Here is a 144,179-nt window from a genome sequence, read left to right as displayed (position 1 = left end):
TCTGACCTCTTCTCAGCATATTCTGATTCTTTGATATGAAGGGCTTATGGAGCTTCTATACTGTTCGCAAGTACGTCTCTTAGAGGCCCTCTTGGCTGATCCCTCTCCTAGGTCGATCGCTGTGTAAAGAGATCGCTTCTTAGAGTTCGAAAACGAAGAGTTGGAACTCTGCACTGCTGTCCCGTCGGTGTGCCCAGTCTCGACTGTAAAATGGGGAAGAAGGTATACCCCTTTACGGAGGATAGACAGCAGGACCTTTTTGCCCGGAGTATCAGCTTTACAGCCAATCAGCCCTTTTATCCTTGATCCATAGAAAAATAGACAGACAAATATTTAGATAGATCGAAACCAGGCATCCGCTTTTACCACAGAGAAAACTCAGACCAAATAATGTGCCAGAGAAGTATTCCACTCTGGCCAGAGCACAACACATGTAAAAAACACACAATACTGACAAGAACATTAGATGACACACGCTCAACATGTTTTTGGCTCACATATTTTTCATTTCTTATTCACAATCAAAGTAAAACACTTAAGACCGACAAACACTAACTGTATACTCTAAACAGTATATGTTACTCCTGGCCCCTTCTCTGCATTGTCTATGCTGTGCATTAAACTCCTCCCTTTTCTTTCTATAGTCTATGTTACACTGTACATTATACTTTTGACCCATTCCCAGTATAGTGTATGTTGTACGTTGTACTCCTGACCTTTTTTCTGTATGCTTTTGATTGTACATTAAAAAGCAATGATTCACATTACACTTCTGACCTCTTCTCAGCATATTCTGATTCTTTGATATGAAGGGCTTATGGAGCTTCTATACTGTTCGCAAGTACGTTTCTTAGAGGCCCTCTTGGCTCATCCCTCTCTACCTAGGAGAGGGATGGCTGTATAAAGAGATCGCTTCTTAGAGATCGAAAACAAAGAGTTGGAACTCTGCACTGCTGTCCCGTCGGTGTGCCCAGTCTCGACTGTAAAATGGGGAAGAAGGTATACCCCTTTACGGAGGACAGACAGCAGGATCTTTTTGCCCGGAGTATCAGCTTTACAGCCAATCAGCCCTTTTATCCTTGATCCATAGAAAAATACAGACAAATATTTAGATAGATAGATCCAAACCAGGCATCCACTTTTACCACAGAGAAAACTCAGACCAAATAATGTGCAAGAGAAGTAATCCACTCTGGCCAGAGCACAACACATGTAAAAAACACACAATACTGAAAAGAACATTAGATGACACACGCTCAACATGTTTTTGGCTCACATATTTTTCATTGCTTATTCACAATCAAAGTAAAAAACTTAAGACGGACAAAAACACTAACTGTGTACTCTAAACAGTATATGTTACTCCTGGCCCATTCTCTGCATTATCTATGCTGTGCCTTAAACTCCTCTCTTTTCTTTCTATAGTCTATGTTACACTGTACATTATACTTTTGACCCATTCCCAGTATAGTGTATGTTGTACGTTGTACTCCTGACCATTTTTCTGTATAGTCTTTATTGTACATTAAAAAGCTATGTTTCACATTACACTTCTGACCTCTTCTCAGCATATTCTGATTCTTTGATGTGAAGGGCTTATGGAGCTTCTATACTGTTCGCAAGTACATCTCTTAGAGGCCCTCTTGGCTGATCCCTCTCCTAGGTCGATCGCTGTGTAAAGAGATCGCTTCTTAGAGTTCGAAAACGAAGAGTTGGAACTCTGCACTGCTGTCCCGTCGGTGTGCCCAGTCTCGACTGTAAAATGGGGAAGAAGGTATACCCCTTTACGGAGGATAGACAGCAGGACCTTTTTGCCCGGAGTATCAGATTTACAGCCAATCAGCCCTTTTATCCTTGATCCATAGAAAAATAGACAGACAAATATTTAGATAGATCGAAACCAGGCATCCGCTTTTACCACAGAGAAAACTCAGACCAAATAATGTGCCAGAGAAGTATTCCACTGTGGCCAGAGCACAACACATGTAAAAAACACACAATACTGACAAGAACATTAGATGACACACGCTCAACATGTTTTTGGCTCACATATTTTTCATTTCTTATTCACAATCAAAGTAAAACACTTAAGACCGACAAACACTAACTGTATACTCTAAACAGTATATGTTACTCCTGGCCCCTTCTCTGCATTGTCTATGCTGTGCATTAAACTCCTCCCTTTTCTTTCTATAGTCTATGTTACACTGTACATTATACTTTTGACCCATTCCCAGTATAGTGTATGTTGTACGTTGTACTCCTGACCTTTTTTCTGTATGCTTTTGATTGTACATTAAAAAGCAATGATTCACATTACACTTCTGACCTCTTCTCAGCATATTCTGATTCTTTGATATGAAGGGCTTATGGAGCTTCTATACTGTTCGCAAGTACGTCTCTTAGAGGCCCTCTTGGCTCATCCCTCTCTACCTAGGAGAGGGATGGCTGTATAAAGAGATCGCTTCTTAGAGATCGAAAACGAAGAGTTGGAACTCTGCACTGCTGTCCCGTCGGTGTGCCCAGTCTCGACTGTAAAATGGGGAAGAAGGTATACCCCTTTACGGAGGACAGACAGCAGGATCTTTTTGCCCGGAGTATCAGCTTTACAGCCAATCAGCCCTTTTATCCTTGATCCATAGAAAAATAGACAAATATTTAGATAGATAGATCCAAACCAGGCATCCACTTTTACCACAGAGAAAACTCAGACCAAATAATGTGCAAGAGAAGTAATCCACTCTGGCCAGAGCACAACACATGTAAAAAACACACAATACTGACAAGAACATTAGATGACACACGCTCAACATGTTTTTGGCTCACATATTTTTCATTGCTTATTCACAATCAAAGTAAAAAACTTAAGACGGACAAAAACACTAACTGTGTACTCTAAACAGTATATGTTACTCCTGGACCCTTATCTGCATTGTCTATGCTGTGCATTAAACTCCTCTCTTTTCTTTCTATAGTCTATGTTACACTGTACATTATACTTTTGACCCATTCCCAGTATAGTGTATGTTGTACGTTGTACTCCTGACCATTTTTCTGTATAGTCTTTATTGTACATTAAAAAGCTATGTTTCACATTACACTTCTGACCTCTTCTCAGCATATTCTGATTCTTTGATGTGAAGGGCTTATGGAGCTTCTATACTGTTCGCAAGTACATCTCTTAGAGGCCCTCTTGGCTGATCCCTCTCCTAGGTCGATCGCTGTGTAAAGAGATCGCTTCTTAGAGTTCGAAAACGAAGAGTTGGAACTCTGCACTGCTGTCCCGTCGGTGTGCCCAGTCTCGACTGTAAAATGGGGAAGAAGGTATACCCCTTTACGGAGGATAGACAGCAGGACCTTTTTGCCCGGAGTATCAGATTTACAGCCAATCAGCCCTTTTATCCTTGATCCATAGAAAAATAGACAGACAAATATTTAGATAGATCGAAACCAGGCATCCGCTTTTACCACAGAGAAAACTCAGACCAAATAATGTGCCAGAGAAGTATTCCACTGTGGCCAGAGCACAACACATGTAAAAAACACACAATACTGACAAGAACATTAGATGACACACGCTCAACATGTTTTTGGCTCACATATTTTTCATTTCTTATTCACAATTAGAGATGAGCGAAGAAATGAAAAATTCGATTCGACTGATTCGGCGAATTCGTGGACAATATTCGATTCGAGTCGAATAAATTTGCTGTGAATTTAACTTAAAAAAGGGTGTTTCTAGGCTTCAGAGAGACTTAATATTAGTGCAGAACACTGTACCTTTAATTTAAATGCCCTTGGAGTCTGCTGGGGAAGAGAAATAATACTGTCAGTCAGTATGACATGCAGATGAGTGCCGTCGATCTTAGAATCACCGCACACTTCACTCATTTGGCCAGTCACGGGGCCAAAACCAGTGTTTGGAGCCACAGTGTGGCGGTGGAGCCAGCAGCAATGGGAGGCCATACAGCAACCTATGACAAAATGGAAACCAGCAGGAGTGTGAGGAGACCTGAAAGTGGCACATGGCAGAGTGGGAGCAATGGGAGGCGGTACAGGGACCCAGGTCACACTGTGGGCCCAGCAGCAGCAGCGTGACCAGGCGGTACGGGGGCCCATGGCCGATTTGGGGCCTGGTGGCACCTATGGAAGGCCTGTAATCTGCCAGCAACCTATGACAAAATGGAAAACCGCAGGAGTGTGAGGAGACCTCAAAGTGGCACATGGCAGAGTGGGAGCAATGGGAGGCGGTACAGGGACCCAGGTCACACTGTGGGACCAGCATCAGCGTGACCAGGCGGTACGGGGGCCCATGGCCGATTTGACCTCGTTCATCCCATAGTCCTGCCGACTCACGAATAGCGTGGCCTCCTCAAAGGGCCTGAGCAAGCGCAGGTGTCACGCATGAGCTGACAATGGCTGACATCTAAGTTACACAGGGAGTACCTTTATCCGCTTTTAACATCAGGAAATCTGTGATGGCCTTTCGCTGTTCGTAAAGGCGGTCTAACATATGTAGGGTTGAATTACACCTTGTTGCAACGTCACAGCATGAGGAGTCGGTACGGGGGCCCATGGCAGATTACGTGCCTGGCAGCAGCAATGGGAGGCCCGTAATCTGCCAGCACCCTATGTCAAAAAATTGAACACACCAGCAGTGTGAGGAGACCTCAAAGTGGCACATGGCATTGTGGAAGCAACGGGAGGCCGTACAGGGACCCAGGTCACACTGTGGGCCCAGCAGCAGCGTGACCAGGAGGTACGGGGGCCCATGGCCGATATGGGGCCTGGCGGAACCTATGGAAGGCCTGTAATCTGCCAGCAACCTATGTCAAAATGGAAAAGCACAGGAGTGTGAGGAGACCTCAAAGTGGCACATGGCAGAGTGGAAGCAATGGGAGGCCGTACAGGGACCCAGGTCACACTGTGGGACCAGCAGCAGCGTGACCAGGAGGTACGGGGGCCCATGGCCGATATGGGGCCTGGCGGAACCTATGGAAGGCCGCTAATCTGCCAGCAACCTATGACAAAATGGAAAACCGCAGGAGTGTAAGGAGACCTCAAAGTGGCACATGGCAGAGTGGAAGCAATGGGAGGCCGTACAGGGACCCAGGTCACACTGTGGGACCAGCAGCAGCGTGACCAGGAGGTACGGGGGCCCATGGCCGATATGGGGCCTGGCGGAACCTATGGAAGGCCGCTAATCTGCCAGCAACCTATGACAAAATGGAAAACCGCAGGAGTGTAAGGAGACCTCAAAGTGGCACATGGCAGAGTGGAAGCAATGGGAGGCCGTACAGGGACCCAGGTCACACTGTGGGCCCAGCAGCAGCATGACCAGGAGGTACGGGGGCCCCTGGCCGATATGGGGCCTGGCGGCACCTATGGAAGGCCGCTAATCTGCCAGCAACCTATGACAAAATGGAAAACCGCAGGAGTGTAAGGAGACCTCAAAGTGGCACATGGCAGAGTGGAAGCAATGGGAGGCCGTACAGGGACCCAGGTCACACTGTGGGACCAGCAGCAGCATGACCAGGAGGTACGGGGGCCCATGGCCGATATGGGGCCTGGCGGCACCTATGGGAGGCCGCTAATCTGCCAGCAACCTATGACAAAATGGACAACCGCAGGAGTGTGAGGACATTTCAAAGTGGCACATGGCAGAGTGGAAGCAATGGGAGGCCGTACAGGGACCCAGGTCACACTGTGGGACCAGCATCAGCGTGACCAGGCGGTACGGGGGCCCATGGCCGATTTGACCTCGTTCATCCCATAGTCCTGCCGACTCACGAATAGCGTGGCCTCCTCAAAGGGCCTGAGCAAGCGCAGGTGTCACGCATGAGCTGACAATGGCTGACATCTAAGTTACACAGGGAGTACCTTTATCCGCTTTTAACATCAGGAAATCTGTGATGGCCTTTCGCTGTTCGTAAAGGCGGTCTAACATATGTAGGGTTGAATTACACCTTGTTGCAACGTCACAGCATGAGGAGTCGGTACGGGGGCCCATGGCAGATTACGTGCCTGGCAGCAGCAATGGGAGGCCCGTAATCTGCCAGCACCCTATGTCAAAAAATTGAACACACCAGCAGTGTGAGGAGACCTCAAAGTGGCACATGGCAGAGTGGAAGCAATGGGAGGCCGTACAGGGACCCAGGTCACACTGTGGGCCCAGCAGCAGCGTGACCAGGAGGTACGGGGGCCCATGGCCGATATGGGGCCTGGCGGAACCTATGGAAGGCCTGTAATCTGCCAGCAACCTATGTCAAAATGGAAAAGCACAGGAGTGTGAGGAGACCTCAAAGTGGCACATGGCAGAGTGGAAGCAATGGGAGGCCGTACAGGGACCCAGGTCACACTGTGGGACCAGCAGCAGCGTGACCAGGAGGTACGGGGGCCCATGGCCGATATGGGGCCTGGCGGAACCTATGGAAGGCCGCTAATCTGCCAGCAACCTATGACAAAATGGAAAACCGCAGGAGTGTAAGGAGACCTCAAAGTGGCACATGGCAGAGTGGAAGCAATGGGAGGCCGTACAGGGACCCAGGTCACACTGTGGGACCATCAGCAGCGTGACCAGGAGGTACGGGGGCCCATGGCCGATATGGGGCCTGGCGGCACCTATGGAAGGCCTGTAATCTGCCAGCAACCTATGACAAAATGGAAAAGCACAGGAGTGTGAGGAGACCTCAAAGTGGCACATGGCAGAGTGGAAGCAATGGGAGGCCGTACAGGGACCCAGGTCACACTGTGGGCCCAGCAGCAGCGTGACCAGGCGGTACGGGGGCCCATGGCCGATATGGGGCCTGGCGGAACCTATGGAAGGCCTGTAATCTGCCAGCAACCTATGTCAAAATGGAAAAGCACAGGAGTGTGAGGAGACCTCAAAGTGGCACATGGCAGAGTGGAAGCAATGGGAGGCCGTATAGGGACCCAGGTCACACTGTGGGACCAGCAGCAGCGTGACCAGGAGGTACGGGGGCCCATGGCCGATATGGGGCCTGGCAGAACCTATGGAAGGCCGCTAATCTGCCAGCAACCTATGACAAAATGGAAAACCGCAGGAGTGTAAGGAGACCTCAAAGTGGCACATGGCAGAGTGGAAGCAATGGGAGGCCGTACAGGGACCCAGGTCACACTGTGGGCCCAGCAGCAGCGTGACCAGGAGGTACGGGGGCCCCTGGCCGATATGGGGCCTGGCGGCACCTATGGAAGGCCGCTAATCTGCCAGCAACCTATGACAAAATGGAAAACCGCAGGAGTGTAAGGAGACCTCAAAGTGGCACATGGCAGAGTGGAAGCAATGGGAGGCCGTACAGGGACCCAGGTCACACTGTGGGACCAGCAGCAGCATGACCAGGAGGTACGGGGGCCCATGGCCGATATGGGGCCTGGCGGCACCTATGGGAGGCCGCTAATCTGCCAGCAACCTATGACAAAATGGACAACCGCAGGAGTGTGAGGACATTTCAAAGTGGCACATGGCAGAGTGGAAGCAATGGGAGGCCGTACAGGGACCCAGGTCACACTGTGGGACCAGCAGCAGCGTGACCAGGCGGTACGGGGGCCCATGGCCGATATGGGGCCTGGCGGCACCTATGGAAGGCCGCTAATCTGCCAGCAACCTATGACAAAATGGAAAACCGCAGGAGTGTAAGGAGACCTCAAAGTGGCACATGGCAGAGTGGAAGCAATGGGAGGCCGTACAGGGACCCAGGTCACACTGTGGGACCAGCAGCAGCGTGACCAGGAGGTACGGGGGCCCATGGCCGATATGGGGCCTGGCGTAACCTATGGAAGGCCGCTAATCTGCCAGCACCCTATGACAAAATGGAACCCTGGGCTGGGGCAGGCAGAACCGCCGTATCTTTATCACGTTTTTCCCAGGCCACCGAATGGCGACGCTGCATATGCTGACGCAACGCTGTAGTCCCAACATGGGCCCCCTGGCCACGCTTGACTTTCTGGCCACATAGCCGACATTAGGCTACGTTTACTTCCTCGGGCGGCTTGACGAAAACTTGCCACACCGCCGAGTAGGAAACTTTGCACCCGCTACTCCTCACTGGCTGACTGCTACTTCCTCCGTGCACACCGGCACCACTACTGGCTGTGGTGGTAGGCTGCAGTGGAGCTGCTGCTCTACTCCGTGGCTGTTTGCCTCCACTGACACAGCTGCGACCCTGCTGGCTCCTGGCAGCAGCAATGGGAGGCCGTACAGGGACCCAGGTCACACTGTGGGCCCAGCAGCAGCGTGACCAGGCGGTACGGGGGCCCATGGCCGATATGGGGCCTGGCGGCACCTATGGGAGGCCGCTAATCTGCCAGCAACCTATGACAAAATGGACAACCGCAGGAGTGTGAGCAGATTTCAAAGTGGCACATGGCAGAGTGGAAGCAATGGGAGGCCGTACAGGGACCCAGGTCACACTGTGGGACCAGCAGCAGCGTGACCAGGCGGTACGGGGGCCCATGGCCGATATGGGGCCTGGCGGCACCTATGGAAGGCCGCTAATCTGCCAGCAACCTATGACAAAATGGAAAACCGCAGGAGTGTAAGGAGACCTCAAAGTGGCACATGGCAGAGTGGAAGCAATGGGAGGCCGTACAGGGACCCAGGTCACACTGTGGGACCAGCAGCAGCGTGACCAGGAGGTACGGGGGCCCATGGCCGATATGGGGCCTGGCGTAACCTATGGAAGGCCGCTAATCTGCCAGCACCCTATGACAAAATGGAACCCTGGGCTGGGGCAGGCAGAACCGCCGTATCTTTATCACGTTTTTCCCAGGCCACCGAATGGCGACGCTGCATATGCTGACGCAACGCTGTAGTCCCAACATGGGCCCCCTGGCCACGCTTGACTTTCTGGCCACATAGCCGACATTAGGCTACGTTTACTTCCTCGGGCGGCTTGACGAAAACTTGCCACACCGCCGAGTAGGAAACTTTGCACCCGCTACTCCTCACTGGCTGACTGCTACTTCCTCCGTGCACACCGGCACCACTACTGGCTGTGGTGGTAGGCTGCAGTGGAGCTGCTGCTCTACTCCGTGGCTGTTTGCCTCCACTGACACAGCTGCGACCCTGCTGGCTCCTGGCAGCAGCAATGGGAGGCCGTACAGGGACCCAGGTCACACTGTGGGCCCAGCAGCAGCGTGACCAGGCGGTACGGGGGCCCATGGCCGATATGGGGCCTGGCGGCACCTATGGGAGGCCGCTAATCTGCCAGCAACCTATGACAAAATGGACAACCGCAGGAGTGTGAGGAGATTTCAAAGTGGCACATGGCAGAGTGGAAGCAATGGGAGGCCGTACAGGGACCCAGGTCACACTGTGGGACCAGCAGCAGCGTGACCAGGCGGTACGGGGGCCCATGGCCGATTTGGGGCCTGGCGGCACCTATGGAAGGCCTGTAATCTGCCAGCAACCTATGACAAAATGGACAACCGCAGGAGTGTGAGGAGATTTCAAAGTGGCACATGGCAGAGTGGAAGCAATGGGAGGCCGTACAGGGACCCAGGTCACACTGTGGGACCAGCAGCAGCGTGACCATGAGGTACGGGGGCCCATGGCCGATATGGGGCCTGGCGGCACCTATGGAAGGCCGCTAATCTGCCAGCAACCTATGACAAAATGGAAAAGCACAGGAGTGTGAGGAGACCTCAAAGTGGCACATGGCAGAGTGGAAGCAATGGGAGGCCGTACAGGGACCCAGGTCACACTGTGGGACCAGCAGCAGCATGACCAGGAGGTACGGGGGCCCATGGCCGATATGGGGCCTGGCGGCACCAATGGAAGGCCTGTAATCTGCCAGCAACCTATGACAAAATGGAAAACCGCAGGAGTGTAAGGAGACCTCAAATTGGCACATGGCAGAGTGGAAGCAATGGGAGGCCGTACAGGGACCCAGGTCACACTGTGGGCTCAGCAGCAGCGTGACCAGGCGGTACGGGGGCCCCTGGCCGATATGGGGCCTGGCGGAACCTATGGAAGGCCTTTAATCTGCCAGCAACCTATGTCAAAATGGAAAAGCAAAGGAGTGTGAGGAGACCTCAAAGTGGCACATGGCAGAGTGGAAGCAATGGGAGGCCGTACAGGGACCCAGGTCACACTGTGGGCTCAGCAGCAGCGTGACCAGGAGGTACGGGGGCCCATGGCCGATATGGGGCCTGGCGGAACCTATGGAAGGCCTGTAATCTGCCAGCAACCTATGTCAAAATGGAAAAGCACAGGAGTGTGAGGAGACCTCAAAGTGGCACATGGCAGAGTGGAAGCAATGGGAGGCCGTACAGGGACCCAGGTCACACTGTGGGACCAGCAGCAGCGTGACCAGGAGGTACGGGGGCCCATGGCCGATATGGGGCCTGGCGGCACCTATGGAAGGCCGCTAATCTGCCAGCAACCTATGACAAAATGGAAAAGCACAGGAGTGTGAGGAGACCTCAAAGTGGCACATGGCAGAGTGGAAGCAATGGGAGGCCGTACAGGGACCCAGGTCACACTGTGGGCCCAGCAGCAGCATGACCAGGAGGTACGGGGGCCCCTGGCCGATATGGGGCCTGGCGGCACCTATGGAAGGCCGCTAATCTGCCAGCAACCTATGACAAAATGGAAAACCGCAGGAGTGTAAGGAGACCTCAAAGTGGCACATGGCAGAGTGGAAGCAATGGGAGGCCGTACAGGGACCCAGGTCACACTGTGGGACCAGCAGCAGCATGACCAGGAGGTACGGGGGCCCATGGCCGATATGGGGCCTGGCGGCACCTATGGGAGGCCGCTAATCTGCCAGCAACCTATGACAAAATGGACAACCGCAGGAGTGTGAGGACATTTCAAAGTGGCACATGGCAGAGTGGAAGCAATGGGAGGCCGTACAGGGACCCAGGTCACACTGTGGGACCAGCATCAGCGTGACCAGGCGGTACGGGGGCCCATGGCCGATTTGACCTCGTTCATCCCATAGTCCTGCCGACTCACGAATAGCGTGGCCTCCTCAAAGGGCCTGAGCAAGCGCAGGTGTCACGCATGAGCTGACAATGGCTGACATCTAAGTTACACAGGGAGTACCTTTATCCGCTTTTAACATCAGGAAATCTGTGATGGCCTTTCGCTGTTCGTAAAGGCGGTCTAACATATGTAGGGTTGAATTACACCTTGTTGCAACGTCACAGCATGAGGAGTCGGTACGGGGGCCCATGGCAGATTACGTGCCTGGCAGCAGCAATGGGAGGCCCGTAATCTGCCAGCACCCTATGTCAAAAAATTGAACACACCAGCAGTGTGAGGAGACCTCAAAGTGGCACATGGCAGAGTGGAAGCAATGGGAGGCCGTACAGGGACCCAGGTCACACTGTGGGCCCAGCAGCAGCGTGACCAGGAGGTACGGGGGCCCATGGCCGATATGGGGCCTGGCGGAACCTATGGAAGGCCTGTAATCTGCCAGCAACCTATGTCAAAATGGAAAAGCACAGGAGTGTGAGGAGACCTCAAAGTGGCACATGGCAGAGTGGAAGCAATGGGAGGCCGTACAGGGACCCAGGTCACACTGTGGGCCCAGCAGCAGCGTGACCAGGCGGTACGGGGGCCCATGGCCGATATGGGGCCTGGCGGAACCTATGGAAGGCCTGTAATCTGCCAGCAACCTATGTCAAAATGGAAAAGCACAGGAGTGTGAGGAGACCTCAAAGTGGCACATGGCAGAGTGGAAGCAATGGGAGGCCGTATAGGGACCCAGGTCACACTGTGGGACCAGCAGCAGCGTGACCAGGAGGTACAGGGGCCCATGGCCGATATGGGGCCTGGCAGAACCTATGGAAGGCCGCTAATCTGCCAGCAACCTATGACAAAATGGAAAACCGCAGGAGTGTAAGGAGACCTCAAAGTGGCACATGGCAGAGTGGAAGCAATGGGAGGCCGTACAGGGACCCAGGTCACACTGTGGGCCCAGCAGCAGCGTGACCAGGAGGTACGGGGGCCCCTGGCCGATATGGGGCCTGGCGGCACCTATGGAAGGCCGCTAATCTGCCAGCAACCTATGACAAAATGGAAAACCGCAGGAGTGTAAGGAGACCTCAAAGTGGCACATGGCAGAGTGGAAGCAATGGGAGGCCGTACAGGGACCCAGGTCACACTGTGGGACCAGCAGCAGCATGACCAGGAGGTACGGGGGCCCATGGCCGATATGGGGCCTGGCGGCACCTATGGGAGGCCGCTAATCTGCCAGCAACCTATGACAAAATGGACAACCGCAGGAGTGTGAGGACATTTCAAAGTGGCACATGGCAGAGTGGAAGCAATGGGAGGCCGTACAGGGACCCAGGTCACACTGTGGGACCAGCAGCAGCGTGACCAGGCGGTACGGGGGCCCATGGCCGATATGGGGCCTGGCGGCACCTATGGAAGGCCGCTAATCTGCCAGCAACCTATGACAAAATGGAAAACCGCAGGAGTGTAAGGAGACCTCAAAGTGGCACATGGCAGAGTGGAAGCAATGGGAGGCCGTACAGGGACCCAGGTCACACTGTGGGACCAGCAGCAGCGTGACCAGGAGGTACGGGGGCCCATGGCCGATATGGGGCCTGGCGTAACCTATGGAAGGCCGCTAATCTGCCAGCACCCTATGACAAAATGGAACCCTGGGCTGGGGCAGGCAGAACCGCCGTATCTTTATCACGTTTTTCCCAGGCCACCGAATGGCGACGCTGCATATGCTGACGCAACGCTGTAGTCCCAACATGGGCCCCCTGGCCACGCTTGACTTTCTGGCCACATAGCCGACATTAGGCTACGTTTACTTCCTCGGGCGGCTTGACGAAAACTTGCCACACCGCCGAGTAGGAAACTTTGCACCCGCTACTCCTCACTGGCTGACTGCTACTTCCTCCGTGCACACCGGCACCACTACTGGCTGTGGTGGTAGGCTGCAGTGGAGCTGCTGCTCTACTCCGTGGCTGTTTGCCTCCACTGACACAGCTGCGACCCTGCTGGCTCCTGGCAGCAGCAATGGGAGGCCGTACAGGGACCCAGGTCACACTGTGGGCCCAGCAGCAGCGTGACCAGGCGGTACGGGGGCCCATGGCCGATATGGGGCCTGGCGGCACCTATGGGAGGCCGCTAATCTGCCAGCAACCTATGACAAAATGGACAACCGCAGGAGTGTGAGCAGATTTCAAAGTGGCACATGGCAGAGTGGAAGCAATGGGAGGCCGTACAGGGACCCAGGTCACACTGTGGGACCAGCAGCAGCGTGACCAGGCGGTACGGGGGCCCATGGCCGATATGGGGCCTGGCGGCACCTATGGAAGGCCGCTAATCTGCCAGCAACCTATGACAAAATGGAAAACCGCAGGAGTGTAAGGAGACCTCAAAGTGGCACATGGCAGAGTGGAAGCAATGGGAGGCCGTACAGGGACCCAGGTCACACTGTGGGACCAGCAGCAGCGTGACCAGGAGGTACGGGGGCCCATGGCCGATATGGGGCCTGGCGTAACCTATGGAAGGCCGCTAATCTGCCAGCACCCTATGACAAAATGGAACCCTGGGCTGGGGCAGGCAGAACCGCCGTATCTTTATCACGTTTTTCCCAGGCCACCGAATGGCGACGCTGCATATGCTGACGCAACGCTGTAGTCCCAACATGGGCCCCCTGGCCACGCTTGACTTTCTGGCCACATAGCCGACATTAGGCTACGTTTACTTCCTCGGGCGGCTTGACGAAAACTTGCCACACCGCCGAGTAGGAAACTTTGCACCCGCTACTCCTCACTGGCTGACTGCTACTTCCTCCGTGCACACCGGCACCACTACTGGCTGTGGTGGTAGGCTGCAGTGGAGCTGCTGCTCTACTCCGTGGCTGTTTGCCTCCACTGACACAGCTGCGACCCTGCTGGCTCCTGGCAGCAGCAATGGGAGGCCGTACAGGGACCCAGGTCACACTGTGGGCCCAGCAGCAGCGTGACCAGGCGGTACGGGGGCCCATGGCCGATATGGGGCCTGGCGGCACCTATGGGAGGCCGCTAATCTGCCAGCAACCTATGACAAAATGGACAACCGCAGGAGTGTGAGGAGATTTCAAAGTGGCACATGGCAGAGTGGAAGCAATGGGAGGCCGTACAGGGACCCAGGTCACACTGTGGGACCAGCAGCAGCGTGACCAGGCGGTACGGGGGCCCATGGCCGATTTGGGGCCTGGCGGCACCTATGGAAGGCCTGTAATCTGCCAGCAACCTATGACAAAATGGACAACCGCAGGAGTGTGAGGAGATTTCAAAGTGGCACATGGCAGAGTGGAAGCAATGGGAGGCCGTACAGGGACCCAGGTCACACTGTGGGACCAGCAGCAGCGTGACCATGAGGTACGGGGGCCCATGGCCGATATGGGGCCTGGCGGCACCTATGGAAGGCCGCTAATCTGCCAGCAACCTATGACAAAATGGAAAAGCACAGGAGTGTGAGGAGACCTCAAAGTGGCACATGGCAGAGTGGAAGCAATGGGAGGCCGTACAGGGACCCAGGTCACACTGTGGGACCAGCAGCAGCATGACCAGGAGGTACGGGGGCCCATGGCCGATATGGGGCCTGGCGGCACCAATGGAAGGCCTGTAATCTGCCAGCAACCTATGACAAAATGGAAAACCGCAGGAGTGTAAGGAGACCTCAAATTGGCACATGGCAGAGTGGAAGCAATGGGAGGCCGTACAGGGACCCAGGTCACACTGTGGGCTCAGCAGCAGCGTGACCAGGCGGTACGGGGGCCCCTGGCCGATATGGGGCCTGGCGGAACCTATGGAAGGCCTTTAATCTGCCAGCAACCTATGTCAAAATGGAAAAGCAAAGGAGTGTGAGGAGACCTCAAAGTGGCACATGGCAGAGTGGAAGCAATGGGAGGCCGTACAGGGACCCAGGTCACACTGTGGGCTCAGCAGCAGCGTGACCAGGAGGTACGGGGGCCCATGGCCGATATGGGGCCTGGCGGAACCTATGGAAGGCCTGTAATCTGCCAGCAACCTATGTCAAAATGGAAAAGCACAGGAGTGTGAGGAGACCTCAAAGTGGCACATGGCAGAGTGGAAGCAATGGGAGGCCGTACAGGGACCCAGGTCACACTGTGGGACCAGCAGCAGCGTGACCAGGAGGTACGGGGGCCCATGGCCGATATGGGGCCTGGCGGCACCTATGAAAGGCCGCTAATCTGCCAGCAACCTATGACAAAATGGAAAAGCACAGGAGTGTGAGGAGACCTCAAAGTGGCACATGGCAGAGTGGAAGCAATGGGAGGCCGTACAGGGACCCAGGTCACACTGTGGGCCCAGCAGCAGCGTGACCAGGCGGTACGGGGGCCCATGGCCGATATGGGGCCTGGCGGAACCTATGGAAGGCCTGTAATCTGCCAGCAACCTATGTCAAAATGGAAAAGCACAGGAGTGTGAGGAGACCTCAAAGTTGCACATGGCAGAGTGGAAGCAATGGGAGGCCGTACAGGGACCCAGGTCACACTGTGGGCTCAGCAGCAGCGTGACCAGGAGGTACGGGGGCCTCTGGCCGATATGGGGCCTGGCGGCACCTATGGAAGGCCGCTAATCTGCCAGCAACCTATGACAAAATGGAAAACCGCAGGAGTGTAAGGAGACCTCAAAGTGGCACATGGCAGAGTGGAAGCAATGGGAGGCCGTACAGGGACCCAGGTCACACTGTGGGCTCAGCAGCAGTGTGACCAGGCGGTACGGGGGCCCATGGCCGATTTGGGGCCTGGCGGCACCTATGGGAGGCCCGTAATCTGCCAGCACCCTATGACAAAATGGAGCCCTGGGCTGGGGCAGGCAGAACCGCCGTATCTTTATCACGTTTTTCCCAGGCCACCGAATGGCGACGCTGCATATGCTGACGCAACGCTGTAGTCCCAACATGGGCCCCCTGGCCACGCTTGACTTTTTGGCCACATAGTCGACATTAGGCTATGTTTACTTCCTCGGGCGGCTTGACGAAAAATTGCCACACCTCCGAGTAGGAAACTTTGCCTCCGCTACTCCTCACTGGCTGACTGCTACTTCCTCCGTGCACACCGGCACCACTACTGGCCGTGGTGGTAGGCTGCAGTGGAGCTGGTGCTCTACTCCGTGGCCGTTTGCCTCCACTGACACTGCTGCGACCCTGCTGCCTCCTGGCAGCAGCAATGGGAGGCCGTACAGGGACCCATGAGACACTCTGGACCTGGCAGCAGCATGAAGAGGCGGTACAGGGGCCCATGGCAGATTACGGGCCTGGCAGCAGCAATGGGAGGCCCATAATCTGCCAGCACCCTATGTCAAAAAATTAAACACACCAGCAGTGTGAAGAGACCTGAATGTGGCACATGGCAGAGTGTGGCGATGGGAACAGCAGCAATGGGAGGCCGTACAGGGACCCATGAGAGACTCTGGACTTGGCAGCAGCATGAGGAGGCGGTATATAGGGGCCCATGGCACATTAGGGGCCTGGCAGCAGCTATGGGAGGCCCGTAATCTGCCAGCACCCTATGTCAAAAAATTCAACACACCAGCAGTGTGAAGAGACCTGAATGTGGCACATGGCAGAGTGTGGCGATGGAAACAGCAGCAATGGGAGGCCGTACAGGGACCCATGAGAGACTCTGGACTTGGCAGCAGCATGAGGAGGCGGTATATAGGGGCCCATGGCAGATTAGGGGCCTGGCAGCAGCTATGGGAGGCCCGTAATCTGCCAGCACCCTATGTCAAAAAATTAAACACACCAGCAGTGTGAAGAGACCTGAAAGTGGCACATGGCAGAGTGTGGCGATGGAGACAGCAGCAATGGGAGGCCGTACAGGGACCCATGAGAGACTCTGGACTTGGCAGCAGCATGAGGAGGCGGTATATAGGGGCCCATGGCAGATTAGGGGCCTGGCAGCAGCTATGGGAGGCCCGTAATCTGCCAGCACCCTATGTCAAAAAATTCAACACACCAGCAGTGTGAAGAGACCTGAATGTGGCACATGGCAGAGTGTGGCGATGGAAACAGCAGCAATGGGAGGCCGTACAGGGACCCATGAGAGACTCTGGACTTGGCAGCAGCATGAGGAGGCGGTATATAGGGGCCCATGGCAGATTAGGGGCCTGGCAGCAGCTATGGGAGGCCCGTAATCTGCCAGCACCCTATGTCAAAAAATTAAACACACCAGCAGTGTGAAGAGACCTGAAAGTGGCACATGGCAGAGTGTGGCGATGGAGACAGCAGCAATGGGAGGCCCGTAATCTGCCAGCACCCTATGACAAAAAATGGAACACACCAGCAGTGTGTGAGGAGACCTGAAAGTGGCACATGGCAGGGGCATGATTCATGGCGGATTTAGTCAGTTGTGTCAGGAACTGGTGGTTTGAAATCCAGACTAATCCATGCCTGATTCATTTTCACAAACGTGAGTCTCTCCACACTTTGGGTGGACAGTCGTGTCCTCCGCGGAGTTACAATACCTCCTGCCGCACTAAACACGCGCTCCGATGCCACGCTACTAGCCGGGCATGACAGCCTTTCAAGGGCAAATTCAGCTAGTTGGGGCCAAAGGTCAAGTTTCGTTGCCCAGTAGTCAAGGGGATTGTCTACCTCGGTTGGCAGGGTGCTGTCCAAGTAGGCCCAAGCCTGTTGTTTGAGCTCCTGCTCCAGGTCCACCTGATGCTGCTGCTGCGGCTGGTTAGTAGTTTCCTCACTGCGCTGGTGAAGAAAGCTACTCATCATCGACTGCAGACTGAGGCAGCCGCTGCTGGTGGAGCTGCCACTGCTCCTACCACCCCACCCCTCCCCTGCTGCCATGGCAGCGGAACGCGAGCGCACAGGGCCCACAGTGTCTGAGGATGGACGTTGGCGCACAAAAGCAGAGACCAACTGACTACATAGGTGGTTTTTATAGTACGTAATTTTGGCCTCCCTCTCAGCAGGTGTGAAAAAGGCCACCATTTTGGAACGATAGCGAGGGTCCAACAAGGTGGACAGCCAAAAGTCATCCCTCTGTCTGATGGTTATTATTCGGCTGTCGCTACGCAAGCAACCGAGCATGCTATGGGCCATTTGCGCCAAGGAATGCGAGGGACTCCCTGCCTCCATCTCCACAGCATACTGCCACGGTGCGTCTGGGTCCTCTGTCTCCTCCTCCTCCTCCTCTACCAGATGCTCCTGCTCCTCCACTCATGTCCGCTGAGTGGAAAAACCACCCATTTCACTCAATAATTCCTGAGCACAAATGTCCTCCTCTACCTCCTCTTCTTCTTCCTGTCCTGGCCCCACAGGGGTCATGTGGCGTTGAGATCTGTGCGCCACGTCTACCGCACCCTGACCAGCCATTGTTAACAGCATTTGTTCCAGGACGTGCAACAGAGGAATGACGTCGTTCATCCCATAGTCCTGCCGACTCACGAATAGCGTGGCCTCCTCAAAGGGCCTGAGCAAGCGGCAGGTGTCACGCATGAGCTGCCAATGGCTGACATCGAAGTTACACAGGGGAGTACCTTTATCCGCTTGTAACATCAGGAAATCGGTGATGGCCTTTCGCTGCTCGTAAAGGCGGTCTAACATGTGTAGGGTTGAATTCCACCTTGTTGCAACGTCGCAGATCAGGCGATGCTGTGGAATTCCGTTCTGCCGCTGCAGCTCAATGAGGGTGTTCTTTGCGGTGTAGGAATGGCTGAAATGCATGCACAGTTTACGTGACATTTTAAGGATGTCTTGCAGTGGGATGGTGGATTTTAGGAACCGCTTGACAACCAGATTGAACACGTGAGCCATGCATGGCGCATGGCACAACCTTCCTTGACGCAGAGCAGACACCATGTTCTTTCCGTTGTCGGTCAACATGGTTCCGATTTTCAGTTTGCGCGGAGACAGCCATCTGTCGATTTCTCTGTTCATTACACTCAGAAGTTCCTCCCCTGTGTGACTACGTTCGCCAAGGCATACCAGGTGCAGCACAGCGTGACACCGTTGCGCCCTGCACATGTGATATGCCGGTCGGGTAATGGGACTTGGCACGGGGGTGGCGGCTGAGGACACGGCGGAAAAAGAGGTGGTAGAGGCGGACATGTTTGCTGGACCAAGGACGTGCAAACATGGAGGCAAAAGCGTCGTGACCTGTCCAAGTTGCTGGTGCGGCTGTGCCGGCACCACGTTCACCCAGTGGGCCGTAAATGACATATACTGTCCCTGACCGTAGTTACAGCTCCACACGTCGGCGCTGCCGTGCACTTTGGCAGAGACCGACATGCTCAAAGACTGGCCCACCATCTCTTCTACATGTGAATGCAGGGCTGGCACTGCCTTTATGGCGAAGAAATGACGGCTTGGCACTCTCCACCACGGCGCGGCACAAGCCATCATTTCTCGGAAAGGTGCTGAGTCCACCAGTTGGAAAGGGAGGGACTGCAGCACCAGCAACTTGGACAGGAGGATGTTCAGCTTTTGCACCGTCGGGTGCGTGCTCGCAAACTGTTGTCTCTTGGAAACGGATTCCAAGAAAGACTGTTGACGGAATCCGAGAAGAGGAGTAGCAGGAGAAGGAGCATCTGAACGAGCGGAAGATGCCAACGAGCGACAACTCCCCTCAGCAGAGGTGTTGGAGCCTTGACTGGCTGATAGAGGGCGATTGACGACGTCGGGTGACGGAGCAAGTAACGGAGCGGGTGATGGAGCGGGGGCTGGGGCAGGCAGAACCGCCGTATCTTTATCACGGTTTTCCCAGGCCACCGAATGGTGACGCTGCATATGCTGACGCAACGCTGTAGTCCCAACATGGGCCCCCTGGCCATGCTTGCATTTCTGGCCACATAGTCGACAGATGGCTACGTTTACTTCCTCGGGCGGCTTGACGAAACATTGCCACACCACCGAGTAGGAAACTTTGCCCCCGCTACTCCTCACTGGCTGACTGCTACTTCCTCCGTGCGCACCGGCACCACTACTGGCCGTGGTGGTAGGCTGCAGTGGAGCTGGTGCTCTACTCCGTGGATGTTTGGCTCCACTGACACTGATGCGACCCTGCTGCCTCCTGGGCAACCCACCGACTGTTTCGCTCGCTGCCAAGCTGGCACCCTCTTCTCCTGATGATGCGGAAGAAATTGCCTGATGACGACGAGGCAGCCAAGTGCGATCAACCTCCTCATCATCAAGTACGGTCTCCGCCTCACTACTAGCCCCCTCGGCTGCGTGTGGGTCAGGAGACAGACCTGTCTCTAGACCGGCTACCGAGCCACTCTCCTCGCCAGTACTTGTTCGCCTGGCTGCTGAAAAGGCCGATGTCTCCCCCCGTTCCTGACCGCCCTCTGTTAGCTCTTCCTCACTGTACAGTGGGGCTGAGCCCACAGCATGCGATACTTCGCTTGGTGAGGGAACAGCAAAGGACAGGGGCAGGTAGAGGACATGTGATTTCAGTGGGCTTGCTCCCGGGCCATGCCAACTAACGGTTGTGTCTGACGTACCCACCGACCGTTGGCTGTAGGTGTCAGAGGTGACCTGGGAAGAGGAAGACGACCGAGCCAACCAATCAATGACGGCAGGGTTGTCGGTGGAGACACGACCGCTGGATGACACCGGGAGCACTGGCCTCTGGCTGCGAATAGTGCTGCCTCGACCCCTTCCTCTGCTGCCACGTCTGCTCGCTCCTAAAACATTGCCTCCTCTGCCACTCCTCTGCATGTTGTCTGACATACTCTTTAATTCAACGATTATGTGTCCCTGAGTAACAATTCTGTGTCCCTGAGTAACAATTCTGTGTCTGTCCGAGTAACAATTCTGTGGCTCTAAGTAACAGTTCTGTGGCCCTCAGTAACAATTCTGTGTCCCTGAGTAACAATTCTGTGGCCCTAAGTAACGGTTCTGTGGCCCTCAGTAACAATTCTGTGTCCCTGATTAACGTTTATGTGGCCCTAAGTAACGGTTCTGTGGCCCTCAGTAACAATTCTGTGTCCCTGATTAACGTTTCTGTGGCCCCAAGTAATGGTTCTGTGGCCCTCAGTAACAATTCTGTGTCCCTGATTAACGTTTATGTGGCCCTAAGTAACGGTTCTGTGGCCCTCAGTAACAATTCTGTGTCCCTGAGTAACAATTCTGTGTCTGTGCGAGTAACAATTCTGTGGCCCTAAGTAACAGTTCCGTGGCCCTCAGTAACAGTTCTGTGGCCCTGAGTAACAATTCTGTGTCTGTGCGAGTAACAATTCTGTGGCCCTAAGTAACAGTTCTGTGGCCCTCAGTAACAATTCTGTGTCTGTGCGAGTAACAATTCTGTGTCTGTGCGAGTAACAATTCTGTGGCCCTAAGTAACAGTTCTGTGGCCCTCAGTAACAGTTCTGTGTCCCTGAGTAACAATTCTGTGTCTGTGCGAGTAACAATTCTGTGGCCCTAAGTAACAGTTCTGTGGCCCTCAGTAACAGTTGTGTCCCTGAGTAACAATTCTGTGTCTGTGCGAGTAACAATTCTGTGGCCCTAAGTAACAGTTCTGTGGCCCTCAGTAACAATTCTGTGTCCCTGATTAACGTTTCTGTGGCCCCAAGTAACGGTTCTGTGGCCCTCAGTAACAATTCTGTGTCCCTGATTAACGTTTCTGTGGCCCCAAGTAACGGTTCTGTGGCCCTCAGTAACAATTCTGTGTCCCTGATTAACGTTTATGTGGCCCTAAGTAACGGTTCTGTGGCCCTCAGTAACAATTCTGTGTCCCTGAGTAACAATTCTGTGTCTGTGCGAGTAACAATTCTGTGGCCCTAAGTAACAGTTCTGTGTCCCTCAGTAACAGTTCTGTGTCCCTGAGTAACAATTCTGTGTCTGTGCGAGTAACAATTCTGTGGCCCTAAGTAACAGTTCTGTGGCCCTCAGTAACAGTTCTGTGTCTGTGCGAGTAACAATTCTGTGTCTGTGCGAGTAACAATTCTGTGGCCCTAAGTAACAGTTCTGTGGCCCTCAGTAACAGTTCTGTGGCCCTGAGTAACAATTCTGTGTCTGTGCGAGTAACAATTCTGTGGCCCTAAGTAACAGTTCTGTGGCCCTCAGTAACAATTCTGTGTCTGTGCGAGTAACAATTCTGTGTCTGTGCGAGTAACAATTCTGTGGCCCTAAGTAACAGTTCTGTGGCCCTCAGTAACAGTTCTGTGGCCCTGAGTAACAATTCTGTGTCTGTGCGAGTAACAATTCTGTGGCCCTAAGTAACAGTTCTGTGGCCCTCAGTAACAATTCTGTGTCTGTGCGAGTAACAATTCTGTGTCTGTGCGAGTAACAATTCTGTGGCCCTAAGTAACAGTTCTGTGGCCCTCAGTAACAGTTCTGTGGCCCTGAGTAACAATTCTGTGTCTGTGCGAGTAACAATTCTGTGGCCCTAAGTAACAGTTCTGTGGCCCTCAGTAACAGTTCTGTGGCCCTGAGTAACAATTCTGTGTCTGTGCAAGTAACAATTCTGTGGCCCTAAGTAACAGTTCTGTGGCCCTCAGTAACAATTCTGTGTCTGTGCGAGTAACAATTCTGTGTCTGTGCGAGTAACAATTCTGTGGCCCTAAGTAACAGTTCTGTGGCCCTCAGTAATAGTTCTGTGGCCCTGAGTAACAATTCTGTGTCTGTGCGAGTAACAATTCTGTGGCCCTAAGTAACAGTTCTGTGGCCCTCAGTAACAATTCTGTGTCTGTGCGAGTAACAATTCTGTGTCTGTGCGAGTAACAATTCTGTGGCCCTAAGTAACAGTTCTGTGGCCCTCAGTAACAGTTCTGTGGCCCTGAGTAACAATTCTGTGTCTGTGCGAGTAACAATTCTGTGGCCCTAAGTAACAGTTCTGTGGCCCTCAGTAACAATTCTGTGTCCCTGATTAACGTTTCTGTGGCCCCAAGTAACGGTTCTGTGGCCCTCAGTAACAATTCTGTGTCCCTGATTAACGTTTCTGTGGCCCCAAGTAACGGTTCTGTGGCCCTCAGTAACAATTCTGTGTCCCTGATTAACGTTTATTTGGCCCTAAGTAACGGTTCTGTGGCCCTCAGTAACAATTCTGTGTCCCTGAGTAACAATTCTGTGTCTGTGCGAGTAACAATTCTGTGGCCCTAAGTAACAGTTCTGTGGCCCTCAGTAACAGTTCTGTGTCCCTGAGTAACAATTCTGTGTCTGTGCGAGTAACAATTCTGTGGCCCTAAGTAACAGTTCTGTGGCCCTCAGTAACAATTCTGTGTCCCTGATTAACGTTTCTGTGGCCCCAAGTAACGGTTCTGTGGCCCTCAGTAACAATTCTGTGTCCCTGATTAACGTTTCTTTGGCCCCAAGTAACGGTTCTGTGGCCCTCAGTAACAATTCTGTGTCCCTGATTAACGTTTATGTGGCCCTAAGTAACAGTTCTGTGGCCCTCAGTAACAGTTCTGTGTCTGTGCGAGTAACAATTCTGTGTCTGTGCGAGTAACAATTCCGTGGCCCTAAGTAACAGTTCTGTGGCCCTCAGTAACAGTTCTGTGGCCCTGAGTAACAATTCTGTGTCTGTGCGAGTAACAATTCTGTGGCCCTAAGTAACAGTTCTGTGGCCCTCAGTAACAGTTCTGTGGCCCTGAGTAACAATTCTGTGTCTGTGCGAGTAACAATTCTGTGTCTGTGCGAGTAACAATTCTGTTGCCCTAAGTAACAGTTCTGTGGCCCTCAGTAACAGTTCTGTGGCCCTGAGTAACAATTCTGTGTCTGTGCGAGTAACAATTCTGTGGCCCTAAGTAACAGTTCTGTGGCCCTCAGTAACAATTCTGTGTCTGTGCGAGTAACAATTCTGTGTCTGTGCGAGTAACAATTCTGTGGCCCTAAGTAACAGTTCTGTGGCCCTCAGTAACAGTTCTGTGTCTGTGCGAGTAACAATTCTGTGTCTGTGCGAGTAACAATTCTGTGGCCCTCAGTAACAGTTCTGTGGCCCTGAGTAACAATTCTGTGTCTGTGCGAGTAACAATTCTGTGGCCCTAAGTAACAGTTCTGTGGCCCTCAGTAACAATTCTGTGTCTGTGCAAGTAACAATTCTGTGTCTGTGCGAGTAACAATTCTGTGGCCCTAAGTAACAGTTCTGTGGCCCTCAGTAACAGTTCTGTGTCTGTGCGAGTAACAATTCTGTGTCTGTGCGAGTAACAATTCTGTGGCCCTCAGTAACAGTTCTGTGGCCCTGAGTAACAATTTTGTGTCTGTGCGAGTAACAATTCTGTGGCCCTAAGTAACAGTTCTGTGGCCCTCTGTAACAATTCTGTGTCTGTGCAAGTAACAATTCTGTGTCTGTGCGAGTAACAATTCTGTGGCCCTAAGTAACAGTTCTGTGGCCCTCAGTAACAGTTCTGTGTCTGTGCGAGTAACAATTCTGTGTCTGTGCGAGTAACAATTCTGTGGCCCTAAGTAACAGTTCTGTGGCCCTCAGTAACAGTTCTGTGGCCCTGAGTAACAATTCTGTGTCTGTGCGAGTAACAATTCTGTGGCCCTAAGTAACAGTTCTGTGGCCCTCAGTAACAATTCTGTGTCTGTGCGAGTAACAATTCTGTGTCTGTGCGAGTAACAATTCTGTGGCCCTAAGTAACAGTTCTGTGGCCCTAAGTAACAATTCTGTGTCTGTGCGAGTAACAATTCTGTGGCCCTAACTAAAGTTTCTGTGGCCCTAAGTAACAATTCTCTGGCACTCAGTAACAATTCTGTCTGTCCCTGAGTAACAATTCTGTGGCCCTAATAACGTTTCTGTGGCCCTAAGTAACAATTCTCTGGCACTCAGTAACAATTCTGTCTGTCCCTGAGTAACAATTCTGTGGCCCTAATAACGTTTCTGTGGCCCTAAGTAACAATTCTCTGGCACTCAGTAACAATTCTGTCTGTCCCTGAGTATGAATTCTGTGGCTCTAACTAGCGTTTCTTTGTCCCTAAGTAACGATTCTGTGGCCCTCATTAACAATTCTGTGTCCCTGAGTAATGGTTCTCTGTCCCTAAGTAACTTTTCTCTGTCCCCAAGTATCGTTTCTGTGGCCCTAACTCTGTCCCTGTCCCTAATACAGAGCGGTCTGCCTCTGTTCAATGACTGCAGGCAAATGAAGAATTCCAAAATGGCCGCTATTTATAGCTCGACCATTACACAGTGCTGGCTGGCTGGCTGCTGATTGGCTGATGCGATCACATGTCGTTGAGGAATGCATTATGGGTCAGCGCGCCTTGTCTGCGCGCCTTCCCAGACATCCCCGCTCCGTCGCCGCACATGTCAGCCGCCATTTTCTGAAAAATTTCGATTCGCGCGTCCGAATTAGGCTATTTTTCGGATTCGGCGCGAAATCGAAATTTTTCCGATATTCAACTCGAATTCCACTTCGGCTACTTCGATTCGCTCATCTCTAATTATCACCCTATGTTGCACTCCTGATATAGACTGCAAACATGTCTATCTCTTAATTTCCTCTACATGGAGGCCATGGTAATTGGTAGTTTTAGCTAGATATAGTAAATTGCCAAAAGGATGTCTGCCTTTACACGCACATGAACTTTAATGGCATCCCAGTCTTAGTCCGTAGGGTTCAACATTGAGTTGGCCCACCCTTTGCAGCTATACCAAGTTTAACTCTTCTGGGAAAGATGTACACAAGGTTTAGAAGGGTGTCTATGAGAATGTTTGACCATTCTTCCAGAATCGCATTTGTGAGGTCAGGTACTGATGTCTGACGAGAAGGCCTGGCTCCTAGTCTCCGCTCTAATTCATCCCAAAGGTGTTCTATGGGGTTGAAGTCAGGACTCTGTGCAGGCCAGTCAAGTTCCTCCACCCCAAACTCACTCATCCATGTCTTTATGGACCTTGCTTTGTGCACTGGTGCGGAGTCATGTTGGAACAGGAAGGAGCCAACCCAAACTCTTCCCACAAAGTTGGGAGCATGAAATTGTTCAAAATGTCTTAGTATGCTGACGCCTTAAGAGTTTCTTTCACTGGAACTAAGGGGCCAAGCCCAACCCCTGAAAAAAAACCCCACACCATAATCCTTCTGCCACCAAACTTTACACTTGGCACAATGCAGTCAGACAAGTACCGTTCTCCTGCCAACCACCAAACTCAGACACATCCATTGGATTGCCAGAGAAGTGTGATTGGAACACGTCTCCACTGCTCTAGAGTCCAGTGGTGGCGTGCTTTACACCATGGCACCATCTGACGCTTTGCATTGAACTTGGTGATGTAAGGCTTGGATGCAGCTGCTCAGTCATGGAAACCCATTCCATGAAGCTCTCTACACACTGTTGTTGTCCAATCTGAAGACCACACAAAGTTTGGAGGTCTTTAGCTTTTGACTCTGCAGACAGTTGGCAACTTTTGCGCATTGTGCATTTCAGTATGTGCTGACCCCACTCTGTCATTTTACGTGGCCTACCACTTGTGGCTGAGTTGCTGTTGCTACCAGCTGCTTTCACTTTGTTATAATACCACTAACAGTTGAACGTGGAATATTTAGTTGCCAGGAAATGTCACAGATGGACTTATTGCACAGGAGGCAACCTATCGCGGTACCATCCTGGAATTCACTGAGCTCCTGAGAGCGACCCATTCTTTCACAAAAGGTTTGTAGAAGCAGTCTGCATGCCTAGGTGATGATTTTATACACCTGTGGCCATGGAGGGGATTGGAACACCTGAATCCAAGGATTTGGAGAGCTGGCCAAATACTTTTGGCAATATAGTGTAGCTAGAAAGAAGAATATTCTTTGATTAAGCTCACAGGAAGTGACAAGAACACTGCATTCCCTGAGAAGATCAACAGGTATTTTATGTATTTGCTGAAAATGTTCTTAGCTCGAAAAAAACGAATGCAGACACCACACCACCACACAGACCGTAAGTTGCAATATTTTAGTTTTTTCTTTTTGAGTTTAATTATCCTACAAGGATATGAGCAGGGGCGGACTGACAACTCATGGAGGCCCCCCAGGCAATAGGGGATCATGGAGCCCCTGTGTCCTTGCTCAAACTCAAAAAAGCCAATGAAAAAGGTACCAGGGGCATCTCATGGTGCCCCCTACTGACCCCGGGCCCTCGGGCAGTGCCCGAGTTTCCAAATGGTCAGTCCGCCCCTGACTCTGTGTGTATATATATAAATAAAATATATGTTTTACTGTCTAATAGGTAAGACACACAGGAAAGTGAAGTGTGTCACATTCTGTATATACAAATAAAAAACAGAACTAAAAGAAGAAATCTCCTCGAAATTAGTGGAAATTCCTCCTTTGGCACCAGAACAGATGAAACCGTAGACAGCTTGTGCTTGCCACAGATGTCTTGCAAGTTGCACCTCAAGTTGGAATGACATCCGACTTTGAAATTGTGTGACTTCACTGGAAGACAATTTCAATGTTGGATCAGTGTGACCGGGCTGTTAATTGGGCCTTGTGGTCTGTAGGATCCATATCTTCTAAAGAGGTGCTCCTGCAAAGCTTAGGAGATCATTCTTGCAAGATTTGGGATCCTCAATTTTCATAGGATTCCACAGGAACAGCTGAGTGGCTTCACCCTCTTGTAGGCAAATGGGCTGAAAGTCAGGATTAGAGATGAGCGAATCGAAGTAGGCGAAGTGGAATTCGAGTCGAATATTGGAAAATTAAATCCGAAAAATAGCCTACTTCGGACGCGCGAATCAAAATTTTTCCTAAAATGGCGGCGGACATGTGCGGCGACGGAGCGGGGATGTCTGGGAAGGCGCGCAGACAAGGCGCGCTGACCCATAATGCATTCCTTAATGACATGTGATCGCATTAGCCAATCAGCAGCCAGCCAGCACTGTGTAATGGTCGAGCTATAAATAGCGGCCATTTTAGAATTCTTCATTTGCCTCCAGTCATTCAACAGAGGCAGACCGCTCTGTATTAGGGACAGAGTTAGGGCCACAGAAACGTTACTTGGGGACAGAGAAACGTTACTTAGGGACAGAGAACCATTACTCAGGGACACAGAATTGTTAATGAGGGCCACAGAATCGTTACTTAGGGCCAAAGAAACGCTAGTTAGGGCCACAGAATTGTTACTCAGGGACAGACAGAATTGTTACTGAGTGCCAGAGAATTGTTACTTAGGGCCACAGAAACGTTAGTTAGGGCCACAGAATTGTTACTCAGGGACAGACACAGAATTGTTACAGAGGGCCACAGAACTGTTACTTAGGGCCACAGAAACGTTATTAGGGCCACAGAATTGTTACTCAGGGACAGACAGAATTGTTACTGAGTGCCAGAGAATTGTTACTTAGGGCCACAGAAACTTTACTAAGGGCCACAGAATTGTTACTCAGGGACAGACACAGAATTGTTACTGAGGGCCACAGAACTGTTACTTAGGGCCACAGAAACGTTAGTTAGGGCCACAGAATTGTTACTCAGGGACAGACACAGAATTGTTACTGAGGGACACAGAACTGTTACTTAGGGCCACAGAAATGTTATTAGGGCCACAGAATTGTTACTCAGGGACAGACAGAATTGTTACTGAGTGCCAGAGAATTGTTACTTAGGGCCACAGAAACTTTAGTTAGGGCCACAGAATTGTTACTCAGGGACAGACAGAATTGTTACTGAGTGCCAGAGAATTGTTACTTAGGGCCACAGAAACGTTAGTTAGGGCCACAGAATTGTTACTCAGGGACAGACACAGAATTGTTACAGAGGGCCACAGAACTGTTACTTAGGGCCACAGAAACGTTATTAGGGCCACAGAATTGTTACTCAGGGACAGACAGAATTGTTACTGAGTGCCAGAGAATTGTTACTTAGGGCCACAGAAACTTTACTTAGGGCCACAGAATTGTTACTCAGGGACAGACACAGAATTGTTACTGAGGGCCACAGAACTGTTACTTAGGGCCACAGAAACGTTAGTTAGGGCCACAGAATTGTTACTCAGGGACAGACACAGAATTGTTACTGAGGGACACAGAACTGTTACTTAGGGCCACAGAAACGTTAGTTAGGGTCACAGAATTGTTACTCAGGGACAGACACAGAATTGTTACTGAGGGCCACAGAATTGTTACTTAGGGCCACAGAAACGTTACTCAGGGACACAGAATTGTTACTGAGGGCCACAGAACCGTTACTTAGGGCCACAGAATTGTTACTCAGGGACAGACACAGAATTGTTACTGAGGGCCACAGAACCGTTACTTAGGGCCACAGAAACGTTACTCAGGGACACAGAATTGTTACTGAGGGCCACATAACCGTTACTTAGGCCCACAGAAACGTTACTCAGGGACACAGAATTGTTACTGAGGGCCACATAACCGTTACTTAGGGCCACAGAATTGTTACTCAGGGACAGACACAGAATTGTTACTGAGGGCCACAGAACCGTTACTTAGGGCCACAGAAACGTTACTCAGGGACACAGAATTGTTACTGAGGGCCACATAACCGTTACTTAGGGCCACAGAAACGTTACTCAGGGACACAGAATTGTTACTGAGGGCCACATAACCGTTACTTAGGGCCACAGAATTGTTACTCAGGGACAGACACAGAATTGTTACTGAGGGCCACAGAACCGTTACTTAGGGCCACAGAATTGTTACTCAGGGACAGACACAGAATTGTTTCTTGAGGGACACAGAATTGTTACTGAGGGCCACAGAACCGTTACTTAGGGCCACAGAAACGTTAATCAGGGACACAGAATTGTTACTGAGGGCCCCAGAACCGTTACTTAGGGCCACAGAAACGTTAATCAGGGACACAGAATTGTTACTGAGGGCCACAGAACCGTTACTTAGGGCCACAGAATTGTTACTCAGGGACACAGAATTGTTACTGAGGGCCACAGAACTGTTACTTAGGGCCACAGAATTGTTACTCGGACAGACACAGAATTGTTACTCAGGGACACAGAATTGTTACTGAGGGCCACATAACCGTTACTTAGGGCCACAGAATTGTTACTCAGGGACAGACACAGAATTGTTACTGAGGGCCACAGAACCGTTACTTAGGGCCACAGAATTGTTACTTAGGGACACAGAATTGTTACTGAGGGCCACAGAACTGTTACTTAGGGCCACAGAATTGTTACTCGGACAGACACAGAATTGTTACTCAGGGACACAGAATTGTTACTGAGGGCCACAGAACCGTTACTTAGGGCCACAGAATTGTTACTCAGGGACACAGAATTGTTACTGAGGGCCACAGAACCGTTACTTAGGGCCACAGAATTGTTACTCAGGGACAGACACAGAATTGTTACTCAGGGACACAGAATTGTTACTCAGGGACACAGAATCGTTGAATTAAAGAGTATGTCAGACAACATGCAGAGGAGTGGCAGAGGAGGCAATGTTTTAGGAGCGAGCAGACGTGGCAGCAGAGGAAGGGGTCGAGGCAGCACTATTCGCAGCCAGAGGCCAGTGCTCCCGGTGTCATCCAGCGGTCGTGTCTCCGACAACCCTGCCGTCATCGATTGGTTGGCTCGGTCGTCTTCCTCTTCCCAGGTCACCTCTGACACCTACAGCCAATGGTCGGTGGGTACGTCAGACACAACCGTTAGTTGGCATGGCCCGGGAGCAAGCCCACTGAAATCACATGTCCTCTACCTGCCCCTGTCCTTTGCTGTTCCCTCACCAAGGGAAGTATCGCATGCTGTGGGCTCAGCCCCACTGTACAGTGAGGAAGAGCTAACAGAGGGCGGTCAGGAATGGGGGGAGACATCTGCCTTTTCAGCAGCCAGGCGAAGAAGTACTGGCGAGGAGAGTGGCTCGGTAGCCGGTCTAGAGACAGGTCTGTCTCCTGACCCAGACGCAGCCGAGGGGGCTAGTAGTGAGGCGGAGACCCTACTTGATGATGAGGAGGTTGATCGCACTTGGCTGCCTCGTCGTCATCAGGCAATTTCTTCCGCATCATCAGGAGAAGAGGGTGCCAGCTTGGCAGCGAGCGAAACAGTCGGTGGGTTGCCCAGGAGGCAGCAGGGTCGCATCAGTGTCAGTGGAGCCAAACGGCCACGGAGTAGAGCACCAGCTCCACTGCAGCCTACCACCACGGCCAGTAGTGGTGCCGGTGCGCACGGAGGAAGTAGCAGTCAGCCAGTGAGGAGTAGCGGGGGCAAAGTTTCCTACTCGGTGGTGTGGCAATTTTTCGTCAAGCCGCCCGAGGAAGTAAACGTAGCCGTATGTCGACTATGTGGCCAGAAATGCAAGCGTGGCCAGGGGGCCCATGTTGGGACTACAGCGTTGCGTCAGCATATGCAGCGTCACCATTCGGTGGCCTGGGAAAACCGTGATAAAGATACGGCGGTTCTGCCTGCCCCAGCCCAGGGTTCCATTTTGTCATAGGGTGCTGGCAGATTACGGGCCTCCCATAGGTGCCGCCAGGCCCCAAATCGGCCATGGGCCTCATGCTGCTGCCAGGTCCACCTTGTTGGACCCTCGTTACCGTTCCAAAATGGTGGCCTTTTTCACACCTGCTGAGAGGGAGGCCAAAATTACGTACTATAAAAACCACCTATGTAGTCAGTTGGTCTCTGCCTTTCTGCGCCAACGTCCATCCTCAGACACTGTGGGCCCTGTGCGCTCGCGTTCCGCTGCCATGGCAGCAGGGGAGGGGTGGGGTGGTAGGAGAAGTGGCAGCTCCACCAGCAGCGGCTGCCTCAGTCTGCAGTCGATGATGAGTAGCTTTCTTCACCAGCGCAGTGAGGAAACTACTAACCAGCCGCAGCAGCAGCAGCAGCATCAGGTGGACCTGGAGCAGGAGCTCAAACAACAGGCTTGGGCCTACTTGGACAGCACCCTGCCAACCGAGGTAGACAATCCCCTTGACTACTGGGCAACGAAACTTGACCTTTGGCCCCAACTAGCTGAATTTGCCCTTGAAAGGCTGTCATGCCCGGCCAGTAGCGTGGCATCGGAGCGCGTGTTTAGTGCGGCAGGAGGTATTGTAACTCCGCGGAGGACACGACTGTCCACCCAAAGTGTGGAGAGACTCACGTTTGTGAAAATGAATCAGGCGTGGATTAGTCTGGATTTCAAACCACCAGTTCCTGACACAACTGACTAAATCCGCCATGAATCATGCCACAAACATGTGCCACTTTCAGGTCTCCTCACACACTGCTGGTGTGTTCCATTTTTTGTCATAGGGTGCTGGCAGATTACGGGCCTCCCATTGCTGCTGTCTCCATCGCCACACTCTGCCATGTGCCACATTCAGGTCTCTTCACACTGCTGGTGTGTTGAATTTTTTGACATAGGGTGCTGGCAGATTACGGGCCTCCCATAGCTGCTGCCAGGCCCCTAATCTGCCATGGGCCCCTGTACCACCTCCTCATGCTGCTGCCAGGTCCACAGTCTCTCATGCCATGTGCCACTTTCCGGTCTCCTCACACACTGCTGTTGTGTTCAATTTTTTGACATAGGGTGCTGGCAGATTAGGGGCCTCCCATAGCTGCTGCCAGGCCCCTAATCTGCCATGGGCCCCTATACCGCCTCCTCATGCTGCTGCCAAGTCCAGAGTCTCTCATGGGTCCCTGTACGGCCTCCCATTGCTGCTGTCTCCATCGCCACACTCTGCCATGTGCCACATTCAGGTCTCTTCACACTGCTGGTGTGTTGAATTTTTTGACATAGGGTGCTGGCAGATTACGGGCCTCCCATAGCTGCTGCCAGGCCCCTAATCTGCCATGGGCCCCTGTACCGCCTCCTCATGCTGCTGCCAGGTCCACAGTCTCTCATGCCATGTGCCACTTTCCGGTCTCCTCACACACTGCTGTTGTGTTCAATTTTTTGACATAGGGTGCTGGCAGATTAGGGGCCTCCCATAGCTGCTGCCAGGCCCCTAATCTGCCATGGGCCCCTATACCGCCTCCTCATGCTGCTGCCAAGTCCAGAGTCTCTCATGGGTCCCTGTACGGCCTCCCATTGCTGCTGTCTCCATCGCCACACTCTGCCATGTGCCACATTCAGGTCTCTTCACACTGCTGGTGTGTTGAATTTTTTGACATAGGGTGCTGGCAGATTACGGGCCTCCCATAGCTGCTGCCAGGCCCCTAATCTGCCATGGGCCCCTGTACCGCCTCCTCATGCTGCTGCCAGGTCCACAGTCTCTCATGCCATGTGCCACTTTCCGGTCTCCTCACACACTGCTGTTGTGTTCAATTTTTTGACATAGGGTGCTGGCAGATTAGGGGCCTCCCATAGCTGCTGCCAGGCCCCTAATCTGCCATGGGCCCCTATACCGCCTCCTCATGCTGCTGCCAAGTCCAGAGTCTCTCATGGGTCCCTGTACGGCCTCCCATTGCTGCTGTCTCCATCGCCACACTCTGCCATGTGCCACTTTGAGGTCTCCTCACACACTGCTGTTGTGTTGAATTTTTTGACATAGGGTGCTGGCAGATTACGGGCCTCCCATAGCTGCTGCCAGGCCCCTAATCTGCCATGGGCCCCTGTACCGCCTCCTCATGCTGCTGCCAAGTCCAGAGTCTCTCATGGGTCCCTGTACGGCCTCCCATTGCTGCTGTCTCCATCGCCACACTCTGCCATGTGCCACATTCAGGTCTCTTCACACTGCTGGTGTGTTGAATTTTTTGACATAGGGTGCTGGCAGATTACGGGCCTCCCATAGCTGCTGCCAGGCCCCTAATCTGCCATGGGCCCCTGTACCGCCTCCTCATGCTGCTGCCAGGTCCACAGTCTCTCATGCCATGTGCCGCTTTCCGGTCTCCTCACACACTGCTGTTGTGTTCAATTTTTTGACATAGGGTGCTGGCAGATTAGGGGCCTCCCATAGCTGCTGCCAGGCCCCTAATCTGCCATGGGCCCCTATACCGCCTCCTCATGCTGCTGCCAAGTCCAGAGTCTCTCATGGGTCCCTGTACGGCCTCCCATTGCTGCTGTCTCCATCGCCACACTCTGCCATGTGCCACTTTGAGGTCTCCTCACACACTGCTGTTGTGTTGAATTTTTTGACATAGGGTGCTGGCAGATTACGGGCCTCCCATAGCTGCTGCCAGGCCCCTAATCTGCCATGGGCCCCTGTACCGCCTCCTCATGCTGCTGTCAAGTCCAGAGTCTCTCATGGGTCCCTGTACGGCCTCCCATTGCTGCTGTCTCCATCGCCACACTCTGCCATGTGCCACATTCAGGTCTCTTCACACTGCTGGTGTGTTGAATTTTTTGACATAGGGTGCTGGCAGATTACGGGCCTCCCATAGCTGCTGCCAGGCCCCTAATCTACCATGGGCCCCTGTACCACCTCCTCATGCTGCTGCCAGGTCCACAGTCTCTCATGCCATGTGCCACTTTCCGGTCTCCTCACACACTGCTGTTGTGTTCAATTTTTTGACATAGGGTGCTGGCAGATTACGGGCCTCCCATAGCTGCTGCCAGGCCCCTAATCTGCCATGGGCCCCTATACCGCCTCTTCATGCTGCTGCCAAGTCCAGAGTCTCTCATGGGTCCCTGTACGGCCTCCCATTGCTGCTGTCTCCATCGCCACACTCTGCCATGTGCCACTTTGAGGTCTCCTCACACACTGCTGGTGTGTTGAATTTTTTGACATAGGGTGCTGGCAGATTACGGGCCTCCCATAGCTGCTGCCAAGCCCCTAATCTGCCATGGGCCCCTATATACCGCCTCCTCATGCTGCTGCCAAGTCCAGAGTCTCTCATGGGTCCCTGTACGGCCTCCCATTGCTGCTGCCAGGAGGCAGCAGGGTCGCAGCAGTGTCAGTGGAGGCAAACGGCCACGGAGTAGAGCACCAGCTCCACTGCAGCCTACCACCACGGCCAGTAGTGGTGCCGGTGTGCACGGAGGAAGTAGCAGTCAGCCAGTGAGGAGTAGGGGGGGCAAAGTTTCCTACTCGGCGGTGTGGCAATTTTTCGTCAAGCGCCCGAGGAAGTAAACGTAGCCGTATGTCGACTATGTGGCCAGAAAGTCAAGCGTGGCCAGGGGGCCCATGTTGGGACTACAGCGTTGCGTCAGCATATGCAGCGTCGCCATTCGGTGGCCTGGGAAAACCGTGATAAAGATACGGCGGTTCTGCCTGCCCCAGCCCAGGGTTCCATTTTGTCATAGGGTGCTGGCAGATTACGGGCCTCCCATAGGTGCCGCCAGGCCCCAAATCGGCCATGGGCCCCGTACCGCCTGGTCACGCTGCTTCTGGTCCCACAGTGTGACCTGGGTCCCTGTACGGCCTCCCATTGCTTCCACTCTGCCATGTGCCACTTTGAGGTCTCCTCACACTCCTGTGGTTTTCCATTTTGACACAGGTTGCTGGCAGATTACAGGCCTCCCATAGGTGCCGCCAGGCCCCAAATCGGCCATGGGCCCCCGTACCGCCTGGTCACGCTGCTGCTGGTCCCACAGTGTGACCTAGGTTCCTGTACGGCCTCCCATTGATTCCACTCTGCCATGTGCCACTTTGAGGTCTCCTCACACTCCTGCGGTTTTCCATTTTGACATAGGTTGCTGGCAGATTACAGGCCTTCCATAGGTGCCGCCAGGCCCCAAATCGGCCATGGGCCCCCGTACCGCCTGGTCACGCTGCTGCTGGTCCCACAGTGTGACCTGGGTCCCTGTACGGCCTCCCATTGCTTCCACTCTGCCATGTGCCACTTTGAGGTCTCCTCACACTCCTGTGGTTTTCCATTTTGACATAGGTTGCTGGCAGATTACAGGCCTTCCATAGGTGCCGCCAGGCCCCAAATCGGCCATGGGCCCCCGTACCACCTGGTCACGCTGCTGCTGAGCCCACAGTGTGACCTGGGTCCCTGTACGGCCTCCCATTGATTCCACTCTGCCATGTGCCACTTTCAGGTCTCCTCACACTCCTGCGGTTTTCCATTTTGTCATAGGTTGCTGGCAGATTACAGGCCTCCCATAGGTGCCGCCAGGCCCCAAATCGGCCATGGGCCCCCGTACCGCCTGGTCACGCTGCTGCTGGTCCCACAGTGTGACCTAGGTCCCTGTACGGCCTCCCATTGATTCCACTCTGCCATGTGCCACTTTGAGGTCTCCTCACACTCCTGCGGTTTTCCATTTTGACATAGGTTGCTGGCAGATTACAGGCCTCCCATAGGTGCCGCCAGGCCCCAAATCGGCCATGGGCCCCTGTACCGCCTGGTCACGCTGCTGCTGAGCCCACAGTGTGACCTGGGTCCCTGTACGGCCTCCCATTGCTTCCACTCTGCCATGTGCCACTTTGAGGTCTCCTCACACTCCTGCGGTTTTCCATTTTGACATAGGTTGCTGGCAGATTACAGGCCTTCCATAGGTGCCGCCAGGCCCCAAATCGGCCATGGGCCCCTGTACCGCCTGGTCACGCTGCTGCTGGTCCCACAGTGTGACCTAGGTCCCTGTACGGCCTCCCATTGCTTCCACTCTGCCATGTGCCACTTTGAGGTCTCCTCACACTCCTGCGGTTTTCCATTTTGACATAGGTTGCTGGCAGATTACAGGCCTCCCATAGGTGCCGCCAGGCCCCAAATCGGCCATGGGCCCCCGTACCGCCTGGTCACGCTGCTGCTGAGCCCACAGTGTGACCTGGGTCCCTGTACCGCCTCCCATTGCTCCCACTCTGCCATGTGCCACTTTCAGGTCTCCTCACACTCCTGCTGGTTTCCATTTTGTCATAGGGTGCTGTATGGCCTCCCATTGCTGCTGCCTCCACCGCCACACTGTGGCTCCAAACACTGGTTTTGGCCCCGTGACTGGCCAAATGAGTGAAATGTGCGGTGATTCTAAGATCGACGGCACTCATCTGCATGTCATACTGACTGACAGTATTATTTCTCTTCCCCAGCAGACTCCAAGGGCATTTAAATTAAAGGTACAGTGTTCCTGTAATATTAAGTCTCTCTGAAGCCTAGAAACACCCTTTTTTAAGTTAAATTCACAGCGAATATATTCGACTCGAATCGAATATTGTCCACGAATTCGCCGAATCAGTCGAATCAAATTTTTGAATTCTTCGCTCATCTCTAGTCAGGATCTAAGGTGGGTATTTTAGCCTTTTTTTTTTTTTGCCTGGCACAGGGATGTAGGATGAGGAGTGGGATGGCAGCTAACATATAGTGTGTGCAATTCATTTTGTTATGAAACAAAATTTGGACAAAATTTTCATGACTCAGAGATTCAGATGTATCTGAACTTCCAAATCACAATAGTAAGGAATCTAAAACAAATTATGTGAATATGAAAATTAATTCAAATTTGAATTGGAAACATATTACAATAAATACAGTATACAAGTAAAATAAAATGATGATTCCTACTTAGGCTGCTTCATAGAAAAGAATAGAAAAAACCAGAATGGAATAGAACAGGAAACCCACTCTCTAAGGACATGTTGGTAGATTAATTGGCTCCTTTCTAATTTGGCCCTAGTATGTGTATGAATAAATGAGTTAGGGACCTTAGATTGTATGCACCTTGAGAGTTAGGGACTGATGTGAATGTACTATATACTGTATATGTAAAGCGCTGCATAAATTGTCGGCTCTATATAAGTACCTGTAATAAATAAATAAATAGAATAGAAATGGATAGAATAGAATAAAATATGTAGTGCTACCCTCTTGAGGGCTGCTGTGCTTCTGGGTTCCCCTAAGCTTTGCACAGCCAGGCAACATGCATTTTCCACACTTGCATCCACAGTCAGTGAACAGTCCATGAACTTGTTTTTTTTTTTTGTTATTTTATTAGTTGATATAACTTGGATAGGGTAGTAGAGATTGTGGGATTCCCAACTTCAATATATCAACGAATCAATGCAACGTTATTTATTTGCAGGAATAGATCCTGGACTGTTCTCCTACCTGAATGTGTTCAGTCTTTACAGGTCAGTAGCAAAAGCCCCATATGTGCTAAGGACTCTCAGGCCCCCTCTGAAAGTTAGCACAGACTGTTGAAAACTACATGCATGGGTGTTTCCTCTCCCCTGTAGAACTGCTCCCAGCTCCACAGCCTGCCGCTGAAGATCTCCCAGGACAAGGATAAAGGATTAGGCACAGTGCTGTCCTTTGAAAACTTGCTACATGTAGCAGTCTTTCCCTTTGTGAATCCTTGGGTGTACTAATGTACTCACTCTGTTCTCCTTGCTCCCACCATTCCCCGGCAATGATCCTGTTTAAACAGCGATGTTGAATGGATCCTCCTGATCCAGCCAAAGCCTAGCCCACCCTAGATCTAGGTGACCCCTCTCTGGCCACTGACATCCTCCTTAGCACTTCATCTTCCACCCGATTCCCCTGCTAGCACTCATATTTTTTTTGTTTACAAACGATTTTATTGAATATAAGTAGACAATAAAATAACAGCACATTTTCAAATATTAACAGCAAAAACAAGGCACTTTGGAAAAGTACAATTCAGAAAAATATATCATAATAATGAAGAGAAGAAACAGAAGAAAAGTAGATTGCAAGTACATGAAATACGTTAATAAGAGAAATTGAATGATACGTCTGTCAACAGTATCTGTCAGTCATTGTTTACTGAAAACGTTATCAATCATGCAATAAATGTCTATAATCCCTCCATGACTCCCATTTTTTATCAAATAAGTGCATCTTATCCAGCAGAGTATAATGAATGCGTTCCATGAGCATTACAGCATCAATTCTGTGTAGGATGGAGGCCAAAGGTACAGCATTGGATCTCCAGTGTAAGGCAATAGACCATAAAGTGGCAATACAAATAGTATGTATCAATCTCATAATGGCATCAGGGACCCCTGGGATATGAGCCCCCAATAGGCAAATCTGAATAGATAAGCATACTGGGGTACCCGCCAGTGAGGTGGCCACCTCGGATATCCTGCGCCAAATCAAAGATATGGACGGGCAATCCCAAAATATATGCACCAAAGTGCCTGTAAAATCACAGCCTCGAAAACATAGAGGGGACGTTTGTGGGTACAATCTATGTAGTCTTGATGGGGTATAATACCATCTAGTTAAAACCTTAAGGGCCGTTTCACGAACCGAAAGAGATCGAGAGCTTTTACAGATATTATCCACCATGGAATCCCAATCCTCATCCGAAAAAGTGGTACCACTATCCTCCTCCCACCTTTGTCGGTACAACGGAGGCGTATGAAAAAGACAAAGTAAAGATTGGTGATAAAAATTGGAAATAAGACCCCTACCCCTGGGAGAGTCACGGCTGGTACATTCAAAAAAGGAAACCAGAGAAGACGGTGTAAGGCCAAAATGTGATTCAAAAAAGTGTCTAATCTGTCGGTAACGATGGTACTCGCGAAGGGGAATATCAAAAAGCGCGCGCAGCATATCAAAGGTAATGTAAGATCCTCCTCTTTGAAAATCAGATAATCTGATAAGAGATTGATCATACCACCAACGAAACAGTTGAGGAGAAGAAAAAGCTGGTGCAAAAGTTGGATCACCAAAAAATGAAATACCGGGGGGAATAGGAGAGACCAAATTTAATTTAAATTTGTATGTGGACCAAAGTGTCATTGAATGGGTCACTATGGAGTTATAAAAGGTAAGTGAACGTGGAGAGACCCTGGACCACAAAATGCTCGGTAAGTAGAATGGGCGTATGGACTGAGATTCAAATTTGACCCATGGGATCTGAGAGTTAATAGTTGCCCACTGTGATAGCTGCGCAAAACGAGCCGAAAGGTAATATAGCCAAAAATTGGGAAGACCGAGGCCTCCAGTCCGTTGTGAGCGGTATAAAATCGCTGAGGCAAAACGTGCACGCTTATTACCCCAGATAAAATTATTAATGGTCCGCTGAAATTGGTTCAGAAACGTTTTTGAGACTGGAACTGGAAGTGCTCTAAAAAGATAAAGAAGTTTAGGCAAAATATTCATTTTAACAGCCGTGACTCTACCCAAGAAGGAAATAGGATAACCATGCCAAATCCTCAGTAGAGTAGATAGACGTGATATACACGGTGGATAATTAGCAGCAAACATATCTGAATAACTGGGAGTGAGATTAATACCTAAATAGGATATCCGGTCTGTAGACCAGCAGAATGGAAAAGAACTGCGGAGAGATGCACTTGGGGAATCAGGAATATTAACCGGCATAACCACCGATTTGGTAAAATTAACAGTAAGACCTGACGTTATAGCAAAATCATTCAGTATGACACATAAATTAAGCAATGAAGTCAACGGGTTAGTAAGAAAAAGCATAACATCATCAGCATACATGCTCATTTTAAATTGTGAGACTAACAATGGGTAGCCTGAAATATCCGGGTGTGATCTGATCGCTACTGCCAAGGGTTCCAACACCAGTGCAAATAAAAGGGGTGAAAGGGGACAGCCCTGACGGGTACCTCTACCCAATGTGAAAAAGTCTGAATTGCAGCCAGGGAGCCGTATTCTTGTCTTCGGAGAGTCATATAAGGCGTGTATACCGGCTAAAAATTTGTCATTAAAGCCCATTTTTCGTAGCAAGGAAAACATATAGGGCCAAAGAACACTGTCAAAGGCCTTGTTTATATCCAGACTCATCAGCAGGACCTCTTTAGAATGTAAATTGGCATCTTGAATAACATTGAGCGTGAGGCGAATATTATCAGTGATAAATCTGTCTGGGATAAATCCAGATTGGTCCGGAGAGACCAAAGAGGAGATAATAGGAACCAACCTGTCCGCCAAAATGCGGCTAAATATTTTCAGATCATTATTCATTACTGAGATTGGTCTATAATTTTGTGGTAAGCTGTGATCTTTCTGTGGTTTGGGTATTAAAGACATGTTAGCCAACAGCATCTCCTCCGGGAACCTACCCCCCTGCAAAACATCATTAAATAAAGTTATCAGATAGGGAGCCAAAGTAGAGGCAAAATGTTTGTAATAACTAGCAGTGAACCCGTCTGGACCTGGCGCAGTAGAGCTTTTCAGGGCGCTAATTGCACGAGTTATCTCCTCCAGAGTGCAGGGGGCATTAAGAGAAGCAACTTGAGAAGGTGTGAGAGCAGGGAGGGGTATAGAATCCAGCCACGAGGCTGCTGGTGAAACAGAGTCCAACCGTGGAGGGGCTAATAGGTTAGAATAAAAGTTTTCAAAAATGCCCAAAACCTCCTGAGGCAGAGATGAGATAGCACCCGAGTTAGTACGCAATTTATAAATATGTGGGGGGCGCATGGAGTGATTCAGTTTCCTTGCAAACATAGTGGAAGCCGAGTTGCTATGTAACAAAAACGAGGCTTTTGACTAGCGGAGAGCTTTTTCAGTTTTTTGGGATAGCAGAGTATTCAATTCTAAGCGCTTTTGAGATAATAACTGTTTATTAAGAAGAGATGGGTTAGCAATATGACTTCGGTAATGTGCTTCCAATTCTCGGGTAAGAAGCAGAATTTGCTGCCATCGTTTTCTATTTCCGGATGAAGCCATAGAAATAAGGCGGCCTCGTAGGACCGCCTTATGGGCTACCCATAATGTGGCTGGAGAAATATCAGGAGTCGAATTAGATTGAAAATATTCCAAAATAGATGCAGCTACTTCAGGGCGGGAGTCAACATCCGTAAGCATAGAATCATTGAGTCTCCATGAGAAGGGAGTGGGTGCAAGTCCCATACATGTGATAGACAAGGCTATAATATTGTGATCCGACCAAGGACTCAAGTGGATGTTAGCTATCCTAGAGTTTGCTAATAAAATAGGGGTGCAATAAATATAGTCTAATCTAGCATAAGAGTCATGTGGGTGAGAATAAAATGAATATTCTCTAGCTCCTACATTATGCGCCCTCCAGGCATCTACTAACTGGAGGGCCTCTAGTCTTTTAGTAAGTGATTTTGGGAAGGCGTGGGAAGAGTGCAAGGGTGAGCTATGGTCCAAAAGAGGATTTGCTACCAGGTTGAAATCACCACCCACCAATAGATGGGGTGACAAAAATCTATCAAGAACATCAAAAAATTTTGAGAAAAAGGTAGCTTGTGCCGAATTCGGTGCGTAAACATTTGCTATTGTAAGTTCTCGGCCTGAAAGGGTGCCCTTAAGAATAATAAACCTACTGTCTGGATCACGGTACACATGTTGAACCTCAAAGGGGATTGAATTATGCAGAAAAATGGCCACCCCTCTACTCTTGGAGGAGTGTAAAGTATAATACCCTTGTCTATAAGATTTGTGAAAATATGTCGGGTGTTTTGCGGCTGCAAAATGTGTTTCCTGCAATAAAATAAGTTTAGCCCCTAATCGCCTATACTGGAGAAAGGCTGTTTTGCGCTTGTTTGGCGAATTGAAACCCTGGACATTATGCGAGATACATTGAATCACCATAATATGCAAAAATTATTACTATCAGCAAAAAATACACATTGACAAGACATATACTCGAATTATTTGGCTAGATGTAAGGACCTTCAAGTCCATAACAAATAGACTTACGGGTAGCATTACCAGTCTGGGGGACATCCAGACCCCAAAATGGGGGTCGTGACGTCCACACACCGGCATCAAGCCAACATCATGTACTAAAGTTTTGAGGAAAAAAAAGACAAAAAACAGTAAAAGTGAAGCAACGATAGCTTCGACAATGAAAAGAGTAACTGAGAGACATGGATCAGGTATGCAATTAGCTGTACCTGAAAAAACAAAAAATTTCAACATCAAAGGGCCAATCGGGCCCAAACCCTGTCTCCATAACACATGAAAAACGGAGCCGTCACCCCACAATCGGGCGGTGATTCCTCCGGTCATGTCAGGAGGCAGGGTGGGGTAACGTGTCCAAGAGTTGTGAGACCATGAATCAGTGGGCGATATTCAGAGGGCCCGAAGACCCTTGTTAGACTTAAACACATCCAGTTATCAACGAGAGAGCATACATAGTCTATATAAACACAGAAACAGCACAACAGCGTCCATAAAAACACATAACCCCAAGGTGTAGGGGATGCTGAAAAATAGAAACCCTGTGGGTTGCCTCCTATCCCAATCAAGGGAAACCACAGACCAGGAACATCGATGCAAGTAATAATAGGCAGGAAGGCATGGTCCCATCAGCCTAGTTCTTGTCGGGCCCTCCTCCTGTCCCTCCGTGGAGATGGAGTGTGCCAGATAGGAGAGACACGAGGTGTAGGGGGAGGACGCTGAGGCGATGGGGCATCCGCCAGGCCCAACTTGGTCAGGATCTCTCTGCCTTCAGGAAGGGATGTAGCAATATATGTGCTCCCATTATGTGGAACTATCAACTTAAAAGGGAAGCCCCATTTATAACGGATACGAGCTGAAAAGAGAGCCGTTGTAACCTCCTTCATTTTCCTGCGCTTCTCCAATGTAGCCGGAGAAACATCTGGAAAAATTTGTAAAACCGAGCCTTCAAAGGAGATCGTTGGAGTATTGCGAGCAGCTCTGAGTATGTATCTTTTGGTTTGCACCACTCATGTTCTTCCTGGCAAATTCAATCATGTCAACAGTAGTCTGCAGCTGAGCAATAGCCTCCTGACTTCTGCCTTTAGCATCCCTGAATTTTGTCAGAGCCTGTTGGTAGGCACGTTTGCGGGCCTTTGTAGAGAGTGATCCAAGCGAATGTAGTAGCTTGTATTTCCTGTCGATAACTCAAAGCCCTCTGTTTTTGCAGCTTCCTTTGCTAGCTCTTCATCAGTTGGTGGCAGATATTGTTCCAGAAGAGTCTCGGACTTTGTCTTCTTTGGTCAGGAAATCCTTTAGACACAGAACAATGTCCCTAGGCGGTTTATCACTAGGGGGTTTAGGGCGCAGGGCTCTATGGATGCGATCACAGGCAAAGGACCCGGGGATGCGATCCGGAAGGAGAGATTTGAATAGCTTGGTAACGGTTTGTGAGAGATCAGATACAGATTCCGGAATTCCCCTGACTCGCAGGTTATTTCTGCGGTTGCGATTATCAAGGTCCTCAACCTGTGCCTGCAATTGTAAAAAGGCCGTTTGTAGATGATCATGTTCTCTGGAAAGGTCCCCATAGGCCAGGCTAAGTTCATCATGTTTAGTTTCCAAGCGATCGGTTCTAGAGCCCAATGTGGCTATTTCCTGAGAGAGAACATTAGTGCTTTTGTGTAATTCTGATTGGAATTTGGCGGCCAGTTTGGTGTACATGGTTTCCAAGCAAGATTCCAGGTCACCCTTTGTAAGTTGCTGTGCATCTTCACTGACCAGAGTTAATGAAGGAGCTGTGATATCCCGCATGGGTTCGGATGGGGATGCTCGTTCTGCGTCACCTGGAGACATGTTGCAAATCTCGTGTGTCTTAAGTAGATATGTAGTGAGGGACTTTTGAGCTTGTCCCTTCTTTTTTTTGGTGGACGGCATACAGAGAGTCTCCCGGGGGTGATCAACTGGAAATAGGATAACAAAAGGAGATATTGACCCCAGGGGACCTATAACGCCCGAATCAGGTCTAGGGTTGTATTTACATAAACGCTGTCAAGCTTATCCGAAAAAACTTTATATTGTAAATACAGTTAGCAAGCTATGAGGATGTAGAGTGGACATAGGCCGTGGTGCACCCCATTAATAGCTCCAGGATCTGGGAGGAACAGGGGGGCAAGTATAGAACAGAGGATCCCTCATGATGGCCTAAGAGTCCTCCAGGGCAAATCTAGTCAGCCCATGCACCCCTCCAGGGCAGTATATAGGCCTCAGTGGGTTTCTGGGCCCAGCAAAGGCTTCAATCACAGAGGAACGGGGTCCCTGGAGTGGTGGGCGGGAGTCCCATCTCCCGAGTCACCAAAGGTGGACAGGATGGTCAGTATCCACCAGCCTCCTGCACTCACCGTGGCTCGGATGTGAGGGGCAGGAGGTCCGGACCGGATGCAGTAGGCCGCAGCCACAGGGAACGGCAATATGCTGCGCCGCCTCTTCCCCAGGTCCAGGGGATGCAGAGGGTGTCACCGATGTCCCAGGAGGATCTGCCGCCGCCCGGATGGCAGCGGATGCAGACACAAACCTCCGGAGTCCCGGACCATGCGGCCGCGCTAGGCCGCACGCATCCGCCGCCACAGATGGCGGAGATATCCCCCGGGGCCTCTCTCCCAGGCACAGGGGAAGCACCTAAGGATCCAGCCGCTCCGCCGTGGTCCGCAGCAGCACGGATGGCGGTGGATTGTATAGGTAGGCGACGGAGCTCCGGATTATGCGGCCGCTCCGGTCGCCATCTTGGACACGCCCCGCTAGCACTCATATTTATGGGTTAGCCTTACCATACTACCAGGGCCTCCAAACCTGGGATTGTCCAGACTTTCATAAACATGTCTCCACCCCTCCTGCCCACTGGCTTCTGGAAGCTTCCATGGTCCTCCAGAACCAGGCGGAGGCGATAAAGTGCCAACCTGCTGAGTCACTCAGGTTGACTATAGACTAATGTTGACCTGCAGTCACCCAACCTATTTACACAGCTACCATGAGTCATAATATATTAAATGTACCTACACTAACACTAGCAGCACACTAGAGGGTGCTACAAATAGAATATAATAAAACAGAATAGAATTAAATAGAATAGAAAATAAAGGAATAGAATAGAGAAGAATAGAATAAACTAGAATAGAATAGACATTTAAAGAACAGAATAGAAAAGAAAATAACTTTTTGATCCTCTTTAGAAGAAGGCAGTTGGTTTTACTCATCCAAATAATTCCAAACTCCTATCCCTATCATTTGGTTCCCAATCCATCCCCAATCCTAAATCACTAGGCATAACAAAATTATTTAAATAAAGAAAAAAGTACTTGCCTTAGACTCTAGCTTCCAGCCCATTTCAGCATGATCCTAGAAAAACTTGGGAGCCCACATCTTGTGGAAAGTTGCCCCTGCAATGTTTAGGAGAGCATACTTGCAAGATTTGGGATCCTCAGCTTTCCCAGGATTCCGTAGGTACAGCTAAGTGGCATCACCCTTTTGTAGTCAAATGGGCTGAAATCCATGATCTAAGGAGGCATTCTTGCATTTTTTTATTTTTTTTGTACAGGGATTTAGGATGAGTGGGGTGGGAGCTGCCATATAGGTATTATTCACAGCAAGGTCCGCTTTAAAGTCATTATTCGACTTCTTGGTCTGCTTTAGATGAAGGCAGTTTGTGGGATAGGTGCAGTGTGGTGCAGCAGTAGTAATGACACTGATGCTTGTGATACAGAAACCAATGTAATAAAGAACTTAAAGAGCAGTTCTCCCTACACTAGCCACTTCACAAATGTGTGCCAAAACCTGGGGGGCAGGGACTTAAAAAGACTCTGCGTGACCCAAGATGGCAACAAGGGTAACCTAGATGCAGTATAGCCAGCTGGAACACTGCTCCTGGGAACTGAGGGAACCATAAAGAGAAGTTTCCGTTGACCTCCCCTCCAGCTGCAGTACTGTTCCGGACGAGCACCAGTAGAGAAAATAGACTCCACCTGCCTACAAGTTGGTTGTACTCTTCCCAGTAATTCCAAACCCATAACCCCATTATTTGGTTGCCATACCAAGAAGGGAATATCTCTGGTTAAGAATTTTTTGTTTTTCAAATAAAATGTATTTCATAGCAGGATTTAGATGCGTTGTAACATTTACAATTTTTTTCATTTCAATGATGTTTATACATTTATAAAAGGAGTTACAAGCCAATCCAGAAAATTATACATCCATTTTCCATAAACTGCCGCCAGTCAGGGCTGATACAAGCAATACACAAATACAATTTTCCAGGACAATTGTCAGTCAATGATAGCCACAAGGGTCCCATAGGGACTTATAAATGTGACGCCCGTAACAATAAGGTAAAAGAGAGAATGAAAACTAAAATGAAACTTTTGTCAGGCCTGGCGTCAGAGACTACCATAACCTGTATGGAGGATCAATAATCAACAGGCCATAAGGGGAGACACCCCCCATGGCCTTTAATTAACCATATCCAATACCAGGGAAAGAAACATAAAAGGAAAGAAAGGAAGAAAAGAGAGAAGGGAAAAGTGAAAAGAGAACTAGAAAAAGAATAGAGAGGGAGAATGAAGAAGAAAGGACGCGTGAAGGAGGAGGAACCGGTGGCAACCAGGCACTGGGTACAAGACGTGAACTGTATATAGATTCTCTATATTGTCCATCATCCAGCCTAGGATTGTGGTGAGCGATATTTCATCCAAGGATCCCAGGTTTTTTCAAAGTAGGCCAACCTATCATGAAGAAAAGAGGTCAAATGTTCATTGACCATAATCCAGGTCAGCTTGGCCTTCAGGAGGTCAAGGGATACCAGGGGGGGACCTCCAAGAGCGTGCTACTATTTTTTCATTGATTTGTTTCATGTTATTCATTTTTTTATTGCTCGTCTTAAAACACATCAATGTTCCTTTTAGGGCTATTTTCACATCTTCATTCTTCAGGCTGTATATAATGGGGTTTAATACCGGAACTAGAGCTGTGTTGAAAAGCGAGAACACTTTATTGGAATTTATATTGTCACTTGAAGCTGGCCTCAGGTACTGACAGAGAAGGGTCCCGTAAAGAAGAATGACCACTGTCAGGTGTGATGAGCAAGTGTAGAAGGCTTTACGTCTACCTGAGTTGGTAGGGATCCTCATAATTGTAACAATAATAAAGACATAAGAGATAAAGGTGAGAACAAATGGGGTTAGGCTTAAAAAGAATATACCTTCCGTGAAAATCAAGACTTCCAGTGCAAAAGTGTCACTGCAAGACAGTTCCATAACTGGTTTGATATCACAGAAGAAGTGATTGATAATATTGCACTTATAGCAAGAAATCTGTAACAACAACACAATGTATGGTATAACTGCGATAAATCCCGTCAGCCAGCTCACCGAGAACAGCGCTGAACAACGTTCAGAGCTCATGACCGTCACATAATGTAAGGGTTGGCAGATGGCCATATATCGATCATAACTCATCGCTGTCAGAAGGAACAGCTCGATAGCGGTGAAAGATGAAAATAAATAAATCTGAGACATACAAGAATAGAAAGAAATCTGTTTATTTCCTGTTACAAACATGGCAAGAATTTTATGCTGCGTAACTGTAGAACATGACAGATCCAAGATAGCTAAGTTACAAAGGAAGATGTACATGGGAGTGTGAAGATGAGGGTTGGTGTACACCAAGAGAAGAATGACTAGGTTTCCAATGAGAGCAAGGAGGTAAGTGAGAAGAATAAACACAAAGGTGACAACCTGGTGTTCTGGCACATCAGAAAAACCTTGAATAATGAAAAAACTCCAACTTGTCTGATTCATCATAACCTTTGCTTTGTTTTTGAGCAGGAATATATAAGAAAAGAGAGAGTATTTTAACAAATCAGCAATATTAGACACACGATTGACAACTAAGTTATCTGGAAAGGTTCTTCCAGGTCATGGTATAGCTAGTAGTAGCTAGTTATGTAGCTTGACTTGTTTTATGATGTTGAAGATGGTTGCTGTTAATCTAGGTAGCTTCTTTTCTTTCAAAGAAACTGCTTGAATAAGCAACAAAACATAATAGACAATGTTTGACTTACTTGTTAGAATACCATTAATAATAATAATTCATACCTTATTCGTATGGTATGATCCTGCTCACTAATACAAGAATTCTCTTGGGAAGTAGTAGCTGACATCAATGCGGAGAGCGGTTTGGTGATCCCCATAGATCCTCTCATACTGCTCTCGGGAATATAGGATACTGTTGACAAAACACATTGTAAAAAATCTATTTCTCTTTTGTGAGGAGTGCAGGCTAGCCTCTTGCCTACTGCATATGGGCCCTAGCGTTTGAGGGGGCTCTATTCTATGGGAGGTGTGTGCCTGGGGGACCTTTTGGAGTAGTTTTACCTTAGATTCAAGTCCATGTCTCCCCGAAATACATAATTTCTGAGAACTGGTGGACCAGGATACAGATTTGGAATTCCTATTTGTACCTAAGCTAGAGTTGTCTTGTGTGCAATGCCCAGCTATAATCACTTGTTCTTGTGTTAGAGACAAGGAAGCAACTCTCTGGTGGATGCACCTATATCTTTCATACAGTTTTGTACGTTGGAAATACTATTCTCTCTAAGTGGACACTATCTGACCCACCTACTCTGCAGCACTGGAGATCTATGGTTAATGCAGTTTTACCATTTTACAGACTTACCTATTTGGGATGCAATTGCCCTAAAAAATGTATGAAGATATGGACGGCATAGGTAGAGGCAAGAGATGAGATGAAAGAAAGTATGATACATCCAATGGCGTTGTTAGTACCCAGTGCTTCTAGAAATGCCTACATGTAGGCAACTAGGGATCCCTCTTTCCTGCTCCCACCTTTTTATTCTACTCCTCCTTCCCCTCTTCTCCCTTCCCTACTGCCTCCCCCCCCCCCCCCATTTTTATCTCTCTCTAGGTCCATAAGGGCTATTGGTCATTACCTTTTTATATTTCTGTATTATGCCCCTTCCTTCTGGATGGCTCTACTGGCATTGACCTGTAATTGTGGTTGTGGACCAAAGTGCTTGTGTATACTCAACTGTTTTGACCTGTAAGGGAATCCCGTGGAGACGATTGGCGAATAGAAGCACGCATGTGCACAGAAATGCGCGATCGCACACACGTACAGTGAAGATTGGCGTCAGATGGACAATTTAAAAGGTGCCTCTGCCTGTGCTGAGTGCTGACTGGTTTTCAGCTGTTCCCCGTTTCCTGCTTGTTCCTGTGTGATTTCCTTGTTGCTGACCCGGCTTGTTCCTGACCTGACTCTGATTACTCTTCTGCGTGATACTTGTTCCTGACTTCGGCTCTGCTCCTGACATTGGCTTGTTTATGATTTGGTACCTCGCTGTCTGCCCGTTGATGACCCCGGCTATTCCTATGACATTGCTCCTGTCTCCCATCCCAGCTTCCTGTCTTACTCTGGTGCACACCTGGTGACCATACCAGCTCTGCATATCACTACTAATCCTGAATCGGAGGTTCATCAGTCTTCCAAAGTCTCCAGCTGCAAGAGCTGCAAACAAAATCTGCTGGTGCTCTTGTCCCTCTGGTCCCTGGTTTGTGTTTATGTATCATTATGTGCTGTGGTATTTCTGTACAATATTTAGTTTGTTCTCTATGAGAATATGTGCCACTGATGTTTATGTTGTTTCTAAAACTCAGTGAATGTTACCTGTTAAAAAAAATATTAATACAGTAGATGTAAACCCTAACTGGATGTTATTTAGATTGCTAAAACACTGGGCATTATGTACAAGGCGTACGTTGGTGGCAGAACCAACCTGTAAACAGAAGCCCAGCCGCTATAGCAGCAGTATTTTCTCATTGAACTGTAAGCTTTCTTGTGGAAGTAATCACTTCCAAATGTACTGTAACATAATGCCCCCTCCTCCCAGCTTGACCACCCTTCCCCACCAAACCATGTGTTCCAGGCCTACCTGTCCCTCCTCGGTGGTCAGGACCATCATAATGTCTCACTTGGGTGGCCAGGATAATGGCAGGTGCATAGAAGCAGAGTGGCATAAGACCATCCAATATCTCTTTGGTGATTTTTCCTTCAAAGAATGAACTTAAAAGCGATCAGCTCTGGGCTCTGGGTTCAGAGCTTTCATTTCCTGGCCTTGATTAACGTAAAAAAAAAGGGCAGAGGTTACATTGACCACTGATGTCTCCCCAAAGAGAACCTACCACCTGCAGAATGCTATCCCATAGTGGGTTTGTCAGTCCTCTTGTGAAAGCAATAAGTGTAACCCAGTGTTATTTTTAATGAAAAAATGGGTTTGATATACAGTACAGTAGTAGTGATGGGCCAAACACCCCCTGCTTGGTTCACGGTCGAACATTCGAACCTACTGAAAGTTTAATGGCAAACTTCAAATAGGGACGATTTACTGAGCGGTATGCGGTAAGATACCTCTCAGCTACTAAAATACTGAGTTATATTATGAAGTCATGCAGTATTTTAGCAGTGATTGTAAGCTCGAAAGAGCAGGGCCCTCGATCCCCTCATGTTTTGCATTGTATTGGTATTGTTCTGTCACATGTTCTGTCCCCCTTTGTAATGTACAGCGCTGAGCGAACTATTGGCGCTTTATAATTACTGTATAATAATAATAATAATAATGTTTCAGCTGTCAGTGGGGTTCCCCGTTGACAGCTCTATGTAAAAAGAACTGCCGGCATTGTCCGACAATTACATTTTTTTTTTTTTTAAATACCAAGCCCTTCAGGTTTGGCATGGATTTTGAGGGGAACCCCCACACCACAATTTTTTTTAAGTGGCGTGGGGGTCCCCCCAAAATCCATACCAGACTCTTATCTGAGCATGCAGCACAGCAGATCAGGAAAGGGGGATGAGCGAGCGCCCCCCCTCCTGAACCATACTAGGCCACATGCCCTCAACATGAGGGGGTGCTTTGGGGTGGGGGGCTCCCCCCAAAAGCACCTTGTCCCCATCTTGATGGGGATATGGGCCTCTTCCCCACAACCGTAGCCGGTGGTTGTGGGGTCTGTTGGCGGAGGGGATTATTGGAATCTGAAAGCTCCCTATAACAAGGAGGCCCCCAGACCCCAGCCCCCCCCATGTGAATTAGTATGTGGTACATGGTACCGGTACCCATTTACAAAAAATAAAGTGTAGTAAAAAATAACAGGAGACAGTCATTGACAAGTAATTTATTAAAAACAAAAATAAAAAGATACCTCCCAAAGTAGATCCAATGTCAATCACGATGTCCGCCGCCACCACCAACTCCCGCCATCTCACAACTGCGCCAGGATGACAGTTCTTAAATACTGTGATAACTGTGTTAACCCCACCCCCTTGTGACATCATCACGTGCTGTGATTGGCCAAAGCATTGCTTTGGCCTATTAAAATGCACTGTCAGGGCACAGAGCATTGTAAGGCATGGTGGCCGAACAGCCCGCCAAACGCCCTTACCGTCTGTGTGTTCAGCAAACACACGAACAGCCCAACATAAAGCCCATCACTACACAGTAGCACTGAGAAATCACAGATATACTCGATATATTATTTAATGTTATGTTATCCTGGGGTCAAATCACTAAGATATAAATACCACATCATTTTTGAGTAATTTATCTCAGAAGTAGTCAATTCACTAAAAAATGTGTTATTTACCAAATGCATTAAATATGTGTGACATAACAAATTGCAACTGCCACCATTTAATTCTACAGGGTTTCTGCTTTCCAAAAAATATATTTTGGGGGTTTTAGGTAATCTTCACGCCTAAAAATCTAAATTTTAACATGAATGTGAAAAAAAGGCTTTTGCAGCGAAAGGATTGATGAATGGATAAAGTGAATATAAGTAGCTCAATTTGAAATTATAAATACAGCAACAGTCATTCAGGTAAAAGCTCAGCTTTTAACAGGAGGGTCACCGAGCTAACAATCAATCAATAAACTCCTATACTTCCACCCTCAGCAAAAGTCACAACTTTCTCCCTAGAAAGTATACAATCCAACAAATCCTTTTCGTGATAAAACATATAAATCCCCCAAAACCAAAATTAAAATCTACTAATATAATCAATTTTATACAATCAAAATAAATATTTATCACTTTAACTAAAAATTGTATTTAAAAAAATTCTCTCCCAATTCCATCTCAAAATTGCAAAAAATCCATAACATAAAATTCCATAAAATAAAAATAAAAATAAAATAAATAATAAATGAAATATAGAAAATATATATAAAAATCCCAAAGTGTCCAAAATTCAAGTTCCAAATTTTTCACTTCAATCCAGTTAGGCAGAAATTGATTCTAAATATATATGTGTTTTGCAGTGAAGTACACACATATATATTAAAAGATAATGCACTATGGATTTTCTTTTTTTCTTTTTTTGAGGTTATCATGGAATATTTAGAATCAATTTCTGCCTAACTGGATTGAAGTGAAAAATTTGGAACTTGAATTTTGGACACTTTGGGATTTTTATATATATTTTCTATATTTCATTATTTATTTTAATTTTATTTTATGGAATTTTATGTTATGGATTTTTTGCGATTTTGAGATGGAATTGGGAGAGAATTTATTTAAATACAATTTTTAGTTAAAGTGATAAATATTTATTTTGATTGTATAAAATTGATTATATTAGTAGATTTTAATTTTGGTTTCGGGGGATTTATATGTTTTATCATGAAAAGGATTTGTTGGGTCACCAAGCTAATTTGAGAAAATGCTGTCACCACCTGCTACTCAGGAAAAGATATTAAAGGATAAGTTCACCTTTCCACAAAAATAATAAATGCATATTTTTTGCAGGTAAAAAAATGTGCATTTGTTATTTTTTTGTGTTAGGAGCCTTTAAAGCATTGCACCAGCAATCAGCAGACTAGCGATCAGCAGATCACTGATGCCATGCAGGTCTTCTGCACACTGTTAGTGTATCTGCTTGCTGATATATCCTGTTCGGGGAAACCGATACTCGCTGAGAGGACGAATCAATGAACTAGCACAGTGCTCCATAGCACCGTGGTAGTTCATTGAGGACTACAAGCCGGCACCCACTAAGGCTCTGGGAACTTGCAGTCCATTCCTTGACAGAACAGTGTAAATGAATGACGTGGCCATGTGGGTGGAGCCTCACACAGTCGCGCTTTTTTTGAAACACGACAGCTAGTATGGGGAACTTCTCTCTGTACTTCTGTCATAGCACCCTGTGGGGGGCAGCTGCAGAATTGGGAACATGTTACATGCAGCACCCTAAAAATGGTTGGAACATGTAACATGTTCCCAAAGGTGAACTTATCCTTTAAGGCACAGGTGTCAATCTAGCGGGTATCCAGCTGTTGCCAAACTACAAGTCCCATGAGGCATTGCAAGACTGACAGTTACAAGCACGACTCCCAAAGGCAGAGGCATGATAGGACTTGTAGTTTTGCAACACCTGGAGGGCCGCCAGTTTGACACCCCTACTTTAAGGGTACTCACAGATACCCTGCTTACAACTTTAATTAGCATAGATAGCATAGATATCCTGTTGGCAAACCTTCTCCAAAATGGACATTTCCAAGAATGTCAGATAGTCGAAGTGTCAAATCCTGGCCACCCAAGAGGGCCTTACTGCAAAATGGAAATTTCCAACAGCATCGAATAGTGGTTTGCTGCACAGATATCTCTGCTGATTGGGGTAGCATCACTGTGGCAGGCATAGTTCTTGTAATCACTTTTACCCCCGGTTCACATATCCACGTTCCTGCGGGCCTCGTTTTGCGTGGGCACGAGAGCCCTTTCATTTGAATGGACTCCCGTGCCCCGGAACACGCAGGGAATAAGTCCCTGCACTTCTTCTGAAAACGCAGCCCGCATGGGAACCTCGGTTCCCAGTACGGTTGCGATTTCCAGTGCGGGCAGCGTTCCATTAGAATTAATGGCACCCGCCCACGGGTCCGCAGTCCTTTGTTCCTTTTCTGCGGATCCGCAGCGGCACCACCCGCACATATGTGAACCAAGCCTTAATGCAGATTCCCTGCCTGCCTTAAATTTGCGGAGAAGCAGGAGGTGACAGTCTTCCCAAAATGATCAGAATGCCTCGTGAAGGTGGAACTATGGTTGCCTACAATTGCCTATAGACTTAATGATGATCATTTTGCATGCAGTAACAATTATTTTACTTCCCATAATATAATTGGTAATTCTGCATAGATACTGATTCTCTGTATAGGCTGTATTGAATCATTTAGCTGGACCATGCTGCTGTATTTGTTGGTCTATTTAAAATCCTAAGGCCCCCTCAAGACTACGTCATGTTTCCAGGAACGTTGCACCTCTGTTTTAGGGGTTGTGGCCTTGCTGGTAGCCTTGTGCATATGTTTTGGGCTTGTCCTGGTCTTTCTTTGATCTGGCGTAGGATTTCTGAAGTGGCCTCTGCCTTGGCGGGTTCTTCGGTGGATTTATCTCTGCAAATTTGTTTGTTGGGCGCTTCCATTTCGGGGATCCCAGCCAACCTAACGAGGCTAATTCACACTATCTGTGTCTCTACCCTATGGGCCATTGCCCTTCATTGGATGTTACCAATGGTCCCTTTGGCCTCTGTTTTGCGGAGAGTCGATATGGTAATGCTCATGGAACGTATTCAATATACATTGTTGGATAGGATGCATTTATTCAACGGAAAATGGGATGGTTGGAAAACACGTCGACACTTACTGTTCGATTGATGGTCTATCATAGACTGATTTGTATTGACTCCTTGTTGGTTATGTGGTTGTTCTGCCTATCTTGCTGCCTACCTCTTTTATGTACTTGATCTTTATTTTTCAATGATGGTGTTTTATATTACTGTTCATTACCTATGTGCCTTTTTTTTATGTTATACCTCATGAAGTTGTGAGATTTTTGTAGTCTCTCTCTCTCAATAAAAACGTTTGTAAACAAAAAATCATAAGGCTCCATTCACATATAGGCGTTTTGAATCGCGGGTGGAATTGCCACAATTCTATCCACGATTTCAAAACGTGCTGTTAAAACGTCAAATCGTCCATCAGCGTGTTCAGGTGCTATTCATTTAAACGTGGGACGATTCTTCCTTGATTCTCATGTGACAAATCGCACAAATCAAATCACACGACGCATGTCACCCAAAAGAAGCTCTGGAACTTTTTTGGGGCGATACACGATTTGGTTTGTGCAATTGCAACGTGATTTGTTGTGCAAAAAATTATGGCAGAATTGCCCCGCGTCTTTAGGTGCCATTGAAATGAATGGCACCTGAACACACTGATGTGTGATTTGACATTTTAACAGTGCGTTTTGAAATCGGCGGCAGAGCCATTCAGAACGCCTATATGTAAACACTTTATGTGTGTGCTATACTTGTATTAAATGCCAGTGATTCTTGCTAGTGTATTTTTTATTTTATATTTGCCTTATGAAAAAATCACAGATATACTCAATATATTATTTAATGTTATGTTCTCATGGGGTCAACTCACGAAGATATAAATACCGCATCATTTTTGAGTAATTTATCTCAGCAGTAGTCAATTCACTAAAAAACGTGTTATTTACCAAATGCGTTAAGTATTTATGTTTTGCAATATTTAGCGCTTACATTTTTTTTTTTGCGTTCGTTTTTTACTATTTTTTTTTGCAGGCTAACAGTACACTACAAGACACACAGTAATGTGAAATTATGAAATCATTGTAGTATGCCTTCAGTCACAAAATGATCTCCCTCTGATGAAACTTTTTACTTCGCAGACAGTGCAGAGTTCCTCTATTTGTTTTGAACATTGTGTCTGGGTTTGGTAGTTGGCAGGAGAACGGTACTTGCCTGACTGCATTGTGCCAAGTGTAAACTTTGGTGGAGGGGGGATTATGGTGTGGGGTTGTTTTTCAGGGGTTGGGCTTGGCCCCCTAGTTCCAGTGAAGGTAACTCTTTAAGGTGTCATCATACCAAGACATTTTGGACAATTTCATGCTCCCAACTTTGTGGGAAGAGTTTGGGGATGGCCCCTTCCTGTTCCAACATGACTGCGCACCAGTGCACAAAGCAAGGTCTATAAAGACATGGAGGAGCCAGTTTGGGGTGGAGGAACTTGACTGGCCCGCACAGAGTCCTGACCTCAACTCCATAGAACACCTTTGGGATGAATTAGAGCTGAGACTGTGAACCAGGCCTCCTCCCCCGACATCAGTGCCTGACCTCACAAATGTGCTTCTGGAAGAATGGTCAAACCTTCCCATAGACACCCTCCTAAACCTTGTGGATGGCCTTCCCAGAAGAGTTGAAGCTGTTATAGCTGCAAAGGGCGGGGCCAACTCAATATTGAACCCTATGGACTAAGACGGGGATGCCAAGTTCATGTGCGTGGAAAGGCAGGCGGCCCAATACAATATAGTGTATGTGAACAGGCACCAGGAGGCAATGTTTTTTCACATGTCATGCGGATTGGATGCAGTTCAAACAACATCCAATCTGCATATATGTGAATGGGCACTTAGTGAATTGACTCCCTTGTACCATACATACTGTACCATATTTATGTATTGCATATTACAGTGGATCCCATGTATACACAACACTCATTTATAAAGCACAATATTGAAACGAAACAAATATCCAAAGAAAGACCAAACTATTTATGTATCCTTTGATCTTAAAGCCATATTAAACCCAAAACCAAATATTTATTCTATTGCAGATTACCAATTCTTATATGTGATGGCTGCACTTGCTTTCTTTTTTAGGGCTTCTTTCTTTTATTTTCAGCTGGTGATCCAGCAAGTCTGTTGTTTTTCAAAAGAACAAGCTCTCTTCCAGGAGTACAAGTTTCCATGGATGAGACAAACCATTTACCAATGACAGGGGTGATTACAATGATCAGCTTTTTAATTTATGTGAAACCTTTATCCCAAAAGGAACAAAACTGTTTGTTGTAACTGATTAGTGTGAGCTTGGGTTTGGTTATTATATTCTTTATTGACTGTTGAATACAGACTGATCTGCAGTAAGTACTCATTAAAGTGGTAACAAACCTAAAACAAAAAATGTAACATATTGCAGATTATCAATCATTAGATGCGGTGGTTGCATTAGTTTTCTTTTTTAGGCCTTTTCCCCTCTGTTTTCACCTGGTGATCTAGCCAGTAACACACCTCCTGTAATAGAGCACCCCCACTTTGGAAGAAGGAGCACAGGGGCACCTTTGGACAGCATCATTGTCAGTCTGGGAGGGGAGTGTTAGATGGACTTGCAGATTTAGATACACTAACAAACTGAACTCTAGTCAATTAGCATTTTTAGAAGGAGCTCAGCAGAGGCACTCCCTGTATATTTTTCATCAGTGGTTTAGGCTAGGTTCACATCTGTGTGGGTGGTGGTGCTGCGGCTCCGCACAAAATCTATGCAGAAGAATGTGGACCCGCGGGCGGGTGCCATTAGTTTTAACTGGACATCGCAACGGCACTGGGAACCGAGGTTCTGGCGTGGGCTGCGGTTTCCAAAGAAGTGCAAGGACTTCTTCCCTGCATGTCCCGGGGCATGGGAGTCCATTCAAATGAATGGGCTCTCGTGCCCCTGCAAAATGCAGCCCGCAGGAACGCACATATGTGAACCACGGCTTACTGTAAGAATTTTTTGATAGATGATATACCAGGAGTGGATAGCTTCAAGGGAAAAAAAAAGAAATTTACCAAGCCTAGCTCTATGTCTCCATGACAGTCTGATGGGTGAAAGTCTTCCTCTTGTGTTTTAGAGGTGGATAAGGCAAAGCTAAGTAAATTATCTGCGCTGCCACCGATGTGTACAATTAATATTTCCCAGTGCTTCAAGAAATACAGACAGGAGGGCACAGAGCCAGTTCTTTTAATGTATACTTATATTTGTTTCTGACTGTAGATTAAATAATATGTTGGTGGTTGGAGAATTAATCCCCAGCAGGACATAAGGAGTCAGGGGATTTCTTGACAACTGAATAATTTCTAGGGGAAAAATAGATCTATTGTCTAAAAACAGCCTAATTAAAATAAAATAGTATTTAAAAGAACTCTTTAAAGCAGGGGTGCGGGCCGTATCTGCATTATGGTTGCCCTCAAAAGCCCAGTTGTCACTGTAAGACTAGATGTCCAGAACACCCCACCCCCCCCTTACATCAGATGTCAAAAGCCTCCCCACTATCAGAAGTAACAGCGCATACTCCCTGACCTTGTTCTGCTGCCAGGAAGAAGCTGGGGGCAGAGCTGAGAAAAAGAAAGTGCAGGGTCCCCAGGAGGGCTGGAGTCAGCTGCTGGAGTTTGCTGAATGTTGAGACCAGGGGATGTGGAGAAGAGGAGCTTCTGTGGCTGAAAAGAGAGGTGCAGGATCTGTAGGAGGAGTTCTGTCCTCCTCTCTTTGGCCAACTGTTGATATGAGGAACACAGGGACAAGTCTCTCCATGGGTGCATGGAGAAGCGCATGATCTGGTGGCAGACTTCAGTCCTCCTCTTTGCTGCCGCCTGCTGAGACAAGGTAGGGGTGAAAATGACGGTGATGCCGCAGCTGCATAAGAGGTGCAAGGGCCACAAGAAATGGCCTGGTGGGCCGGATTTGGCCAGCAAACCTTGTGTTTTTTCACATGTGCTTTAAAGGTGTCAGGGCAGGAGCCGAGGAACGGACAGGCAGGCCTAACAATGTAACGCACTGGCTGACGACAACCACCACCCACAGACCGAAGTCCCTCAGGGCGCGGAGTCTAAGTCCCAGGCTGCCCTTCACCAGGGCCCCTGATGGTGGGGATGGACTTGACGCAGCCAGGAACCAGGTCGCAGCCCCCGAGACACCTCAGCTGCGGTAATGGCCGCCGCCAATGGCGTGTAGCTGGTGGAAGAAACAAAAGAGTAGTCAGACAAGCCGGGGTCAACAACAACAGGACAAAACAGTACAGGACAGCAGACAAGAATCACAGGTCACAAGCCGGGTTCAGCAACAGAGGGTCAGATCAAAGGAGAACACAAAGAATAGTCAAGTCACAAGCCGAATCAGAATACCAGGAGAGTCACAAGAGTCAGAACAGAGTAATAGTAACACAAAGACACAAGTGCAAAGAGCATGTGCGGGCCACAGGCTTATATGTCATATTTTCAAAACTATAGTTTCAAAAAAAAGAAAAAACAATGAACAAATGCGGACACAGTACAGGAGATGACCAGAAACTACAGACATAGTACAGGAGATGACCAGAGAGTGCAGACACAGTACAGGAGATGACCAGAGACTGCGGACACAGTACAGGAGATGACCAGAGACTGCGGACACAGTACAGGGGATGACCAGAGACTGCGGACACAGTACAGGGGATGACCAGAGACTGCGGACACAGTACAGGGGATGACAAGAGACTGCGGACACAGTACAGGAGATGACCAGAGACTGCGGACACAGTACAGGGGATGACCAGAGACTGCGGACACAGTACAGGAGATGACCAGAGACTGCGGGCACAGTACAGGAGATGACCAGAGACTGCGGACACAGTACAGGAGATGACCAGAGACAGCGGACACAGTACAGGAGATGACCAGAGACTGCGGACACAGTACAGGGGATGACCAGAGACTGCGGACACAGTACAGGGGATGACCAGAGACTGCGGACACAGTACAGGGGATGACAAGAGACTGCGGACACAGTACAGGAGATGACCAGAGACTGCGGACACAGTACAGGGGATGACCAGAGACTGCGGACACAGTACAGGAGATGACCAGAGACTGCGGACACAGTACAGGAGATGACCAGAGACTGCGGACACAGTACAGGAGATGACCAGAGACAGCGGACACAGTACAGGAGATGACCAGAGACAGCGGACACAGTACAGGAGATGACCAGAGACTGCGGACACAGTACAGGAGATGACCAGAGACTGCAGACACAATACAGGAGATGACCAGAGACTGCAGACAGTACAGGAGATGACCAGAGACTGCAGACACAATACAGGAGATGACCAGAGACTACAGACATAGTACAAGAGATGACCAGAGACTGCAGACACAGTACAGGAAATGACCAGAGACTGCAGACATACAACGGCGGCATAAAATCCTGGTCAGGCCACTCCATAAGACGCACAGACATTTCCCCCCAAGTGTGTCTTATGGAGCGGAATAGTGCCCCATCATTGGTGTCAGTGGGGGGAATAGTGCCCCATCATTGGTATCAGTGGGAGGAATAGTGCCCCGTCATTGGTGTCAGTGGGAGGAATAGTGCCCCGTCATTGGTGACAGTGGGAGGAATAGTGCCCCGTCATTGGTGTCAGTGGGAGGAATCGTGCCCCATCATTGGTGTCAGGGGGAGGAATAGTACCCCATCGTTGGTGTCAGTGGGGGGAGGAAGTGCCCACCGTTGGTGTCAGTGGGGGGAGGAATAGTGCCCCATCGTTGGTGTCAGTGGGAGGAATAGTGTCCCATCATTGGTGTCAGTGGGAATAGTGCCCCATCTTTGGTGTCAGTAGGAGGAATAGTACGTCATTGGTGTCAGTGGAGGGGATAGTGTTCCAACATTGGTGTCAGTGGGGGAAGGAATAGTGTTCTATCGTTGGTGTCAGTGGGGGGAGGAATAGTGCCCCATCGTTGGTGTCAGTGGAGGGAGGAATAGTCCCCCATCATTGGTGTCACTGGGAGGAATAATGCCCCATCATTAGTATCAGTGACACCAATGATGGGGCACTATTCCTCCCACTGACACCAATGACACTTAACTTGCTGACCCCTGTTGCAGCATCGTGCTGCTGCAGCCAGCATACCTGATTGCACATAGCGTTTTGCTTTTATGCCAAAAAGTTCAATTTTGGTCTCATCTGACCTGAGCACCTTCTGCCATGATTTCTGTGTCCCCCACATGGCTTCTCACAAACTGCAAACAGGACTTCTTATGGCTTTCTTTCAACAATGGCTTTCTTATTGCCACTCATAAAGGCCAGATTTGTGGAGTGCACGACCAGTTGTGCTCTGACATGCACCGTTCACTGTGGGACCTTATATAGACAGCTTTCCTTATCTTGTCCAATTAACTGAATTCCCCACAAGTAGACTCCAATCAAGTTGTGGAAACATCTCAAGGATGATCCGTGGGAACAGGATGCACCAGATCTCAATTTTGAGTGTTATGGCAAAGGCTGTGAATACTTATGTACATGTGGTTTTTACATTTTTTATTTTTAATAAATTGCAGAAATTTCAAAACGAACTTCTTTCATGTTGTCATTATGGGGTATTGTTTGTAGAATGTTGAGGAAAAAAATTAATTTAATCCATTTTGGAATAAGGCTGTAACATAACAAAATGTGGCAATATGTAAGCACTGTGAATACTTTCTGGATGCACTGTATATACAGTGCTCAGCATAAATGAGTACACCTCTTTTGAAAAGTAAGATTTTCATCAATATCTCAATGAACACAAGAACGTTTTCCATAATGCTGACAAAACTGAGTTTTATAGAACATTTATTAAAGTATTGCACTTACATAAATAAGGTGCATAAAAGCAGAGAAAACATTTACAATTCCCACGGTGTCGGACCACCGGCCGGGACATGGGGACATCGCAGAAAGCTCCGCCCAATGCGTTTCTCCAAAAATGGGATCCTCTAGGATTGGAGAACAGTTGTGTGATGTCAGCCGTCACCATATTTATAGGAAAGAGGAGCTCCGGAACAATTTAGCATGCTAGCGAAAACACCTGATGTGAATCAGAATTACTGATATCGCCATCTTGTGGATACACCAGGACACTACAAATGTATAAAATGAACTAATTCACTGAGCATAAAAAAGATGAACAGTGTTACCACAAAAACAGGAATAAATATATATAATGTACATCAGAAATGTACTAAAAATATTAAAAATTATAATGAAATAATTATTTAAAAAAATTAATTGAATGATGCAAAGTATATATCAAAAAACAATAAATATAAATTTATAAAATGAACTCATGAAACATATTAGGTGGTATAGCTATACACAATAAAGGGAAATAAGTTAGCATTCAAATCAATATACACAGTAAATAAAAATAATATTCACAACTCAATTATTGTTAATGAAAGTATTAATATTATTATTATTATACAGTATTTAAAAAGCGCAGATAGTTCGCTCACCGCTGTACATTACAAAGGGGGACAGAACATGTGACAGAACAATAACAATACAATGCAAAACATGAGGGGATTGAGGGCCCTGCTCTTTCGAGCTTACAATCTAGGAGGGAGGGGATGTTGGCACAGGAGGAGAAAGCTGTGGGGGATGGAGTGGTAGGAAGAGTGGAGGAGGTCGGCAAGTTAGCAGGGAGTGGGGTAGGCTTCCCTGAAGAGATGGGTTTTCAGGGTGCGCCTAAAGGAGAGGAGAGTAGGTGATAATCTGATGGGTTGGGGCAGGGAGTTCCAGAGGATGGGTGACACACTGGAGAAGTCCTGGAGGCAGGCATGGGAGGAGGAGACCAGGGAAATAGAGAGAAGGAGGTCTTGTGAGGAGCGGAGTGTGCGTGCTGGGTGGTACTTGGATATTAGGTCAGTGATGTAGTTCGGGACAGTGTGGTGGACGGCTTTGTTAGGATTTTGAATTTGATCCGTTGCGCAATCGGAAGCCAGTGGAGGGATTGGCAGAGGGGGGTGGCGGAGATGGAGCGGTTGGAAAGGTGAATGAGTCTGGCTGCAGTATTCAGGATGGACTGAAGCGGGGATAGCCAGCAGCGAGGAAGGCCAGTAAGGAGGGAGTTGCAGTAATCGAGTCGTGATATGATGAGGGAGTGGATGAGCTGTTTAGTGGTTTCTGGGGTTAGGAACGTGCGGATTTTGGCAATGTTGCTGAGGTGGAGTCTGCACGAGCTTGTTAAAGATTGGACTTGGGGCTGGAAGGATAGGTTGGAGTCCAGAATGACACCCAGTACTCTGGCCTGCGGGGCGGGTTTGATGGTGGCGTTGTTGGACGTGATGGAGAAGTCAATGGGGGGTGGTGTCCGGGCTGGGGGGAAGACAAGAAACTCGGTCTTGGAGAGGTTCAGTTTAAGGAAGTGGAGCGACATCCAGTCTGATATGTCGCTCAGTAGGTGTGTGAATTGGGCAGAGACTGAAGGGGTGAGGTGGGGGGTTGAGAGATAGATTTGTGTGTCGTCGGCATATAGATGGTAGTTGAAGCCGTGAGAGTGTATGAGTTGGCCAAGGGAGGAGGTGTAGATGGAGAAGAGAAGGGGCCCGAGGACGGAGCCTTGAGGGACCTCAACAGAGAGGGGGAGTGAGGGGGAGGTGGTAGCATTATAGGTAACGCTGAAAGAGTGTTGTGACAGGTAGGATGAGAGCCAGGAGAGAGCAGAATCTCTGAGGCTGAGGGAGTGTAGTTTTTTGAGGAGAAGGGGGTGGTCGACTGTGTCGAAGGCCGCAGAGAGGTTAAGGAGTAGGAGCACTGAATAGTGGCCATTAGCTTTGGCGGTTAGCAGGTCGTTGGAGAGTTTGAGTAAGGCAGTTTCGGTGGAGTGTAGGGGACGGAAGCCGGACTGTAGGGGATCGAGGAGGTTGTTGTCATTGAGGTGAGAGCATAGGCGGGTGTAGACTAGGCGCTCAAAGAGTTTGGATGTAAATGGGAGCAGGGAGATGGGTCTGAGGTTGTTCGGGTCATTGGGGTCCAGGGAGGGCTTTTTAAGTATGGGGGTGATGTGTGCATGTTTCAGAGGGGAGGGGAAAGTGCCGGAGGAGAGGGAGAGATTAAAGATGTGGGTGAGAGAGCATAGGATGGAGGGGGAGGGAGGTCGTAGGAGTTGTGAGGAGATAGGGTCGAGGGGGCAGGTGGTGAGGCGGGCATCAGAGAGGATCTTGGAGACTTCCTCAATGGTAGTAAGATCAAAGGTGTGAAGTGCTGGGGGGGCTTCAGTATGAGGAATGAAGGGTGGGGTGGAAGTGGAGGTCAGAGCAGTGGTGGGGCCGTGGGAGAGGGGTGATGAATGGGTAGCTGAGTGAGAGGGAACGGGGTTGGAGGGAGTTTGAGCAGCGACGAAGTCCCTGCGGGTTATGTCGAGGGAGAGGGGGGATGAGGGGGTAGCTGTGTGAGAGGGGACAGGTTGAGAGGGCGTGTGAGTTGCAGCGATGTCCTTGCGAATTGTGTCAATCTTGTTTTTGAAGTGATTGGCAATCTCAAGGGCAGTGAGTGAGGTGCTGGGTGGGGGGTGGTGAGAGTAGAGAGTTGAAGGTGGAGAAGAGTCGGCGAGGATTGGAGGAGAGGGCCTTGATGAGGTTCAGGAAGTAGGCTTGTTTGGCTGTGTGGAGGGAGGCAGATTTGTAGTGGGTGAAAGCTTGTTGGGATTTGCTTTTGTGCCATAGTCGCTCCAGAGCATGACTGTGTCGTTTTGGTGTGATCAGTCTGCCAGGGCTGGAGCGGTCGGGGTCTCATGTTGCGTGTGGTTAAAGGCGCTAGTGAGTCAAGGGCTGTTGACAGCGCGTTGTTGTAGGCAGTCATAGCCAAGTCGGGGCAGGACAGGGGGAGGATGCTGTCGTGGAGTTGATCAGCTGCAGAGTGGAGGGGGCCAGGGTTAAGGTTGCGGAGGATACGGCTGGTAGTAGTGTGACATTTGGAGGGGTAGGCGTTGGAGGACAAGGAGATGGAGAAGGTAATCAGGTTATGGTCAGAGAGAGGGAAGGGGGTGTTAGTGAGGTTGTGGGGAGCGCAGCGGTTGGAGGAGACATGATCAAGGATATTACCGTCAGAGTGGGTGGTGGATTGTATGCACTGTGCAAGTGCAAAGGAGGAGGTTAAGTGGAGGAGATGGGATGTGGCCGGGTTGTCGAGGTTGACAGGGATGTTGAAATCCCCAAGGATGATGGTGGGTAGCTCAGAGGAGAGGAAGAAGGGTAGCCAGGAGGAAAAGTCATCCAGGAAGCGGGATATGGATCCAGGAGGCCGGTATATCACAGCAATCTTCAGGGGGGTTGGGGAGAATAGTCGGATGCAGTGGGCCTCGAAGGAGGAGAAGGATAGAGAGGGGGAGTTTGGGAGGACTCGGAAGGTGCTCTGCGGTGACAGGAGCAGACCAACCCCACCACCTTTACGACCGTTGGGCCTGGGTGAGTGGGTCCAGGTGAGACCTCCGTAGGAGAGTGCAGCAGGGGAGGTAGAGTCAGTGGCCTGGATCCAGGGAAACAAAGAGGTCGTGGATGGCGGTAAGCTTGTTGCACACCGATCGGGCGTTCAGGAGTGCACATGAAAACGGGGGGGGGGGGAGATTTTAGGGAGCAGGGGGACAGATACTAAGTTGCGGGGGTTGCGGCAGGACGTGGAGGCGGGAGGGTGTTGTGTGGGTGAGGGAGGTGGTGGAGGGCCAGGATTCGGGGAGATGTCCCCTGCAGTTAGGAGAAGGAGAAGGGTGAGAAAGGTGGCATGGGAGCTGGATGTGCAGGAGTGTGAGAAACTACTAGTGGAGGTGTTCGGGTCAGTGGGAGAGTGGAGTAATAGGAGGAGGTGGTGGGTGTTGTAGAGGGGTGAAAGAAGCAGTGGGGACACAATATACAATTGTTTGGGAGGAGCAGAGGGATATAGTGAATGGATTTTGGGAACGGAGGAGAGGAAAATGAGAAGGAGGAGTGGAAGAGGCATTTTGGGAGGTGCCCGGGAGGGCAGATAGGAGTGGTGGGAGGCTTGGTTGTCGATAGTCCAGCGGGCAGAGGCTTATCTCGTCGATATGTCTTCTGGTGGCTGGAGTTTAGGAGGGGAGGGGATCAGGTGTGGATGGACGGTTTCCAGGGGAGCTTGAGTGGTGAAAGTCTGGGGTGCAGAGCAGTCTCTTGTTGTGGTGGCTTTCAACAAGGGTTCAAGTCTTTAGGTCAAGTTGAGCTGGGGGTTGGTATGAGTGGAGGTGCTGAAGGCCCAGCGTCTGGAGGTGGAGTGGGCTAGGTGTTGGTAGGCGCAGTAGGGCCTGGCGTCAGTGGGTGTTGTGGGCCAGTGCATGTGGATGCTGCGGGCCAGCAACTGAGGGTGCTAAGGGGCCTGGCGTCAGTGGGTGCAGGAGGCAGCGCGGCAGGCTCGCTTCCGCCGGATTGGACGGGGCTCGGGGCTTTGCGGTGGCAGGGGCACAGCTATGTGATACACAGTGGGGAGCAGGGAAGCAGATCTGGTAGTGGTGGTTTGCCCTCTTGGTGCCGGTGGAGGTGGTTGCTGCTTCTCCTCTCACTGTGGCAGCTGTAGGTAGGGGAGGCGGTGGTGGTAGCTCCCCTTCTCACTGGTGCGGATGGCGGCGTCCTAGTTCGGGCGTTGGACAGTAGCGAGGCTTAGAGGCAGCGGTAGGCCGCAGGGGACAGGGTGCCCAGTACTCCTCCTTGGCAATGGCAGGACCTCGGGAGAGGCTGACGAGGGTACCGACGGGGGCGGTGGCCCCTCAGGAGCGGAGATATCCCCAGAGGTTAAGAGAAGAAGGGTGAAGAAAGTAACATGGGAGACACAAGTGCACATGCCTTCCAGTCCTGGTGTTTTGGTCAGCAGGAGGAGATGAGAGCAGTAGTAGGGAGATGATAGCAATGAGGGGGAGATGTACAACGTTAAGGCCTAGGGGTTGGTAGGACTTGAGGTCAAAAATCCAGTGTGCTTCTCCACGGGAAATATGTATGTTACTCCCCTCCAATGGGGATTGTATTTTTCTATACCAATGATCCCAAGGGTAGATGGGTCCCTACCATGATTTAGATCAAAATGTTTGGACAAGCTGTGATCAGGAAATCCCTTCCTAATGTTGTCTAAATGTTCCCCAATACGAACACTAAGAGGACGAATAGTCCTCCCAACCTACTGAAGACCCCCTTAGTACTGCATGTGATGAAATCCTGGATTTTATCATTAACACTCGTGGTGTTAGATGTAAAAGTGGATGTACACCATTTACAGGGGTAAAACCCATTAAGATTTTCAAACATCTGTTGTCTATGGGGTTTATTAATCATATTGGGTGCCACAATGTCCCTCAGAGCCCTCAATTTTTTATATATAACCGACGGGTGTACTGGAAGGGATAGTTCCAATACTGGGTCCTCCCTCAAGATGTTCCAATATTTTCTCAAGTTGTTTTTAATCCAATAGTGTTGGGAAGAAAAGTTGGTAAGGAAGGCCCACTCATATGTATCCTGATGTTCCTGTTTTCTCTGAGATGACAGAAGGGATTCCCTGTCAAAAAGGCAAACTGCCTGTATCTCCTGAGTTAACAGTTCAGAAGGGTATCCCTTCTCCAAGAAACGATTCTGAAGGATTCCTGCCGGGGTAAAGAAATCCTCCGGCTTGGAACAGTTTTGACGAATCCGTTGAGACTGTCCTTTCGGGATACCCTTAAGCCACGTGGGGTGATGACAACTTTCCATCAGGATAAAACCATTATAGGTGGATTTAAAATACGTTTTGGTAAAAAAAAAAAAAAAAAAAAATGATTCTCACAATAGATGGTCAAATCTAGAAAATGAATACTTGTGTCACTCCATTCATAGGTGAAACACATACCCCATGTATTAGAGTTGAGTGGAGACATAAGGGAATGCAAAGAGGTGACACAGGAAAAAGGCATTGTTGATGTAACGAAATTAGATGGTCATGTCTCTCAGTGTGAACGCCCTGAACCTCCCAAAAAGCCATACAGAGGTTTGCGAGGCTGGGAGCGAATTTGGCTCCCATTGCCACACACAGTCGTTGTAAAAAGAACTGTTCCTCATAATAAAAATAATTTTGCTCCATCCCAAATTTTAACAGATCCAATACAAAAAGGATCTGTTTCTCAGACAGCTAATCATCCAATCTCAAAAAGTACTCCGCTACCTCATATCCTTTACCAATGGGATTAATCATATACAGACAGGATACATCAGCTGTCACCATCAGAATGGGCCCTTCTGTACTCAATTCCAAAAGTTCATTAATGATCTGAGTGGTGTCTTTTAAAAAATCAGGGGTCTTATTAACCACCTCCAGTCCGGACACTTTTACCCCCTTCCTGTCCAGGCCAATTTTCAGCGCTATCACACTTTGAATGGCAATTGCATGGTCATGCAACACTGTACCCATATGAATTTTTAAGCATTGTTTTTAGACAGATAAATCTTTATTTTGGTGGTATGTATTCACCACTGGAATTTTTATTTTTTTTGCTATGTAAATGAAAAAGTCAAAAAATTTTGAAAAAAAGTGTTTTTCTTATAAAAGTTTGCAAATAAATAGTATTTCATCATAAATCTTTGCCAACATTTATTCCGTTATCTTTTCAGTAAAAAAGAAAAAAAATAACCCAAATTAGTTTATAACCAAAAATTATAATTTTTAAACTTTTTTTTTATATTATTTATGTTTTTTTTTACATACTGTCACCCTAGCAGTACAGTGTCACATGGTGACACTGTACTACTTGTCAGGGGTGAAGATTTTTTTTTTTTTTTTTTACACTGATTGCTTTTATACCTATAGAGGCTATAAAAGCAATAATTTCTCCTTCTCTCTGGCTGCATTCTTGCAGCCATTGAGAAATACTGTGTGAGCTGTGATTGGTCACAGCTTGTCACATGGTACAAGGCTGTTGTGAATAGCCTTGTACCATGTGACCTCTGAAAGATCACACACGTAGTAAGCAATGATGTCAGAAGTGACATCATTGCTTACTACTCTGCACGTGATCACCGATTGGCCAATCAGTGATCACATGATCGGGACCTCGCACAGAGGTCCTGTCCGACGATCGGTGTTCCACTGTGTCCGGAGGACACAGCGGGCACCGGATCGCGGTGCTGCGCACTCCCAGGGAGCACGCACAAGCAGCGTGTGGGGAGGCCATTTATAAATGGCCACCCGAGCCTGCATTGCCACCGTCCGGCTGTTTATATTCAACAGCCGGAAGGGAAGTGGTTAACTAAAGGTTGTAAGAAAAAAATCTATGTATTTTTCTAAACGTGATGTAATAGAATTGATACCACTCACGATAGGTCTCCCGGGAGGCTTTTCTGCATTTTTGTGAGTTTTGGGAAGGTAATCAATAATAGGAATTCGGGGGCTTAGTGGCTACAACAATTATTTTCCTTCTCGTCTCTAATACCATCTTTAAAACCTCTCTGCTAAATTTTCTGTAATATTCTTTTAAACCCATTAGTGGGATCCTTCCCCAAGACCTCATATGTGTTCCTATCAGATAGTAAATGGTTAATTTCATCAAGGGGTCTTCCTTCTCACAGCTTGTCCAAACATTTTGATCTATATCATGGTAGGGACCCATCTACCCTTAAGATCATAAGTATAGAAAATTACACTCCCAATTGGAGGGGCAGTAACTTGAAAAGACATATTTCCCGTAGAGAAACCAACTGGATTTTTGACCTCAAGTCCTACCAACCCCTAGGCCTTAACGTTGACCCCAACACCTCCACTAGGAGTTTCTCACGCTCCTGCACATACCGCTCCCATGCCACCTTTCTCACCCTTCTCCTCCTCCTAGCCGCGGGGGACATCTCCCCGAATCCTGGCCCTCCACCTCCCTCACCCGCTCAACACCCTCCCGCCTCCACGTCCTACTGCAACCCCCACAACTTAGTATCTGTCCCCCTGCTCCCTAAAATCTCCCCCCCGTTTTCATGTGCACTCCTGAACGCCTGTTCGGTGTGCAACAAGCTTACCGCCATCCACAACCTCTTTGTTTCCCGCTCCCTCAACCTCCTAACGATCACGGAAACCTGGATCCAGCCCACTGATTCTACCTCCCCTGCTGCACTCTCCTATGGAGGTCTCACCTGGACCCACTCACCCAGGCCTAACGGTCGTAAAGGTGGTGGGGTTGGTCTGCTCCTGTCACCGCAGAGCACCTTCCGAGTCCTCCCAAACCCCCCCTCCCTATCCTTCTCCTCCTTCGAGGCCCACTGCCTCCGACTATTCTCCCCAACCCCCCTGAAGATTGCTGTGATATACCGGCCTCCTGGATCCATACCACGCTTCCTGGATGACTTCTCCTCCTGGCTACCCTTCTTCCTCTCCTCTGAGCTACCCACCATCATTCTTGGGGATTTCAACATCCCTGTCAACCTCGACAACCCGGACACAGCCCGTCTCCTCCACCTAACCTCCTCCTTTGCACTTGCACAGTGCATACAATCCACCACCCACTCCGACGGAAATATCCTGGACCTTGTCTTCTCCAACCGCTGCGCTCCCCACAACCTCACTAACACCCCCTTCCCTCTCTCTGACCACAACCTGATCACCTTCTCTATCTCCTCGTCCTCCAACGCCTACCCCTCCAAATGTCACACTACTACCAGCCGTAACCTCCGCAACCTTAACCCTGCCTCCCTCCACTCTGCAGCTGATCAACTCCACGACCGCATCCTCCCCCTGTCCTGCCCCGATTTGGCTTTGACCGCCTACAACAATGCGCTCTCAACAGCCCTTGACTCACTAGCGCCTTTAACCACACGCAACATCAGACCCCGACCGTTCCAGCCCTGGCAGACTGATCACACCAAAACCCTCAAACGACACAGTCGTGCCCTGGAGCGACTATGGCGCAAAACCAAATCCCAACAAGCCTTCACCCGCTACAAATCTGCCTTCCGCACCTACACCTCCTCCCTCCATGCTGCCAAACAGGCCTACTTCTTGACCCTCATCAAGGCCCTCTCCTCCAATCCTCGCCGACTCTTCTCTGCCTTCAACTCTCTACTCTCTCCACCCCCACCTCCACCCAGCACCTCACTCACTGCCCTTGAGATTGCCAATCACTTCAAAAACAAAATTGACACAATTCGCAAGGACATTGCCGCAACTCACACGCCCTCTCAACCCGTCCCCTCTCACACAGTTACCCCCTTATCCCCCCTCCCCCTCGACATAACCCGCAGGGACTTCGTCGCTGCTCAAACTCTCTCCAACCCCCTTCACCCTCACTCAGCTACCCCCTCATCACCCCTCTCCCACAGCCCCACCACTGCTCTGACCTCCTCTTCCACCCCACCCTACATTCCTCATACTGAAGCTCCCCCAACACTCCACACCTTTGACCTTACTACCATCGAGGAAGTCTCCAAGATCCTCTCTGATGCCCGCCTCACCACCTGCCCCCTCGACCCTATCCCCTCACAACTCCTACGACCTTCCTCCTCCTCCATCCTATGCTCCCTCACCCACATCTTCAATCTCTCCCTCTCCTCAGGCACTTTCCCCTCCCCTCTGAAACATGCACACATCACCCCCATACTTAAAAAGCCCTCCCTGGACCCCAATGACCCGAACAACCTCAGACCCATCTCCCTGCTCCCATTTACATCTAAACTCCTCGAGCGCCTATTCTACACCCGCCTATGCTCTCACCTCAACGACAACAACCTCCTCGATCCCCTACAGTCCGGCTTCCGTCCCCTACACTCCACCGAAACTGCCTTACTCAAACTCTCCAACGACCTGCTAACCGCCAAAGCTAATGGCCACTATTCAGTGCTCCTACTCCTTGACCTCTCTGCGGCCTTCGACAGTCGACCACCCCCTTCTCCTCAAAAAACTACACTCCCTCGGCCTCAGAGATTCTGCTCTCTCCTGGCTCTCATCCTACCTGTCACAACGCTCCTTCAGCGTTACCTATAATGCTACCACCTCCCCCTCACTCCCCCTCTCTGTTGGGGTCCCTCAAGGCTCTGTCCTCGGGCCCCTTCTCTTCTCCATCTATACCTCCTCCCTTGGCCAACTCATACACTCTCACGGCTTCAACTACCACCTCGATGCCGACGACACACAAATCTATCTCTCAACCCCCCACCTCACCCCCTTGGTCTCAGCCCGAATCACACACCTACTGAGCGACATATCAGACTGGATGTCGCTCCACTTCCTTAAATTGAACCTCTCCAAAACCGAGTTTCTTGTCTTCCCCCCAGCCCGGACACCACCCCCCATTGATTTCTCCATCACATCCAACAACGCTACCATCAAACCCGCCCTGCAGGCCAGAGTACTGGGTGTCATTCTGGACTCCAACCTATCCTTCCAGCCCCAAGTCCAATCTTTAACAAACTCGTGCAGACTCCACCTCCGCAACATCGCCAAAATCCGCACGTTCCTAACCCCAGAAACCACTAAACAGCTCATCCACTCCCTCATCATATCACGACTCGACTACTGCAACTCCCTCCTCACTGGCCTGCCTCGCCGCTGGCTATCCCCTCTTCAGTCCATCCTGAACACGGCTGCCAGACTCATTCACCTTTCCAACCGCACTGTCTCCGCCACCCCCCTCTGCCAATCCCTCCACTGGCTTCTGATTGCGCAACGGATCAAATTCAAAATCCTAACGCTGACGTACAAAGCTGTCCACCATACTGCCCCGAACTACATCACTGACCTAATATCCAAGTACCGCCCAACACGCACACTCCGCTCCTCACAAGACCTCCTTCTCTCTAGTTCCCTGGTCTCCTCCTCCCATGCCCGCCTCCAGGACTTCTCCAGGGTGTCACCCATCCTCTGGAACTCCCTGCCCCAACCCATCAGATTATCACCTACTCTCCTCTCCTTTAGGCGCACCCTGAAAACCCATCTCTTCAGGGAAGCCTACCCCACCCCCTGCTAACTTGCCGACCTCCTCCACTCTTTCTACCACTCCATCCCCCACAGCTATCTCCTCCTGTGCCACCACCCCCTCCCTCCTAGATTGTAAGCTCGAAAGAGCAGGGCCCTTGATCCCCTCATGTTTTGCATTGTATTGGTATTGTTCTGTCACATGTTCTGTCTCCCTTTTGTAATGTACAGCGCTGAGCGAACTATTGGCGCTTTATAAATACTGTATAATAATAATAATAATATTAATTCTTTAATTAATAATAATTGAGTTATAAATATTATTTTTATTTACTGTGTATATTGATTTGAATGCTGAGATATTTCCCTTTATTGTGTATAGTTATACCACCTAATAAGTTTCATGAGTTCATTTATATTGTTTATTTTTTTATGATATATACTTTGCATCATTCATTTTTTAATAATTATTTCATTATCATTTTTAGTACATTTCTGATGAACATTATATATATTTATTTCTGTTTTTGTGGTAACACTGTTCATCTTTTTTATGCTCAGTGAATTCGTTCATTTTATACATTTGTAGCGTCCTGGTGTATCCACAAGATGGCGTTATCAGTAATTCTGATTCACATCAGGTCAGGGTGGATTTGATTTAAATCACGATTTAAATCACTAGTCAGTAAGGCTTGATTTAAATCCTAGTTTTCTACATGAAGACTAATTCTTGCTGGTATAACTTTAATATACAAGTAGATGAAGATTTTTAGAATAACAACTTTTCATATTAGTTTTTTTATCCCCAGTTTAATAGGTTAATCATTCATATTTGGACCACTTTTCTGTTGTACTTAGGAAGGAGAAAAATAATCATTCCCTTAATAATAACAATTTAAATAGATTTATTCAACTGAAACAATAACATTCCAGCAGATGTGATTTGCTTAAACATCCATGTTTGTTAACTAATTTGGCTAAACAAAATATATATATTTTAAGAAACAGACTGTCAGCCCCTTCCTCCTCACACTTAGTTTCACTTTCTTCTTGTGCAGATCTATTCCACTCCAAACAATCAGAAAAATATTGTTTCTATTCTATTTACTGAACTTCTTGAAACTTAGCAGTGAAGGGGTTGATTCTGTATTCAGAGGTTTGTAGAAGTTAGGATGAAGGTCTTTTTCTTAACTCTGTTCATGTTATAACATTTTTGCTGTGAAGAAGAGGCATGTGATCTCCGCTGAGTCAAATTCAGTTTTGAGAACTGCAAAAGTAAACCAAGAATCTGTGATAATATCTTGTAGGCAGAGAAACTGCCCAATAATCTTACAAACACCTCTGGAAGAGCCTGACATTGTGAATGGATTCATGGAATTTATTTACCAAAAAAATGAAACATATACAGCCTTATTCTACATAATTAAAAAACGAATCTTTATTTCATGATGGAATAACCTTTGGATGGTAATATATTTTCCTCAAAAAGCATTTTATTCAAAAAAATCTGATTTAAATCAAACAAATCCGATTTAAATCAAAAAAATCCGATATTTTTGATTTTTTTTAAAAAATCATTGATTTTTATCCACCCTGCATCAGGTGTTTTCGCTAGCATGCTATATTGTTCCGAAGCTCCTTTTTCCTATATATCTGGTGACGGCTGACGTTGCACGACTGTTCTCCAATCCCAGAGGATGCCATTGTTGGAGAAATGCGCATGTGACGTCACCACGTCCCGGTCGGTGGTCTGACACCGCAGGAATTTTAAATGTTTACACTGCCTTTATGCACCTTATTTATGTAAGTGCAATACTTTAATAAATGTTCTATAAAACTCAGTTTTGTCAACATTATGAAAAATGTTCTTGTGTTCATTGAGATATTGATGAAAATCTTACTTTTCAAAAGAGGTGTACTCATTTATGCTGAGCACTGTATATACAGTGCATCCTGAAAGAATTTACAGTGCTTACATTTTGCCATATTTTGTTATGTTACAGCCTTATTCCAAAATGGATTAAATTCATTTTTTTCCTCAACATTCTACAAACAATACCCCATAATGACAACATGAAAGAAGTTAATTTTGAAATCTTTGCAATTTATTAAAAATAAATTCTTTGCTGGTATATCGGGTCGCACTATCAAGTTTTCTTCTTCTGTTTTAAACCTTTCCTTGCATGATGTGGAGAGCTGCCTGATGTGCTGATTCCTTACAGTTGTCCATCTCCTATTCATCGCCTTGATACAGCTAACTAGGGTGTCATTGTGGAATCTGAACACCATATGCTCGTTTGATCCCTTGATTGGAGATCGAAGTGTCTGGTAAGAGGCTGACTTTTTTTCTTTTGTGTCAAGCATTTGTGGACACCTATGCACTTTCCGTTGGAGGATTTCTTTTAGCACACAGCACTGTGTTATTGGATTTTGGGACTCATTATTTAATATATGAATGTGGACTTATATCACTTTAATTTATTTCTGCACATTTTTTATGTAGCAGCATTTATTTGATTATTGTTGATGATTATTTAGTGTAGAGCGCACTAATTTTTTTATATGTTTTGTATTTTCTAGTGTTCAGGGAAAGAGTAGCAGCAGCAATCCTCACAATTTGTAGAGTTAAGACCACAGAATACCAGGGTGCAGTGATATGGCTTACTGAAGAGCTTCTTCAACTTTCACAGCCCCGAGTGATCCCTGTGTCAGCTCCTGGGAGGGGGAATTTTATCTTGATTGATTCTTCTTTGACCTGCTGGACCACTCCTTCACTACATGAGGGCGCTTGATTTTCATCTTTCCCAGCTATTTCCATGACCAGACCAGAAAGGAGAGGGGAATCCTCAGGATATATATTCACATGCGTATTACTTATACGCTTTCTGGTTAGTGCGCATTCCTATCACTTGCACTGGGAATCAACGAGCACCTTTTATTGGACTGTGTTTTATTATTATCATTTATGATTTACCAGTAGCGCTGCATTTTGTATATATATAGTCCACTAATTGTTTCACTATTATTTTATAAAATTTTTTTCAGACATTTACTAACGTATTGCATTGTTTGGGGTGTAGCGCAGGTTTTTCTCCTTTTTTTTTCTATCTTTCACTACCTTCCAACCCCGATGTCCTATGCCATGGAACTGCGCTGTAACAAGAGGAGCACTGTGACATGGGAGTTCTATTATACCTCCCTCTGACATTAGATCATTTGCGTCTAATGTAACCCTTTTTGTTGCCAGTATGTTACATCCTCTTTAGTTGCTGTATATTGCAGCCCCTTAAGAGAAGAATGTTCCGGTAGCATAAGTGGATCCAAAATGGCCATAGTGAGTTTTGCAAAAATTGTTGCTGTAGGGCGGCACTGCAGTCAGCATTGCATTACCTTTGGCTACAAAATCAGAGGACGTTGTGTGTGCCTTACATTTCATTACCGCAATGGACGTAAGTTTATGAATGGTTTCTAAAAGATTGTTTATTAGGTCCGCATGTGATATTCCTTTTCCATCTGCAGTAGTGAATCCCCGTCTCTGCCACATTGAACAACTCCGAAAGCATACCTAGAATCGGTGAAAACATTTACATCTTGATTCTCAAAATGTTCACAAGCTCTTGTTAAAGCAATCCATTCTGCTGCTTGTGCTGATTTGTAAGTGAGGGGTAGTGCCTCATGAACGAGGTCAGGTAACTGAACCACTGCATACCCTGTTATAAAGTGTCTTGGAAATTCGCTTTAACGAATTTCTCCTTACCGTGAGTACTCGCAGTTGGATGCGCAGAAATCCCCCATAAAGCTGTGTGAATCTCGCTTACCACGACTGCAGCCAAACTACACGATTCCTGCCCATCCAAATACTTTGGTCCTGTTGATTTGTAGGTGATGGAGCTCCGTTACCCTAGAATGATCACACGACACTCTAAGGCTGGTTGCAATCCACATAAGGGCCGGCTTTAGGCTCAGCTCTCTGTTTTTATTAAGAATACACACATGCCCCCCCACATGAATAAAGTCAATCCCTCCCACCGAACAATACAATGGGGATTGCCTATACACAGGATGTACATTCCAATTGGAGCATAGCCTTTGCTATTATCTATCACTGGTCCTCCCCCATGAACCTTCTGAGGTCAGCAGACTTCCTCCCCTTCCCCCCTATGAGCCATCTGAGGTCATATTTCCTGTCCTACTAGCTTCTATTGGTATGTAAAATTCTCTGCACAAGCACTCCCTAAAAATATCAGTCTGTACCTGGATGGGCCCGATACGATCTTTATTAAAACACATCCATCCAAGATACAGTTTCAAGTTGGTAATGGGTTGTAAGATATGCATAAGCCTACACGTGGAGTTCACACCGCTTGCGCATTGCGTTATGAAGCCCACGTGGTACCATGCTGCTGATATGTGGATACAGGCCCACGGTCTACTGACAGCAGCATTCGCATGGAATGCCGTGGTGGTATACACGCCGGTCTATAAGCGCAGATCTGCCATCTCATCCATTACCAAGCTGAGTACTGTAATACATACATTGTACATGCGCATGGCCCAATTGCAGCCTTCAGAGCTTTAATTAAGCCACACGAGAGACATATGAATAACACGAATATATGACACATTTAAAGTTCGACCAACAATACAAAATTTCCATGACAAAAGGTATCATCTGAAGGACCATCTACAAATATGTCCATATACGCCCCTCCAGTCCATCATGAATACTGCTGCCAGGATCATCCACCTTACCAACAGTTCAGTGTCTGCTACCCGTCTCTGCCAATCCATCCACTGGCCTCCGCCGTTCTATGCCAATCCATCCACTGGCCTCCGCCGTTCTATGCCAATCCATCCACTGGCCTCCGCCGTTCTATGCCAATCCATCCACTGGCCTCCGCCGTTCTATGCCAATCCATCCACTGGCCTCCGCCGTTCTATGGCAATCCCTCCACTGGCCTCCGCCGTTCTATGGCAATCCCTCCACTGGCCTCCGCCGTTCTATGGCAATCCCTCCACTGGCCTCCGCCGTTCTATGGCAATCCCTCCACTGGCCTCCGCCGTTCTATGGCAATCCCTCCACTGGCCTCCGCCGTTCTATGGCAATCCCTCCACTGGCCTCCGCCGTTCTATGGCAATCCCTCCACTGGCCTCCGCCGTTCTATGGCAATCCCTCCACTGGCCTCTGCCGTTCTATGCCAATCCCTCCACTGGCCTCCACCGTTCTATGCCAATCCCTCCACTGGCCTCCACCGTTCTATGCCAATCCCTCCACTGGCCTCCACCGTTCTATGCCAATCCCTCCACTGGCCTCCACCGTACTATGCCAATCCCTCCACCGTACTATGCCAATCCCTCCACTGGCCTCCACCGTACTATGCCAATCCCTACACTGGCCTCCACCGTTCTATGCCAATCCCTACACTGGCCTCCACCGTTCTATGCCAATCCCTACACTGGCCTCCACCGTTCTATGCCAATCCCTCCACTGGCCTCCACCTTTCTATGCCATTCCCTCCACTGGCCTCCACCGTTCTATGCCATTCCCTCCACTGGCCTCCACCGTTCTATGCCAATCCCTCCACTGGCCTCCACCGTTCTATGCCAATCCCTCCACTGGCCTCCACCGTTCTATGCCAATCCCTCCACTGGCCTCCACCGTTCTATGCCAATCCCTCCACTGGCCTCCACCGTTCTATGCCAATCCCTCCACTGGCCTCCACCGTTCTATGCCAATCCCTCCACTGGCCTCCACCTTTCTATGCCAATCCCTACACTGGCCTCCACCCCCTATGCCAATCCCTCCACTGGCCTCCATCGTTCTATGCCAATCCCTCCATTGGCCTCCACCGTTCTATGCCAATCCCTCCGCTGGCCTCCACCCCTCTCTGCCAATCCCTCTACTGGCCCTCTGTGGGGCTAACAACCCCAAACACACCTCCAATACGACCACCACTGCCTTGATAAAGAAGCTGAGTGTAAGGCTACGTTCACACTAGCCTTGTGTGCAGGCGGCAGAGAGGCGTTTGGGAAGCGTTTTTACCGCTTCCCAAACGCCTCTGCCAATTCTGCACATTACAGCACATGGTGCTGTTCTAACAGGAGCGGACGCCTCTGGTCGAGTCAGGAGGCTTTGAAGCCTCCTATTCTCGTCTATGGTGCCGCTCCGCAAACGCCCGGCCGGCGTTTGCGGTGCGGTTGCGACGCGTTTGCGGAGCGGTAACACCATCAAATGCATTATAGGCGTTTGTGGGGCGTTATTAACGCTCGTCAAACGCCTAGCAACCGCCGCTAAACCGCGCATGCGGCGCGTTTGCCGAGCGTTAAAAACGCTCCGCAAACACTGGACCAACGCTTGCCAAACGCTATAGGGGCGTTTGGCAAGCGTTGGCAAAACAGCCTAGTGTGAACGAGCCCTAAAGGTGATGGACTGGCCAAGCATGTCTCCAGACCTAAACCCTATTGAGCATCTGTGGGGCATCCTCAAACAAAAGGTGGAGGAGCGCAAGGTCTCTAACATCCACCAGCTTCGTGATGTCGTCATGGAGGAGTGGAAGAGGACTCCAGTGACAACCTGTGAAGCTCTGGTGAACTCCATGGCCAAGAGGGTTAAGGCAGTGCTGGAAAATAATGGCGGCCACACAAAATATTGACACTTTGGGCCCAATTTGGACCTTGTCACTTAGGGGTGGACTCACTTTTGTTGCCAGCGGTTTAGACATTAACCACCTCCCGTCTGGCCCTTGTATATAAATGGCCAGACGTTGGCAGTGCAGGGTCGGGTGGCCATTTATAAACGGTCTCCACCCCGATCCGGTGCCCGCTGTGTCCTCCGGACACAGTGGAACACCGATCGTCGGACGGGAGCTCTGTATGAGGTCCCAATCATGTGATCACTGATTGGCCAATCAGTGATCACATGCAGAGTAGTAAGCAAGATGTCACTTGTGACATCATTGCTTACTACGTGTGAAATCTGTGAATGATAACAGAGCTCACATGGTTCTAGGCTATTCACAACAGCCTTGTACCATGTGACAAGCTGTGACCAATCACAGCTCACTCAGTAGTTCTCAATGGCTGCAAGAATGCAGCCAGAGAGAAGGAGAAATGATTGCTTTCACAGCCTTTATGGGTGTAAAAGCAATCAGTGTAAAAAAAAAATATCTTCATCACCCCCCACAAGTAGTACAGCATCACCATGGTGACACTGTACTGCTAGAGTGACAGTATGTAAAAAAAAAAAAAAAAAAAAAAAAGAATAAAAAATATAAACAAAAAAAAATATTTAAAAATTATAATTTGTGTTTATAAACTAATTTGGGTTATTTGTTTTTTTACTAAAAATAACGGAATAAATTTTGGCCAAGATTTATGATGAAATACTATTTATTTGCAAAATTTTATAAGAAAAACACTTTTTTTTCAAAATTTTTGGACTTATTAATTTACATAGCAAAAAAAAATTTAAATCCCAGAGGTGAATAAATACCACCAAAATAAAGCTTTATCTGTCTCAAAAAAATTATAAAAAAATTCATATGGGTACAGTGTTGCATGACCGCGCAATTGTCAAAGTGTGAGCGCCGAAAGCTGAAAATTGGCCTGGACAGGAAGGGGGTAAAAAGTGTCTGGACTTGAAGTGGTTAATGGCGGTGTGTTGAGTTCTTTTGAGGGGACAGCAAATTTACATGTTATACAAGCTGTACACTGACTACCTCACATTGTAGCAAAGTGTCATTTCTTCAGTGTTGTCATATGAAAGGATAGAATCAAATATTTACAAAAATGTGAGAGGTGGACTCACTTCTGGGAGATACTGTATATAATTTTTTTTCTACATATATTTTTTATATATATATATATATATATATATATATATATATATATATATATATATATATATCTCACACACAATATGCACATTTTTCTGCATAAAAAATCTGTCTGTGTCTGTCTACTCTTCCCCCCCAAAAAATAAATTTTTCTGCAAAAAAAAGAAAGTATATATTTTCTACATTATAAATACGTATATATTGTGTCTGTATGTACAACAAATGTACAGGGTATATTTTTTACGTAGATAAACATGCATTGTTGTGTTTATTTATAAAATAATTTATTTATATGTAGAAATATACACACAATCTACTATATATTATATAAATAAACACACACAATATGCACATTTTTCTACATAAAAAGAAAATCTGTTTTCTCTCTCTTTCCCCCCCCCCCCCCCTAAAAAAAAATATAAATTTTTCTGCAAAAAAAAGAAAGTATATATTTTCTACATTATAAATACGTATAAATTGTGTCTGCATGTACAAAAAATGTACAGGGTATATTTTATATGTAGAAAAACATGCATATTGTGTTTATTTATAAAATAATTTATTTATATGTAGTAAAATATTCCCAACACATCTACATACAGTATATATACATGCGTGTTTTTTCTACATATATATTCTTCTACTATACTATATAAATAGTTTTTCTGAAAAAATGTATTCTCTCTATATATTTTTTTATAATTTTTTTTTAATTGGAAAAAATGTTATATATATATATATATATATACATACAGTAGGGATCGAAAGTTTGGGCACCCCAGCTAAAAATTTGTATTAATGTGCATAAAGAAGCCAAGGAAAGAAGGAAAAATCTCCAAAAGGCATCAAATTACAGATTAGACATTCTTATAATATGTCAACAAAAGTTAGATTTTATTTCCATCATTTACACTTTCAAAATAACAGAAAACAAAAAAATGGCGTCTGCAAAAGTTTGGGCACCCTGCAGAGTTAATATCTTGTACTGCCCCCTTTGGCAAGTATCACAGCTTGTAAACGCTTTTTGTAGCCAGCCAAGAGTCTTTCAATTCTTGTTTGAGGTATCTTTGCCCATTCTTCCTTACAAAAGTCTTCCAGTTCTTTGAGATTTCTGGGCTGTCTGTCACGCACTGCTCTTTTAAGGTCTTTCCATAGATTTTCAATTATGTTGAGGTCAGGAGATTGTGAAGGCCATGGCAAAACCTTCAGTTTACGCCTCTTGATGTAATCCCCCGTGGATTTCGAGGTGTGTTTAGGATCATTATCCATTTGTAGAAGCCATCCTCTCTTTAACTTCAGCTTTTTCACAGATGTCATCAAGTTACCATCCAAAATTTGCTGAAATTTTATTGAATCTATTTTTCCTTCTACTCGTGAGATGTTCCCTGTGCCACTGGCTGCAACACAACCCCAAAGCATGATTGATCCAACCCCATGTTAACAGTTGGACAGAGGTTCTTTTCATTAAATTCTGTGCCCCTTCTTCTCCAAACGTACCTTTTCTCATTCCCGCCAAAAAGTTCAATTTTAACCTCATCGGTCCACAGAACTTGTTTCCAAAATGCATCAGGATTGTCTATATGTTCATTTGCAAAGTTCAAACGATGATTTTTGTGGTGAGGACGTAGAAGAGGTTTTCTTCTGATGACTCTTCCATGAAGACCATATTTGTACAAGTATCTCTTTATAGTGGAATAGTGTACCACAACTCCAGTGTCTGCCAGATCTTTCTGGAGGGATCGTGCAGTCAAACGTGGGTTTTGAATTGTTTTTCTCACAATCCTGCGAGCTGTTCTGTCTGATATTTTTCTTGGTCTTCCAGATGTTGCTTTAACTTCCACTGTTCCTGATGACTGCCATTTCTTAATTACATTCCGAACAGAGGATATGGACATCTGAAAACGCTTTGCTATCTTCTTATAGCCTTCTCCAGCTTTGTGAGCGTCAACTATTTTCAGTTTCAGTTTTCTAGACAAATGCTTAGAAGAACCCATGGTGCTGATTGTTGGGGCAAGGTCAGATGAGTCTGGGCATTTAAAACCTTTGAGATTGACATAACCTGGTCTTCCCAGACGATGATTGAGAACAATCCATGACACTGGCATGTCTCAGCTTGGCAAAGGGGGCAGTGCATGCTATAAATTCTGCAGGGTGCCCAAACTTTTGCAGACGCCATTTTTTTGTTTTCTGTTATTTTGAAAGTGTAAATGATGGAAATAAAATCTAACTTTTGTTGACATATTATAAGAATGTCTAATCTGTAATTTGATGCCTTTTGGAGATTTTTCCATCTTTTCTTGGCTTCTTTATGCACATTAATACAAATTTTTAGCTGGGGTGCCCAAACTTTCGATCCCCACTGTATATATATATTCTATCGTGTGTGTATATATATTTACTCCCAATAGGCACCTTTTTATATATAAAAAATATACATATTTTATGTATAAAAACCAAAGGCCAGCACCCTGTTCTGTGAGCAGTCAGCCCCCTCCATCCCTCTCTGTATACACAGGTCTATGGGCATCCTTTTCTGTCAGCCCCCCCATCCCTCTGTGTATACACAGGTCTATGGGCACCCTGTTCTGTCAGCAGTCAGCCCCTCCATCCCTCTCTGTATACACAGGTCTATGGGCACCCTGTTCTGTCGGCCCCCCAATCTCTCTCTGTATACACAGGTCTATGGGCACCGTTCTCTCAGCAGTCAGCCCCTCCATCCCTCTCTGTATACACAGGTCTATGGGCACCCTGTTCTGTCAGCCCCTCCATCCCTCTCTGTATACACAGGTCTATGGGCACCCTGTTCTGTCGGCCCCCCAATCTCTCTCTGTATACACAGGTCTATGGGCACTGTTCTCTCAGCAGTCAGCCACTCCATCCCTCTCTGTATACACAGGTCTATGGGCACCCTATTTTGTCAGCCCCCCCATCCCTCTCTGTATACACAGGTCTATGGGCACCCTGTTCTGTCAGCCCCTCCATCCCTCTCTGTATACACAGGTCTATGGGCATCCTTTTCTGTCAGCCCCCCCATCCCTCTGTGTATACACAGGTCTATGGGCACCCTGTTCTGTCAGCAGTCAGCCCCTCCATCCCTCTCTGTATACACAGGTCTATGGGCACCCTGTTCTGTCGGCCCCCCAATCTCTCTCTGTATACACAGGTCTATGGGCACCGTTCTCTCAGCAGTCAGCCCCTCCATCCCTCTCTGTATACACAGGTCTATGGGCACCCTGTTCTGTCAGCCCCTCCATCCCTCTCTGTATACACAGGTCTATGGGCACCCTGTTCCGTCAGCCCCCCCATCTCTCTCTGTATACACAGGTCTATGGGCATCCTGTTCTCTCAGCCCCTCCATCCCTCTCTGTATACACAGGTCTATGGGCACCCTGTTCTGTCAGCCCCTCCATCCCTCTCTGTATACACAGGTCTATGGGTATCCTGTACGTCAGTCGCTCCCTCGTCTGCACAGCGCCTCCTCTCACCATTCACCACAGGAGACTCCGCCACTTCTCCCCCCTCGCCGCCCCGTGATTGGTTGCCGATGATCACCTGACTCGGCCGCCTCTAGCGGGAAGTCGCGCGCGCACGCTCGACCATCTGCTCTGACGCCGGGAACGCGCCTTTCCCAGCGGCCTCGCGTACCAGCGCCAGTGCGCCGCAGCCAATCGCCTGCAGGCGCGTCCGGCCACGCCCCCTGCGTGGATGACTGCTGAGCGATGGCCGCTGCAGGTGATCGGCCGTCCCGCGGTGAGCTGTGAGAGGAGCCGGAGAGAGGCCGGGGGAGGGAGGCCGGGAGGACGGTGCATGGCGGCAGGTGAGGAGCCCTGTGTGACGTCGGGGGAGATTTCACCTCCCAGGGGGGTGTCTGCGGGATTGTTTACATCTCAGAGAGGACGGGGGAGACACCTTCCTGGTGGGGGAGGGGCTGGTGTCACAGCTGCATGGAGTGTGACAGATCTGTACAGGGGATGTAGAGATGGGGGGAGGGGAATGTATACATAGATATCCCTCCATAATGTATGTGACTGTCGGGGTCCTCCCACATATCGGGGTCTCCGCTACCCACTTCTCACATTGGGGCTGAGGCGTGGAAGAAGAGATGAGTTTCAGGGGGCGGAAGAGATGAGCACTGGGTGGAGTCATTGAGGGAAGGAGGGAGGGGCTCAGCATCAGGGGGAGGAGTCAAATGCTAGAGGAAAAGGTGAATGTCAAGGGAGGAGATGAGTATCGGGAGATAGTGGTGAGAATCGGGAGGGGGTAGATGTCAGAGGAGAGATGATTGGTGGAGGAAGAGGTGAGCGTTGGGAAGGAGCTGAGTGGCGGAGGAAGAGATGAGCGCCAAGGAAAGGGATGGGAATCGGGGAGGGTGGAAGAGATGAGAGGTGAAGGAGGAGATGAGTGGCCAAAGAAGAGATGATTATCAGGGAAAGAGGTGAGTCAGGAGGAAGAGATGAGCACCAGGGGGAGGAGCTGAGGAGGAAGAGATGAGCACCAGGGGGAGGAGCTAAGGAGGAAGAGATGAGCACCAGGGGGAGGAGCTGAGGAGGAAGAGATGAGTCAGGAGGAAGAGAGGGGGAAGGAGGTAAATGTCAGAGAAAGAGATTAGTGCTGGAAGAGGAAATGAGCATCAGGAGGAAGAGATAAGCATCAGGGTAGAAGGTGAGAGGCGGAAGAAGAGATGAGCATCGGGGAAGGAGATGAGTGGCGGAAGAAGAGATGAGCATCAGGGAGGGAGATGAGTAGCGGAAGAAGAGATGAACGTCAGGGGAGGAGATGAGTGGCGGAAGAAGAGATGAGCATCAGGGTAGAAGGTGAGAGGCGAAAGAAGAGATGAGCATCAGTGAAGTAGATGAGTGGTGGAAGAAGAGATGAGCATCAGGGGAGGAGGTGAGTGGCGGAAGAAGAGATGAGCATCAGGGGAGGAGGTGAGTGGCGGAAGAAGAGATGAGCATCAGGGGAGGAGGTGAGTGGTGGAAGAAGAGATGAGCATCAGGGGAGGAGGTGAGTGGCGGAAGAAGAGATGAGCATCAGGGGAGGAGGTGAATGGCGGAAGAAGAGATGAGTATCGGGAGGAGATGAGTGGCAGAAGAAGAGATTTGCATTGGGAGGAGATGAGAGGCAGAAGAAGAGACGAACATCAGGGAAGGAGATGAGTGGCGGAAGAAGAGATGAGTGGCGGAAGAAGAGATGAGTGGCGGAAGAAGAGATGAGTGGCGGAAGAAGAGATGAGTGGCGGAAGAAGAGATGAGTGGCGGAAGAAGAGATGAGTGGCGGAAGAAGAGATGAGCGGCGGAAGAAGAGATGAGCATCAGGGGAGGAGATTTGTGGCGGAAGAAGAGATGAGCACCAGGGGAGGAGGTGAGTGGCGGAAGAAGAGATGAGCGTCAGGGGAGGAGATGAGTGGCGGAAGAAGGGATGAGCATCAGGGGAGGAGGTGAGTGGTGGAAGGAGAGATGAGCATCAGGGGAGGAGGTGAGTGGCGGAAGGAGAGATGAGCGTCGGGAGAGGAGGTGAGTGGCGGAAGAAGAGATGAGCATCCGGGGAGATGAGCAGCGGAAGAAGAGATGTGCATCAGGGAAGGAGATGAGCGGCAGAAGAAGAAATGAGCATCAGGGGAGGAGATTTGTGGTGGAAGAAGAGATGAGTATCGGGAGGAGATGAGTGACGGAAGAAGAGATTTGCATCGGAAGGAGATGAGTGGTGGAAGAAGAGATGAGCATCAGGGTAGAAGGTGAGAGGCAGAAGAAGAGATGAGCATCGGGGAAGGAGATGAGTGGCGAAAGAAGAGATGAGCATCAGGGAGGGAGATGAGTAGCGGAAGAAGAAATGAACGTCGGGAGGAGATGTGTGGCGGAAGAAGAGATGAGCATCAGGGGAGATGAGCGGCGGAAGAAGAGATTTGCATCGGGAGGAGATGAGTGGTGGAAGAAGAGATGAGGATCAGGGAAGGAGATGAGTGGTGGAAGAAGAGATGAGGATCAGGGGAGGAGATTTGTGGCGGAAGAAGAGATGAGCATCAGGGGAGGAGATGAGTGGAAGAAGAGATGAGCATCAGGGGAGGAGATTTGTGGGGGAAGAAGAGATGAGCATCAGGGGAGGAGATGAGTGGTGGAAGAAGAGATGAGCATCAGGGTAGAAGGTGAGAGGCAGAAGAAGAGATGAGCATCGGGGAAGGAGATGAGTGGTGGAAGAAGAGATGAGGATCAGGGGAGGAGATTTGTGGCGGAAGAAGAGATGAGCATCAGGGGAGGAGATGAGTGGTGGAAGAAGAGATGAGCATCAGGTGAGGAGATGAGTGGTGGAAGAAGAGATGAGCATCAGGGGAGGAGATGAGTGGTGGAAGAAGAGATGAGCATCAGGGGAGGAGATGAGTGGTGGAAGAAGAGATGAGCATCAGGTGAGGAGATGAGTGGTGGAAGAAGAGATGAGCATCAGGGAAGGAGATGAGTGGTGGAAGAAGAGATGAGCATCAGGGAAGGAGATGAGTGATGGAAGAAGAGATGAGCATCAGAGGAGGAGATTTGTGGCGGAAGAAGAGATGAGCGTCAGGGGAGGAGATGAGTGGCGGAAGAAGAGATGAGCATCAGGGGAGGAGATGAGTGGTGGAAGAAGAGATGAGCGTCAGGGGAGGAGATGAGTGGCGGAAGAAGGGATGAGCATCAGGGGAGGAGGTGAGTGGTGGAAGGTGAGATGAGCATCAGGGGAGGAGGTGAGTGGCGGAAGGAGAGATGAGCGTCGGGAGAGGAGGTGAGTGGCGGAAGAAGAGATGAGCATCCGGGGAGATGAGCAGCGGAAGAAGAGATGTGCATCAGGGAAGGAGATGAGCGGCAGAAGAAGAAATGAGCATCAGGGGAGGAGATTTGTGGTGGAAGAAGAGATGAGTATCGGGAGGAGATGAGTGACGGAAGAAGAGATTTGCATCGGAAGGAGATGAGTGGTGGAAGAAGAGATGAGCATCAGGGTAGAAGGTGAGAGGCAGAAGAAGAGATGAGCATCGGGGAAGGAGATGAGTGGCGAAAGAAGAGATGAGCATCAGGGAGGGAGATGAGTAGCGGAAGAAGAAATGAACGTCGGGAGGAGATGTGTGGCGGAAGAAGAGATTTGCATCGGGAGGAGATGAGTGGTGGAAGAAGAGATGAGGATCAGGGGAGGAGATGAGTGGTGGAAGAAGAGATGAGGATCAGGGAAGGAGATGAGTGGTGGAAGAAGAGATGAGGATCAGGGGAGGAGATTTGTGGCGGAAGAAGAGATGAGCATCAGGGGAGGAGATGAGTGGAAGAAGAGATGAGCATCAGGGGAGGAGATTTGTGGCGGAAGAAGAGATGAGCATCAGGGGAGGAGATGAGTGGTGGAAGAAGAGATGAGCATCAGGGTAGAAGGTGAGAGGCAGAAGAAGAGATGAGCATCGGGGAAGGAGATGAGTGGTGGAAGAAGAGATGAGGATCAGGGGAGGAGATTTGTGGCGGAAGAAGAGATGAGCATCAGGGGAGGAGATGAGTGGTGGAAGAAGAGATGAGCATCAGGGGAGGAGATGAGTGGTGGAAGAAGAGATGAGCATCAGGGGAGGAGATGAGTGGTGGAAGAAGAGATGAGCATCAGGGGAGGAGATGAGTGGTGGAAGAAGAGATGAGCATCAGGTGAGGAGATGAGTGGTGGAAGAAGAGATGAGCATCAGGGAAGGAGATGAGTGGTGGAAGAAGAGATGAGCATCAGGGAAGGAGATGAGTGATGGAAGAAGAGATGAGCATCAGAGGAGGAGATTTGTGGCGGAAGAAGAGATGAGCATCAGGGGAGGAGGTGAGTGGTGGAAGAAGAGATGAGCATCAGAGGAGGAGATTTGTGGCGGAAGAAGAGGTAACATATGTAAACGTTGTTGGGGCACACAAGTGGGGTATCATCACAAATGTCAGAGCAATATTCCTGGTGGTAGATTTCCTCTGTAAGGCTGGCCAGGTAACCTTCATGTGTCGGAATGTTAAGGCGTGACGTCAGGTATTTGTTTTCTCTCCATAACATCATCTTTCATATTTTACAGAAAAATTGGGATATATATATAATTATTTATTTATTTTAATTCATTAAAAGTTTTTGTTTTTTTTTAATTACGTGTGAAAAACCACTGCGCAAATAGAATGTGATACAAAACATTGCAGCGATTGCCATTTCATTCTCTGGGATCTTTGTTAAAAAAATATATATCATGTTTGGGGGTTCTAAGTAATTTTCTAGCAAAAAATACTGAATTTAACAAAGTGCCAGAAAATTCTTGGTCTTCCAGGTGGATGGGAACTGAGTTTGTTTACATTTTCACACTGGGCTGTGGGCTGAAGTCTGCTGTCAGCTGACATCAGAGCTGGTTCATACTGTGCAGGGATCCTGACAATAATGTCAGGATCCATCCAGACGCCTGATTGCCAGCTGGCTCAGTCTCTTAGCACCCCATTCACAGCCCCGCGCTCCAGTGAGGGCTGGAGGGGCAGAGCACAGAGTGGTGACTGAGAGTCGCCTCTGTGCTCAGAGCGGACCTGAACCTGAGAGTGATCAGTGGTCGTTGATCACTCGGTTCTTGGTGTAGAGCCAGCTGGGAAAAGCGGCAGCATTGGATCGAGCAGCAAGGCGAGTGTGAATATTTGGGGGTTTTTTTTCTTTCTTTTTGTTTTATTATTCCCGCACTCCTAAGTACATATTTTTTTTATTTTAAGGATAGTTTCACTTTTGGGGACGTTACATGTTCCATCCCTTTTTAGGGTGGAATACGTTCCATGTTCCCACCGCTGCAGCCTCTCCCTGATCTGCTGCCTCTAGTGACAGTGAGCCAGGGATCTTCTGCATGCACCCGCTGTCACAATTTAAAGTGGAACTCCACTCTCTCAGCCAACAATGGATATTTTTAATCCTTTTGCTGCTAGCATTAGTAAATAGATAGGAAAGTACATTATATTTACTTCCTGGTTTCCATGCCTAGGAATATGATGTCACAAGTCCCAGGAGTCTTCAGGAGGGGTTTTCTCAGCTCAGCACACCATCCTGCCTGCAGACCTGAGCTAAGGGTGGATGGATTCCAGGAAGTAAATGCTACATGAATCATCTGCCCTTAACAACGTCCCGTTCAGCCAATGTATATAAACAGCTGGACGGGAGCAGTGCAGGGGCTGGTGGCCGTTTATAAACGTCCTCCCCACTCCCCAGCTGTGCACGCTCCCTGGGAGCACGCGGCACCGCGATCCAGTGCCGGAGGACACAGCAGGACACCATTCGCTGTACGGGACCCCCTGTGTGAGGTCCCGATCATGTGATCACTGATTGGCCGATCAGTGATCACATGAATAGTAGTAGGCAAGATGTTACTTCTGACATCATTGCTTACTACGTGTGAAATCTGTGAATGATCACAGAGGTCACATGGTACAGGGCTATTCACAACAGCCTTGTACCATGTGACAAGCTGTGACCAATCACAGCTCACACAGTATTTCTCAATGGCTGCAAGAATGCAGCCAGAGAGAAGGAGAAATTATTGCTTTTACAGCCTTTATGGGTGTAAAAGCAATCGGTGTAAAAAAATAAATCTTCAACACCCCCCACAAGTAGTACAGTGTCACCATGGTAACACTGTACTGCTAGGGTGACCGTATGTTAAAGGGAAAAAAAAAACACAAATAATATAAGAAAATAAAAATGTCAAACAATTTTTTGAAAAATTATAATTTTTGGTTATAAACTAATTTAGGTTATTTTTTTTTACTAAAAAGATAACTGAATACATTTTGGCCAAGATTTATGAAGAAAGATTATTTATTTGCAACATTTTATAAGAAAAACACTTTTTTTTATCAAAATGTTTGGACTTTTTCATTTATATAGCAAAAAAAATAAAAATCCCAGCGGTGAGTAAATACCACCAAAATGAAATTTTATCTGTCTCAAAAAAATGCAAAAAAATTCATAAGTGTCGCATGACCGCGCAATTGTCATAAGTGTCAAAAATTGTCATAATTGTCATAAAATTCATAAGTGTCGCATGACCGCGCAATTGTCATTCGAAGTGTGACAGCGCTGAAAGCTGAAAATTGTCTTGGGCAGGAAGGGGGTGGAAATGTCCGGACTGGAAGTGGTTAACATGGCCACGGCCTGAAATGCTAGGGGATGTTCTTCAAAGTGATTTCTCAGCAAAAAAAAGCATGGAGGCATGGATGGATGGATTGATTGGGGGGGGGGGGTTGCTTTGAATATTAAAAATTAATTAAATAGCGTTTTTGATTTGTGACGCTCAGATGTGGTGTAGTTCCGCTTTTAAAAAAAGTTCTGCGAATGGGAAAGATACAACTACCGTCAGCTGACGACTTGTAGTTTTCCGTAAACTATCAGAGTGCTGGTGAGCTCTCTAGGTAGTTCATTGATGGCTCCGGTCATTGTGTATGAGGTATGAGCAGACAGATTACACTGACAGTCTGCAGGAGTCCTGCATTGCACCACCCACGATCTGCTGATCCGGGTACAATGCTTTACAGACGCCTAATACCAGGTTCCCTACCGCCCTAGAGCAGAACTACCGCTACAGGGCTGCGCAAAATGACACATATATACCTGATTTTTCATGTCTGGGTAGGGGCCGTTGGCGGCTACAGCTGACGATCACCGAATCCCGGCCGGGGATTCCCCGCAGGCACCCGGCGATCGCACTGACGGGAGAGGTCTGTATGTAAACAATACAGATTTCTCCCGTCAGCACCAGCATGCTGCTTTGTATTGTTCTGCATAGCAGAGCAATACAAAGCAGCATGCTTTCATAGTAAAACAGCACATCACGTGAAGCACACAGTTAACCCTTTGATCACTCCAGATGTTGACCGCTTCCTGCCCAGTGCCATTAGTACAGTGTCAATGCATTTTATTGGCACTGATCACTGTATTGGTGTCACTGGGGATGTCAGTAGCAATTAGTTCTCCCCCCAGTGTCAGAATGCCCGCCATAGTCTCGCTGTAAGTCGCTGATCACCACCATTACTAGTATATAAAAAAAAAAAAAAAATTCCAGCGTATACCACCATTTGTAGACGCTATAACTTTCCCATAAACCAATTAATTTTTCTGTATTGGGATTTTTTTTTTAACAAGGAGACATGGAGTAGTTTGTTTTATAGCAAATGTAAAAAAATACTGGGTTTTCTTTTCAAAATTGGTGGTCTTTTTTTTTTTTTTTTTTTTAATAGCGCAAAAAATAAAAACCGCACAGGTGATGAAATACCACTGAAATAAAGCTCTATTTGTGGGGGAAAAGGGCATAAATTTAATTTGGGTGCAATAAGTAAGGCAGCAAAAAAATGGCCTGGTCAGGAAGGGGGGTAAATCCTCTGGAGGGCAAGTGGATAAATAAGTTAAATACACATCTTGTCTGAAAAAAAGATGTGTGTGCATTTATTTTTTTTTAAAAGGGTGAACTTTAACCTCTTCACATCGGCCGAATGCAAATGTGCGGCCTCCCGGCGTCTGGGCCTAGACGCCGGGCCGCCGCACATTTGCGTCCTATTAAAGACGTGCTGAGAGCGCGCACTGTGTGCTCCCTGCACACATGTCCGGTACTCACGGAAAGGTCCCGATATCTCTTTTGATCGGGACCTTTCCCGATCATGTGACGGTGTCACGGCGGTCACATGACCCTAAACCCCGCCCCGCTTCCCGACTTCTGAAACCCTTAACCACTTCCCGACCGGCCGTTGCATATAAACGGCCGGACGGTGGCAGTGCAGGGTCGGGTGGCCGTTTATAAACGGCCTCCCCGCACCCTGCTTGTGCGCGCTCCCTGGGAGTGCGCAGCACTGCGATCCGGTGCTCGCTGTGTCCTCCGGACACAGTGAAACACCGATCGTCGGATGGGACCTCTGTACGAGGTCCCGATCATGTGATCACTGATTGGCCAATCAGTGATCACATGCAAAGTAGTAAGCAAGATGTCACTTGTGACATCATTGCTTACTACGTGTGAAATCTGTGAATGATCACAGAGGTCACATGGTACAAGGCTATTCACAACAGGCTTGTACCATGTGACAAGCTGTGACCAATCACAGCTTACTCAGTACTTCTCAATGAGTGCAAGAATGCAGACAGAGAGAAAGAGAAATGATTGCTTTCACAGCCTATATGGGTGTAAAAGCAATGTGTAAAAAAAAAAATAAAATCTTCATCACCCCACACAAGTAGTACAGTGTCACCATGGTGACACTGTACTGCTAGGGTGACAGTATGTAAAAAAAAAATAATAATATAAAAAAATAAAATAAAAATGTAAAAAAAAATGTTTAAAAATTATAATTTTTGGTTATAAACTAATTTGGATATTTTTTTTTTACTAAAAAGATAACGGAATAAATTTTGGCAAAGATTGATGATGAAATATTATTTATTTGCAAAATTTTATAAAAAAAACTTTTTTTCAAAATTTTTGGACTTTTTCATTTACATAGCAAAAAAAATAAAAATCCCAGCGGTGAATAAATACCACCAAAATAAAGCTTTATCTGTCTCGAAAAAAAATGGTAAAAAATTCATTTGGGTACAGTGTTGCATGACCGCGCAATTGTCATTCAAAGTGTGATAGCGCTGAAAGCTGAAAATTGCCCTGGTCAGGAAGGGGGGGAAAGTGTCCGGTCTGGAAGTGGTTAAAGGGCCGGGAGGCGCCAGCGCCAAGGGGTTAATCACTTCCACTTACCATTGTGATCAGATGCAGTTGCTGCGAATTGCGCCCTTCTTTGCCTTTGTGGCAGCACCTTCATCAGCTGATGTATGTAATATATCCAGATATTTTTTTTCAGAATGCATACTTCAGTCAGTAAATCTTATATTTAACTTGGTTATATTTCTATAGAAGAATTACTAGTGTTCAGGGATGTTGAATTCCTATCGCCCGACGCCCGGGACATGTAGTTCTGGGCGCCGGGCAGGTAGTTTCTTTTTTTTTTTCTACTTCTAGCCCTACTGCGGGTAAGCAGCAGGGCTCATCTGTCATGTGGAAGCAATCTGCAGCAGTGCTGCCGCCGATTGCTTCCACTCAGCACCAGCCTCTCCGCCCCCCAATGTGAATCTCCCCCCGCCCACTATCTCCCGGGCTCTGCTTGCCCATCTGCAGGCCGATTCACCGCCCTCAGCTACAGTGGAGGGAGGAGAACGGACACGTTCATTCCCCTTCTTGTCTTGACGTCACTTCCGGGTCCCTGTTGAGAGATTCACTAAATGTAATGCAGTGCGATGTGCACTGCTTTACATTCAGTGTAGTGCAGGGGAGACATGCAGAGTCTTTTAGACCTTGAATGTCTCAATAAAGAGAACCTGTCACCTAATATGAGAGCAATAATTCTAGCACGAGTCTTCCACTATACTGATGACCTATAAGGGGCTTTAAATGCATCACCTATAGAAAATTTACACAATTTCACAAGCGCACGCAAATTTAAGGTTTGGCATGTTGGATATCTATTTACTCGATGAAACTTCATCTTTTATATATTTTTTTTAAAATTAGGGTAATTTATTGCTTTTTTTTTTTTTGCCCTAAAATTAACTTGCTCGTATTTTTTTTACTGAAAGTTTTCAGTAATATCATGCGACATATGGATAAAGGAAAGCCCGACACTCTTCTTTCCTGAGGAGTAGCCAATATCGGTGCTCATTACCCTGCAAGGTCTCTTACCCCCCCTCCCAGTTCCTGGGTACGGTGCTGGAGATAGGCGGGGAGGAGGAGATAAACAGCACAATGTTAAAAATGTTACACATTTAAAGTGGAGCTCCACCACAAAAGGAGAAGTTCCACTTTAAGGACTGCTCCCACGCTCCACATTAAGAATTGTCACCTTTGGGGGGGCGGAGCGGGTACCTGAATTTGACAGGCGTCCTCCCTCCCTGTAGTCTTTTGGGACACGTGACAGGTCCCAGAAGACTACAGGACCATTCATGAAGCGCAGCACTACTCGCGCATGCGCAGTGGGTACCCGGCTGTGAAGCCGCAAGCTGTCACAGCCGGGTGCCTACACTGAAGATGCCGGCCTCCTGGAATACAGGACGGCCGGTGAAACGGGCTGCGGGGGACACACCACGGGACAGAGGGACAGGTAAGTGGCTGTTTTTTAAGTCAGCAGCTACAGTTTTTGTGTGTGCTGACTTTTATTTTTTGACAGGGTGAGTGGAACTCCACTTTAAGTCACCATAAAACCCCTTTTGTTTTTAAAACAGTCCTAAAATCACCTCTGATTTAAATACGGTTTTGGTTAAAATTATTATTTTTTTCATCTGGACAAGTAGACTGCCATGAGGGGCAAGTAGACTGCCATGAGGGGCAAGTAGACTGCCATGAGGGGCAAGTAGACTGCCATGAGGGGCAAGTAGACTGTCGCACCGATTTAGTCCCTGGACAAGTAGTTTTTTAAAAAAATTTCCACACCCCTGGTGTTGCTGTCTGCTGTAATCGGTATATTGGAACAGCCATGTTTTTTTCTGACGGATCCTCATCTCTGCCTGCGAAGTCTTGTGAGGCTTCAGATGTACAAACTGAGATCACAACAAAAGTAGCGCATGTACAACTTTAAGCGCATGCCGCCCAGCCACTGTACATATACGGCGACAGGGCGGCACTCACAGGCAAAACCACGTTTTAAGACGTGTGTTTTGTAAACAAATAGGGGGCGCGCCGCCGCCCTATTTGTCCCGCGGTTCTCTGACGCAGATGTCAGTCGCCGGGTCACAGCCGCTCCTTAGCGGCTATCTCCCGGCGATCGGCGGCAAACAGTGACAGAGAGCACAGCTGTAGTAGCTGTGCTGTCTGTCACTTCCCTGACAGCTCGAGGATGAGCTGATCGAGAAAGAACAGTTTTTCTTTCTCGATCAGCCTTGTCCCGCCCAGCACACACCCCCACCCCCTAGTAAAACACTCCCCTCACTCCTATAACCCTTCCCTGCAAAATAAAGTTAACCCCTTCCTCCCCAGTGCCATTAGTACAGTGTCAGGTTTTTTTTTTTGCACTGATCACTGTATTAGTGTTTTTGGGGATGTCAGTGACCCCAAGTCAGTACCCCCCAATGTCAAAATGTCCGCCGCAGTCCCGCCATAACTCGTTGATCGCCGCCATTATCAGTATAAAAAAACCCCTAAAAATCCCAGTATCTTTCCCGCCATTTATAAATGCTATAACTTTCACGTAAACCAATTAATTTACACGTATTGTTTTTTTTTTTTAGCAAAGACATGTCGCAGAATGCATTTTGGCAGAAATTTATGACTAAATTTGATTTTTGCATTTTTTTTACTGGACATGTTTTACAGCAAAAAGTCCAAAATACTGTTTTTTTTTTTTCCTCAAAATTGTCAGACTTTTTTTTTTATAGCGCAAAAAATAAAAACTGCACAGGCAATCAAATACCACCGAAAGAAAGCTCAATTTGTGGGGAAAAAAGGATGTAAATTTCATTTATGTACCATATTGCATGACCGCGCAATTGTCCGTTAAACTAGCGCAGCGCTGTATAGCAGAAAAATGGCGTAAATTGCAGTATTTATACCATAGTTTGTAGACGCTATAACTTCCACACAAAGCAATCAATATACACTTATTGGGATTTTTTTTACCAAAAACATGGAGCAGAATACATTTTGGCCTAAATTTATAACCAACTTTGAGTTTACTATATATTTTTTGTAGCTGTAAGTAAAAAATATCGTTTTTCTTCAAAATTTTTGGCCTTTTTTTGTTTATAGCGTGAAAAATAAAAAGCGCACAGGTGATCAAATACCACCGAAAGAAAGCTCTATTTGTGTGAAAAAAAGGGCGTAAATTTCGTTTGGGTGTAGCATTGCATGACTGCGCAATTATCAGTTGAATTAGTGCAACACCGAGTAGCAAAAAGAGGCCTGTTCATTAAGGGGGGTAAATCCTCAGGAGCTCAAGTGGTTAAAAATAAAAAAAGCACCTGTACCATGTGATCCAGTGCAGGTAAACGCACTGCATTTGCGACCTGTGATTTGCGTGTCATCAAGACACCCACTGCAGATCACAAATGCAGTTTGTGTTGAACGCGACGCAAGAAACGCAAGTTTCCCGCAGCATGTTCTGGTGTGAACTGGCCCTTACCTGGTTGTACGATGCACTGTATTCAGGTAAAGATTGTAATAGGCAAGATGAATCCTTCTGTGGAAGGAGATAGAAGTTCTTGGGGGGGGGAAAAAAACAAGACATTTATTCCGGTTCTGCAGAACAGATGGCTGCTGAGAAAAAGCTCGTGTTAGAAATTCAGGTCAGCAATGTGAATGGAAGGGAAGAAAAATCAATGCTGCCTATTATGTTTGCAAGACGTATGAGGTCCATTTTTAGGACATCTCTCCACAATGTGCTATTCTGTATCAGTCTCCCTGCAAACCTCTAGCCCAGCCTTTCTCAAGAGGAAACCTTGGAATGGTTGTCAGATGTCAGTGTCTGTTCACATACAGTACATGCGGATTGAACCCCATCCGATCCGCATGACATGGCTTCCTATGGTGCCTGCTCACATACAGTACATGCGGATTGAACCCCATCCGATCCGCATGACATGGCTTCCTATGGTGCCTGCTCACATACAGTACATGCGGATTGAACCCCATCCGATCCGCATGACATGGCTTCCTATGGTGCCTGCTCACATACAGTACATGCGGATTGAACCCCATCCGATCCGCATGACATGGCTTCCTATGGTGCCTGCTCACATACAGTACATGCGGATTGAACCCCATTCCGATCCGCATGACGTGGCTTCCTATGGTGCCTGCTCACATACAGTACATGCGGATTGAACCCCATCCGATCCACATGACATGGCTTCCTATTGGGCCTGTTCACATATATATGGTGCACTGGCAGCACGGATTGAAAAAGAGTCCTGTCCGATTTCTGAGCATTGCGGTCCAGTTCAGGTGTGGATTACAGGCTATTGGGAACCGTTTCTAAACCGCACATGTGTGAACAGGATAAAATCCTGACCTGAAATTTATCTAAGCCCTGCTTCACACTGATCTGGCGGAATTTGAAGCCTTGCAGCCTTCATGGGTGTAAAAGCAATCAGTGTAAAAAAGAAAAAAAAAATCTTCATCACCCCCCACAAGTAGTACAGTGTCATCATGGTGACAGTATGTAAAAAAAAAAAAAAAAAAAAGGTATAAAAAAGTTTTAAAATTAAAATTTTTGGTTAATTTGGGTTTTTATTTAAGATAACGGAATAAGATTTTGCCAAGATTTATGATGAAATACTATTTTATTTGCAAAATTTTATAAGAAAACACTTTTTTTTTCAAAATTTTGAGACTTTTTCATTTACATAGCAAAAAAAATAAAAATCCCAGTGGTGAATAAATACCATCAAAATAAAGCTTTATCTGCCTCAAAACAATGCTAAAGAAATCATATGGGTACAGTGTTGCATGACCGCGCAATTGTCATTCAAAGTGTGATAGCGCTGAAAGCTGAAAATTGGCCTGGGCAGGAAGGGGGGGGAAAGTGTCCGGACAGGAAGGGGTGGAAGTGTCCGGACTGGAAGGGGTGGAAGTGTCCGGACAGGAAGGGGGGGAAAGTGTCCGGACAGGAAGGGGGGGAAAGTGTCCGGACTGGAAGGGGGTGAAAGTGTCCGGACTGGAAGGGGGTGAAAGTGTCCGGACTGGAAGGGGGTGAAAGTGTCCGGACTGGAAGGGGGTGAAAGTGTCCGGACAGGAAGGGGGGTGAAAGTGTCCGGACAGGAAGGGGGGTGAAAGTGTCCGGACAGGAAGGGGGGTGAAAGTGTCCGGACAGGAAGGGGGGTGAAAGTGTCCGGACTGGAAGGGGGTGGAAGTGTCCGGACTGGAAGGGGGTGGAAGTGTCCGGACTGGAAGGGGGTGAAAGTGTCCGGACTGGAAGGGGGTGAAAGTGTCCGGACTGGAAGGGGGTGAAAGTGTCCGGACTGGAAGGGGGGGGGGGAGTGTCCGGACTGGAAGGGGGTGAAAGTGTCCGGACTGGAAGGGGGTGAAAGTGTCCGGACTGGAAGGGGGGGGGGGGAGTGTCCGGACTGGAAGGGGGTGAAAGTGTCCGGACTGGAAGGGGGGGGGGGAGTGTCCGGACTGGAAGGGGGTGAAAGTGTCCGGACTGGAAGGGGGGGGGGGAGTGTCCGGACTGGAAGGGGTTAAAACTGTTACTTTACAATAATGGCAAAGATGTAACACCGTCTCCCAACTCTGCCGTGTTCGCAACAATTCAACAGCTCCAGTGTCTCCCGTTCTCATTCTGAACACATGGGAAGTGGATCCGGGCCCCTTTTTATTTTACAGGGCTGATTTTTCATTCCCATTTCGAAAGCAAGAAAAGGCCACAGAAGCGGGCTGCGTGCTGCAAGTGGAGCTTTCAGTCGGCTGTATGCTGGAAAAATCCTGAGGCTGTCTTTTTTTTTTTTTTTTTTTTTTTCTTGCATGGCTGCTCTGTGGCTTCAGCCTTTTGCAGACGATTAACAACAAGCTATTATCCTGAGGCGAGAGGGAAAAAAAAAAGAAAGCGTGTCATGTGAAGTAGGCTGGAAAATGGATCAGTTCAATCTCGCACAGTGTGATCTGGCATTGGAAGCCGGAGGAATGCAGATTTCTGACAAAGCCTGCATAAAGGAGGTTGGATGAAATGGTTAGCACTTCCGCCTGGCAGTATTAGGGTTGTCGGTTCGAATCCCAGCCACGGCACCACCTGCTTGGAGTTTGCCTGTTCTCCCTGTGGCTGAGTGGGTTTCCTCCGGGTACTCCGGTTTCCTCCCACACTCCAAAGACATGCTGGTAGGTGAATTGGCTCCTGTCTAAATTGTCCCTAGTATGTGTATGTATGAATGTGAGTTAGGGATTTTAGATTGTACGCCCCTTGAGGGTTAGGGACTGATGTGAATGTACAATATATATGTAAAGTGCTGCGTAAATTGATGGCGCTATATAAGTACCTGAAATAGATAACTGCCAGCTGACGGGATCCCAAAAGTCCCCAGCTTACCTTGCCTGGTGGCATGCTGTGGGGCTTGCTACCCCTACTGCAGCCCTCTGCTGTAGAGGTTTGCTGCATTTTGGGTTGCCATGGTAGCAGCTAGCAATGAGTGCGATATTCTGATTATCTGTGGGGGGGGGGTGCGGTTGTGGTATGGGATTTGTTTGCAGTTACACATTATTTAGCCGCTTTCCCGCCGCCCTATAGCAGAACTACTGTTGATGCTGGACTATTATTTATTTAATATCTATTTATTCACAATTTTATTATTGCAATCGGTAGTGGAGAACGTGTGTATAGGGTGTAAGCAAACCACATTTTTTCACAGTTTTTACACACAATTTTATTTTCATTTTCACTATTGTATTGGTTTTACAACAATTTTATTATAATTTATAATATTTGATTATCTAATTATTTATTAGCACTCTGTATACACCATAGTAGCTCACAAGACCCCACACTTTAGTGTTGTTACAGGGCGGCGCTTTTGCATTCCTGGGTAGGGGGCGCACCCATAGATACCCAACATGTCATGTTTTAAAATTGCGCACTCTCGTGGAATGGCGTGAAACTGAGGTACTTAAAAATCTCTGAGGAAGAGGTTGTGTCCTCGAAACGCGTTAGCCAGTTGGTCATCCAGGGTTCCATCGTATGGACTCAGATGTTGTTTGGATCATACACCTTGTTCAGTTTGACCTGCCTGTGTTATTATGTCCATTGTGAGTATGATACCTATTTTTGTTTCTTTAATAAATTTTTTTAAACGATAATGCACTAGGTCGGTGCGCCCTTTTTCTGTTTCTCCATTTGCATCCACTTTAGTGTTGTTACAGGGCGGCGCTTTTGCATTCCCGGGTAGGGGGCGCACCCATAGATACCCAACATGTCACGTTTTAAAATTGCGCACTCTCGTGGAATGGCATGAAACTGAGGTACTTAAAAATCTCCATGGGTGATGCTTTAAAACTTTCTACAGGTTAGTAGTGTAAAGTTACAGAGGAGCTGTAGTGCGGGAATTATTACTCTTGCTCCAACGTTCGTGGCGATACCTCACGTGTGTGGTTTGAGCACCATTTACATATGTGGGCATGGCCTATGTATGCGTTCACCACTACGTGCGAGCACGGGGGACGGGGACACTTTAAACTTTAAAAAAAAAAATTTATGTTTTTTTGCACTGTTCCTTTTAAAAAAATTTTAATCACTTTTATTCTTATCACAAGAAATGCATGCACCCCTTGTGATAGAAATAGTGACAGGTCCTCTTTATGGAGAGATATGGGGTTAATAAAACCCCACATCTCTCCTCTACAATATAAAGCATTGGTTCAAAAAAAAAAAAAAAAAGCATTGATCTAGTGCTTTACAAAAAAAAAAAAAAATGGCCGGAACTGGAAGTGACATCGCTCCGGTCCTCCAAGGGCATAGAGATGTGTGGCGGCCATCTTTCCTTCACTCATCTCTATGCCCAATGCCGGGATTGATGGTTTCTCAGGTAAGACTGAACTACCGAGCAGTGGCCGGCGGTGGCGAGGGGCGGGTGGCTTTGAGGGGCGGGGTTTTTTCGGCACCGATATCGGTGCTTTTTTTTTTTTTTTCCATTTCGGCCGGCAATCGAAAGGGGTGTTTTCGGCCGAACCGTTTCGGCCACCGGAATTTCGGTGCATCCCTACTTGCGCACCATTGTGTTGATCTCTGTGATTGGTCACAGTGATCACATGGTATACACAAGGCCAATCACATCTCATCTGTACCTTGTCATTAGCTGTGGCCAATGACAGCTAATCGCAATAGTAATCACTGAGTGAATAGATTTTGTTCAAAAAAAAGGGTTGCTTATAACCTTGAAATGAACTCTTATAAGCAATCGTAGTGTGCAAAAGAAAAAATAAAATCCTAAACACCTCCCCAGAGTAAATCAATGTTACTATATTTATAAGCCCAGTGTGCATGGACCCTTATTGTGAAAAAAAAAAAAGTGTATTATGTTATATATTAACCACTTCCCGTCCGGCCCAAGTATGTAAACAGCCGGACAGGAGCAGTGCAGGGGCGGGTGGCTGTTTATAAACGTCCTCCCCATTCCCTGCTTGTTCTCGCTCCCTGGGAGCCTGCAGCACCACAATCTGGTGCCCGCTGTGTCCGGAGGACACAGCAGAACACTGATCTTTGTACGGGACCTCTGTGTGAGATCCCGATCATGTCATCACTGATTGGCCAATCAGTGATCACATGAAGAGTAGTAAGCAATGATGTCACTTCTGACATCATTGCTTACTATGTGTAAAATCTGTGAATGATCACAGAGATCACATGGTACAAGGCTAGCTCCTAGATTGTAAGCTCCCAGGATCAGGCCCTCCTATCCCTCTTGTATTGAACTGTATTGTTGCTGTATTGTCTCCCGGTATATTGTAAAGCGCTGAGCAAACCGGTGGCGCTATATAAATCCTGTACAATAATAATACAAGGCTATTCACAACAGCCTTGTACCATGTGACAAGCTGTGACCCATCACAGCTCACACAGTATTTCTCAATGGAGCCAGAGACAAGGAGAAATGGTTGCTTTTACAGCCTTTATGGGTGTAAAAGCAATCGGTGTAAAAAGAAAAAAAAAAATGTTCGTCACCCTCCACAAGTAGTACAGTGTCACTATGGTGACACTGTACTGCTAGGGTGACAGTATGTAAAAAAAAAAAAAACATAAATAGAAAATTTATAATTTTTTGGTTATAAACTAATTTGGGTCTTTTTAGTAAAAAAAAAAAAAGATAACTGAATACATTTTGGTCAAGATTTATGAAGAAAGATTATTTATTTGCAAAATTTTATAAGAAAAACACTTTTTTCATCATTTTTGGACTTTCATTTATATAGCAAAAAAAAATAATAAATCCCAGTGGTGAATAAATACCACCAAAATAAAGTTTTATCTGTCTCAGAAAAATGCTAAAAAATTCATATGGGTAGAGTGTTGCATGACCGCGCAATTGTCATTCAAAGTGGGATAGCGCTGAAAGCTGAAAATTTGGCCTGGACTGGAAGGGGGTGAAAGTGACCGTACTTGAAGTGGTTAATAGCCAGGTATATAGCATAGACCTAAACACCGTGGGAGCCTTTTTACTAGGCCACTATGTTTTAAAGTTCCTATTTATTTCAGGTACTTGTATATCGCCGTCCCTTTACGCAGTGCTTTTACATATATATTGTACATTCACATCAGTCCCTAACCCTCAAGGGGTGTACAATCTAAGGTCCCTAACTCACATTCATACATACACATACTAGGGCCAATTTAGACAGGAGCCAATTAACCTACCAGCATGTCTTTGGAGTGTGGGAGGAAACCGGAGTACCTGGAGGAAACCCACGCAGGCAAAGGGAGAACATGCAAACTCCAGGCAGGTGGTGCCATGGCTGGGATTCGAACCGACGACCCTAGTACTGCCAGGCGGAAGTACTGGCAGTACTAGCCACTGTGCTATATTATATTAAATTTAAATTAAAATTAAATTAAAAAAATTTAAATTAAAAAAATTAAAATTAAATTTAAAAAATTAAATTAATTAAAAAAATTAAAATTAAATTTAAAATAAAAAAAACTAAGTTTCAAGTTAAAGTTCTAGTAAAACTTTCTAGTAAGCAGTAGGGCTAACTAGAAACAAAAACTACCTGCCCTGCGCCCAGAACCGCATGGCCCAGTCGTCGGGCGATATAAATCGCACATCCCTGTTATATGTACTGTGAATACTTGGGTCACATCTATGTAATAGATTTACTGCAAAGGGGGTTACAATCAGACCAATCACTGAATCCCTAACACATCTTATCTGTAGATCATCCCGTTTATTTTTCTGCGATTTCAGGAGCGCTTGGAGTTTAATGAACAACCTTCAGAATAGACCACCTGCACAGAAGTCCCTTTTTCCTATCAGGAGTAGCTGACTTTAAGGAGTGATGATGGAGCATTACCATTCCATCAAGCCCCTTGGTAAGCACCACAAGTTTTTCATAACCAGTATTTGATGATTAAAGATTGTTAGGCTAAACTATCACGTTTCCGCTTGCAGAATGTACTGTGGTGGGGCCAGGGGTGGTGGTGAAGGTAGAGGAGGAAGAAATCTACAATCCTCAGAATAACCAGATTCCAATGAGCAATACAGGTAAGTAATCTGTGTCATCAGGAGTCGTGTATATATCTAAGCAATATGTGATCATGTAGAAAAACAAGGGTAAGCACCATTTCAAAGGGATACTGTCGCCCGCTCATTCTGTGAAAGTGCCTTCCTATAGCCCCCCCCAATCCATGCTCTCCTATCCCACTGCTGGAATCTGCCCTAAGTATGCTGTAGTGTTTGAACCTACATGATTAGATGATATCATTACCCCTCCATGCACACGCAGTGTTGTTCAGGCCTAGCAATTGGCTACCTAGTAGCCCTGCCTGCTCAATTAGAGCCTTGAAGTGTTACTAAACCCAGGACCCTGCATTCACTATATCTGGTCTCCCCGGACCCTGCATTCACTATATCTGGTCTCCCCGGACCCTGCATTCACTATATCTGGTCTCCATGGACCCTGCATTCACTATATCCGGTCTCCCCGGACCCTGCATTCACTATATCTGGTCTCCCCGGACCCTGCATTCACTATATCTGGTCTCCCCGGACCCTGCATTCACTATATCTGGTCTCCCCGGACCCTGCATTCACTATATCCGGTCTCCCCGGACCCTGCATTCACTATATCCGCTCCCCCCGGACCCTGCATTCACTATATCCGCTCCCCCCGGACCCTGCATTCACTATATCCTGTCTCCCCGGACCCTGTATTCACTATATCTGGTCTCCCCGGACCCTGCATTCACTATATCTGGTCTCCATGGACCCTGCATTCACTATATCTGGTCTCCCCGGACCCTGCATTCACTATATCCGGTCTCCCCGGACCCTGCATTCACTATATCCGCTCCCCCCGGACCCTGCATTCACTATATCCGCTCCCCCCGGACCCTGCATTCACTATATCCTGTCTCCCCGGACCCTGCATTCACTATATCCTGTCTCCCCGGACCCTGCATTCACTATATCTGCTCTCCCCGGACCCTGCATTCACTATATCTGCTCTCCCCGGACCCTGCATTCACTATATCCGCTCTCCCCGGACCCTGCATTCACTATATCCGCTCTCCCCGGACCCTGCATTCACTATATCCGCTCTCCCCGGACCCTGCATTCACTATATCCGCTCTCCCCGGACCCTGCATTCACTATATCCGCTCTCCCCGGACCCTGCATTCACTATATCCGCTCTCCCCGGACCCTGCATTCACTATATCCGCTCTCCCCGGACCCCGCATTCACTATATCTGGTCTCCCAGGACCCTGCATTCACTATATCCGCTCTCCCCGGACCCTGCATTCACTATATCCGCTCTCCTCGGACCCTGCATTCACTATATCCGCTCTCCCCGGACCCTGCATTCACTATATCTGCTCTCCCCGGACCCCGCATTCACTATATCTGGTCTCCCAGGACCCTGCATTCACTATATCCGCTCTCCCCGGACCCTGCATTCACTATATCCGCTCTCCCCGGACCCTGCATTCACTATATCCGCTCTCCCCGGACCCTGCATTCACTATATCTGCTCTCCCCGGACCCCGCATTCACTATATCTGGTCTCCCACAGAACATGGAAGTGCAATTATTTTAGCAAATATAAACTGCTAAATACCTGTTCTCATCAGAAGTTAAAGCAGTCTTGTGACTTCTTTCCGTGTCCTGCCCAGCACCAGCTAAAGCTTGTAGGAGGAGTTTTTGTTCTGCTCTTGGTGGATACAAATCCCCTGACCTCTGTCTGGACAGTGCTGATTGGCCCTGTGCTAATCACATGCACTCCCCCAAGATAAAAAGAAAACCTCTCTAGCAATACACCGCAAACTGAGCATGTGCATGCCTACAGTTCAGTCTGGAGATAAGTGGTGGTCGCTTGAAAAATGGGACGAACAGAGAAGACAGGATCAAATGTCCTTTTTACACAATGCAGAGGATTAACCCCTTAGGTTCCACAGTGAGTATAACAAGTATGCTTTACTGCATCTACAGACTGATTGTACTGTTGTGGGTTCAGTAACACTTTAAAGCAAGGAGGCAGTGAAGGAACATGGATGGGCCAGTGTACTTAAATGGGGGAGGGGTGGGCTATCGGGAAGCAAAGTCGCTTTGCCCTGAACAGGCAAAGTAACAGTTTCTCTTTAAAACTACTAAATATTTCCCCATTAAAATGTTAGACATTATCTTTGTTTAACCACTTCCCGTCCGACCCATGTATATAAACGGCCGGACGAGAGCAGTGCAGGGGCGGGTGGCCGTTTATAAACGGCCTTCCTGCTTGTGCGCGCTCCCTGGGAGCTCGCTGTACCGCAATCCGGTGCCCGCTGTGTCCTCCGGACACAGATGAACACCGATCGTTGAACGGGACCTCTGTGTGAGGTCCCGATCATGTGATCACTGATTGGCCAATCAGTGATCACATGAAGAGTAGTAAGCAAAATGTCACTTCTGACATCATTACTTACTACGTGTGAAATCTGTGAATGATCACAGAGGTCACATGGTACAAGGCTATTACAACAGGCCTGTACCATGTGACAAGCTGTGACCAATCACAGCTCACACAGTATTTCTCAATGGCTGCAAGAATGCAGCCAGAGAGAAGGAGAAATGATTGCTTTTACAGCCTTCATCACCCCCCACAAGTAGTAGTGTCACCATGGTGACGTTGTACTGCTAGGGTGACAGTATGTAAAAAAAAACAAAACATTAATAATATAAAAAAATTTTTATAATTTTTGGTTTATAAACTAATTTGGGTTATTTATTTTTTTTTACTAAAAAGATAACTGAATACATTTTGGCCAAGATTTATGAAAAAAGATTTATTTGCAAAATCTTATAGAAAAAACTTTTTAAAAAATTTTTTGGACTTTTTTACGTATATAGCAAAAAAATAAAAATCCCAGTGGTGAATAAATACCACCAAAATAAAGTTTTATCTGTCTCAAAAAAATGCTAAAAAATTAATATGGGTACAGTGTTGCATGACCGCGCAATTGTCATTCAAAGTGTGATAGTGCTGAAAGCTGAAAATTGGCCTGGACAGGAAGGGGGTGAAAGTGTCCGGACTGGAAGGGGTTAAATGGAGCCGTGCCTGGCTCTGCATAGCCTTTGCAAGACACTCCTCCTATGCCTGGTGCACATGCACACTCTCTGGACTAATTCATTTTTGGGTCAGGCTTTAAAAGGAACAAGTAATAAAACCTGCACTTAATTGTGGTGCTGAGAATGTGTTTTGCCCAGGGGCAGACTGACAACTCATGGGGCCCCCCGGGCAATAGGGGATCATGGGGCCCCTGTGTCCTTGCCCAAGCTCAAAAAAGCCTATGAAAAAGGTACCAGGGGCATCTCATGGGGCCCCCTACTGACCCTAGGCCCTCGGGCAATGCCCGAGTTTCCAAATGGTTAGTCCGCTCCTGGTTTTGCCTGACTGGCTAGTAGATATGGCGCCAAAGGTCTTGACTCCCTCAAGAGTTGGTTCTGGCCAGCTCCACTTAGCTGGCCAGAACCAACTTTTGAGGGAGTCAAGACCTTTGGCGCCATATCTACTAGCCAGTCAGGCAAAACACATTCTCAGCATCCACTGATTGCTGTAGGAAAGGCCTGGATTCTTTCTTGGATACACAGAATATAACTGGATATAACATTTTTATAGGTAAAGTTGATCCAGGGAATATCCGATTGCCTCTCGGGGGATCAGGAAGGATTTTTTTTCCCTTGCAGGAGCAAATTGGATCATGCTTTGGTTTTATTTTCCTCTGGATTAACTGGGGGTGTAGGATTATAGCACTTTTTTATTTTTTTATTTAATGGTTGAACTGGATTTTTGTCTTTTTTTTTTTTTTCAGCCAGACTAACTATGTAAATATGTGGGTGTCCACCAAACCACAGGACTGTGGGTGTCCTTGCATACACTGAAATCAACAACAAAAGAAGAGGGCGCACTAACCTAGTTACCAAAATAACAATTTATTTAGAATGTGTAAAAGAGGTAATTTATTCACAAACACATGACATGCATTGGCATATAATAGGATGCAGACAAGACCTCCAGGTTCACTTTACTCGGCCAGCGATATGGGAAGTCTCTGTAGCGTCCTAAGGTTTACGCTTTTCGATTGTCAGACGCTCTTCGTCAGATCCTGAAGAAGGGGGTCCGACCCTCAAAACGAGTAAGCTATAGAACACTACAGAGACTTCCCGTTCCACCAGCTGAGTACCGTGGACATGGAGAGGTGACCTTGTCTGCATCCTATTATATGTTACATGTTTGTGAATAGATGACTTCTTTTACACGTTTTAAATAAATTGTTATTTTGGTAATGCACTAAGGTTGCTGCGCCTTCTTCTTATGTTGTTTGATTTAAAAGGAACATGCTCAGTCTGTGAAACTTACTGCTTTTCTCTTCTGTAGCTGGAAACACTTCCCGTCTCTTTCTATTCAAGGTGGTGACAGAATAAAGCGTGAAGTGGACATCAAGACTGAACAAAGCGAAGAGACCTGTATCCGAAGGAAACGGAAGTCTGACCGTAGGAAACGCATCCCCGAAAATAACGTTGGTAATATCTGTGTATTTTATTTGGAGATCCCTTTGTTATGCTGTCGTGTGGTCAGGAACCATTTCATATAGTGGTGCACCGAAATGAAAATTCTGGTGCCGAAACCGATGCTGAAAATTCAAAATGCATGCCGAAAACTGAACCGAAACCTAAATGTCTGCGTATGTGGGGGTGTGGAGGCTCGAATTTTTTTATTTGTTTATTTTCAAACTTATGATTTTATTGCTATCACATAAGGGACCAATAGTCCCCTATGTGATAGCATATGAGCGACAGGTCCTCTTTGTAGGGGGGAGGGGGTGGGGGGGGGCAGTGTGTGCAAGGAGGGGGCAGGAGAGGAGTAGTGTATACAGAGAGGCTCCCTCACTGGCTGTCACTATGGGGTTTATTTACTAAAGCTGGAGAGCCCAAAATCAGACTCCCTTCTGCATAGAAACCAATCAGCTTCCAGGTTTCATTGCCAAAGCTTCATTGAACAAGCTGAGGTTAGAAGCTGATTGGTTTCTATGCAGAAGGGAGTCTGATTTTGGACTCTCCAGCTTTAGTAAATAAACCCCTATATGTCAGTGCCGATTTTTAAATTAAATTGCTGGCTTTTTTTTTGTTTTTTATAGCTCACAGAGTTAGCTGTCCCCCCAGCTAAAGGAAACTTTGTTTCTTTTATCTGAGGAGAGAAACTAGCAGGAAACATTGTTTCTTTTAACTTGGGAAAGAAACTAAAAGGAAACTTTTTGTTTCTTTTATCTGAGGAAAGAAACTAGCAGGAAACGATGATTCTTTTAACTTGGGAAAGAAACTAAAAGGAAACTTGGTTTCTTTTAGCTGGGGTGAAAATGACAACTACCGTATTTTCCGGCGTATAAGGCGACTGGGTGTATAAGACGACCCCCTAATTTTCCAGTTAAAAAGCTAGGTTTTGGGCTATACTCGCCGTATAAGACTACCCCCCTTCCGAGGCAACACCATTAAAAAACATCAGATTTTTTAATTGAAATGGTTATGACTTACCAGTACTTAAAATCCTTCAAAATCCCCATGTTCATCCTCTGACATCATAAGTTCATGAATGACATCTTGTGACACATTTGTAAGACAGTCATCATATGGATCAAATTCCAAGTCAGATGGCTACCGCTGGATGTGCGGTAATACGGTAGCTTCGGCTACATACAGTATACAGTATATATGCAGCCCGCTGGATGTGCGGTAATACAGTAGCTTCGGCTACATACAGTATACAGTATATATACAGCCCGCTGGATGTGCAGTAATGTACATACAGTATACCGTGCTGAGCCAAACTGGCTCAAAACAAATGTCCCTATGAGAGATTAATCTGTCAGCCCGCTGGATGTGCGGTATATACAATATACTGAGCCAAGCGGTTTCAAAATGTACCGGTACGTCCCTACGGTAATCAGCCCGCTGGATGTGTGTATGTACGGTAGCTGTGGCTACATACAGTATACACTTGACCAATCATGGCAAGCGATGTATTCTACTAATGAATACAAAGCCTGCTCGGATTGGCGGAGGTTGTGACATCATCAGCCCACCTCTCTGACTCAGCCAATCCGAGCAGGCTTTGTATTCATTAGTAGAATACATCACTCGCCGTGATTGGCCCAGTGTATACTGTATGTAGCCACAGCTACCGTACATACACGCATCCAGCGGGCTGATTACAGTAGGGACGTACCGATACGTTTTGAAACCGCTTGGCTCAGTATACTGTATATACCGCACATCCAGCGGGCTGACACATTAATCTGTCATAGGGACATTTGTTTTGAGCCAGCTTGGCTCAGCACGGTATACTTTATGTACAGTATTACCACACATCCAGTCAGCTTGACCCAAACAAACTCAAGGTTCACATTTTATACCCCGTGTATAAGACGACCCCCAATTTCTGGGGTATATTTTTAAGTATAAAAAGTAGTCTTATACGCCAGAAAATACTGTAATTCTGTGAGCTGTAGTGAAGAAAAGAAAAAGGTAATTACATTTAAAAACTGGCACTGACATATAGGGGTTTATTTACTAAAGCTGGAGAGTCCAAAATCAGACTCACTTCTGCATAGAAACCAATCGGCTTCCAGGTTTCATTACCAAAGCTTCATTGAACAAGCTGAGGTTAGAAGCTGATTGGTTTCTATCCAGAAGGGAGTCTGATTTTGCACTCTCCAGCTTTAGTAAATAAACCCCATAGTGACAGCTAGTCATTGTATACACTGCTCCTCTCCTGCCTTTCTCAGCTGTTTCTCCCCCCCACATCTGCAGTACACACAGTCTTCTGTATTGGAACCTGTATCGGCTAAATTTTCATTCGGTATGTTTCGGTGGCCGAAATTGCCCATGCATCCCTAGTTTCATATTTTGTTGTCCTGGGACTCGACTATCTATCCATCCATCCCACTAATGCACAATAAACATTTCTTACTCTCAACGCTTTAAGCGACTGTCAGTATATTATAAAGTTTAGAAACAGGCCTCTCTGTAAAGGTGCCGACGATCTTTTCTCTTTTGAAAAGCTAAAGTGGGTTAAAGAATATTCAGCATACGTGTGTCCTGTGCCTGGCCTCTTACTGAGCCCTATGGTTCCGTACGTTGACATCTTTATCCTGGACAAGGTCTTTAACCAATCCAGAGGATTTACTCCCCTTCCTGACCAGGCCATGTTTTGCATTACAGCACTGCGTTGCTTTAACTGACAATTGCGCGGTCATGCAACGCTGCACCCAAATTAAATTTATGTCCTTTTTTTTTTCCCATGAATTGAGCTTTCTTTTGGTGGTATTGGATTGCCTGTACTTTTTTTTTTTATTTTTAGCTTTATAAAAAAAAAAAAAAAAAAAGATCGACAATTTGTATATCGCTCTTCTTTGTATATCTTAGGCCCTGTTCATCCAAAACCTGAAATTGTAATCAAGACTGAAGATGATCATGAAGACCCGTACATGAGAAATGATCGTTCGTTTCAAGAGGATCAAAGTCTTAAAACCAGAACAGGTGATGGACTGTCACCGCACATACTAAAATAAGTAACAGAACCTTGTTAGGTCTAAAAATAGCATTTTCTTTTTTTTTGGTATTTGCAAAAAAAAAAAAATCTTTTAGGCCTCATTTATACTGTGAGGATTAAAATCTGAACTCCAGATGTAACGGACCGCCTGACAGCACCTCTATCAGTCCCCTGATAGAGCCTCCCCAGAGTGCGGAGTCTAAGTACTGGAGCACTTGTTCACCAGGGCCCCTGATGGTGGGGATGGACTTGGAGCGCTCTGGGACCAGGTCGCAGCTGCTAGGTATCTCTACCAGAGGTAGAGGAGTCTGCCAAGGGCTCCTGCAGGTTAAGAGTCTGATGTGAGGGAACCCAGGGATCCCTGAGGGATGGATGGACGGAAGAGCAAAGTCAGAGTCAAACAAGCCGTGTCGGTAACTAGCAGGTCGGTGAGGTACAAGACAGTAGGCAAAGGATAGTCGGGTCACACGCAGGGTCAATACCAGAAGATCAGATCTATAAGGGAACATCCAGGAGCAGAGTCGGGCAAGCCAAGGGTTCAGGACAGGAGAAGGCAGCAAGGTCAGACAATCCAGATCAGAGTACTTCACAACACAGGTAACAGGATACAAAAGACCATTCGGCAACAAGTGTTTGTGCAGAGCTGGCTTAAATAGCCTGCCCTGCACCTGACAGGCGCAGCCTAGGTCCTAGTGCCTGCCTAGTACTGTCAAGATGACGGGTGCGCCTGGGTCCTAGTGCCCTGCCACCTACACGTCTTGGCAGACACCTACGCCTGTGTAGACCCATGCGTCCTGATGGTCCCTGACACCAGACATGTCCAAATACATAGGCAGGTAGACAAATAAAATTGCTCATGGAGATTCTCTGATCCATTTTAAATAATGTCCCAAGCTGGGTCAATTATTTTTCTTATTTTTAACCTCTTTCTGACCACATAGTGCACATGTGTGGCAACAGGGCAGGTGGGTCTGTGTGTCTATGAAGACCGAGGTTTCTGTGCTGAGAGCATGCTTACTCCATTCCCCTAGTGACCCCAGCTGCCAGTCTCTGTTTTTGATCAGCCGGACAGGTTCCTGATCATGTGACCACTGTGAGAGACCATCGGTGATCATGTGATGAGAAGTTCATCCTTGTTTTTGGGGTTAAGACCACTTAAGGGGCCACCGGAAGAATTAAGCTGGGCTCTCATGTTTCCAAGTGTGTACATCTTCCTGATTCTGCAGCTGTAGGGGAGGATAATAATTATACAGTTGCTGTCCTTTACACTATATCTTCCTAAACAGTTATGCTTGCTGAGAGCACTCTAGGCAACATCCACTACATATAGTATGCAGCACTGTGTTCCAGCAGCAAGCTAAGGGCTTCCCTTCTTATTCCTGGAATAAAATCAAGTTGGACGCTGCTCAGCCATTTGGAGGAAGCCTTTTATTTTTATCAGTTTGTGCTGAAGACCGCACTGGACTGACTGGATCAGTCACTGGTTGTAGGTGGGTGGGTAGGGAGATGTCCCTCCAATCGCTTGTGCCCAATAGTGGATACTGGTGGTTAATGGTGCACTGAAATTAAAATTCTGGTGCCGAAACTGAAAATTCAAAATGCACTTGACTGGAAACCAAAATTGAAATGCGCAGTTTTTAAAAATTAATATATATTTTTTGGAAAAAAATACACTGATTAAAAAAACCCACAATATATACCCCAAATTTTTTGGTAAAATATGAAAGAGAATGTTACGGCGAGTAAATAGATACCCAACATGTCACACTTTAAAATTGTGCACGCTCGTGGAATGGCGTGAAACTGCGATACTTAAAAAATCTCCATGGGTGATGCTTTAAAAATTTCTACAGGTTAGTAGTGTAAAGTTACAGAGGAGGTCTAGTGCGAGAATTATTGCTCTTGCTCTGACGTTCCTGGCGATACCTCACGTGTGTGGTTTGAACACCGTTTACATATGTGGGCATGGCCTACATATGTGTTCACCACTACGTGCGAGCATGGGGGGAAGGGGGCACGTTAAACTTTTTTTTTTTTTTTCTTTTTTGCAATGTCACTTTAAAAAAATGTTTTAATCACTTTTATTCTTATCACAAGGAATGCATGCATCCTTTTGATAGAAATAATTAATGACAGGTCCTCTTTATGGAGAGATATGGGGTCAATAAGACCCCACATCTCTCCTCTGCAATGTAACGCATTAGATCAATAAAAGCATTCATCTAGTGCTTTAAAAAAAAAATGGTCAGAACCAGAAGCGACATTGCTCCGGTCCTCCAAGGGCATAGAGATGAGTGGAGGCCATCTTTCCTTCACTGATCTCTATCCCCAGCGCCGGGATCCTTCGATGGTTTCTCAGGTAAGGCTGAGAACTATTGAGCGGCGGTGAGGGGCGGGGTTTTTTCGGCATTTGTGCTTTTTTTCATAACCGACAAAACGTTTTGGCCACCGAAATTTCGGTTCATCCCTATTGGTGGTAAACCCTCCTAGGGTTTGGGCTGCGGCCCTTCTTGTACAGTCCTAAGGCCGTTTTCACACGTAGACTTGATATAATAGGAAAGAAATTATTCCCTATTTCTAAAAGAATGCACTTTTGATGGTAGATTAAGAGGCATTTATTGAGACTAACAACAAGTATATCAAACTAAGGCGCTTACGTATTTTTACAAAATTTTCATACTTGTTCAATAGCCCTGAAGAAGAGTCTTTTCTCCCGAAACGCATTGGTTTGATGTACTTGTCTTTATTCTCAATAAATGCCTCTTAATCTACCATCCAGTGCATTCTTTTGGACATCAGGCGCTTCTTCTTTCCTATTATTCGAAGTTTAATTTTTATCGGGAAATACAAGGCTTCCTTTGATTGAGGTGGAGAGGCGGGTGGATGCTCCCCATCTCAACCAATCGGAGAGAGCCTTATATTCATTCATAAAATACAAAACTTCCTCTGAATGGCTGAGCAGCATCCAGCCTGACTCGATTTTGTTTTTTTTCTGGGAATGGGACGTTGAATACAGTTTGAATCTGATGCTACATACCGTTTAGTGCTCCCAGCAAGTGCATCTGTCCAGCTTGGACCAAACGAACTACTAAAGTTAAAGTGGAGCTCCACCCAAAAGGAGAAGTTCTGCTTTAAGGAATGCTTCCCCGCTCCCCATTAAGGATTGGCACCTTTGGGGGGCGGGGGGGAGCGGGTACCCAAATTTGACAGGTACCCGCTCCCTCTTCTGGTCCGATCGCCTAGGCCAGTGGTGGGCAACCTTTTTTTTCAACTGAGCCAAATCTCGCCAAAACCACGATTGAAATTTATTTTGAGAGCCACATTTTTAAAACTGAAATACATCCCCCATATAGTAATTCATCCCCCATATAGTAATTCATCCCCCATATAGTAATTCATCCCCCATATAGTAATTCATCCCCCATATAGTAATTCATCCCCCATAGTAATTCATCCCCCCTATAGTAATTCATCCCCCGTATTAATTCATCCCTCATATAGTAATTCATCCCCCCCATATAGTAATTCATCCCCCCTATAGTAATTCATCCCCCCTATAGTAATTCATTCCCCATATTGTGTCAATTCACTTACCTTTGCTCCGCGCGTTCCTCTCGCCGTGTTCCCGCGCCGTTCCGGTCTTCAGGGCGGACTGTGAGAGGAGTTCGTCACGCTGCCCCGCCTACATCCTGACAGCCAATGTTTGCCACGCTCCGCGGGCCGGATTAAAAGGTCCCCCGGGCCGTAGTTTGCCCATTGCTGGGCTAGCTGCAGAGTCCTGACTTTTGGGGCGGCCGCCCGAGAGGAGGGAGGGAGGGGAGCGGGCGCCCGGCACACAGAAGAGCCGCATTAAAGTGTGTAAAGAGCCGCATGTGGCTCGCGAGCCGCGGCTTGCCGACCACTGGCCTAGGCGATTGGAAGCAGAAGGTGTCCTCCCTCCCTGTAGTCTTTTTGGGACACGTGACAGGTCCCAGAAGACTACAGGACCATTCATGAAGTGCAGCACTACTCGCGCATGCACAGTGGGTACCTGGCTGTGAAAGCCGCAAGCTGTCACAGCTGGGTGCCCACACTGAAGATGCCGACCTCCTGGAATACTGGACAGCCGGTGAAACGGCTGCGGGGGACACACCGCGGGACCGAGGGACAGGTAAGTGGCTGTTTTCTATAAGCAGCTACAGTTTTTGTAGCTGCTGACTTTTATTTTTTGACAGGGTGAGTGGAACTCCGCTTTAAATCAAACCTGGAGTTAGGCATTAAGTAGCTAAATTTGCAGTCAGGAAACTAAATTTGCAGCTGTCCTTTCTACTCTTTGCAGGACACAACATGAAGCCCGAAGTTGAGGTGAAGCTTGAAGAAGGTGACCAGCATCATGTAATGAGCGATCAACATTTTGAGGAGAGAGACAGTTCACCTGCCGCGAGTCCAGGTACCTACATACACTGTGTAGCCACCTAACCATCACACCTCTAAGAACTCTTGGATATCCCACTCTAAAACCATGGATATTAATATGGATTGGGACCACACTTGACAGCTGTAACAGCCTCCAATCTTCTGGGAAGGCTTTCCATAAGATTTTGGAGTGCATCTGTGGGAATTTGTATCCATTCAGCTAAAAGAGCATCTGTGAGGTCAGGTAATGTTGGACAAAAGACCCATTTGTCCCCCACCGCCTCTAATGCAGGCCATAGATGGGGAGAAAACCATCCGATTTTTAAAAAAAAAATATAAAAAAATCGGTCGTTCAAGCGGCCGACGTTACCAGGAATGGTAAAGAAAATCGGCCAATTTTCATCCCGTCTACAGCCGGCAAAAAGTGTCCCTGCAGAGAGCTCCGCTATTTCTTTGACAGTGCTTTGACATTTATAGCGGCTGCAACAATCTATCTATTTGTATCCATTTCGGATACAGATGTTTTTATTTGGAAACAAATAGATACATTGTTGCACCTGCTATAAATGTCAAAGCACTGTCAAAGAAATAGCAGAGCTCTCTGCAGGGACACTTTTTGCTAGACTGGAATTCTTCCTCTTCATCCTCTTCTTCTTCCTCTTCTTCTTCATCTTCATCCTCTTCTTCATCTTCTTCATCATCCTCTTCTTCTTCTTCATCATCCTCCTCTTCTTCTTCATCATCCTCTTCTTCTTCATCCTCTTCTTCTTCTTCATCATCCTCCTCTTCTTCTTCATCATCCTCTTCTTCTTCATCCTCTTCTTCTTCATCATCCTCTTCTTCTTCATCCTCTTCTTCTTCATCATCCTCTTCTTCTTCATCCTCCTCCCTCCTCCTTCTTCATCCTCCTCCCTCTTCATCCTCCTCCCTCCTCCTTCTTCTTCTTCCAAAAATTTTCTTCTTTTTCAAAGTTGGGATCCTTCCAGAGTCTGGACCGGCTCTTTGACATCAGCTGATAGCAGGCGTTAGCCTGCTGTTGGTTGAATTGGGTCACAGGAGTGCAAAAATAAGTAAGGGCCAAAAAAATTGGCTATACACCTTTTAAAGCAACTCCAGTCAAAAATATAAACCATAAAATGGATGACCTATTAAAAGATTAAAAAAAAAAAAAAAAGTTTCAGCAAAATCAGTTTGCTCCAGTCAGGGGAAAACTTTCCTTCCTGAACCCATGGGAGACAGTAGGATATTCCCTGGATCAATGATCTCTGGTGCTATTATTATTATTATACAGGATTTATATAGCGCCAACAGTTTGCTCAGCACTGTACAATATAACGGGAGACAATACAGCAACAATACAGTTCAATACAAGAGGGATAGCAGAGCCCTGATCCTGGGAGCTTACCATCTAGAAATTACAGGTTATTACCTATAAATGTTAGTATCCAGTGCATTTAGGAACGCATCCAGCTATTTTTTTTTTTTTTACTGAGCTGGCCCAAATTAGTTCTTGAGGGAAATGTATTCCACAAATTCACAGCTCTTACAGTCAGGAAGCCTTTCCATATGTTGAGGTTAAATCTCTCTTCCTCCAGAGGTAATTGTGCGCCCTTGCTTCTCAGAGGTTTGCACCACTGTGCTGCTACTTTTTACTTTGTTCTCAACATGAACGAATAGTACTTACGCTTGGTACATAGCCATACTGCAGCATATTGCAGCTGGAGAATATAAGGCCTAGAATAAGGTTTGTCTGGAAAAGCTTTTTTAACCACTTTCGGACCAGCGACGTACCCATACTTCACTGCATTTATGGTGGTTGCACCGGAGTGATGCATGCAGCTTCAGGCAAAACCCCCGGTACAGCTCTCTTGTACAAGCAGTCGGAACGGCTACTAGCCGCTCATTTGCTTGTACAAGCAGTGGGAGGAAAAATTTAAAGTGACAGTGTAAAAAAAAAAAACTTACAAATACTGATTTTATAAAGTGCCAGAAATGGCCTGGAGCTGCAGTGGTTAAAGTGATTCTAAACTTTTTTTTTTTCCCCCTTTAACTGCTTCCCGCCCGGGCCATTGTAAAACAATCCCAAAGAACAAAGGTATACCGCTCAGGCAAACAATCCAGATCAATTCACAACAGGTGCAGGCTCTGGCTTGCCACCACACACGATGCAATAGGAAGAAGGGTCAGCCGCACACCAGAGGATAGATGAATATAGTGTGTATTTATTAATATCGATCATGATTAAGCGCGAGATCGTGTGAAACGCATTAACAGGTCCTGTATTCATGTCCTGGTGTTTTGTGTGTCCTATGGATCAATAAATACACACTATATTCATCTATCCTCTGGTGTTCGGCTGACCCTTCTTCCTATTGCATTGCAAAATGATGCCTGAGCAGGAGTCCTATTCTGGGTGGACGTCCTATGAAGTCCTTCCCAGAATGCACCTTGCGCGAGCCCCTCGGGCCGCACTCTGGCGCGAGCCCCTCGGGCCGCACTCTGGCGCGAGCCCCTCGGGCCGCACTCTGGCGCGAGCCCCTCGGGCCGCACTCTGGCGCTAACCCTTTGGGCCGGACTCTGCACTCTGGCGCAATCTGTCACCCGTTGGGTGGGGCTCTGAGGAAGAGGCAAGTCCTCTAAACGCGTCAGCCTATTGGATGTCTACACTCCCTATTGAGGACTGTTACTCAGCGCGGTGTTGACCCAGCTGTTCTTTATGATGTGCCTTGACTATATTGTCGTTTGTGAGTACAACACATACTTTATTTTTTATTAAACATTTTTTATGGTAATGCACTAGGCCTGTGCACCCTCTGTTTGTTCTTTCCTCATTCAGTATATTTGGATTTCCCCGGCCTATTGAGGGCAGCAAGGTGTGCATGTTCCAGGACATTCTTAATGTGGTTGTAGCATCGAGTCCATCCCCAAGCGCAGGAGCATTTGTGTTTACAGCAGATGGCTGATCAGTGTACCAGCTCGCTGCTATAAGCAATCATAGGGGTTAATTTACTGAAACTGGAGAGTGAGAAATTTGGTGCAGCTGGGTATAGTAGCCAATCAGATTCAGCTTGTTCAAATAAGCGTTGATAAAAACAAACAAACTGGAAGCTGATTGGTTTCTGTGCAGAGTGGCACCAGAGATTGTGGTTGATTTACTAAAGCTGAAGAGTGCAAAGTGTGTATAAAAAAAAAAATCCTGATCATCTTCCCAGAGAAATGCAATGTTACTGTTAACCCTGTATTGCTGTGGTCACAGTATGTGAAACGAAAAAAAAGAAAAATTCAAATTTTTTTTTAACATACTGTCACCAGTTAGTATCCCTGATCAAATTATGACAAAAAATTAAAACTTCAAAAAACTCAACCATGCCTCTTACTAAATGCATCAGACTGTCTACTTTCCAAAAAGGGGTCATTTGGGGAGTATGTGTACTGTGCTGGCATTTTCAGGCCTCAAGAAATCAGTACATCAGGATTAATCAATTATTATATATATACACCATAGTTTGTAGACTCTATAATTTTCACACAGACTAAATAATAATACTGATTTGGGTTACTTTCATCAAAGAAATGTAGCAGAATACATTTTGGCCTAAATTCACAAAGAAATAATATTTATTTGCAAACTTTTATAACAGAAACCAAGAAAAACACATTTTTTTTAAAACCTTTTGGCATTTTTTTCATTTATTTAGCAAAAAAAAAAAATTCAGTGGTGATTAAATACCACCAAAAAAGCTTTATTTGTGTGAAAATGTCATATGGGTACAGTGTTGCATGACCGTGCAATTGTCATTCAAAGTGCAACAGCGCTGAAAATTGGCCTGGCAGGAAGGGGGGTGAAAGTGGCCGGTATTGAAGTAGTAAAATAATAAACATGTTATACTTCCTGCTCTGTGGTTTTACATGCAGGAACCCCGATGCTCCTTTTCTCGGATCCCCCGCTGGCGTTCCTGACTCCTCCTCCTGCTCGCTATGGGCGCAGTCGTGCATGCTCACTACTGAGCCAGCTCTGTCCATTGATACACATGCAGAGAATGCATTAAGGTGCGAAAAAAAACCTGTTGCCTTTGGAACCACTTTAACCACTAGCCTACTGGGCACTTATACCCCCTTCCTGCCCAGGCCAATTTCCAGCTTTCAGCGCTGTTGCACTTTTAATGACAATTGCGCGGTCATGCAGCACTGTACCCATATGAAATTTATATCATTTTTTGTGACAGAGCTTTATTTTGGTGATATTTAATCAGCTCTGGGTTTTTTATTTTTTCTTATACCAAAAACCACTGAAAATTTTGATAAAAAAAGTTTTTTCTTAGTTTTTGTTATAAAATTTTGTAAATAAGTGATTTTTCTCCTTCACTGATGTGCGCTAATGAGGCTGCAATGATAGGCTGCACTGATGGACACTGATATGTGGCACTGATGGGCATTGACAGGCATCACTGATGGGCACTGAAAGGCAGCACTCATATATGGCACTAATAGGCGGCACTGACTAGCACTGTTAGGTGGCGCTGACTGGCACTGTTAGGCAGCACTGATGCACACTGATAGGCGGCGCGGACTGGCACTGATTGGCAGCACTGATAGGTGGCACTGATGGTTGACACAAAGGCAGCTCAGACGGGCACTGATATGTGGCATTGATGTGGCACTGATGGGCAATGAAATGTGGCACTGATGGGCACTGGCAGGTGGCATGGATGAGCACTGAGAGCTGGCACTGATGGACACTGACAGGTGGCACTGCTGGGGCTACACAGATCATCAGGGCACACTGATCATAAGTGCCCTGATGATCAGTGTAGATGTCCCCTCCAAGGAATGCTGATTACCGGCTCTCTTCTCCTCTGTCAGCGTGACAGCTCGTGGGGAGAGAAATGCGGATAACCGGCATTTCCCTGTTTACATGTGATCAGCTGTGATTGGACAGAGCTGATCACATCATAGAGCCGACATCTTCATCTCTTTCCATGGAACGGTGATTCGTTGTGTTCGAGGGACACAGTGCACCGCCGATCGCTGCGCTGCACGCTCCGGGAGCTGAGCATGCGCGGTTAGAATGGGAGGACGTCATATGATGTCCTCCCAGAACGAGAGAACCGCCTTGCGCCCGTCATTACTGTATGGTGGGCGGGAGGCGGTTAAAGGAATACATTTAATTTCTTCACCCCCCAAAAAATGTGGACACTAATGACATTTCTCTTCTGTTTTTATAGATTATTTTCTTGTACAGATAAAAGAGGAAGAGGAGGACCTGTCGTTCGGAATGGATTATCAGCAACACGGGGAGAAGGTTGATCATCCTCAGCCCAGCTCAGGTAGGCTGCTGTGTCTGTTATTTTGGTGATCAGAATGTTCGTTTTATTATAGACTAGGGAAAAAAAATGTTAAATGTGTCTGGTCGCTCTTGACAGCAGTCGATTGATAACGAGTGAGGCCCAGTATGACTAAATGTGGAAGTTAATATGTTTTTGCAAAAAGTGCTGACAGGCTTTTTTATGACTGGCTTTGGAGGGAGATTTACTAAAACTGGAGCACTCAGAATCTGGTGCAGCTGTGCATGGGAGCCAATCAGCTTCTAACTTCAACTTGCTCAATTAACCACTTGCCTACCCGGCACTTTCACCCCCTTCCTACCCAGGCCAATTTTCAGCTGTCAGCGCTGTTGCACTTTGAATGACAATTGCGCAGTCATGAAATGACCCAAATGAAATTTTTATCATTTTTTTTAAACATATAGAGCTTTCTTTTGGTGGTATTTAATCACCACTGAGGTTTTTATTTTTTGCCAAGCAAAAAAAGACTAACAACTTTGAAATAAAAATTTTCCTTAGTTTCTGTTATAAAACTTTGCTAACAGATAATATTTTTTCCTTCACTGATGTGCGCTGATGAGACTGCACTGATGTGCGCTGATATAAGCAGCACTGATAGGCACTGGTATAAGCAGCACTGATAGGCACTGGTATAAGCAGCACTGATAGGCACTGGTATAAGCAGCACTGATGGGCACTGGTATAAGCAGCACTGATGGGCACTGGTATAAGCAGCACTGATGGGCACTGGTATAAGCAGCACTGATGGGCACTGGTATAAGCAGCACTGATGGGCACTGGTATAAGCAGCACTGATGGGCACTGGTATAAGCAGCACTGATGGGCACTGGTATAAGCAGCACTGATGGGCACTGGTATAAGCAGCACTGATGGGCACTGGTATAGGCAGCACTGATGGGCACTGGTATAAGCAGCACTGATGGGCACTGGTATAAGCAGCACTGATAGGCACTGGTATAAGCAGCACTGATAGGCACTGGTATAAGCAGCACTGATGGGCACTGGTATAAGCAGCTCTGATGGGCACTGATATAAGCGGCACTGATATACAGCACTGATGGGCACTGATAGGCTGCACTGGTGGGCACTGATAGGCTGCACTGATGGGCATTGATAGGCTGCACTGATGGGTACTGATGAGACTGCACTGATATGCGGCCAGATTTGCGGTAATATGGTGTGACAAAAAAAAGCATTGGAACTACCGTTATTTTATTCTCTAAAATGTCTGCTTTCGGAAAATATATAATGTTTGGGGGCTTTGTGTAATCTTCAGGCCTAAACTAATTTTTTTACACGTGTTCAAAAATGGCTCTGGCAATGAAAGGGTTAAAGTGGTTCTACAGGCAGAAGAGTTTTTTTTACCTTTTGTGCATTCTATGCATTAACTGCTTCCTCCTGGCCCTTTAAAGGGTTTCAGACGCCGGGGGCGGGGTTTTAGGGTCATGTGACCGCCGTGATTCGCTCTCACGGCGGTCACATGCTCGGAAAAGGTCCCGATCACAAGGGGAGATCGGGACCTTTCCATGAGACACCGACATATGTGCTGGGAGCGCTCTCTCAGCACATATGTGTTTTCAAATGGTACGCAAATATGCAGCCGCTCGTTGTGAAGGCCCAGCTGCTGAGAGGCCGCATATTTGCGTATGGTCGGTGTCAAGGGGTTAAGGTACAAAGCCTTCTGCATGCAGCTCCCCCCCTGCCCCAGTACCCCCTTACACTTATCTGAGCCTGAACTCAGTCCAGTGCTGTGCATGAGAGCAGAAGTCCTCTCTGCTCTACCACTCCCCATTGAGTCAGAGACAGCAGCAGGAGCCATTGGCTTCTGCTGCTGTCAGTCACAGCCAGCGGCGGGGAGGCGGGTCCTGCTGTCTGTGTCTATTTAAACTGACTGGAACAGAGCCCACACAAGTTTCCCCATAGCCAGCGGTTTGCTGTGGGAGCACTCTGAGGGGAAGGAGCCTACTGGGGGACCTGAGAAGAGGAGGATTGGGCCTGCTCTGTGCAAAACCATTACACAGAGCGGGTAAGTATAGCATATTTGTTATTTCAAGGAAAAACAATGACATTTAGAATTACTTTAATATTAGCCTTGAGCTGTTTTGTAAATGCAATTAAATATTGATTTTTTTTTAATGCTTTTTTGTATTTCTGTTTTATGGTGAAGCAATAAGAGAAAAAGATGGCAGAATCCACAGAATGTCTTCCAAAATGTTCATCGACATTGCCCAGTTGATTCAGTTGGTGCAGGAACGTCCTGAGCTGTACAACCCCAAAACGCCTTCCTATGCCGATAGGTACAAGAAGAAGAAAGCGTGGGATGAAATCTGCGCCATTGTGGTTCCAGACTGGGAGCTGTGTAGTGAAAAGGAGAAAAATATCAAAGGTGAAAAACATAAGAAAAGGTCATTTCGTTTCCAAGAAATTAAAATACATTAACCCAGTTTTCTATCCATCATGTTATGTGGACATGTGCTTGTTGTGATTTGCCAGTTCTACTATTCCTCGCTGCCTCCCTGCTGCTGGATGGCCAATGAAGCCACTCCTGCTCACCAGTTATAGGGCCACCCATTTGCCCATATCAAGTACGTCTTGAGGCAGACATCCCATATTGTACATGAAGACATAGAGGGTCCATCCACATTCCACAAAGAGGGGAATATGCCGACTGTCAGACAAATACTTGCTCTATTTCTTATCTTTTACACACCCCGTAGATTAACTGAGCATATCAATTGTAAATTCCAAAAAAACACAGAAGATCCTTTCCTAACACATTTTAAAATCTCACCTTGCCCTTAACCCCCCTGGCGGTATTCCCGAGTGTAGCTCGGGGTAAAGTTTCAGCACCACAAGCGGTAACACCAAGCTACACTCGGGAATACACTGCAGCGTTGCTCCGGGATACCTTCTGCACTTACCTTGTCCTGCGCTCCCGCGATGTCCCCCCTGCAGCATCCCCGGCCATCTCTTCCGGCTGATGCCAGCATCCGTCTTCCGGGTTCCATTCCCTGCGACGTCAGGACGTACGGGGGACAGAACGGCGGGAAATTTAAAAATGTAAAAAAATGACTAAATACACTAACGTCACATAGTATAACATTCCTGTATCAAACCATTTCACATACATTTTATCCCGAGTGCTTGGTCCGGCGCCCTGCCTGCATTTTTACTGTTCTTTCTGCCTGGAAACTGAGAAACGTCCATGGCGTCCAAAAAGCGTCCCTTTAGGTCAAAAGTGGTTTTAGACCGGCTAGAGAACAGCGATAGTAAATCAGAACCACTTGCAGAATTGAGTGATAATGATTCGTGGGGGAAATTCGTCATCAGACACTGAAAACGATTTTGCGACTTTGCTCAGTGATGTGCGAACTTGGCACTATATTTCAAATTTCAGTGTTTTTGGTTTGATTATATTATTGAATTAAATGTATTATTATTATTATATTATTTTTTATGATTATTTATTAAATTATAATTTATGATTTCGTGTTTCAAATTTTATCATACCCGGGATGTTTATTAGACTCTTGTTCGGACAGATTTCAGTGAGTTATTCCTAAAAATTACAGGCCTACAATAAAAAAACAACATATTTCTATGCAAAAAAATGTACCGTTTGAGCACAGAAATATTGACATAATCAGACCGCTGGGAGGCTACGCTACATTCACACTGAGCTGAGCGGTTTTCAGGTGTTTTTTTTCAAGTATTTTTTTCAGGCATTTGTGAGCGTTTTGTTTTTAGCAGACTTGCAAAGATTTTTCAGGCGTTTGCTGCGGGCAATAGAAATAGCTGCTGTTTGAGCTGAAACTGCCTGAAAAAACTCATTCCTGCTGTTCAGGCATTTTCCATTCAAGTCTATGGGGACAAAACACTCAGATCTGCCTGAAAAGTAGCGCAAGTACTTTTTTGAGCCACAGGTGTTTTGCTGCAGGTGATAGAACGCTCATGTGTGAACAGAGGCCTTTGGAAATAATAGGATTTTACTTGTTGAGTGTTTCTAAGCTTCGAGCTGAAAAACGCTCAAGTGTGAACGGGGTCTTAACCACTTCCCACCAGGCAAGGATGATGGCTCATCCCAGTATTGTTTTTTTTTTTTTTCCAACTAGCTGTCAGATTTCTTGTAAAAGCAATCCTAGCGACTAATTAGCTGCTGGATTACTTTTACAATTGGCAGGAGGAGACTTTCCCCAAATCTCCCAGTAACACCCCGGCCACACCAAACCCAACTTTGAAATCGTGCGACTTGCAGTGAAGTCGCACAATTTCAAAGTCGGATGACATGCATGTCGATTTTAAGGTGCGATTTGCAAGACATCTGACACAGATGTCTATGCAAATCGCACCAAAAGTAGTGCATGTACTAGTTTAGAAATCACTGTGGCTCCGACAAAGTCAGAACCGCACCGATATGACCGCTGTAATTGCGAATAATAGGGTGCGACGTGGCATACGATTTGCAAGTCGCATGGCATGCAAATCGCGTGCCAATTTGTATCCAGTGTGACTGGGGACTAAAGGGGACCTGTCACTGCCTATTATCCCAAGGAATGTAAATATCTTTTGTGATAACAAAAATAATTAAAAAAAAAAGGGATAATGTAAATAAAAATAAATTACATTTTTTAAAAATGTAAAGCGCCCTTAACCCCCCGTGCTCACACACATTGGTACGTAAATGGTGATCACACCACACGTGAGGTATCACTGCGAATGTCTGAGCGAGAGCAGTAATTTTATCACTAGACCTCCTGTGTAAATATAAATTGGTAATCTGTAAAGGCTTTTAAAGAGTCGTCTATGGAGAATAGAATAGAAGTAGTTGTTTGCCGTTGCATGGTTGTGTGCAGTTTTAAAGCATGACATGTTTGGTATCTATCTACTCGGTATAACATCATCTTTTATATTTTACCAAACCATTTAGGCATTATATTGAATTTTTGTGGAACTAAATTAATTAAAGTGTATTTTTTCCCCAAAAATCTTTGTGAAAACAGCTGCGCAAATACCGTGTGACATTAAAATGGTGGGTTTTACGATTTTTTTTTTTTTCTCTAGGGCCTTTGCTTTAATATCGATCATGTTTGGAGAGTTCAAAGTGATTTTCTAGCAATAAAATACTGATTTTTCCATGTAAACAAAAAGGTTAAAAAATAGGCCGAGTCTTGAAGTGGTTAATATCTCTAAAAGAAAAATGTAATGAAATAATGTGATTCTAACAATTGGACTTCCTTCTCACTGAGAGTGATCTGTGGGATCATTGAGCCTCTGCAATGTTGACACCACAGTTCACATACGTGCAAGTAAGTCGTGTCAGGTCATGTGGGCCATGATCTTCCCAGCTTCTCTTGTCAGCTGGGCTAAACCACATCACTGGTGACCTAATTTCAGTTTTTTCATGCTCCCTCCCAGGTCATGCAGAGTGGAATTAAACAACTAATGAACCCCGTTTACAGGACAGGAATATCTATTATGGAGGATACATCACATACCTGCAATACAGCCCCATCCACCTACCAGGTGGTGCAGAGGAACATGGGGAAGTTCGCACAACCACACTATAGGAGTGCCCAAAAAAAGTTAAATAAAAATTAAAATTTGGTGTTGTTATGCAATCAATGGACAGTTATTGTAATGGTCTTATTCACTACTTAAAGTTAGGTCAATATATATTTAGACACAGGCACAATTTTCATATTTCGGGCTCTTTATGCCACCAGAGTAAATTTCAAGCGAAAAACAATCCAAATGAATTTGAAGTCTAGATTTTCAGCTTTAATTCAAGGGGTTGAACATAAATATCAAGTATAAATTTTAGTAACTGCAAACATTTTTATACACAGTCCCTCCATTTTCAGGGGCTCAAATGTAGTTGGGCAAATAAATATAATCATAAATTAAATGTTCATTTGTAACATTTTATTGAGAATCCTTTACTGGCAATGACTGCCTGAAGTCTGGAACCCATGGATATTACCAAAGATTGGGTTTCCTCCTTTCTGATGCTTTGCCAGGCTTTAACTGCATCTGTCTTCAGTTGTTCTTTGTTTGTGGGTCTTCCTGCCTTTAGTTTTGCCTTCAGCAAGTGAAATGCATGCTCAATTGGGTTGAGATCAGGTGACTGACTCGGCCATTGCAGAATATTCCACTTCTTTTTCTTCAAAAGCTCCTGGGTTGATTTTGCAGTGTGTTTTGGATCATTTTCCATCTGTACTGTGAAGCCCCGTCCAATCACCTTTGCTGCATTTGGCTGAATCTGAGCTGACAGTATATCTGTAAACACTGCAGAATTTATCCGGCTGCTTCTGTCTTCTGTCACATCATCAATAAACACCAATGACCCAGGGCCACTGGAAGCCAGGCATGCCCATACCATCACACTGCCTCCACCATGTTTTACAGATTACGTTGTGTGCTTTGGATCATGAGCTGTTCCAAGCCTTCTCCACACTTTTTTCTTCCCGTCATTCTGGTACAGATTAATCTTAGTTTCATCCATCCAAAGAATGCTTTTCCAGAACTGGTCCGGCTTTTTTAGATTTTTTTTTGGATAGTCTAATCTGGCTTTTCTATTCTTCAGACTTATGAATGGTTTGTACCTTGTGGTGAACCATTTGCGCTCGTGACGTCTTCTCTTGATTGTAGACTTTGATACGCCCACCTCCTGGAGAGTGTCCTTCACTTGTTTGGATGTTGTGAATGGGTTTTTCTTTACCATAGAGAGGTTCCTGCGATCGTCCGCCACTGTTGTCTTCCATGGACATCCAGGCCTTTTTATGTTGCTGAGCTCACCAGTGCATTCTTCTTTCCTCAGAATGAACCAAACTGTTGATTTGGCCACTACTAATGTTGCTGCTATCGCTCTGATGGATTTGTTTCATGGTTGAAGCCTTTCAATGGCCTGTTTCACTTGCATGGACAGCTCCTTTGAACTCATGATGTAGGTTCACAGCAATAGATTCCAAATGCAAATACCACACTTAGAATCAACTCCAGACCTTTCATTTGTATAATTGATGAAGAAATAATGGAGTAGCCCACACCTGGCCATGAAACCGCTTTTGATTCAGTTGTCCAACTACTTTTGGTCCCTTGAAAAAGGGGTGGCTGTTCTTAAGAGCTGCAATTCCTAAACCCTTCCTCCAATTTGGATGTACATACCCTCAAATTAAACCTGACAGTGTGCACTTTCAGCCCATATTCATTATATAACTATAGCTTGAATATGTTTTGGTAAATACCTTAATAAACTAAAATTGTGCCTGTGTCCAAATATATATGGACCTAACTGTATATAGCAAATTGAAATAAATAGACACCTATTTGTACCAGTGTCGAGCTTTTCGGGAAACTAGGTACGGATTCATCATTTGGTCATTGAAGTCCACCCCTCCCATGTTAAGGTTATAGTCGTGAGTGGTTTCTCAACTACGCCAGATCCCATGTTAATTTGGACTGTTGCGTCTGTGTTAATGGAAGACAGGACGAAAACATCCCATTTGTCCTTCCACTTCAATTCATCATTCCTTAAGCAGGCTTTCTCTTGTATTTTTCAAGCCGTTGGGGGAAGCCCTGGCGGTTAGGTCGCACGGCGGCACATGAACCAATTCCAAGATTGTACAAATTTCTAAATAGTGGCACTATTGTATAGAGATTGTCCACGTATAAGTGGTACCCCTTATAGAACAAAGACGACACCAAGTCCCAAACTATCTTGCCACTGCTCCCCATGTTGTCTGGGCAGTCGGGGAGCTCTACTTCACTGTCTCTTCCCTCATAAACCAAAAATGTGTACGTATAGCCTGTGGCCCTCTCACAGAACTTATACAATTTGACCCCATATCTGGCACGCTTGCTGGGGATGTACTGTTAGAATGCAAGGCGGCCAGTAAAGTGAATGAAGGACTCATCCACGCAGATGTTTTGCTGGGGCGTATACATATCTGCAAATTTCTCTGTGTGGTGGTTTATGATGGGCCGAATTTTGTAGAGCCTGTCATGTTCAAGGTCACCCCGAGGATGGCAGAGTGTGTTATCACTGAAATGCATGAAGCGCATTATTGTCTCACGGGCATATGATGAATCAGGTCTGTGGACCAATACAACCGCGACTCATTCTTTTTTGTAATTCCCATGTTGAGGGTTAGGCCCAAAAAAGTTTTAAATTCAGAAACCATAATGGGTTTCCATGCGAATGGTCTGGCAAGGTTTGAATTTAGGTTTGCGGCGATATATTGTTCAGCATATAAAGTGCTTTGGCCCACAATCAAATTCTACAAATCTGTGAAAAACAGCTCCATAAAATCAAGGGGAGTTAAATTTGCTGTTTCCACCTGAATTTTGGGTTGGGCAGTGAATGGGGGAAGTATGGGTGCTGCAGAATCTGTGGGCTGCCAATCAGGATTTGCAAGCGCATCCAGAAGGACACTAGGGGCCCTACCTACCTGTGTGTGAATTCTTGGTAGTTGCGGGACACTACTTGTGCTCACCACTGCACCAGCTTTTACTGCACTTATGGGACTCTCCACGTCACCAAGTGATACTGCAGTGCTGGTATAAAAAAAAAAAACAGGATATAGTAGGCCGCTGGTGCTCACCAGTAAACCAAAAGGTAGCGCGGCACTAGTACTGGCACTCTGCTGCATGAGACAAGTCATGCGATCCTAGCACTTCAGCTTCATGGGGTCGGGTACGCCTGTTCTTAACAGGGACCTCTTCTCCATCATATGAGCTATCTGTCAGGGTGCCGCTGCTGTCTACAGGTTCGTATTCTGAGGCTGTGTCAGGGAGTCTTCCCCTTCTCTCACCGGACATGCTCAGAATCTTGCAGGCCTCTTCAGTAGTGTACCTTTGGTTGGACATTTTGGACTCTAAATTTACAGGTACCTAGTGCGACTCACGGGAAAAAGAGCACCTGGCTGTCATGGACTGCTTGAACCGCTACAAAATTTACTGGCAAGTGCTAACAAAGATCGGGCCTGATTCTGCGAACACTGCGGTTCTGTGTGCAATGTATTACAGGTGACAGTGATCAGAAATTATACTGACACTGCACTTCTTGTTAGGGGTGGGAGGGGGAGCATTGGGGCTAAACGCTAGTGCTGGCAGCGAACAGAAATGATCCTGATAACACTGCGTTTTTGGGGACACTATACTAAGGGGGCACTGGTATAGTTTTTGTTCGTGATCAATATATTCAAACACTATACTAGTAATGACGGTGATCAGCGAACTATAGCGTGAGTTCGAAAGTGTGCGGACAATCTGACGCTAGCTGGGAGGGACGCTAACTGACTCTGACGTCTCTAGTGGCACTAATACAGTGAGCAGTGAAAATACTGTACACTGACACTGTACTAATGGCACTGGCAGAGTGGCCGGGCAATCAAAGGGTTAAATGTGGCAATCAAGAGGTTAAAATGTCTCTATCTAATGTGTGTGGGTGCAAATGTGCTACTTTTACTCATGTGTGATGTCCTTTTTCTCTCTCTGGAACAAAATGGTTCCAGGGAGAGAAGAACCAGCTAGATCCTGTGCCTGTATTTACAAACCAAACACAGGCGCAGCTCCATTCGCTGTAGGAGATCAGCAGAGTCCCGGCCAAAATCACTGGCCGAGACCTGCTGACATACACCTCCTACATACACCTCCTACAACAAATGACAGCGGGGGGGGCACACGCATGCGCGCTCTAAACCCGGAAGATCAAAGTGACGTACGTCGCTTTGCCTGCAGCTACCACCCGTCTTCAGTACATTGCGGGCGGACAGGAAGTGGTTAGAGCCGAACCTTCAATTCCAGGGCCTAGGCATTTAAGTGGACCTGTTGCTTTGCAATGCTCAGGCTTACTTTGGCACCTTTTTTTTTTGTTTTACAGAAGCTTTTATAACTTTTGAATTTTCTATAAAAATTTATTTTTTTCCCCCCCTGTAGCCAAAGAAGTTCAGACTCGATGGAGGTCTCTTAAAGATTGCTTCAGGAGGGAGCTAACGTTACAAAAGAAACTAGAAAAGAGCGGAATACCGACAAATCGGAGGAGAAAGTATATCCATTATGACGGCCTTCTGTTCCTGGAACCCACCATGAAGCTCAGAGAGTGAGTGATCCCTGTGATCCCTGCAGAGTTTTAGATGATTTTTCTTCCAAAGTCCCATTTTGATAAATTGATTTGTTTTGTTTTAGCTCCCTTAATGCGACACCTGCTGCACCCAACGTGGCCAAGGATCCACTCGACATCCAGCAGCCAATCGATGTAGACCAAGTAACCGTCAGCCCCACTCTCCAGCCGCCACTACCGCTGCCACTCCGACTTCCACCAGCTCAGACCTTGGTGCGTGCCTCGCCCCTGTCGCCACCAAAAAAGAACAAGAAAAAAGCCGCCAACAAAAATGAAACCGAGTGGGAAAGACAACTGCTCAGCGTCATGAGCACGCTTAGGAAAAAAACTGAGGAGAAAATGGATTCTGACGAGATTTTCCTTAAAAGTTTATTACCGTTCGTCAAAAAAGTTCCAGAGGACAGAAAGATCGACATGCAGCTGAGCTTGATGCATGTGGTGAAAAAGTTCATGGAGCCAGTACAAAAAGAACCACAAACTCCAAACTGGCGAATCAGCAACTCCACATACATTCCCCAGCATGCACAGTCTTACAATAAAAACTCAGCCACGCCCTCCCGTACGAACCTCCGCCATCCCCGGACATCTCCTCGACCCTTGTGTCCTACCTATGAACCTTCCCCCACCACTCGGTCACAAACGCCATCATTTAATTACTCTCAGGAGCAAGAGGCATTACCTGCCCCCCAGCCATATTCATCCCCATCATCCTCCTCCTCTTCAAACCGGTCTCCCCAAAGTCATCGGGACTCTCCGTACTACTTCGATTTATAGGACAGGAACTTCTGTATTGCAAACATATTTTTTTATAGATCTATATTATTTTTTTTATATTGTTATTTATATTGCCCTGACAGTTGTTAGAGGTTGCTTCACTGGGCAATCGTAGAGAAACATTCGTTTAACACCCACCCATTGTTTGCAGATACCTCTGTATTACAGTAGGGATGGGTTCAAGTAAAATGGTGTAGAATGAGTTTTCTGTCTTGTTTTATTGATGGGAAAAAAAGTCCGTGGTGAGACTTTGCACACGTTTTTTTTTGTTTTTTTGACCTTGGAATGTATCGCGCTGATTTCAGCCAAAAGTTAAATTGGGCTATTGTGAATACATCAGTGCAATCATTGGGATTTAATATCTGTGTGGAGTTCTGCACCACACTAGGCTGAAACAAAGTGAATCTACTTTGCAAAGGAAAAAATTGGAAGTTCTGTAGCAGGGGTCTCCAAACTGCAGCCCAAGGGCCAGATGTGGCCCTTTGCTTGCCTTTATCCAGCCATATTCCTTCCACTGATATGAGGTACTATTTCTTCCAATGACACCAAAGGCAGGGCACTATTCCTCCCACTGACACCATCAATGGGGTACTGTGTCCATTGACATCATATACGTTGTACTAATTCTCTCACTGACACCAATAATTTCATTGTTTTTTTTTTTACCCCCACTATGGCATTGTTTGCTGCCACCGATGCCAGGGCATTTTCTGCTTCCTCTGGACACAGTCTGGCCCCCCTAATATTTAAAGGGCAGTACACTGACCCTTTGTTTCAAAGGTTTGCAGACCCCTGTTCTATAGAATAAGTTCACCTTTGTTAAATTTATACACCTGTATTTAGAGTAGAACATGTTACAATAATGCACCAGCCCCCCCAACTGATCCCTCACGGTGGCAGCCAGCAGGGGGACCCTCTTCCTGCACCCACTGTCACAATTTGAAAACAATAGGGCTCCACCCACACTGCCATGTAATTCATTCAGAGATTTGTGAATGAATGTACTACAAGTACCGTCTGCCACCGCGACAGATGGCTTGTAGTTCTCAATTAACTGCAAAGGGCACTGGTTAGCTCTCTCGTGGTTCGTGGATTCTTCCTGGACTACAGCAACTGTCTGCCAGTATGGCAGGTACGAGCAAACGACTATAGAGAGAGTCTGCAAGATTTTGGTGTTGTACCCACACTCTGCTGATTGCAAGCACAATGCTTACAGCAGGGGTGATCAAAGCGTACTGCATCAGCAGTATGGTTACCCTCGAAGGACGATCGGGTACACTATGTGGAGGGTTTAGGGATGTGCTTACGTGCCTCTTTCCATCATATTTCCCCATCAGAGTGCTCCTTTGCATCACATGTGGCCATCAGAGTGTGTGTCTCTCCCTCCCCTCGTGCAAGGGCCACATGACGAGGGCTGTTTGGCCAGATTTGACCCACGGGCCTTGAGTTTGACATGCAGGGTCCAGGCAGAGCGGATATAGTGAATGCAGGGTCCGGGGAGAGCGGATATAGTGAATGCAGGGTCCGGGGAGAGCGGATATAGTGAATGCAGGGTCTGGGGAGATCAGATATAGTGAATGCAGGGTTTGGGGAGAGCGGATATAGTGAATGCAGGGTCCGGGGAGAACAGATATAGTGAATGCGGGGTCCGGGGAGAGCAGATATAGTTATTGCGGGGTCCGGGGAGAGCAGATACAGTGAATGCGGGGTCCTGGGAGACCGGATACAGTGAATGCGGGGTCCTGGGAGACCGGATATAGTGAATGCAGGGTCCGGGGAGACCGGATATAGTGAATGCAGGGTCCAGGGAGACCGGATATAGTGAATGCAGGGTCCGGAGAGACCGGATATAGTGAATGCAAGGTCCGGGGAGACCGGATATAGTGAATACAGGGTCCGGAGAGACCGGATATAGTGAATGCAAGGTCCGGGGAGACCGGATATAGTGAATGCAGGGTCCGGGGAGACCAGAGATAGTGAATGCAGGGTCCGGGGAGAACAGATAAAGTGAATGCAAGGTCCGGGGAGACCGGATATAGTGAATGCAGGGTCCAGGGAGACCAGATATAGTGAATGTAGGATCCTGGGTTTAGTAACATGTTAATTAGCAATTTTTTATAGTTGTCCACAATGGATGGACCTTCTATTACTAGATAGGTCTCACTGTGCTTTTTTGGTTGGATCCATGTGTGTCTTGCCACCAACTTGACCATATGTTCCAGGATGTGGTTTCTTCCAATGCAATACATCGCCACTCAAAAAACAGTATCGGGAAAAGGGTCATTGCGCAAAGCAGCCGACTTTATTAAACCATACAAAACCTTGCACCGCACTCACGTATATATGTGCCTAAGGTTGGCACCAGGCACATACAGCTGTTATGGCTAAGATGGCTGCCGCTGCCTTGAGTCCTGAATCTGGTGTGCGCTCCAGGGATGGGATGTGACGTATCGGCTGGGGACCGGCGCTTCAACTAGTTTTCTCTTATTGGACATCTTCAGTTGTGTCTGTATATTAAACACATTTGCACTGGTGAATATTGCTTAGTGACTATTTAAAGGATAAGTTCACCTTTTGGACAAAAATAATAAATGCACATCTTTTTTGCAGGTAAAAAAAATGTGCATTTATTATTTTTGTCCAAAGGAGCCTGTAAGGCATTGCACCAGCGATCAGCAGTTGCTGATGCCATGCAGGTCTCCTGCAGACCTGTCAGTATATCTGCTTGCCGTATGGGATGTGCGGTCAAGCCGATATTCTGACAGGCAGCTTGCAGAGTGGGAAAAAAGGGTTTAAGTTATGAAGGTTTTCTGCGGGCAATTTTTTGCTGCTTGGAGGGATAAATGTTTGAAATTGAGGACACTGTGAAGGTGATGAGATTGTGATCAGAGAGAGGAAAGTAGGGAGTGCAAAGATGGGAGAAAACGAGGGCTAATGTATTCCCATCACAGTGAGTGGAGGACTGTGTCCATTGTGTTAAGACAAAAGATGAGGTTAGGTTGAAGAGTTGGGATGTAGCCGGGTTGTTGACATTAATGGGGATGTTAAAATCTCTGAGAATGATAGTGGGTAGTTCAGAGGAGAGAAAGTAGGGTAGACAGGTAGAGAAGTTATCAAGAAAGCGGGACACCGGTCCAGGAGACCTGATAGATCACTGCAATCATCAGAGAAATGGGAAAAAATAGCCGGATGCAGTGAGTCTCGAAAGAAGAGGATAGAGAGGGAGGGGTAGGAAGGACTTGACAGGTGCTCAGTGGGGATAGAAGCAAACCAACTCCACCAACTTTCCGACCACTGGGTCTGGGTGAGTCCAGTAGAGGCCTCCATAAGAAAGTGCTGCCGGAGAAGCAGAATCTGCTACTGGGAGCCAGGTTTCTGTAATTGCTAGTAGGTTAAGGGAGTGGAAGACTAAAAGGTCATGGACAGAGGTGAGCTTATTACAGACCATCACTGACCCACCACCAAAACGGTCACGCTGAACGATGTTACAGGTAGCAGAACGTTCTCCACGGCTTCTCCAGACCCTTTCATGTCTGTCACATGTGCTCAGGGTGAACCTGCTCTCATCTGTGAAAAGCACAGGGTGCCAGTGGTGGACCTGCCATTTCTGGTGTTCAATGGCAAATGCCAATTGAGCTCTATGATGCTGGGCAGTGAGCACAGTGCCCACTAGAGAATGTCCTGCTCTCAGAAAGTCTGTTTCTGATTAGTTAGAGACATTCACACCAGTGGCCTGCTGGAGATCATCTTCTCTGCCTCTGCCAGTGCTCATCCTGTTCCTCCTTGCACAAAGGAGCAGATACCGGTCCTGCTGATGGGTTAAGCACCTTCTATGGCCCTGTCCAGCTCTCCTAGAGTTACTGCCTGTCTCCTGGAATCTCCTCCATGCTCTTGAGACTGTGCTGGGAAACAGCGAACCTTCTAGCAATGGCACGTGTTGATGTGCCGTGCTGGAGGAGCTGGACTGCCTGAGCAACCTCTGTAGGGTCCAGGTATCGCCTCATGCTACCAGTAATGACACTGACGCTAGCCAAATGCAAAACTAGTGAAAAACTGAAAAGATGAGTATTATTATTATTATACAGGACTTATATAGCGCCAACAGTTTGCTCAGTGCTTTTACAAAATGAAGGCAAATATTACAGTTACAATACAATTTGGTATAAGAGGAAGCAGAGGGCCCGGCTCGTTAGAGCTTACAATCTAGGAGGAAAGGTTGAGGGATACAAAAGGTAATAGTTGGTGGGGGGTGAGCTGATGGAGGAAAAAAAAGGCAGTTTACTAGTTAAAGAGAAGTTTTCAGGGATCATCTAAAAATGGATAGATTAGAAAATAGTTGGACAGATTGGGGTAGGGAGTTCCATAGGATGGGAAAAGCTCGGGAGAAGTTCTGGAGGCGGGCATGGCAGGAGGTGACAGGACCTAAAGAGCAGAAGGTCTTGGGAGGATGGAAGAGAGCGGTTTGGTTGATATTTTGAGACCAGGTTGGTGATGTAGTCGGGTGCAGAGTTGTGGATGGCTTTGTAAGTTGTTGTTAGTATTAGGAATTTTATTTGTTGGGCGAGTGGAAGCCAGTGGAGGGATTGGCAGAGGGGGGAGAACACTGAATGGAGGCCAGTGGAAGGGATTGGCAAAGAGGGATGGAGGCCAGTGGAGGGATTGCCAGAGAGGGGTGGAGGACACTGAGTGGAGGCCAGTGGAGGGATTGGCAGAGAGGGGTGGAGGACACTGAGTGGAGGCCAGTGGAGGGATTGGCAGAGAGGGGTGGAGGACACTGAATGGAAGCCAGTGGAGGGATTGCCAGAGAGGGGTGGAGGACACTGAATGGAAGCCAGTGGAGGGATTGCCAGAGAGGGGTGGAGGACACTGAATGGAAGCCAGTGGAGGGATTGCCAGAGAGGGGTGGAGGACACTGAGTGGAGGCCAGTGGAGGGATTGGCAGAGGGGGGAGAACACTGAATGGAGGCCAGTGAAGGGATTGACAGAGAGGGGTGGAGGACACTGAATGGAGGCCAGTGGAATGGATTGGCACAGAGGGATGGAGGCCAGTGGAAGGGAGTGCCAGAGAGGGGTGGAGGACACTTGAGTGGAGGCCAGTGGAGGAATTGGCAGAGAGGGTTGGAGGACACTGAATGGAGGCCAGTGGAGGAATTGGCAAAGACAGGTAGCAGACACTAAAAAGTTGTTAAGGTGGATGAGCCTGGCAGTATTCATGATGGACTGGAGGGGGGGGGATAGCCTACGTAAAGGTAAGCCAATGAGGAGGGAGTTGCAATAATCGAGTCGAGAGATAACCCGGGAGTGAATTAGGAGCTTTGTGGTATCATTGGTTAAAAAGGGACGTATTCTGGAGACGTTGCGGAGGTTGAGGCGGCAGGATTTGGACAGGGATAGGATGTGGACCTGAAAGGATAGTTCAGAATCCAGGGTTCCCCCTAGCACCTTGGTATGCGGGGATGGGTTGATAGTGGTGCTATTGATCCTGACCGAGAAATCAGGGGAAGAGGCACGTGGGGGAGGAAATATTATGAGCTCAGATTTGGAAAGATTGAGTTTTAGGAAGTGGAGTGACATCCAGTCTGTTATGTCTGTTAGTAAATCGGTGATATGTGAGGAAACTGATGGGGGGAGCTGAGGAGTAGAGCAATAGATTTGTGTGTCATCAGCATAGAAATGGTATTGGAAACCATGGGAAGCTATCAGCTGACCCAAGGAAGAAATGTAGATCCAGAATAGGAGAGGTCCAAGGACAGAACCTTGGGGGACCCCGACAGTAAGGAGGAGGAGGTAGAGTTGTGACACTGAAGGTGCGGTGAGATAGGTAAGATCCCAACCAATGGAGAGTACAGTCATGGAGACCCAGTAGAGTTTTTGGAGGAGGGGGTGGTCAAAGAGTAAGAGTACGGAATAGTGACAATTGGTTTTAGCGGTTAGCAAGTCATTTGTGAGTTTTAGGAGAGCAGGTTCTGTGGAGTGTTGTGGGGGAAATCCAGACTGAAGGGGATGGAGAAGGTTATTCGCAATGAGGTGGCAGCTCAGCTGGTTGTAGACGAGACGTTCAAGGAGTATGGAGGCAAAAGGGAGTAAGGAGATGGGTCTTGGGTTGCCAAGACTGACGGGGTCCAGTGAGGCTTTTTTAAGTATGGGGGTGACTAGTGCATGTGTTAGAGTTGGGGAACATGCCAATAAAAAGGGAAAGATTGAAGATGAGTTGAAGAGTGAAAGATGGAGCTAGAGGGTTACTGATGACCCCAGTGCTGCTAGGTGGAAGTGCTAACCGTTTAGGTAAAGTGCTACCCTATCTTTGGTGTCAATGGAAAGATTTGTGCCCCGTCGTTGGTGTCAGTGGGAGGAATAGTGCCCCGACATTGGTGTCAGTGGGAGGAATAGTGCCCCATCATTGGTGTCAGGGGGAGGAAGGGTGCTCCAACGTTGGTGTCAGGGGGAGGAAGGGTGCTCCAACGTTGGTGTCAGGGGGAGAAAGGGTGCTCCAACGTTGGTGTCAGGGGGAGAAAGGGTGCTCCAACGTTGGTGTCAGGGGGAGAAAGGGTGCTCCAACGTTGGTGTCAGGGGGAGAAAGGGTGCCCCATCGATGGGGTGTCAGGGGGAGGAATGGTGCCCCATCATTGGGGTTAGTAGGAGCAATAGTGTCCCATCATTGGTGTCAGTGGGAGGAATAGTGCCCCGACATTGGTGTCAGTGGGAGGAATAGTGCCCCATCATTGGTGTCAGGGGGAGGAAGGGTGCTCCAACGTTGGTGTCAGGGGGAGAAAGGGTGCTCCAACGTTGGTGTCAGGGGGAGAAAGGGTGCTCCAACGTTGGTGTCAGGGGGAGAAAGGGTGCTCCAACGTTGGTGTCAGGGGGAGAAAGGGTGCTCCAACGTTGGTGTCAGGGGGAGAAAGGGTGCCCCATCGTTGGTGTCGGGGAGGAAGGGTGCCCCATCGATGGGGTGTCAGGGGGAGGAATGGTGCCCCATCATTGGGGTTAGTAGGAGCAATAGTGTCCCATCATTGGTGTCAGTGGGAGGAATAGTGCTCATCGTTGGTGTCAGTGGGAGGAAGGGTGCCCCATCGTTGGTGTCGGGGGGAGGAAGGGTGCCCCATCGTTGGTGTCGGGGGGAGAAAGGGTGCCCCATCGTTGGTGTCGGGGGGAGAAAGGGTGCCCCATCGTTGGTGTCGGGGGGAGGAAGGGTGCCCCATTGATGGGGTGTCAGGGGGAGGAATGGTGCCCCATCGATGGCGTTAGTAGGAGCAAGAGTCCCATCTTTGGAGTTGGGGGAGGAATAGTGCTCATCGTTGGTGTCAGTGGGAATAGTGCTCATCGTTGGTGTCAGTGGGAGGAATAGTGCTCATCGTTGGTGTCAGTGGGAGGGTGCCCCATCGTTGGTGTCAGCAGGTGACACAGTGTCCCGAACTGAGGATCAAAGCCAGCAACTGGCTGCACGTGTCCTGCAGGCCACAATTTGGAGACTACTACTCTAAGGGGTGTGGGCGAAGTGTGTGATCCCCGCCCCTTTCCATCTATCGCACACAGTGCACACGCCCCCTTGCCATGTGTGCCCTGCCAAAGCTATCCTTCCTCCTGTTCCAGGCCCCGCCCATCCCATCACTTCTAGTTCTGCCCTCTGGATGAAATTGACTCTCCAAGCTTCTCCAGGATTGGTTGGTTAAAAAAAGGGGGCCACGCTATCGTGCGCTATCGTTCTAGGTCCCACCCACTCCGTCCTTTTGCCTCCGCCCACTCCCGTCACTTCTAGCCCTGGATGAAGCCTCTCCGGGATTGGTCGGGGTGAAGAAAGGGCGTGATTAGGAGGCGCAATATCATTTCAGGCCACTCCCTCTCATTTCACCGCCCGCCCACTCCCATCACTCTCCATGAAAATGGCGCTCTCTTGTCTCTCCGGGGATTGGTTAGTGAGGACAGGTAAGCATTAGAAGGCGGCACCGGCCACTTCTACGATCCGGCCCTTGGATGAAAGGGGATTGGTCGAATTGGAGCGCACGCTGTCGTCCTTAACCACACCCATTCCTCTGCTCTTGTCGCCGCCCTCTTGGCACCTCCCCCGGACGTTCCCAAGTCTCTCCCGGATTGGTCGGTGGGGAATTGGAACGCAAGCTATGACGCTGGGTTCTGCCCACCCCCATTACTTCCGGTGCTGCTGTTGTCGGGATAGGCGGTGGTGGTGGTGGGGTCTCCCCGGGATGTGAGGTGAGTAGAAGGGGCTCAGCACGGGGGGAGGGGGTTACGATCGCTAAAGTGCTCCTGTTAGGTCTCTGTTCTGTAGGGGTCTCACCTCTTCACTTTACACCCCAACATATTAATTACACAGGTTCTGGGGCTGATTAACCCCTCGCCCTCCAGAGGACCCCCCCCTTCCTGACCAGGCCAGTTTTTGCGTTACTTTACACAATTGCGCGGTCATGCAACGCTGCACTCAAATGAAATTTACGTCTTTTTTTCCCCACGAATAGAGCTTTCTTTGGTGGTATTTGATCACCTCTGCGGTTTTTATTTTTTGTGCCAATAAAAAGAAAAAAGACCGTCAAGTTTGAAAAAAAAAAAAAAAATGACGTTTTGCTATTAACCGCAGAAATACTGCTACAGGGCTCCACGGGTGCGCAAAATCACATATATATATACTTGATTTTGCAGTGACGGGTAGGGGCCCACGCAATCTGCACCTGCTCCGCCATTCGTGGCCTCGGATGTCAATCACCAAGTGATTTCTGAGGATCTCCGACGGGGAGGAGGACTGTTTTATTTACTAACAGTTCTCCTCCCCATGAGCTCGGGCACACTTCTCAGCACAGCCATCCAGAGCAGTGTGCTTACAGTGAAGCACACAGACACCGGCCTGTAGTAAAACAGCACACAGTTACTTGATTACTCGCCGGCGCCCCGTGATTGCCAAACATTGGGGCAGCACAGTGGCTAAATGATTAGCACTTCCACCTGGCAGTACTAGGGTTGCTGGTTCGAATCCTAACCCTGGCACCTCCTGCCTGGAGTTTGCATGTTCTTCCTGTGACTGCGTGGGTTTCCTCCTGGTACTCTGGTTTCCTCCCACACTCCAAAGACATGCTGGTAGGTGAATTGGCTCCTGTCTAAATTGGCCCTAGTATGTGTATGTATGAATGTGAGTTAGGGACCTTAGATTGTACGCCCCTTGAGGGTTAGGGACTGATGTGAATGTACAATATATATGTAAAGCGCGGCGTAAATTGACAGCAATATATAAGTACCTGAAATAAATAATCTCTGACGGGGAGAGAACTGTTTGTAAACAAAACGTATCTCTCCCGTCAGCTCCTGCACACTGCTTTGCATGGCTCTGCATAGCACAGCCATATACGAAGCAGTGTGATTACAATGAAGCACTAACACAGCACACAGTTAACCCTTTGATTGCCCCAGATCTTAATTGGTGTTATTGGGGATGTCAGTGACCCAAGTCCGTTCCCCCCAGTGTCAGAATGCCCGTCGCAGTCCCTCTGTAAGTCGCTGATCGCCGCCATTACTAGTAAAAAAAATAAATTCCAGTATCTATACCGCCATTTGTAAACGCTATAACTTTCACGTAAACCAATTAATTTATACATATTGGGATTTTTTTTTTTTAGCAGACATGTAGATAAATACATTTTGGCTTAAATATATGACGAAATTTGATTTTTTTTAAGTTTTTTTACTGGACATGTTTAAAAGCAAAAAGTAAAAAATATTGTTTGTTTTTTTTTCTCAAAATTGTCACTTTGTTTTTCTTTTTATAGAGCACAAAATAAAAAACACACAGGCGAACAATTACCACCGAAAGAAAGCTCTATTTATGGGGAAAAAAAGGACATAAATTTGGGTGCAGCGTTGCATGACCGCGCAATTGACAGTTAAAGTAACTTAGTGTCGTCACGCAAAAAATTGCCTGGTCAGGAGGGGGGTGGGGGGGGGAATCCTCTGGAGGGCAAGTGGTTAATAAACTGTAGACATTGCTGTATATCACATGTATCATCTTTTTAATTTTTAGCTTGGTGTTTGGTAATACCCAATGAAGACTCATTTCCTGGAGGAAACCTATGAAGGACATATTGTATATACTGTATAGGGTTGGAGAAGAGAATTCCCTGTAATCCAAGAATAATGATCACTCCAGTACAGAGGTCTTCACATCATCACACTCCACAGGTAAATATGAATTAACTGCTCCCCGTCCTTTGGCCGTTTATAAACGGCCTAAGGTTTAACCAATTGCCACCCACAGACAGCCATGATTGAGTTGCAGTTGGTGCACCGGGATGATGCTGCAACTACAGGCATCATCCTGCTATCTGTGTTTTTAACCATTAGCCGCCCGGCCAATGGCCGTTTGGCGGCTTCAAATGTGCTGCTGTATTCCGGGTGCACGCCATTTGGCGTGCTCCCGCACATGCGCAGTTTGCGCTAATGCAGAGCGGCGCAGCAGCGCGATCTGTCACCGGCCGCGTACCTCGGACACGGCCGATGACAGATCTGAGTATCTGCCCCGTTGCTGGTACCATGTGACCTGCTGTGACCAATCACAGCAGGTCACATGACAGTTGTATACAATGGATGGCTTCATTCATGCCATCCATTGTATACTAGTGCCTAGCTGTGAATGGTCACAGCTAATCACATGCACATGTCATGTGATTAGCTGTGACCAAATCACAGCTAAGTACAGAAAAAAAAAGCAAAGCTGAATGAATCGATGTCATTCAGGTAAATGCTTGCTTATAGCAAAGTAATTCTTTGCTATAAGCAAATTGTGTAAAAAAAAATAAAAATACTGATCACTTCCCCAAAGTAGTACAATGTTACTATGGTAACATTGTACTACTTTGGTCATAGTAAAATATGAAAAAAAATCTTTAAAAAAATAAAAAAAAGTAATAAAAAATTAAAAATAATTAAAAAATAAAAAAATTAAAAAATATATATATATTTTTTTCATACTGTCACCAGTCAGTGTCCCTGTTCACCGCCATGCCAGTTATATGATGATGCTGTACTGCACTGGTGACAGTATGTAAAAAAAAAAAATAGTGAAAATAGATTTTTTCATTTTTTCATTTTCCGAAAAATTATGACAAAAAAATACAACTTCAAAAAACTCGCCATTCCTCTTATGAAGTACGTCGGACTGTCTACTCTGCAAAAAGGGGTCATTTGGGGATATCTGTACTGTTCTGACATTTGGGGGATATCTGTACTATTCTGACATTCTTGGACCTCTAGAAATTAGATTGGCTGTCAGTACTTCAGGATTGATCAATTTTCAGATCTATACCATAGTTTGTGAACTCTATAACTTTCCTACAAACTAAATAATACATCCTAATTTGGGTTATTTTCACCAAAGACATGTAGCAGAATACATCTCGGCCTAAATTTATGAAGAATAATTATTTATTTGTAAACTTTTATAACAGAAACAAAGAAAAATGTTTTTTTTTTTCAAAATTTTTGGTCTTTTTTTGTTAATTTAGCAAAAAATAAAAACCCCAGCGGTGATTAAATACCACCAAAAGAAAGCTCTAGTTGTGTGAAGAAAATGATAAAATTTTAGTTTGGGTACAATGTTGTATGACCGCGTAATTGTCATTCAAAGTGTGAGAGCGCTGAAACCTGAAAAATGGCCTGGGCAGGAAGGTGTAAAATTGCCCGGTATTGAAATGGTTAAAGTCAGAGATTCTTCTTTTTTTTTTTTTTTTTTTTTTAAGCCATCTTAGCAACTAAATAGCCGCTGGATCACTTTTTCAGGTGGCAAGAGGGTTGTCCCCCTTCCCTCGCTGCCTTTCCGGCCTCTCCTATCCCACCGAGGAACCTGGGATCACAGCCAGCAGTTTCACCAGCTGAATATGGAGATCTTTGAGGACCAAAATGGCCCCGATGATATCTATGGTATAGAACAGCCTTTCTCAATCACGGTTCCCAGGCACCCTGGGGTGCCTTGAGGTTTCTTCAGGGGTGCCTTGGCTAAATGTCTAAAATTGCCCAAATCAAATCTGTCTACCCCTCACCTCACCCCTTCAGTCTCCACTGGCATCACTAGCCTACTAAGTGACATATCGGCATGGATGTCACTC

At 47.2% G+C, this 144,179-nt stretch overlaps 2 protein-coding genes and 1 long non-coding RNA gene across 4 annotated transcripts in view; 2 read left to right on the top strand and 1 right to left on the bottom strand.

Moving 5' to 3' along the window:
* Positions 1-47,130: 47,130 nt before the first annotated feature.
* Positions 47,131-48,138, bottom strand: LOC149446772 (olfactory receptor 6C4-like). Its single transcript, XM_089652718.1, has one exon. It carries the CDS (start codon positions 48,136-48,138, stop codon positions 47,131-47,133), a length of 1,008 nt encoding a protein of 335 aa, XP_089508844.1.
* Positions 48,139-84,365: 36,227 nt separating this feature from the next.
* Positions 84,366-132,281, top strand: LOC149446771 (uncharacterized). 2 transcript variants are annotated; one of them, XM_089652727.1, is made up of 10 exons: positions 84,366-84,539; positions 103,607-103,731; positions 103,811-103,903; positions 108,306-108,419; positions 111,318-111,431; positions 115,763-115,873; positions 121,065-121,166; positions 123,352-123,570; positions 131,121-131,283; positions 131,370-132,281. In XM_089652727.1, the coding sequence occupies exons 2-10, from the start codon at positions 103,698-103,700 to the stop codon at positions 132,076-132,078; spliced, it is 1,659 nt and encodes a 552-aa protein (XP_089508853.1). In that variant the 5' UTR covers positions 84,366-84,539; positions 103,607-103,697; the 3' UTR covers positions 132,079-132,281. The 2 variants fall into 2 exon arrangements, with proteins under 2 accessions (XP_089508853.1, XP_089508854.1); XM_089652728.1 differs by lacking the exons at positions 84,366-84,539; positions 103,607-103,731 and having other exon boundaries at positions 103,814-103,903; positions 108,274-108,419.
* Positions 132,282-140,176: 7,895 nt separating this feature from the next.
* The window catches only part of LOC149446770 (uncharacterized), an 8,680-nt gene continuing 4,677 nt past the window's right edge, over positions 140,177-144,179 (top strand). The window contains exons 1-2 of the long non-coding RNA XR_016306211.1: positions 140,177-140,286; positions 142,100-142,257. This is a non-coding gene — a long non-coding RNA (uncharacterized LOC149446770). The remainder of the gene's footprint in view (positions 140,287-142,099; positions 142,258-144,179) is intronic.

This window comes from Staurois parvus, unplaced genomic scaffold (assembly GCF_062004578.1).
Source record: "Staurois parvus isolate SC_StPar_1 unplaced genomic scaffold, SC_StPar_1.0 ptg000691l, whole genome shotgun sequence".
Taxonomy (NCBI): Eukaryota; Metazoa; Chordata; class Amphibia; order Anura; family Ranidae; genus Staurois; species Staurois parvus.
The sequence above is the reverse complement of the archived record's forward strand: the minus strand, read 5'-3'. Positions and strand labels throughout refer to the sequence as shown.

Excerpts from the sequence above, each read along its gene's own strand:
- LOC149446771 (XM_089652727.1), top strand. The coding sequence starts at position 103,698 with ATGATGGAGCATTACCATTCCATCAAGCCCCTTG. Across the intron at positions 108,420-111,317 it reads CATCCCCGAAAATAACGTTG|GCCCTGTTCATCCAAAACCT; the intron begins GTAATATCTGTG and ends TGTATATCTTAG. Across the intron at positions 111,432-115,762 it reads AAGTCTTAAAACCAGAACAG|GACACAACATGAAGCCCGAA; the intron begins GTGATGGACTGT and ends TACTCTTTGCAG.
- LOC149446772 (XM_089652718.1), bottom strand. The coding sequence starts at position 48,138 with ATGAATCAGACAAGTTGGAGTTTTTTCATTATTCAAGGTTTTTCTGAT.